We start from the raw sequence: 120,017 nt of genomic DNA, 5'->3' as shown, positions 1-120,017 counted from the left end.
TTATATAGAATCAAAATAAGCCCTTCTATGTTTGTTCTGCACAGTCATGCACCGCTCACACAGTTAGAGAGATATGGTATGTGGGGGTTAAATACCACTAAAGTGTTGCTTGATTTGTTACCCTTAAACCTCTAACCCTCAGCCGGCTCCCATATAGGCCTTGATCCCTCCATGAGGAGGCCAGTGGGTCACTGCGGGGTCGCCAGGCGGCCATGGCTTCCTCTGTCAGGCACCCCCCCCACTGCTCCATGTGGTACAAAACAACTGTCCCCATGTGTCCAGTTAAACTCAGCCCTATTGCCTGGCCATGGAATGCTTAGACATCAGTTTATGGCTCCTGTTGGACACAAAAACAGAGCTATTTTACTCAGGGAGGGAAAATTCTCTATTGAGCAAGAACAGAAAAAAAAATGCAAAACAGCAGATTCAGTTCCCCTCAAGTTTCAAGCCTTCCTGCCATTGTTTTCCAAGATGGCTGTCACACAAAAGAGGAGTCAGGGTCAACTCCTATAAATTAGGTTCTGTACACAATGCAAACTAAATACAGCTTTTTTAAATCTACTTCAAAGGCGAGGGCCGACATCGGCGTCAGCTGACAGTATTTCCATGATGTGAGTGCAAATATAGAAAAAAAACTTCCATCTGATAATTTTTAAGAGCCAGACATCATTATTTTGTGTTTTCATAGCCCTCGTCTCCCACCTCTTTTAGATTCATTGTTCTTGTCACAACAATGGGGCACTCGAGTGTTCTCCAAATAAGGCCAGATTGGAGAGGTTGTTTCCTGGGGCCAGGAACACCAGTGGTGTGGAGCAATTTTATCCTTAAGAAGCATCCAGTAACAACAAGACTCATTATAGAAAAAATATTGACTTGCTATATACTATGACTTTTTATCATTTTTTATCGACATACAATACTATGACAATTTACAACATACTCTACTATGACCATCACTTTTTCCACAAGCTATACTATGACAATTTTCAACATACTATACTATGACTTTTTAATGTTTTTTTTCAACATACTATGCTATGACTGTTTTCAACATATGCTATTTGGTGACATGGTGGCTTAGTGGTCAGCAATGCTCCAGCTACACCAGTCAGCAGAAGAGACTGTGACCATGGTTCAATACCCAGTCTGGGCTCAACAGTTTTGTGTGGAGTTCTTCCAGACTTTCTTAACATACTATACTATAACTTTTTTCAACTTACAATACTACCACTATTTTTGACATACTATACTTTGACTTTTTTATGACTTTTTCGACATACTATACTATTACTTTTTATCACTTTTTTTTTTACATACTGTACAATGACTTTCTTATCACTTTTTTCAACATACTATACTATGACTTTTCTGGTTGGATGTTCCACATGGGTCTGAAATGAAAGTTTATTGTTTATATATAAAGGTATTTATATGAATTTACAATTTCAATTTGCCCGCCATGAAGTGTATGAATACTTGGACAGGGGTCCAGGCCAGGGGACCTAGAGAACATAATCCATTTTGTCTTGTCAAGATTCAAGACAAACTTATGGCTGATAAGAGACCTTGCAGGCTTGCAGCAGCTGAAGCCAGAGTGGGGCCAAAACTATACAAAATTGTATCATCTGCATAATTATGGACATCACGATGAGGCGAAGGGAGGAAAATATTATTAATATATAGAGTGAACAGAAGTGGACCAGAAATAGACCTGTGAGGAACACATTTACTTAATACAAGAGAGTTGGATCAAACACCATTGCAGACAACAGCCTGTTTTCTCTCAGACAGATAATTGGAAAACCAGCTGATGGAAAGACTATCTAAACCAATGAAGGACAGTTTGTTTAATAAAATATTATGGTCTACAGTGTCATACTGCCTTAGACAAGTCGATGAAAATCGCAGCACAGTGTTGACGGTTATCAATTACCGTGTTGCAGCTCCTGGTTTGAATACTTTATACTATGACTTTTTTCGACATACTATACTATGACTTTTTTCAACATACTATGCTATGACTTTTTCACTTTTTTCGACTTACTTTACTATGACTATTTTTGGACATACTATACTATTACTTTTTTCAACATACTATACCATGACTATTTTTGGACATACTATACTATTACTTTTTTCAACATACTATACCATGACTATTTTTGGACATATACAATGACTTTTTAATCACTTTTTTGGACATACTATACTATGACTTTTTTAAGAAAACAGCATTGTGTCAGGTTAGGTTGCTTAGTTTGATAAGAGTTTGACTGGAAGACAAGTGTGTGAGGCGTGTTCAAACCTTATATGTTTCATTAAGTTTTAAGGTCCAATATACTAAGTAAAAGAGGCGAATCTGACAAAATCCTAAACTCTCCTCTCAGATCGCATATCTTAGAGTGATAAGAGAATGATTTGAAGACAGATGGTTGATTGCTCAAATCCTGTATGTTTTGAGGTCCAATATACTAAGTGAAAGAGACAAATATGCCAAAAGCATAAACTTTGTGTCAAGTCACTTAGCTTAGGGTGCTGAAGGTATGATTGGAAGACATGGTTGGGTGTTCAAATCTTATATGTTTCAGTAAGTTTTGAGGTCCAGTACAATAAGTGAAAGTGACAAATATGCCAAAAACATTGGGTTTGTATCAGGTTAGATAGCTTAGGGTGATAAGAGAATGATTTGAAGACAGAAGGTTGAGTGTTCAAATCCCTCTTTCTTCAACATGCTATACTATGACATTTTGAGGTCTAATATACAACATCAAAGAGACAAATATGACGAAAGAATACACTTGACTGTCAGGTAAAGTAGCGAGGGTGATAAAAGAATGACTAGAAAGCAGAAGGTTGAGTGTTCTAATCCCACAGGGTGCACTTAGTGTCAAGACATACTACAGGAATAAAGAAATGAAATAGATGAAGAGAAAAGTTGAAGAAGACTCTAAGTCTGAAGATTGTTTTCGTGTCACTCTATGTCCCAAATGGTTGCTCTGAAGAGAACAATGGACTTTTCGACAATCAAAAAAATTATTGTTTTTTCACTTTTTTCGACATACTATACTATGACTTTTTTCAACATACTACACAGTGATTTTTTTATTACTTTTTTGACATACTACACTATGTCTTTTTAATCACTCCTTTCAAAATACTATACTATGACTTTTATCGACATAATATGAGTTTTTTATCACTTTTGTCGACATACTATACTATGACTTTTATCGACATAAAATATGAGTTTTTTATCACTTTTTTCGACATACTATACTATGACTTTTTTCGACATATACTAAATGTTTTTTATCACTTTTTTCGACATACTATACTATGGCTTTTATCGACATTATAATGAGTTTTTTATCACTTTTGTCGACATACTATGCTATGACTTTTATCGACATAAAATATGAGTTTTTTATCACATTTTTCAACATACTATAGTATGACTTTTTCAACATAGTATACTATGAGATTTTTATCACTTTTATCGACATATTATACTGTGACTTTTGTGTCACTTTTTTCAACCTTCTATACTATGACTTTTTTCGACATACCATACTTTGACTTTTTAATCACTTTTTCAGACATACTATACTAAGACTTTTTTCGACATACTATGACTTTTTTATCACTTTTCTTTGACATACTATACAATAACATTTTTCGACATGCTATACTATGACTTTTTTCACTTTTTCGACATTCTATACTGACTTTTTAATGACTTTTTTTCGACATACTATACTATTATTTTTTTATTACTTTTCTAGATACAATACTATGACTTTTTAATCACTTTTTTGGACATACTACAATATTACATTTTTTATCACTTTTCTTCGACATACTATACAATTACTTTTTTCACTTTTTTCAACATACTATACTGAGACTTTTTTCGACATACTATAATATGACTTTCATCGACATATATAATACTATGAGTTTTTTATCACTTTTTTCGACATACTATACTATGACTTTTGTGTCACTTTTTTTGACATACTATACTATGACTTTTTTATCACTATTTTCAACCTTCTATACTATGACTTTTTTCGACATGCTATACTATGACTTTTTTATACATTTTTTTGACATACTATACTCTGACTTTTTTATCACTTTCTTTCAAATACTATACTATGACTTTTTTCACTTTTCTTCAACATGCTATACAATGACTTTTTCCGACATACTATACTATGACTTTTTATTACTTTTTTCGACATACTCTACTATGATTTTTTATCACTTTTTTCTAAATACTATGTATTACTTTTATTGACATACTAACTATACTATGACTTTTTTCACTTTTTTTGACATACTATGACTTGTTTACTGTTTAAGTTTAGTGCTTCTGTATGCCTTTTCTGCATTTTTAAGGGTTTGATGATTGAACATCAAAGCCAGGGCAAGGCTTGATTACTGCTGTAAGGACCAGCTGCTGTTCTCCTATACCATGACACGGCACTTTTCCCCAGACAGAAAAATTACAATTACCCATTTGACCCACCCATTTCCCATTTTATCAACTCATTAATTACTCTTTCAGTTACTTCTTCATCCAAAGTAAAGCCAGTAATTCAGTTTAGCATCAGCTTTTACAAAAAACGTTAATACCATATTGGTATTTTCGGCTTTGAGACATTTTTATTAATTAGAATCTCCATTTTTAGAATTTCCACTTTTCCAATATTCCCTATATCTTCCCCTTTTACACACTTTAACCAGAAATTCAGTGTAGCGACAGCTTTTAAAAAAATGTAACACTTTTGTTTGATTACAAAACATTATAGATATTATTCAATATTTCATGAAATTCATACTAATTAAAACCATTCCCACTTTTCCAACTACGGTATTCTAACTACTTCACATTCTTCTTACGCAATTATGCCAGCAATCCAGTTTAGCTTTAGCAATTTAGCTTTTCAGCATTCACAAGCATTTTCTGCAGGAAATGCATTTTCTGCAGGAAATGTATTTTCTAGTAAATCATGTTTTTCCTGTTATAGTATTGCCAAGAAACATGCAGAACTATTTAGTTACACATTTTGTTTCGTATTATAATATTGGTTACAACTCTTAAATCTGCGACTCCCATGTGTCAGATTAGTTTGATGCAGTTCACAGCATCCACTCTGTCTGGCCTGGGCCAGTCCACCATCCATTCAGATGTACATCTTGGCCCAATCTCTTCCACATCCTGCTGTTTAATGCCTCTTCAGACAAGCTGCTAGATAGACCACTGAGACACAGGGAATGAGAATGAAGGACAGAACCATAGACAGACTGAAGGGTAGGTTCGATCTCTCCAGCAGACCACCAAACGGACTCACTCCATGCTCCTGTGTTATTTATGTGGAGAGAGCTCTGGCCTGTTTCTGCCCCAGGCAGCATAGTGCTTTTAGTAGGGATCCTCTCAGCCTCCCTCAGCCAGCAAGACATCACAGGGTGGAAATAAATAAAAGTTCTCCTGGTAGAGTCAGAGCAGCCAGTTTGAAATTAAAAAAGGATTTTTTAAGAGGGCTTGAATAACTACACTGGGGCTGGGGGAGCAGCCTCTCTGCCCTGAGCTGAAGCAGATACGAAGGGATTTTTGTTTTTAGGGAGCTCTGCCTGCTAATCAGATGTTATTTAAAAACAACGATGGATCGTGAGAAAATGGTCTGGGGGATTTTAAATGGCAAAGCAATGGATGTTTGATTGACAGTATGGAGGGCAGATGGTATGTTTGAGGGAAACTGAACAACTATGACACAGTAATTCACTCAGAGTGGTGGTGGGGGGGTTAGTTTAGTTTCGTGATGTATGAGTCACTGGTAGCGCGGGACAAGCAGAGGCACAGCCGAGAGCTTCAAAAAAACTAAAGATTCAGAGTTCTGAACACCCTGCAAAAATGACTCCTGACACTGATGTGACATGGGATCACATGCACCCACGGCCTGGCCATTGAAATATTCCATTTCTGACAGCCCTAAATGAGCAACTCAAGTCACTGTCTGTTAAAAGTAACAGCATGGTTGTGGAAACCTAAATATCTTAGATGGTATTCTATGTTAAACAGTAAGGTGTTGACTGGGATTCTTGCTAATTGAGGTATTACATTTAGAGCCAAGCTCCCATTTGTAAAAACAGTGGTGCTCTCGGTGTAATCTACGCCTTCAAATAAATCCAGGAAGCATATTTGGAGTTCCTTCCAGTGAGACCTGATACACCATGTGTCTGTGGCCATCACTGAGGCCTGTGACGTCCTGAATTTAGCCAAGATGTCAAACATCAGCCAACTTTTACAGAGGCTATTTTTGCTGTCATTTTTGATTAATCCCCAATGTTTTAACATGTATTGTCATGGATAAAAAGGAGGAGGTGAATACCACAGAGGAGCGTGGGGAGTTTGGAGGGGAAAAGGTCTGTCAGTGAAATGGAGGGAGCGTGCGTTTGTGGTTGGAACCACAGGGGTGACAGCTTGCATGGAGGATGCCTGCTCTAGCATTGGCCACCGGAAAGGTCAGCCCCCCTGAGTGGCATTTGGACTGTGACAGAAGTGACCCAGAAACTGTGTCATCTACTGTTCTCAGCAAGGGGTCCAGGGGAGGCCCAGTAACATCCACAGGTACAGGTACAGGCCAGCATGGGGACGGGCGGGGGTGAGAAGAACAGCAGGGAAGAGGAGAGACAGAGGAGGAAGAGGCAGCTGTAGACGTATGAGCACTAGTGACATTCTAAAGGATTAGACGCTGGAGACAAAATTTGATTGAGTCAATACAAACCCTGGCTCACCCTTTCCCTTGTCCTCTATTTCGGAGCACGGTTGCCTGATGAGAGCTGTCGCAAGCTTGTTATTATGAAATAAGTGCACTTAGGAGGAGGTGGGGCTACTGTACACAGGCGGCGGTGACCATGGAGACGAGCATAGCTATTATGGGATGCATCGACCACAGGTTTTGATTGGTGCTGAGAGCAAAGCTTGAATCCAGGGCATAATCAGAGCGTCTAATACGGTTGATCTGGCACCACTGCACACCACGTTCATTCAAAAGTACCCTTGCATTTGTCAAAACAAGCCTCACAATCATTTATCCCAAAGTAAAAAAATCCTGGCTCGAAATCCTGATGCACAGATGAGATGACTCCTCCATTATGTACAGACTCAGCTTAATTTTGGAAATATGTGAAAGAGCACATGTGATTGCTTATTTTATTCAATTGTTGCCACTGGCAACAAAATATTTTTTTGTGCTGGGAAATTTTGAAGGGCGGGGATGGAAGCAGCCGTTTAGCCGGTGGAGTTGAGAAAAGGAAGAGGCAGAGAGGGAGAAGAGAGGAATACTGAACTCAACTTTTTTCTTTTCTTTTTTGTGATGCTTTACTTTAGTATTTTGTTGGGCCTTCACTGTGCTGAGCAATTAACTGTTTGGCTGAAAGCACCATGCCAGCTCCAGTGCTCCTCAGCTAGAGAAATGTGGGCCATTTATCACTTTTACAACTCATTTTCACCCCAAAAACACTCCCCTCTTGGGCTGGATACAACCTCGCTGCTGCCATGTCCTTGAGTTCCTGGTGACAGGTAAATATACACTTCCATTCAAACACATGTCCCACATCGTCTATATTTGACTTATGGGAGGTCAGCCTGTGAGGGATCGATGTTGCAGTTCATTTTTAGAGGCTTGATGATGTCATGTTGCGGTGTACTGTGGGTTATGGGTCCATGAACCTGTTGCTGCAAAGAAAGCAACAGTCACTCACCCAACTGTCTTAACTCAGAGTCAGTGAGGAGTGCACGAGGCAACACGCGTGTGTGCTGCGCTGGATTTTCACGCACACTTTGAGGAAAAAACTTGAATAAACCCATTCTTGCACACTCTCTACTGTAACTTCAGTAGAGCACATCACTCCACTGACAACTTCCCAGTCCCACAGGGATCATCGTCAGGTCACACAAGGGGGAAGAATGAATGGAGCGATGTGATGTTGTCATTCAAATGCAATGGATCACTTGAACTCCATTGCCCTGTTGTAATGACCCTGTGTAAGGACCTGTAATGTGGTTTTCCCATTGGGTTTGAGAGAAACCCTACGCCAGGCCATTCAGGTACGCAATAAAGTGCTTTTCACTTTCTGAGGACTTCCTGTCTCCAGTGGCGTTCTCCATTAACGCCTCACAGACAGACAAGAGCCTTTCTATTGGCCCAGACACTCTTTATCGCAGCAGTTATTCCCCCCAGGTACGGCGCTACCTGTCCCGCAGATAAGATAGGAAGCCGGCTGCCTGTCATTATTGGCAGATGAAGGCTATCAGAATATTGACAACAGTTTACACTCCTTGTTGAGAAACAAAGTTGGATTTGTGAGACAGTGGCACACAGTGCATGTATTGTGTAGAGGAGATTTGAAAGCCCAGGTTCCCTGTGGTCACACACCCAAATAGACTTATGTCACAGCCTGCACTCCCCTCCTTCTCCCCTCCTCCCCCCCTCGTCCTCCTGCTCCAGCTCCTCTTCAGCTGGCTACTATTTATTCCCACCAGCTGTAGTGATGTGCTAAAAAAGTTCTTGACACCAGCTATTGCTTTTCATCACGGCAGCTTCCGACTGCTAACAGGGACCTTGCTAGTTTCCTGCCTCTCTCATTGGCTGTGTACCGGAGGAACACATCAAAGTTATCACAGAGAAATTGTAAGATATATGAAATGTATTTCTTACGAATCCTCACAGCATCGGTCATCGACTTATTATGCATCGACACCGGAAATGCCAAACTAAAACGGATAGACTGACATGCTGCATCACGCTCATCATGGTTCTCTAACTGTGACGTGGATGCGTTTGCATTCTTTGTGACAGTTTGTTTTGTAATCCGAAGAGAAATTCAGTGCCTTCATTTTCACTCGTTACACATCTTGAACGTTTTTATGAATACATTTTGCTCTTTTGATATCAGTGGGTTATGTCTGCAAAATGGCCAAATATCAGTCTTTGCCAAAAAAAAAGAGTAGGTCCTAAGTAAAAAAGAATTTACGGTTGCATTTTTTAAACATTAAATTTAGACGACCACTTTTTGCCTTATAACCGATACATTTAAAGTTATAATTCCCCGAAGTTGCTACTTGTTCACAACTTGAAATGCAATGCAATTTTGTCGTTATTGACAAAGCCGTGTTCTTGTTTTCTTTAAATAAAAATGCGTTCCATTAAATTTCAAAACGAAAATATTGTATTTGTTTTTATTTTATTTTAATAGAATTAGAATATAACATGTGTAGATAGACCTAATGTAGACACGTTAAAAGATTATGGAAGTCAAATTGTAAGTAATAAAAAATAATCCATAGCCTAATAACCTACCTATGTTATCACTATGATTATTATTACTAGTAGGCTATTAGTATCATTATTATTACTATTGTTATTGTTATTATTACTATTATTTCAAATGATTTCTTATGTATTTTTAAAGCATTGGTAGCCGATTGTTTGTTTTGTAGAATTCTGAGTCTGAGTGTTATTCTAATCATTATTAAAGCAGTCTAGGCTACATAATGAAGTGGACCACCTCTGTGGCTCCTTGATTTTGACTCCAGAGGAAACGCTAGCCTGTAACTCCATCCCAGTGACACCAGTCTCCCTCTCTTCGTCCTCCCTCCCCCTGTCTTTTCCCTATGTAGACCTCTATGCCATCACATTGTTTTGAAAAATAAGGAGAGGTTTTAAGTGCCATTCGAGACGATAATGGTTACCGATTCTATATACTTTCAGTCATAATCTTCAAGTGGGCCGTGATTAATGATGTCAGTGTTAGCCCCTGGCTGGATGACTTGAGCCCTGCTGCCCTGCTCTTCAAGCTTTCTCTCTTTCCTTTAAACGCACGCATAGTCACGCTCGTGCACAGCTCTTGCATAGATGTTGCGGTCGCATGCTCTGAATTGCTCGTTTCTCTCTCTCTCTCTCTCTCTCTCTCTCTCTCTCTCTCTCTCTCTCTCTCTGTCACACGCCCACTCTCAGGAAGGGGAGTCGGGCAACAAGTCCCCAGGTGCGAGGCATAATATTGACCCTACAATCCATCTTTATTGATTTTACCATCAACGTGGCCGCCTAATACATGCATAAGGAGCTCTGTACCTGTGAGTAAATATGAAATGAAAGTCTTTGGAGGTCACGTTTACTGCAGCAGGTCAGGGTCTTATCATTTTAGAGGATGGAATAGGATTAAAATGGCGGGAGGCCTTTTTTTGTATGATTCCTTTGAGTGCAGGATGTGAGAGAGCTGATCAGTCTCCTCCATATTTAAAGCACACATGTGAATGAAAGCTTCTCGGGAGCTGCTGTCACAACAGGCCCCTTCTTCTTCTTCTTCTTCTTATTTTTTTTCTTCTTCTCTTTCCATAAACACATTTACTTTGGCTTCCAGAAGGGGTCGCCATCATGTAATAACAGTGCGCCCAAGGGTGTGGTGGGGAGGGGGTCTCCAGCTCAGATCTCTTCAAAAACCATCGAACATCTATTATAGCCTACTGGAGTTATTCATTTATTGATTTGGAGCGTGCACTGGGCCTATAGAAATGTGCACATTAATCGAATTTTAGCTAAGCTCTCTCTGTGTCTTCCTCTCTCTCTCTCTCTCTCTCTCTCTCTCTCTCTCTCTCTCTCTCTCTCTCTCTCTCTCTCTCAAGCCCTGTTCTGTTATTTACAGTTCTTGTGAAATGTCTCACTTTGCTGCCCTCGGCTACCCGCAAGTTATTTCCAACCTTTTCTTAAGCTCTCAAAATAACCGAAGGAAATTAAGAATAATAATAATAATAAAAAAAATATCAACTTAGGACAGCAACCCATAAATTAAAGGAATCGTTATTTTCACCGTTGACTATTAGGACTTCAGCCTCATAATGAAATAATACCAGATTTATTTGCGAATCTTATGGGTTCTCAAGCCATAAAGCGTGATTATTTCACTGGAGAAACCGGTCAAATGTTGACAACCTTAAGGGCATTGTAACACAGGCTGGAGATGGCAACATAATGAGAAAAAAGGAGACGACCGGGCCTGGGGCTTGCCTGATTAAATCTTAACTGATTGAAATAAAGGTTTGAGTACCTCAAGGCTTGACTAAACTCCGGCTATTTCCCTTTTTATTGCGCTTTATTTATTCTGCACTCACATGCCCTCTTTCTCTGCTTCTTCACACAGGCTAACTGCAATTTTCAATTGCTGCTCCTTCCAAACCCCTATAGCTACATTCTTTGACTAATTATAATTTTTTTTTATATCATTAAGACTGTGTGTGTTGTGGAGAGGAGGGGTGGGGGGTGTGAATGTCACTCATTTTTAAGAAGACAAGCATCGCTGAAGTGTGAACAAAATCGCCTCTAATTCAAGTAGTCGCGACCAAGCGCAAAATGTCCTGATATCACCCATCTGAGAGATTTATTTTCAATATTTCCCCTAAAACCACACTTTAATTTTCTCCAATCCGTCTGACATGAAGATTAATAATGCACATGTTCCCTGTTCGATCTTGTTTTCATGATTTGTCTTTTCTAAAATAAGGCTGAATATTTTCTAAAAATGTAATAACTAAAATAGTTGTAATCTTAAACCTAATCCTGCATGTACTTGTGTAATATTCCAACATGTCAAGTCTTTATTTTTGAGAGAAAATCCTAATTTTCTATTGATCAAAATGGCATCGAATAGTCTAAATAGGGAAGTGCGAGTTTGTGAAAGGGCAGTGAAGAGCCATCAGTGGGACTATCCGTAGGCGCGTTCCTTCCTCCATTGTCTGAGAAAATACTATCATAAATGATAAATAGATAATGGAGCTGTCTCCTGCAGACACGTTCATCAGCGTTAAATGGGAGCTGGCGCGGAGCACCACGGAGAATTAAGGCGAAAGAGTTTGCAACATTCCTGCAGGGGATAAGTTGTTGACAATTAAAGAACTCACACACACACACACACACGCGCGCGCATGCACGCACGGACAGAGTGGAAGTAAGAGAGAGGTCAAACATGCATTTAGTCTTTTGAGACTGTTGGGTTAATTCCGGTGTAGTATTTTTGCCATTTGAACAAAACAATGTTCATTTTAGGGCTTTCTCTTCAAGGTCGGCTTGGACTGACACTGCATCAGTTGTTGCTGCCCTTTGAACGTCGTTTTGCCGGTAACAAAAATAATTTTTGTATCTGAAATCACACCTCAAGTGGCTATAGGGTGGTTGGTAGCCTTCAGGTATTGTGTGACTTCCAGTTTGACTTTTGATTTATCATATAAAAAACAACAACAAGTGAACTGATGTGGCTTCATGTAGACCTCAAGTCGATTTGACTGTTGATTGTAAAGCACTCTTTCTGTCCTATTTCCTCATGTGTTAAAGACGGATGTAGGCTAATAGTGCGGTTTTGGATTTTCCCAATGAAGGAAAAATAAACTACGATTCGCTTCAAGCAACAAACAACAAAAGAGAAATGAAAATAAGGAAATGCAACACAATCCTGAAAAAGAAAAACACTCAGGGTCATGAAATGTGCGTGCAGATAAAGTTTGCCTCTCACTCGATTATCTTTCCCGAGTTTAGATTGCGCACATCCACCCTGCCTTTTAAATTCTATAAAAAAACACACACACACACAAAAAAAAAAAAAAAAAACCAGCCAGCCCTTTTAAAGAAAGCCTTTTCGGTGGTGCTATAATAAACCATTTTCCCTGGGCTTTATTGATCAGTCACTCTGAGCTAATGTAATTATCCTCATCAATAGGGGGACTGCAGGGAGAATCATTATGCGGTTGACATTGATAAATGATCAGCCAAATGCGGCCCTTTTCTCCCAGGGACCCCCGCCTCTGACCCGCTCACACAGGCCTACATAACGTAGTCATAGAAACACCTTATGGCAAGAGGAGAGAAAACTGCTGAAATGTTTAAAAAAAAAGGAGGACAGCGCACACACACGCGCGCGCTCGCATTCGCGCGCACACACACACACACACACACACACACACACACACACACACACACACACACACACACACAAAACCTAAAAACTGTCCCCCAGAGCAAGCCATTTCGGGGAGAGCCAGCTGCAAAGCGAAGGACACTCAGCCCCTCGTGCGCGTCCATTTTTATGACCACTATCCAAATCAGCAATTTGAAAGAAAAGCAAAGCAGAAACAAAACTTTTTTTAAAAAATGCGTTTCTCCCTCGCTGCCAGCAGATGCACTTGTGTATCTAAAAAGACATATTTGCGGGGGCCTCTCTCTCTCTCAGATCATACACTTTGCCAGCAGCTCTGCAGAGAAAAACACAGAGAGCCAATAACTTAGCATTATTAACATGTTGCGTCTTTGACGCACACACGCGCGCACAGTGTTTCTAGCGGGTAAACTGTGTGTGGACTTTTAATATTGTTGCACGGGCGTCTTCTTGAGGACCGGGCTGCATTGTGCAGCAGTGCAGAGGGAATATATTCCTTATTTTATTCGTGCAGCAGCAGCCCGGACTGGCTTTGACAGGGAGGAGATGAAGGGGAGGAGTTGTTTAGCCCGGCTGGATCATCCATCATCCCTGTCACACCGAATCGGCAAAAGGAAAGCAGCAGAGGCAATCTACCTTCTGTCTCATCGGGGAAGAAGGGGGGGAGGAGGAGGAGGAGGAGGAGGAGGAGGGGGGGGGGAGGAGAGGGGGGGAAAAGAAAAGAAAAAAAAAACTATTAATATTAAAATCCTCTCCATCCACGGTAATCCTCGCGTTTTCTCTCTTTTTCATCTGATAATCTCCGCACAAAACGGAGGGCTTCTTCCTTCCGTTTTATCCACAGAATAATAGAGCGCTAGAAAAACAACGAAAAAAGACTTTTAGGTTTTGAAGAGTTGAGGGAAGAAGATGCATCATTAACCAGACTCTGGTTTAAAATCAGTAAATAACTACATTCTTTTCCAACCTGGTTGATGACCCTCTGTGTTCGGAGACATTGTTAAACAAACATGAACTGTGCAGGTATTATGTCCGGAATTAAAAAAAAACTCAAAAAACTCAAAAAAGCCTGTGTAACATTCAAATCAAATGCTCAAATAACTTAAAGAAAATAATCTGTAAACTGACCGTCAGTAGGCTAAACAGATACAAATAAATTTTAAGATGTTAAAATGGCTTTCCATGCGGGATGGTAGGCTACAGGAAATATTTAGTATGTGATAGTGATTAAAATCACAAATACAAGTCATTGTTTTTCATATTTTTTCGTTTCTTTTCTTTTTTTTTTAACAGAAACGTACAAAAGCCAACAGTTAAATAAATACACGAATAGGCCTATAGCTGCTCGATAATAATTTAAGATCATTCAGATGAATTGCAAATTAATAAATATCTAAATAAAGGATAAGATCATATTTACGCCAACGTCAGTTTTTTTTTTAACCAATTCCAGTAAGAAGAAAAAAAAAATACCAATAAATACCAATAAATAGCTGACTTTATAAACGAAAATACCAGCATTTTGTTTGATTGGCCTAAATACAAAATGATAGGCTACATTATTATTATTATTATTATTATTATTACTATTATTACTATTATTATTACTATTATAGTTTGTGCCACTTATTATATTTGTTGATTCACACATAGGACAAAGTCAGCAGTGTTCGTAAAAAAAAAAAAAAAAAAAAAAAAACCTGAAGAACGAAATATTTAAGGCCTTGAATCCAACATAGCAGAAGTTTAAACTTCTATGTGAAGGGCAGAACATATTTCAGCCAAAGAGATGTTGTCGTTTCTGGTTTAAGGCTATGAGTTGGATGGCCGCGGGCAAACACAGGCAAATAGATAGAGAAAAGAGAGGAGATGGCCCATCAAAGCCCATCTATGTACTCCTGTACGGCAGTGCCGCTTTAGGCCGACAGGCGGCGCTGCAAAACGGCAGAAACAAGCAGAGCGCAATCACACACACACACACACACACACACACACACACACACACACACACACACACACACAGCTCTCACTGTAGGAGCACTTACACTGGGGGACAATCCTCGCTCTATTGTTTGAACGCCAGGGAAAGAGTGAAGGCTGAATCCACCTAAACTAAATTAACTTATTTTTTTCCATTCCAAATTAAGGTTACACTACCTTTATATACAAACATCTAAGATATTATACCACCTTCATTTTATTAATTTGTATTTATTTCTGTAAATAGCTAATTTGGGGTATTTTTTTTTCACAGAAAAAAGGGATAACATTTTCCTAATAAATGTAACTTGTTTTTGTTCAGGACCACATGACTGCTGACAGTTTATTTTTTGGTCTAAAACTATGATGTGTTGGTGGTGATTTTGCTGAATAATTTGTACCCTTCAGTAGCATCTGACAGTTATTTATCATTTAGAGGACATCTTTGTGTGCCTAAATAAATTGCCGTGGCAAGATATATTTCAACTATAATTTGCTATTGTCATTATAAAAGGGCATTCGATAACCAAATGGACAGTCTGGTAAAACAAGCTACTGCAAATAAGAGTGCTGGTAAAAGTGGGACCATTGTATTTTTTTGACCATTTGCACACATAAAATAAGACCTTGTTGACAAGGCAACAACGCACCCAAAACACATTTTCTAAATAATAATAAAGCAATTAATCTTAGGACTATAAAAATGGAAATGTGGATAAAGACTCTGTTTATAACACAGTTAATCACACAAAAATCTAACAAAAATCAAAAATGAAATATTTATTACAGCATTTGTGACTGAACACCTTTTAAACATTACGTCACAGTCCTCATACAAGTATTTAATGTATTTTTGACAAAGCTTAAGGGAGACGGCATCTTATCATCTAGTGAGGAACACGTGCTGAAAAAGGAAGGAATTCATGGACATACAATATCAATGCCACAGCAGATCTGAAACTAGCAAAAACATTCTTTTTCAATTGAGGTAAACACATAGAATATCTAACATGAAACAATTAATAGACTGAACTCTGTACGAAGTTTGTTACAATATTCTCTCAGCTTTTTTTCCCCCAAAAGCATTGAGTTCATAATTTAAGTTTTTTTTTTTTTTTTTTTTTTTTTTTTTTTAGTTTTAGGTTTTTTGGTGCATCAACCATCAAATGCTTCTCCAGTGCCGCAGAATCAACGTTTGTGTCAGTATTGTCCTTATGGCAAGAATGTTGATCTGCAGATAAAGAAGCGCCGTAGGATGTTGCTTTTCCACTGTTAAGCTTCCTTCAATAGGCTCTAACCAATGAGAGTCCAGGGTACAAAAAAATAAAATAATATTAAAATAAAAATGTATAAAACCAACACAATCCAGTGCTTGGGCAATTCAAACAAATAACTTTTTTTTTTCCTTTAAAACCTACAGGGCAACATTCATTCATGAACCAAAAAAAAAAAAAAAAAAAGAAGAGGGGCATGACAAATGTTCAAACTGAATCTTCTGGAGAGATCCGGTGTCATTTAGCAGCCTTTTCCCATCATGCCCTGTTCTTATGGGGGACAGGATCTGATTGCCCTCTATGGTTTGAGATGTTCCATCTTCTTGTTGTTTTTTCTTTTTCTTTTATAGTGCTGTGCTGCGAGACAGTTTCTCCTCCAGGAAGGAGCACACACAGTGTGAGAGAGAAAGGGTTAACCTTTAATTCTAAAACTAGCTCAAGAAACATAAACCATGTGATCAACGAAAAAAATGCACAAGTTTTTAACTTATTTATCTATACTTTTTATACTACAGTAGTTCTAACTCTTGGAGTCTGTTGTTTCTTTTTTAAATCTTCCAGAGTGATTTTTATTTTAGAAGTGTTTGAGCGCGTCACATGAAAGTCTACTGAACGTGTTTAGGATGGTGTGTGAGTGAGTGAGTGTGTTGAAAAGTGTGTGTCTGTGAGCGTGTGCATCTGTCCGTTCTTTGCACACGTGTACGTCAAAACATCCTCTGTTGATCTTTACCAAAAGCCCAAGACTTTACAAAGTGTTCTTGTCAGCTTGGTCCTCCGTTTGGATGAAAGTAACAAAATTGACAAGTCTAAAAAAACAAAAACAAAAAAAGATTTATCACAGCTCATCTGGAATTCTGTTTCTTTAGTGTCAAATTCTGGTCAAAAGGGTTTGCTTTTTATTCTTAAAAATAGTCTCAAAATAGGATTTATTGTGGGTTGCTGCTTTCTTTTCTTTTTTTTTTTTAAAAACTGGTTTCTTGTAGTAGCTGCTGCTGTTGTGGTGGTGGTAGCAAAGTTCCCTTATACTATTGGGCATGGATGTCCAGGCCTTGTCCTCCAGTACTGGGGTCGATGGGAGTGAGCAAAGGGGGTCTCTGTGCAGACATGGTCATTCCTGGGTGCGATGAGGGTCCTCCATGCATCAGCATGGCGTGGTGGGGATGGTGATGAGGGTGGTGGGCGTGGGGGTGGTCGGGCAGGTACGCGTGGAGAGGGGGTCCGTGTCGGGAAGGGTGAGAAGTCATCTGATGAGGGTTGGTGTAAGTAGGTGGGGCCATGCTCATGCCCATAGGACCGCTCTGAGGTACGTACTCCCCTGGCATGCCTGGCAGACCTTAAGGGAAAGACAGAAAGAGAGACTCAATTAAACTTTTTTATTTCTTTGACATGCTCTTTCTCCATTAACAGGCCTTTAATTCAATTTAAACACGACTTCAACGGGGGGAAAAAAAGGGCTTAGCGGATTTTATGACACCGCGTCTGTGACTACAGCGCTTTTCAGCTTCAACGAGTAAAGAGAGACATTTTTGCACTGGGCTATTTTAGGCTATGGTGAGTGGTTTACAATGCCCAATAGTGTTGTGGTCAGGTCTCAGGTTGGAAAGTGATCCTCAGTCATCGACAGACACTGCAGTCCTGGAGGATGTGAGGAAAACCAACCAGCCGTATTGATGTGGAGAAGTGCTAATACTTTTACAAGTGGAACAGTGAATTCCCCAGCTGACTTAAGTGACAAACCGAACAGGCATTCTCTCATGGGGATGAGCCTCTGTGAACATATTTGATTTAGAATCCCTTACACAAGTTACTAAATAATTTAGGTGTAGACTCAGTTAGCTGTATCACCAAGACAGAAAGCATTAAAAGCTTGGTTCCACCCCTGAATGAAAGTATTTTAAGCAAAACAAAGTACTGCTCTTAAATGCATGGAGTGTAGGTTTTTCCCATCCGCCACTAGCCTTATCAACAAGGCCCGGAACCCACCCTGACTCTCTCCACACTCCACCTCTGGCTCTACATGCCACTGCACTTACTCTGCTGTACTGCTCTTTTAATTTTAATACATACTGTGGATATGTATACTTATATTGTTTATATTCTAATACTTGATTTTCTTAACCTTTTTATATTTGATGAATGTGTGACATGCACCTACAACACCAAGACAAATTCCAAATTGTGTATGTGTAAAAAATGTACTTGGCAATAAAGCTTTTTCTGATTCTTTTTCTGAAAAGTTGCAAAGATAAAAGGGAAGGAAGTTAAAAGAGAAAAGAAAGGAAAAACAAGGTGGGGTATATTGATGTCCCTTAAGATGGACGCCACTCCATATGTGTAGAGACCTCAGCATGCTGGCATCTCTCACACTGTGACAGGACCCAGGACACAGAGCTGGCTCAGCAGTGCCACTGTTTGGCTTTTCACACGGCTGTTTGTTGTAATCAGAAAGAAAAAAGGAAGATGTGGGGGGTTGCTCCTGGAGCCTGGGACTGGAGTATGGGAACATGGCTGGTCCAGAGGCCTGGACCTTGGGGAGAGGGAAGTGAGAGCAGGGGGTCCTGCTGGAGCCAGGGGGCCTGGGTCTGGGCCGACCTGCTTTGTAATGTGAACCCCTGGGGGATTAGAAGCTGTAATAGGAGGGGAGAGGTTGCCGCAAGGTCACTAGGCATGCTCACTCTCTGCATTCCTCCACCTTAGTACACTGCAATTAAGAAATTACACTGGAGGGCCCCGGTGAGGGGAAGAGGAGGAGGAGGACAGAAAGGACAAGGGCAAGATTAATGCCAGTCTCATTGGTTGAAAGCTGTGCCATTTTCTAATACTCCCTTTCCATGTCAGTTCATTTGAAATGCACATGTTTGTCAGAGCAGGTCTCTTAAAACCTCACTACTGGGGTCATAAAATAAATAAATCATTCAGGGTGTTGGGGTATGATGGGTGCCCTCACCTCCATATAACCTAGAGCAGCTCCTGTTAAAAGGCCCAGCAGATGTTTTTGACACTGTAAGCTGGTAATCTCCAGTCTTGTAAGCTGCAGTCATTCTGGTAAGTAGATCTGAGACCCCCCTCCTTTATTAACAAGAGTGGTAAAACCATCTGAAGACAATAACTGACGACAGACTGGGCCTCTCTCTCTCACTCTCTCTCTCACTCTCTCCCTCTCTCCATCTCTGCATGCCTGCCTCCCTGGCTGGGTGTGCACTTCTGTTATGGCACAGTGGTCCTGCTCAATGGCTGGCCATAATTAAGTACCAAATATACCATATTGTGTGGCTGTGTAATCAAATCAAGAGAGGATAATATTCCTCTGTATTAAGCTATTAATGTAATTGGTCATGAAGCATAAAGTATGTTACGTAATTAAAGAGTCTCAAAATTATATAGCCCTATATTAAGAATTAGCCAACCTGAGCAAATGTTGTCTCTGTGTGGCTGTTTTAGGGAACATTGCTTCCAGATTTTTTTTTTCTGCTGCCATTAGCAAAGACAGGAGGGGATGAGAGAAAATGAGCGAGAGACAGAGAGTAACAGGGGAAGAGAGACAGAGAGATAGAGAGATAGAGAGAGAGAGAGAGAGAGAGAGAGAGAGAGAGAGAGAGAGAGAGAAAGCAAGGACTAGAGGGGTGAAATGATCTCTGTCGGCAGAATTGCCGCTGTGACCCTTTGGAAAATCCAGTCTCCATTTACATATAAAGGGTACTTTTAATCAAGGTAAGTGTTATTATATTGTGCCTCATTGGGCAAGGGAGTTTAGGTGTTAAAATAAAATCTCTTCTGCCCTGCCGCCTTTGTGATGTGATATGTCTTGATTTTTCAAATGTCAGCAGTGTGGCACTAGTGGGAGGTGGAATGGCCAGCTTAATCAGACTGCTGCCATTTAGTTGTATAGGGATTGTGTGTGTGTGTGTGTGTGTGTGTGTGTGTGTGTGTGTGTGTGTGTGTGTAAGAGAGAGCCAGAAAGACAGTGACACAGAGACTGTATCTGTATGTGTGAAAGAGATCCCCTCCTTTTAGATGCAGTCAAGCTTGTGTCTACAACCTTATAAATGTATCTCAATGTCTCCATGCTCTTGTCTGTGAGTCTCAGGTCAGGCTAGTCACTGGCCCCCGCCCCCCCTTAAATCGTCTCCCTCCAGTAAAAAATAATCAAAACACACAGCCCCCCCACACACACACACACACACACACACACACACACTCATTCCTCCCTTTACACAGCTCAAACCAAACCCCCAGTGAAGGATCGGCCATGTCACCCACGTCCCGTATATCTCGCTCAGGGGCCGTAATGTACTGTGGTGTTCCCGTCTTTGCATATAAGATAATTTGGGCATCAATCCTTCCCCAGACAGATTTATGTCACTCGGAGGACAGTTTCACTTCTCCTTCTTTATCGCTTCACTGGAGCCTGCTTAATTTCTCCCCGTCAGCCCCTTCCCCAGGAGATGTTATTTTTTCCCTAAATGTCCAACATTTGCATTGGCTGTCCGGGATGGAGAGAGCGATGGTGCTGTTGTGATAAATAAATTTGTGCATGCCATGCCAGGTTTTTTCTTCCCCCCTTCTTCCCCTGTTGTTGTTCCTGTTGTCTGGCGCCACAAGTCGACGGGTCCTCCCTGTCCCAGGACGGTTCCCCCTTTTTCCCAAGTCTCCCCCCCCCCCCCTTTTGCTTCTACCCCTTAAAGCATCTTGCTATAACAGCCATGCATGCTGGCTCACAGTTGTTGATGCTAGGGAGAAGGGGGTCGGAGAAAATTATGGCCAGGGTAAGAAGGGGTAGTGCTGGGAATTGTGGGTGAAAAAAATAAAACCCACAGCCCCAAAGTGTAAAAAACCCCAAGGAAAAGAGCCCAGTACTTACTTCCCCCTTTTTCTTTGCGTTTTGCTTTACAAGATGGAGGTTACATGTAGTGCCATTGCCCATCCATGCCCATATTCATCCCCATTCCACTCATAGGCCCTAGAAAGAGAAGATAAACGCCAGAAAAGGGTCAGCAGGAGTTTGAATCACAGAGGTCAGAGTAGAACCACTGATAGAGAGGATGAGGTTGGTTAGCATTAGATGGAAAATTATGAGGCAAGGGGAAGTGAAAGATATAAAGAAGTGGAGTAAGTGTTTTTTTTTTTATTTTGCATTGCATCCCCCATTTGTTATTATCATTTATGAGGGGTTTCCCCAGATGTGTTAGATTAGAGACAGGCAGCAGACAGTCTGGGGAACGGTGAGGGGAGTTTTAAAGAGAAGTGTTATTATGGCTGTGTAGCACTTGTTAGTATTAGGTTTACAGGGACCTGCTCCGTGCTGAGGTGACTAAATCTCATGCTACAGACAAAGAGGATCAGTGTTGATCAGCTGTGCGATAACTGAGGGTGAAACCGGTGTCTGGTAAAGCAGGCATGACGGAGGGATGAAGAGGAGGACCGACTTACCGGCTGGTCGGATCCCCATGTGTTGCTGACCATCCAGCACGAAGCTGCCCATTGGCTGGCCCTCTGGACTGTATGCTGCTCCTTGGCTCACTGAAGGATCAAGAAGAAAACCTGATTGTAGTCAAAACGTGGACATGAAAAAGGGGGGGGGGAGAAGAAGAGAAAACACACCAGACAATCAGCAATTGTCCCAGCTCCAGCCCAAACATACTGTAAGACATTGTGCTCATGTTTGTGGACCGCATTGACTGACACGTGGCATGCAAACACGCATACAGTAGGTCCCCATGCATGCAAGCACACACATACACACACACAGTGGCACACACACACACACACACACACACACACACCAATGTCATTCAAAACCACACTCACAGGAGATACATTGTTCTCTAAGAAGAAAGCATGCAGTTTGACAAGATGAGAAGAATTTCTGCCATGGCAGGCTATTTACCCAGTCAGTACTCAAATCAGTACTTGCACTAACATACAATCCTAATTGAACATTACTGAATATTCTGAATGATTTACCTAATTATCTGTTATAATACGGAAGTTACAGTAGCAATCAATTTGCTCAGTTGGATCTTGTTTTGTCTACTATTAGCTCTAAAGAACTAATGCTCTTTGGAATCTGTAGAAAACAGTGTATTCCAGGACTACAACAGTATTATCTTGGATAATCTGGAATTCGTAACGATTAGGGGGAGATGTTAGTCATGCTGTTTTTGTAGAGATTGCTGATTGGCACACATCCGTTGTATGCCCACAAATATTCCACAAAAGTGCAGTAATTGTAGAAAGAGTCACCCACATTTGGAAGTGCATCTCATTTTAATCATGGCTCATGTTCGTTTTGAACAATCTCCACCCCGGTGTGTGTGGGGACCTTTTTAAGACGGGGAGCTTGCTAATCAACAGAAACAGCTTTTCCCACCCTGAGACAAATTACTTGGCTTCTTTTTGGTAATGCCAAAGTCAATGAAGCTTAGGGTGACTGAATCATTCCATGGGATCACAGATTGGCGTGTTTACTACTCAGTTAGTGCTTTTTGTAATCTGACCACAATAGATACGGACAATAAAATCTGTTATCAATTAACAACATGAAGCTTTCCATAATCTGTTTTAAAGATATGAAAATCTCTCCCTGCGTTGGCGTGAAATCAAAACATCAGATCTTATTTAATCTATGCATCGTATTAAACTCAGTCTCCCTCCTGAGGGCAGTTTTCATGAAAATACATTTCCGAATACGTAGCTATTTAGTAGCTATTTAGCGGTCTTGATATAGGAAATGTGCGGAATGACTACTTAATATCAAAATTCAGAACAGGGATTCTTATAGGGAATGAAATAAAAACGCAGCAGAAAGAGTGAGGGGGAATCCCCCACTAACCCTGGACTGGAAAAAATGTAAAAACAAAACAGTCACAAAGAAAAAAAAAGAAGATAACTCATAAATTGCTGCTAGAATTTCTGGCACTCCTCTTGTGTCCAATTAGTAATTCACAGAGAGAGTGCTAATATACCTCTCTCTTCACTTAGACTGGGAAATCGCCAATTAGAGTCAATCAGCAAACGGGTCGTACCACTGCTGAACGCATCTCATACAGAAAACGGAACAGGGGATGAAGGGAGGGTAGGAAGTAGATGGGATTGTTCCAGGCATGATGTGCATGATGTGCATGCCAGTAAAGGATTTGGGAAGGGTGTTTTCATGCTGGGGGAGGAAAGAGAGAGTAGCAGCACTTTGCTGCTGTAGTTTGGCTGGGTTGTTCTTTCTTTTCTTTTTTTTTACCTGCTCGATTGGACTGGTCAATCATGGGCTGTACTATTCTTCTCCTGGCGTTAATGAACCTGGCAGAGAGAAGAAAAAAAGACAGAGGAGAAAAACAAACGTTAAATCACCCTGCATTCACACACAGAAAGATTCATCACAGGCCACCACAAAGACAAAACAGTTTTGCATGACTTAATGGCAACATTAGCCACCGAGTCCTTGAGAGAGGCGCTCACGACAAAACAGCAACAAACAAAAGGACAATTGTGTGCTGACTTGGGAACCCAGCGAGGGATACTTTTAATGTTCCTTATGATCTATTCCCCCCTCTTTTAATAAAGCTTTTGATTACGTTTGGTTGCTATGGTCACCAGGGACACATTCCTCAAGTATTAAGTGCAGCTTGGGCACAGAAGAACCCTCACCGTGGCACATCCCTCTTTCCCTCTCTCTTTCCTGCAGACAGTTGCACAATGCAACTTTATACATAGTGTCCAGTATCATGTCCACAGTTCCTTCTCCAAAACAACGTTATTTCTGGAGTGTTATCACCCATTGGAATTTCAAAGTAAGCTTTAAGTTAGCAAAGTGGAGGGTACAAATGGTTCCTTTCATTACTCCCCACCATTCCACCCCCACCTACACCCTTCCCCTCTGTGGGACCCCCACTCTGGCTGCATTGTAGGGGGTTCTGCTCCCCTTCCAGCTGTCTAGAAATGAGGACCAGGCATGGGCCACTCCGTGCTTTCACAAGGTATTGTTATGTCAGCGAGCCCATCAATTAGGCTGTCTGAAGTTTTATCACCACCACAGCAGCGAATAAGTGCAGCTCCACAAAGCCTCCCCAGCCGGCTTTGCTCCTGTGGCTTTTCCAGTGGAGAACCCAGGTCATCTGGAGGTGACTGCCAGCCAGGGGCAACCTTTATAACGGAGATGCCTTGGGCTGTGTCAAATGCAAGCTGGCCACTCAGGCCAAGCAAGCTCTCCACCTTTACCGTTCTTCCTCTTTTACCCCCTTTTTCTCTTTGTCTTTGTCTCATTCACTTTCCTACTCAATCATACTAAAACCGTAGCGTGGACTTAGCACTACAGGTACCACCATGTGGTTGATATTAAAGAGTGGTTTCAAATCACATTGGAGCTGTCCAGCATGGAGTCCTTTGCTGGTTCCAAAAAAGCAAAGGAGAGGGAGAGAGGAGAGAGAGAGAGAGAGAGAGAGAGAGAGAGAGAGAAAAAAAAAAAAAAGGCCCCACCGCCCTCTTCTAACGTTCGGGCCACGCCACCATCAGTACGGTAAAGAACTGGTCATTAGAAGGAAGGGAGAGCTGGAACCAATTTGGGCTCCTAATCCCCCATGAAGCCCTGATACCTGCCCTTACCTTCTCCAATGAACTTAAACGCCTGTAATCTGCCCGGCTCAAAGTGACATGGTTAAACGTACAAAATGCACGGTTGGGAAAAGAGAGACGCGGTGCTCATTTGCCAGGGGGCATCCAGAGTGCAGGTACGCAGGGGTGACGCGGGCCCCTGAGAGAAAAAGATGAAACGCATCCATATGAGAATGAGGAAGAACGAAGGAGGAGGAAGGGAGGTGGGGTACGCCAGTGAGAGTCGGATTGGAAATTATATGATTGTAATGCATGATTTGTGATTTAAGGGAGGAATGAGGGTTAAGGTTTATTAACTGTGAAAGTAGTTTTTCGATAGAACAACGGGGACAAGGCATTCTTAAAAAGCTATGCAGTCAGAAATGCCTGCAGTGCTTAAGACAGAAAGATGATTCCAGCATCAAAACCAGCTGAGCAAGTAAACAGTAAGAAATTCCTGGTATCACACTCCCTTCTTTAAGCTCAGAGTGCAAGGCCTGCCAAAATATATGTCCTGCTTTCTCCCTTCCTAGACGCATCAAGGGGCTCAAAATCACAACCATGTGCATTCTTACCTATTCTGGGACATAACCATAAACACATAATATTAGGAATGTTCTTGCCAGGTGCTAAATTTGGCTTCCAGGAAATATGTTATGTACTGGAGAGTATGCTAAAAGATCAAAGTGCCGTTTACAGATTTTTTTTTTTTTTTCTTTTATTCTAGATGTTCCTCTTGTGTTTTACTTACTTCTTACCAGAAATGTATGACATGGAAAATGTTTAGCTATCAGAGTATTTGCTCTCATTGAAATGGTAATGTTTGAGTCTGAAAACAGCTCATTGCTGTGTGCACAAACATAGATATTCAAATATTTTCCCTCCAAGCTGCTTCTGAGATGGACCTGCTTTTTGTCAACATTCCCTATTGGCCAACCACCACCATATCACACACTCCCCCTCGCACAAAGGCTCTGTTTTTGTACGCCAAACAAGTTGCCACAGTAACCAGGAGGCAATGTGGTGCACTGGAGGGTGTGGGGGGTGATCGAGGGCCCCTCTCGTGGCCTTAGAGCACCTTTTATCAGTCTGAGTAAAGCCAATTGAGATTATCAGAGCCGGGCCTGATAACACTGTTTTCCCTCGACCCGTGAGCTGCTAATGGTGTGTGCTTAGAACAACACAACCAGGAATCCTCCGGAGATGAAGGCCAGTCAAACTGGGATGGACGGATAGATGGACAGACCCAAGGCCCTGTGAGAGACACAGAGGTTGACCACAGGGACTCCGAATTCCCAACCACTCACTAAAACATACATGCACGCTGTAAATCTACACATCGACACCGTGGACATGACCACAACCACCGCCAGTGTGTCTGTAGGCCAACCAGAACACAGGAGGCTCACAGGGGACACCAGCTAAAAACCTCCAACCCAAAGCCCATGTTTTATTATCTACATCTGGTGGTCTAGCTTATTATGGCCTGCCTCTGCTCAATGTTAGAGCACAGAAACACACACACACACACACACACACACACACACACACACACACACACACACACACACACACACACACACACACACACACAGTACACAGAGTACCTCTCAGCATGGGAACTCCATGCTGTCTTCAAACAAATAATTAAAGGCAAGGTTAGGGGGTCGTGTGCAGGTCATTCCTTGGGATACAGCTCAGAATGTGTACATTACCCCAGGAGAAAGAGGGCTGGTGGGGCCAACGGTCCCCTGCTGTTTAATGTGGGCAACTGCTCTCTTCAAGCCAATAAACCGTAAACACATTTTCAAGTTGCATATCAAAAAACTAGTCTTGCAGTGCTAATAACGTGCTGGAGCGTGCATGTGAATACGTATGCACGCGTCAGTCAACGTGCGTATGTGCGCATCGGCGCATTCTTCACACGCTACTGCCAATTGGCCTACGGCAGCACTTCCCGCTGACATGGCGTTAGCGACACGTCTTAATAAACACGTGTGTATTGCAGATACAAATATGTCCGCTGGAAGACAGAGAACTCTGCTCCATGACGATGGAGAGTGCTAAGTTTACTAGCGCTCTGAGTATTGTGGCAGATATGAATGATGGAGCCAGGGCAGCAGGAGTCCACTTGACACGCGGTCTCCGCTAGGCTGGATCAACACGGCATCCTTGGTTACTAATATCTGCTCACACGCACAGGGGGGTGGGAGCTTCAGACAGTGTCTGCTTAGGTGTTAAAAACCCTGGCTAGCATACAATGTTATGCTATACCCAGTGTGTGTGTGAGTGCAAGGGGTTGAGGGTAGGAGTGGTCAGAGACAGGGGAAAAGACTCAATAGGGAACTTACATAATCCTAAAACATACCATGTGCCTCTATTTTATGAAGTAAAGTCCTTCAACTTTATGATCCTTCAATGCAACAAACCAACTGCCTCGTCATCATAAAGGAAAGTTGACCAATATTGTGAGAGGTTACTGGAAATTTGAAGATGAAATCACAGCAAACCAGTCTGTCTGACTCAGGGCTTGTATTTCTTTTTTTTGCTTCCCCATCTCAAGCTGTCAGAAAGGTCTTGTTTCTGGTTAACTGACTTGCAGCCACACCTGGTAACTGGCTCCTGTTGTCAGCATTCCTTCCCTGAGAAATTGTCATGCCAAACCACCCTACCCTGGAGCACAGCCAAGAGAGAGAGAGAGAGAGAGAGAGAGAGAGAGAGAGAGAGAGAGAGAGAGAGAGAGAGAGAGAGAGAGAGAGAGAGAGAGAGAGAGAGAGAGAGAGAGAGAGAGAGAGAGAGAGAGAGAGAGACTTGCTGCTTGGCTGGCCAATTGCTGTAGGAGATCAGAAGGGAACCCGGCCAATCAGGAGTAGGGTCACCCGTTTGACGAGTTTGTGATGAAAGAAAGAAACCGAGCACGAGCCAGAGTGAGACAGGAGAGAGGAACAGGGAAATACTAAACATGTCTTCTCCAAAGAAATAAGTCCCGGACTGCTCCAAATGTAGCCCCGTCGAGCGTGCGAAGAGAGGAGGCAGCTTTTAAATTGTGACGCAGAAATCGTTGACAGTTTATTGCCTTCACGGCTGACCTACTCATGCCCATTTTGAGAGCTCATATGCCAGGGACATGGAGGTAAGTTTCCGTTTGTCAGTCAAATTCCTGGGCCCCCTGTCTGTCTTTGCAGGAAGACTAGATGCAACACAATCTGAACAAGAACGTGCTGAACTAAATCCCTGATCACTGCTTGCAAACATGACTGTCCTCTGGTTCCTATTAGAGCTCATTGCTTCCATACTTCTGCTTCAGACAGAAATAAAGATTCCAAACCCCCAGCGATTGAGTCACAACTCACTGGAATCAAAGGAGGAAGGCTTCAGTTTGATCCTCTCCACACCCCGCCCCCCAGAAAAAAAAAGAAAAAAAGAAAGACGGACAGAAAGGAGCGAAACACTCAGTGTCCTCTGACCAGGAAGTGCATGCAAATTAACCCCATGAGGAGGGTGTGTTTAGTATAAGCAAACACTAATTATGGTCCAGTCAGACAGTGGGGCAGTCTGGGGCTACTGAACCTCCAACACTGATCTACTGTAGTGTCAACAACACTGATTGAATCAGCTCACATGCTCCTAGCAGCCCCCAACAGTTTACACATAGCTCGCCACCAGACTGGACCTACAGTATCTATGGATTTATCATAAACTATTACAAAGGAGCTTTTCACAGGCTCCCCTCCTCCGGGATGGAGATAAAGGACAAAGAGATAGGGCAGGAACGGGGAAGCTTCCTCAAGCTCATCCTATCAGAGACAGAGCTTCCCTTTTTTTTATCCCTTCTTCCCTTCTTTTTTAAGTTAAAACAGGAGTCAAGAGACATAAGCTGGGCGAACATTACCTCACCCCCGTGTTTGATTTAGTGCAGATGTGAAGCGAAGCGAGGCAGGATAATTTTTTAGGAACGTCAGAGAGGGCCCACTTTTAGGGCAGCCACTGTGTTTACATAGTTTTACCTCTGTCTCTCTCTCTCTCTCTCATTCACTGTGTCCCCCCCTCCACACTCTTTTGTCTGCCTCTCAAAGGGGGACTGTTTCACCTCTCCTCCATGGACTTTCACTGACCTGTTTTTCTTTCCCTTTTTATTACTCCACTCATTGCCCTTTTGTGGCATCCCCCCGCCTCAGTCCAATATGAGTAACATTTGCATTGCTCCATCAGTCGAGCTGCAGAAGTCATTCCTCTCTGAAACCCGGGGAGTACGAGTCATTAAGACTCAAGTGGAAAATCAGACAAAGAATTATATATTTGTGTTGCAAACTGACACGATTTAACGAGCAGCTAATTAAAATAAATCAATAGCACTGCGGCATGCTCGCTCCCTGTCTGTCTCTCTTTTCTCGCTCTGATTTTCTGTGCGTGGAGTGCAATGCTGTCCTAGTGATGGTTTTACCCTTAAAATCAGGCTTCAACTAGCGCTCATGCATTATGATGAATGAGCGAGAACTCACTGGCTCATCACGCAAAAGTAATTATCTATATCAAATTTGTATGCTAGAAATATACAGTAATAATCCCAGAAGTGACTCTTGACACTAAAACCGCAAGACAAACAACAAAGGATACAAACATAGACATCTCTCCCTCTATTTACCCTCCCATCTAACACCTCCTTCCCCTCTTCCCCCTGTCCAGTGAGGGCATGTCACCCCTGGGCCTAGCAGTCCAGCAGCCTGACCCCTACATGGCGGGCTGTGCGGCCCCAGCTGCTGACTGTCCGTCAAACACCTCCAGAGCAGCGTTGGGCCAGGAAGACCACGCTTGTTGCCCCTTTGATCCGGCAAGCAGCAGCTGCTGCTCCACACAGCAGCACTTTGTTCCTCTGTCTCCTCACCACACTCTGTCCTACGGCACAAAAACACTGAATCCAGTGCCGAAGTAGAGGGAGAGAAAGGAGAAGAGGAAAAAATGTGGGGGTTATGGAGGGAGAGGGGGGTGGGGCGGTATTAAAAAAAACGTGCCCGTTTTTTCCTCCCTACAACATCAACAAGCTCTGACAACGGCAGCGGGGTTTTTCTTGGCCCCGACACAGCTCTCAGGCATCTCCTTCTTCTCTTCTCTCCCTCCCTTCTCTTTTAAGAGATATGATAGTTATTGTTCAAATCAGCCAGGATGAATGGAATGGACCGAGGCCAAGTCCGCCCCAGGCGTCAACACACCTGTATGAAAGAGACCTTATTGTAGCAACCCAACGTGGCTAACCTGCCCTAGCTCTACCAGTTTTCTGAAGTCAGGAGGGAGAGTGGAATCATCTCTTCTTTCTCTCTCTCCCAGACAGTCCCCTAATATTTCCCGTCATTAACCTCCCTTTCCGCAGAGGCTGGCACCTCTGCCCTGGAATGTTTTTACTAACACTGTTATTTTTTTGAATATCACCACCAGACAGGGGGGATTAAGAAAATAGTTGATCCACATCTCCCTTGTTAGCATGGCCCCTCTTCTCTTACTCTTGGGCTCCCTCCCTTAAGACAACACCTTAATAACGTGCATAGGTGCACAAAAGGTATTCTCCGCCTGCCCAGGAGCTGAGGGACCAACAGCTGTGTTTTGCATTGTTTGAAGAGCATCTGAAAACATTCAACATATGTCAATATTAGCGCCCCCGTTAAAGGTTCCAGCACATAGCGCATGACAGAGGTCGTCAACGCTGGAAGGTGGTGCTCATTCATCATAAGTCAGCTTCTCACCTTTTGGGTGGGTGAGGGCTTCCTGCTTTCATGCAGGGCCAGCGAGAAATAGAATGCTGGCAGGCTGGTGCACACACACACACGCACACACACACACACAGAGGAGAGGGGGGAGAATAGAAAGAAAGAATGAATCCAGCATCATTACCCCGTCCTACCCATCAGCCCTCCTGAGATGAGAGGGTGTGCTTACAAGATCGCCCCATTTTCTCAGTTATGAAGAGTGCCACCCCTATTGCACAGATTTCACTTTTTCCCCACAATGCCAGGCCTGTTGGGCTTCTTTGTATGTCTCTGTGGGGCGGGCAGGTATAATCTCCGTTTCCATCCAATTCTCGCTGCTACCATACAAATGTGTGACTTTTTTTTTAGCCTCTCTGCCTCCCTCATGCACTATCTTTCCATCTCTATTTCTTTCACCCTCTCTTTGTCTCTTGCTCTGTCGTCTTCTGCTCCCTTTCATTCTCGACCCTTTTTCCCCTCTCTGCCTGGTAATCGGGTGAGAGATACTGCGACTCTGTGACTCCCCCTTATTGTCAGATATCAAACAGGGCGGCTTTGTGGATTACCAGGGGAAGTTGATAATGGCATGATAGAGGCGTGATATTTCAAACAAAATTGAGTGTCAATTGCCTGCATCGTCTAGGCAACACAAGTGTCTGCGCTGCAGCAGCCAAGCAGGAAATAAGGCCAATCTATTTCCTTTGCTTCATATCAAACGTCTCTTCTTCCCCCTCCTTTATAAGACTATAATGGGTTCAGCTCAAAGAGAAGAAGAAGTGGGGGCCTGCCAAGAGGGGCTTCGACAGTTACGTCCTTACGCAACATGATTGGGTACACTTGTGAGCATGCATGTACACACACACACACACACACACACACACACACACACACACACTTGCAGACATGAACTTACGCTCCTGAATCGCAAATGCATTAGCAGAAGTCTGAAAGCAGAGCCAATGGGAGGGTGCCTCCCTTTTACCACCCCGCCCCTAAACATATATACACATGCACATGCTCTCTCTCCTTCTGCCAAACACTTCTTTCACCTCTCACTGCTGTACTATTAACCACGAATTTAGGGCACAGCAGTTTGACCAATTAAAAAGTGACACCTAATCCTAGTGGATAGACTGCTGAGATTCTTCTTTAAGAGCCAGACTACTGGGGGAGTACAGGATTCAGTGTGTGATGATGTCACCATCTTCTCTTCATTGTGTCTCTGGCGTATGAGTGACTGTTTTCACCAAGCATGTTTTCATCATGTGTCTGAGGAAGTGTGTTTGCACATATTAGTGACCAGGAGAGTCATCGGTCAAATGTTGTCAGCTTGCCTCTGACTTCCTTATTGAATAATTAATTCATCTTCAGTTTCAATTGCACATAGCCACTTTGACACACATAAGCACACAAACACACATGTGCAGGCATGGTCAGGAGAAGAGTTTAAGGCTAAAAAGCCCAGCAGCAGGCAAGTGATATAAATAGCTGTTGTTTGTGGAGGGGACTGCTGGCAGAAGCAGCACTGACACTGTGGAGCCGACCACAGGGACTCTGATGTGCCTGGTGGCCTAAAGCAAGCCCTCTGCCGCTTAGATCAGCGCTTGACTGGCCTCCTTCATATATGACAGCCAGAAACAAATACAACAATCTTGGTGTCTCACAAAAGCCATTGAATTCAAGACATTCAATTCAGCCTAGACTGCAGAATATGGCCCTTGAATGTAAGCCTCTGTGAACTATCATGAGTGATTCTTCCTCATACAGATGAACCCATTCTCAAAAATGTTTTTATTTTGTAGGTTAAGATTAAAATATCCCTAAGTTTTCATAAAAAGTGTAACTTTCCAACACATGGCAGATAGATCATTTTAGAGACTTGCTTTCTTCACGTTGTACTTGTGAGAAAGCTGCAGAAAATCTTAGTATAACGAGAAAATGATAAAGCAGATATGTCTTGAGGGGGGCTTCAGGCAGACGCCCCCCGCCCCAACTAGGGGGAAAAGATATTTCTGCCGCCCTCCCTCCTCGCTACACATGCTCACAGAGTCTCCCAATTGAAACATCATCGTCGATAATGGGAGGAATAAATATTCATAAGGCTGGGAAGATAGAAACCCTAGATTAAAGTAATGTACTGCTCATTGTTCTCCCCTTTTCCTTCATCCAGCTCTTCCTCCGTATCTCTGAATCTTGTTATGCATGTAATAGTGTTGGCTAATAGTGGCTAATTCCTCCAGCAACCTCTGATAACTTCATGAAAGCACATGTGTGTTTGTGAGTGCATGGAGCGAACGTGGCGGCAAGATGCACCGTTTATTTCTCACCTCTCCCAAATTGCTAATTACTGGATTTGACATCTTCAAGATTTTGGGCCACGGTCCAATTAAGATTGGATTGTTTTTGTGGAGAGGCCCTGTGACTCCCTCCCTTCTCGCCTTTCCCTCCCCTTTTCTGCTTGGCACTGACTCCACTGATATCTCATCCATAACAGGCCTGAACTGGGGTAGAGCATGGCTTACACAAAGGGCTATATTGATTTATAGGGTCTTCCATGATGGGCTTATTGGCCTGTAACTCAAAGCCACATAGGGCACCGGGCCATGAATCACAGCTTCAGAAAAAAAAAACATGCACACACACACACACACACACACACACACACACACACACACACACACACACACACACACACACACACACACACACACACACACACAACAGGTAAGAATAATACATTGGAGCATTGTTAAGGATGTCATTACAACCATTTCCCCCTTTCATTTCCAAAAACACTCACTCTCATTGTGTCTTAAAGGAGGGGATGTAGGTCAGTGGAGGTTCTTTTTAATGCAACACCACACAAACAGAGCAAAGATAGAAGCTTATTTACATGCTGTTACTGTATATCCAAACATAGGGATAGAGGGAATGCAAAGTGTGAAAGAGGGAGGTAAAGAGAGAAAGAGAAAGAGTGAGAGAACGAGCATGCCTGGACAGAGAGAAAATACCTTGTAGAGGTTCACAGAGTTTAAGGAGTTCAGCCAAAGAAGGAGCTCCTGTCCTCTCTGACTCCAAAACACACACACACCCACACACACACACACACACACACACCCTCAAGGCCATTCTGTTACACCTGGTCACCTTTATCCTTTTTAGTCCCCCACACCCTCACCCCTCCCTCCAAACACACACACACACACACACACACACACACACACACACACACACACACACACACACACACACACACACACACACACACACACACACAACGTTCAGCAACCCTAAACACATCACTACATTAGATACACATAGCAGCACCCTGTGGCTAACACACAGCTCCTCTGGCTATCTCCTTTAGCAGATAAAACTAATTATTCCAAATCTACTCTGTCAGGTTGTCTGATCCTCTGGGACCTTGGTTTAAATCTCTCTCTCTCTCTCTCTCCCTCCCTACCTCCCCTCCCTCTCTCCCTCCCTCTCTCTCTCTCTCTCTCTCTCTCTCTCTCTCTCGCGCCACAAAAAGACCAACAATCTGTGCCAACTGACCTCCTGAGTAAAAACATAAACAGAGTGAGTAGCCATAAAGACATATATAGCACCATAGCAGCTGAAGCGCATGGCTTTCTTTGAGAAAACACTACCAGACTGACCTGAACTTAGATCTTCTTTAAATGCACCACTCCAACACAAATCAAATCCATTTTTTTAAAGCAGTGACCGAACCTGGTACTCTAAACAACTTTGAAAAATCACAAACAAATGCATGACATCATCTACCATACAATCCAAAGGACTTATGCACCTATTCAGACGCCTAGTCCCTCTGTTGGCACTTGTCATTGGCACCCATGTCAGGCTTTAGAGCTAAATAACAAGCCAATATCCCAGGCTTTCCAGCTGCACGCCCTGAAAGCCCATGGAGAAACCATTCGTCCCAATGAGCTCTAAAGGCAAATGGAAGCTCATAAACAGAGACTTGACTGTATAGACTTTGTATTTTATCTTTCAGCAGTTTCCCCTTTTATGGGCCAGGGACCCCTATAACAGGGGGAGAGAAAGGGAGGGATGAGCAAAATGGAAGGATGGCAGGGAGAGAGTAAGGATGACAGTAAGGATGTTAAGAAAGAAGACGGCACAAAGAGCAGAGGAATAAGAATGAGGTACAGGTTGGCAGAACGAAGACAGAGGAGAACTGGGGTCACAAATCTTGCTGCTATTCTACTACGTGACATCTTCGCTCGTTTGCGGCTGCTCATTAACAAACAATACTGCTGTGAAATTGGTTTAATGACAAAGTAATAAAATTGCTATTCTGCTCACAGATGGCCTCAGGCACAGGGAGATTCTGGCAGGCTTACTGTGGCTGCCCGTGTGCATTAAGCTGCTTGTTCATGAAAACAGCATCCTACACTTTCTTTCTCACTATCACCAACCATTTTTTTTTTTTTTAAGTTCCTTCTCTTCCTGCAAATGAAATAAATTAACCTACTTTCCTCCTTGAATTATCCCTCTCCCACATTCTCACCCTTCTTGTTCTCCCTCCAAGTCTCTCTCTCTCTCTCTCTCTAGTGTATTCTCTTTCTCTCTCGATCTCTCTCCAGTTCTCACCCCAAGTACAGAAATTACCATTTTAAAATAAAAAAAGGAGGCTCGCCCACGCAAACGCAGCTCGACTTCATTTCAAACGCAGAGCCCTTGTTATTAAACGACCCACCAATAAAACCAAGCCGTTGAGGAATAAAAGAGCCAAAAGGAGCAGTGAAGTACAAAGACCTCGCTCCATCTCTCTCATGCTTTCTCTGTAATGCCTCTTTCAGCTCTTTGCCTCTCTATCTCGCCTCGTCTGGCTTCGTTCTCCTTGCATGCCGTCTTTGCTGGGAGAATTCCACAGCCTTGGAGAGTCTTGAGCTTGTAATGGGAAAACAAGTAAAAAAGCATTCATTTTTGTGCATGATCGCCCAACAGTGCCAATTTTTTTCTTATAGCGCCATCTGTTTTTCATAACCCTAGACTTACACTGAGGTGGGCACTGGGTTGCTCAATGGCCACGGTGGGTGTCCATGCCATGCATGACCCAATGTGCCCCCAGTGCCTGATAAAGTGCTAGTGGGCCCTGTTGAGCGTTTCAACAGTGGCATGTGCTCATGTACTCGCACACAGCACATACACTGTGAGCGCACACATTAACACAGTGGCGCACATTAGCATCAGCTGTTCAAGACTACCATGGCTTATCCTGTAAGTATGGCATGTGTCTAGATTGCACCGCAAACAGATATTTGGATCTGTAACAACTGTGGAACAAAATGAAAAAAAAAAAACTAAATGAAAACTCCTCCAACAGGGAGCCTGTTCTATTTTACTCTGCCAATAATGAAAATATGTTTTTCCAAATGTGTTTCTCTATCCAAAACAGATAAAATGGGATTATTATTACAGCATCAAGAAAGCAGCCAGATCAAATGAACTTAGCGGTTAGGGGGTGTATGTGGGGGGGCTGGCACTTGGGATCTGACAACAGAGTCAATTCTGCTAATTAACTGCCAATTAGCGGTCCCTAAATGAGAGGGATCATGATGCCTGTGTTGGCAGTGCCCTGATAGTCTCTCTCTCTCTCAGTCAGACTCACACATACACTCATTCTCGCACACTGACACACCAGCCGCAACCTCTCCACACTCCAACTGTATATTTAGAAAGCCAGGGGCATATGATGGCCACTGCCGGGAGTCCCTGGTTGCAGCCAAAAAAAGGCCTGACATTTCCATCTGGGTCAAAGTTAGACAGATAACCAGCAACTTCAGTCAACTAGCCCACCAATGAGGCAGAAACGAAGGGACCGAAAGTAAGAAATAGGCAGTGATGTAGGGAGGAGTGAAGAGAGGGAAAAGGCACCTCAAAAGCCTCTGTGTGAGATTCATAAGACTTAAATACTTATAAAGAATGTGGAAAAAAGAGCCGGCTGGACCAGTTTCATAGCTTAATATTACATTTGGAAAATATTAGTTATTATTTTGCATTTCATAATGGCCTTGCCCGCCAAACCATGGATCATAAAAAAATCATAGAGAATCATAAAAGCCAGTTTTTCTAAGTGTCTCATTGGACTGAGGAATGGGGGGTGGAAATGCTTAGCTAAGTGGAGGAACAAATTTGGCTTTGGTTTTTCACTTTCTTGTTCTCAGATACTACAAACAAATGTTGCTTGTTAGTAACACTTTGCATGTGAACCTGCAGTACAGCTTCTATGTACCTCTGTTGGGTGATTCAAACTTTGAGAAGTCTGGGAGGATCCATGAAAGGCAGAGAGAGGGGAAACTGAGGATCTGAATAGGTATCATGCTTAAAGAGAGCTACAGAGCAGTCAGTTTAGAGTTAGCTAAACTCAGTTTTTCTGCATGCTGTACTACAGAGGAGGAGGAGAATCTGGATTCTACGTAGATGAGGCCTGTAAAGACATATGAGTGTAATGACTTTTCAAAAGTATGTCTTTTTTAGCTGTAGTATCCTTTCGCCCTTTATTTTCAACTCTTATTTGATATATTTCACCTGCACACCTGTCTTATACGGCCATTTATTGGACACAGATGTGTATATACTGCAGTTTTAGTAGTCTAGTCTTATGAGCTTATTCTACAGTTGCACAAACCAATGGAATTAAATATATATACTATATAATATTAATGTAAACGTACAGTAAATGCACATTGAGTGATATGATGGCTGTTGCTAAATGTGGAGATTGTCCTCCTGGTGAGGACAGATTCTTGAGGAAAAAAAACAAAAAAAACAATCAGTGCACCATGCCCTGCCCTGAATGGCCAGAGAGATTGAGCCTATTTCATCTCCTCAGTGGGCACAGGCGGCTTGGCGCCGTCGTCTGGCGGATATCCTTCCCTTATCATGTGACCTGTGCTCCGACAGGGGGCAAAGGTTGGCTGCGATCCGCCCCTGTGTCTTAATAACTCACTCATTGTATTCCTTTCTGCCGCTAATTAGAGCCTCTCCCCTGTGTGTGTGTGTGTGTGTGTGTGTGTGTGTGTGTGTGTGTGTGTGTGTCTATCCATGTATTCCCCCCTGGGCTGTAGAGAGGAGGCAGAGAAGTAAAAATAGAGTGTGGCTTAGTGCCCTCTTTATTGTTATTAGTGCTCCAGTGGCACAGCAGTCAGTCATCATAGATGCCAAGAACTGACATATTCACTCTCTGACTCGCTCTGCTTCTCTGTTCTCTCTCTCTCTCTCTCTCTCTCTCTCTCTCTCTCTCTGCCGTGGAAATGACCAACTGGCTGCCTGTGAGATGAGGGATTAATGAGGGGACGATTTCCTTCCTTTTTTAGATTCTGTTTCTCTCAGTCATCTGTCATCGGCGTCATCTCTCAGGCCCATGTAATAACCCTGCGTGCATGTGTGTGTATGTGTGTGCATTGCTGCAGTGGTAAATAATGGCAGGATAGTTGGGGTGTGTGTGTGTGTGTGTGTGTGTGTGTGTGTGTGTGTTTTATGGCAGTGAGTGAGGGTGCATCGTGCTGGGTCTGACGCTGAGACATGAAAGCATTCGGTCAGGCCCCATTTAGCCCAGACTGATAGCAGGACACCAGGAGCTGCTGAGGCAAGCAAATATACCGCTAGATACTGTAAACTGTGAACGCTTCTCCAGCGTATAGACACCTAAGTCTGCCGTTTCACCTACTTCGCTATCCCAGAATGCCGTGGGTGACACGGCCCTCACCTTTTCTCGCAATCTTAAACAAATGCAATTACATGTCAGACTCTCCACTCCCCGATTCCGTTAGCATGACGCCAGATGTCTCAAATGTGGCCAGAGTAAACACACTACCTAATGCTCAACTAATGGTGTCCTGACACACTGTACACACATCTCCGAACATACTGAGAGAGCAGAGTGTCCCATTAGTAATAATGTGTAAAGGTGCACATACACACACACTTACACACGGACTATACTATTAACTGGATAATCAAGTACGCCTCCTCATCTTCTCAACACCAGTGCAGTGAGATTTTGGACTTTAACCTTTTCCTTTGTTCCTTATTAACATCAGACAGCTAATGGGGTGTGGGCTACAAACAGGTGAGCTCCCGGCTAATGATATACAGTAGACTAGATACAGAAGCAGGTGGAGTGTCTTCTGTATTACCGAGCCAAACGTTTCAAACCAGCTGGAAGTGGTCTACAATGAGTTTAGTTTGTTGTGTGTACAGGTGAGCTGCAGGTAAACGTATAGGGAGGTGTCATTTGGAGAGTTTGATTCGGGAGGGTTTGATGGGGCAAGTGCGGAGAGAGCGAGATGTACTGTCTATTGACTATCACACAGAGCACCCTTGTGCCCTCGCTGGGCTGCGATTGTGCCGGCGGACAAAGCCCTGATTCAGCACATCCTTTCCCCGAGGGAGAGCTCTGGAAACCGAAGACGGCGGCCATCCCCTCCCTTTTCCCCCACTCATCCTTTGCTTCTGTCTATCCCTCCCTCTATCTCCCTCTGTCTCTCTCTCTCTCTGTCTCTCTTTGGCCAGTAACGTGGCAGCGGCCATGCATCAAAGGGAACTACAGAACAATGCAAAAGGCCAGCCAGGAATTTGAAGAGCTTTTTTTTCTTCTTTTTAAACAGGAATTTCATATGGCAGAGTTCTGTCATATCTTAGGTGGACCATCTCGGCAGCCACCAGAAACCAAAGAGGAAAAAGCAAGTTCACAAGCCAAACAAAGCAATATTCAACTGTAACTAACTCACTGTCCTGCCTGGTTAAGCACTTTGAGGGGGAAAAAAACGTCAGCATCTTCTCTCTTATCCCCCTCTCTCATCTTTCCCTCACTATAAAATAGCCAATAACGTGGCATCATCCGTCAGGCGAGATGACAACACCCAGAATGTACCAGAGATAGACCAGCAGAGTCTAAGCCTCTTTAATGACTTTATTTGTGAAAATTGATTCCTGGTGTGTTTTTGTTAACATGGCTAGTGTAACATTAATACACAGCTCCATGACCACCTATGTGTATGTGCGTGTGGAAACAGGGTTCATGAAGACGTTAGCCAGCACAAGATTCTTTCAGACCTCTTTATAAATGGATCGGAGGCATTTTAGTGCCAGGTTTGGATTTCACGAGAAGGCTCTGAGAAGCCAGGGACTCTTCCTATATCTATCTCTGTCTGTCTCTGTCTATTTCTCTCGCTCGCTCTCTCTCCTCGCAGGTTTGCAGACTATTTCTGCATTAATCACCATGACACAGGCAAGGCAACTCAATTTTCTGCTCCTGTAGGTAAGGTGCATGGCGTCCTGAAACGGTGGCACGAGGCATGAAACATGCAAGCGGGGGCTAATCTTTGGTTACTGGTGTAATTGAAATGCTATCCACACTGTAGGGTGCATTAAAGTCTGATAACAGCGGTTCCTGTGGCCAATTTAAGTAGCTTGACTTCCCTTGGCTAGAAGGGAATAAAGAAAATGGTGAGAGAGAGAGAGAGAGAGTGAGAGGGAGAGAGAGAGAGAGAGAGAGAGAGAGAGAATGTCAGGATGGAGGGGGAGGACGAGGGAGGGGGCTGATAGATAAGGCCGACAAACCCAAACCAGGCTAATTCTCTAGGCATGTTTCTCATTGTGATCCAAGAAAAATGAGAAAATGTATCACAGAACCAAAAAATCAATTGACCCTCGGGTGGCTTGTCAGGCTGCGAGTCTGATAAACCTAAAAGCTTCGTTAATGTCGGCCTGCCTGTACCCAACAGATAGAGCACTTTGTAAATGAACCCGCTTTGATAAATATATTAAGGAAAGCTGTGAATAAAAGGCACAGACTTGTCATTTGTAAATAGAACCCCCGCTACATGGAATTAGAATGATAAAATGGGGTTCCATATAATTAAGTTTGTGTAAGACCTGAAATCCGTGCAAATACCTTCCCGGAAATTTGAAAAGAAGCTGTCAGTTCAATTAATCTGAACATCACCCTGAGAATGTACTGAACAAAATTAAGCTGCAGATAAAACCTGGGCTAGTATTTTGATAAGTAATTCCTGTATCATTTCTTTGCTTCTGTGATCATTTTATTTAATCCACCACCCCCAGTTATGTGCTAAGCCATCTACAAAGGGCCTGCTGGCCAGGCCACCAAAACCTTAATCCACCATATAGCTTGTGTAAAATGGGGAGGGGGTGGAAGGCAGTTTTGCCTTTTGTGGGGGCACCAGTGGCAGTGCTAGGTATGTTTTTTGGATGAAGGGGTGGGGTAGGTGTGGGGGCTGTTGGGGTAGCTTATGATCTCTGCCTTTCTCCCTTAAATATATCCCACTGAATACATGTGCATCAATCCACAAAGACCACTGACTTAGCCGCAGAACACTTCGCCGATAACACCGGAACATCCTGGTAGCTTACATGTAATAATGTTACAAAGGTTGTCTGTGTGTTCATCAACGTGTGCACCTTCGTGTGTGTCAATATGCGACAGGGGGATCTGTACATAAACGGTTTTCACACTTGCCGGGGAGAGGGAGGCGAAGGCTTTTGAAAATGAAAAGCAGAGCGATGCTGGTGGTGGAGATAGGGCGAGCGGAAATCTTGACTCACCAGTTGTTTACTTGTAAGATGGTGAGGCCTGTGTCTTGGGCTAGCTGCTTCTTCTGCTCTTCAGAAGGGTATGGGTGCTGTAAGGAGCAAAAGAGAGAGAGAGAAACGCACACAAATGAGCCTCTTTGACATACAGATTAACATAAATATCCATGTATGTAAGCACTCATAATGGGAACACATGCTCTGAGTCAAGTTCCTGGCTGTTGCTTATTACTGTATGTATTCAATATGTTCCCTTGTTTGTTGTATTGTGTAACCCAAGACTGCACCTTCTCGTGACCTCCACCTAACCCTGCCCCTCCCTTGCGCTGTATAGACATTCACAGCTCGCACAGGTCCACCCACACATCTTCAAACCACACACTTACACAATTCAGTGTTAAACCTGTCAGAGCTGGCCGAACAAGTTTGACAAAACTGTCAACTGTGATAACCCCCTTCCCTATCCCCACTCCGCCCACACACAAACAACATATAGTGTGTGTGTACACACACCGAATATAGTGTGTACACACATTCACAAGTACACAAACATGCTGACGAACAAGACTTTCAAGAAAGCCTGAACGAAGATACTGTACTGTGGTGTCTGAGCATCCTTTTATAACACCAAGCATCAGAATGAGTGGGTGCATATTTGCAGTGAATACATTTATCTTTCCTTGAATGTCTGACATTTATCCTGGTGGTGGCTCTTTCATGGAGAGCAGCTGAATACAGACTAATGCTAAAAGAACAGAGAGCTGTGAAATCTCCTCCACAGCCTCGCCAAGATTTCTACCTGAAAATGTAATTCTGCGACCACGGCTGCGATGATACTATTTGTGTCAGGTCCAATCTCAAGAACATGGGCTGATATAAATGGCAGACCCTGGGCTGCCTTGCTCCCCCTGGGCTTGCTATGAAGCATGACAAAACAACAGTGATCGCTGGTGACAGATGTCTTTAAGGGCCAGATTAGGAGTTGGGGCGCACGCAAACGAAACAAACGAGACTATGTGCTGCATTCAGCCACTGCAGACAGAGAGCAAGCATGCACACAGAGTTGCACATTCACACGCACTTGTGCAAACAGAAATGCACACAAACAAATATTCATAGACATGACACTTGCAAATCACAACACACACACATTCCTTTTAAAAACTGACACTTAAATCCTCCACTGTTTTCGGTTGGTTTCAAGCAATTAACACACATTCTTCCCCTTCAAGGAAAAGACCTTAAACCTCACGACTTGTACCCTTTTTTCCAGCTCCACACTCATTGAGAAAACAAATTTCATGAAGCTGGTAATATATACCTGGTTCGTGTTAATTGAATTCAACTTTAACTTGAAATGATAACAGTTGCTCAAGAACAATTTCCTAATTTACTGCTGAAATAATTGATGTAAGTGAGGTTTCCTATCAGTAGAGAGGACAATTTCTCATTTCAGGTAGTACTGGCTGTCTAAATGTAGTCTGTTTTAATTAAAGGAGAGATGGGGAAAAAAATGGTTTGAGGAATGTGCTCAATTAATAACAAACAAGGCTGAGATTGGACAAATAATGAGTCCCGGCTGCAGAGAGGGATTACTATGATTTGTACTTGTGTACGTAGTCCCTTTTAATATGCTAAAATTATTAACAAAGGAAAGATGATAATGCTTGCATAGGAATACATTTTTTGATTGCCAGGTGCTGACATTTCCTTGGCTCGGGAAGACAGAGCAATCTCTATTGGTTACTGTGTGTGTGTGTGTGTGTGTGTGTGTGTGTGTGTGTAAACATGCTCAGTAGAATGCACCGTGTGCAAGAGATATACACATCTATATCTCCATGTATGTGTGTGTGTGTGTGTGTGTGTGTGTGTGTGTGTGTGTGTGTGTTTGTGTTTTTGTGTGTGTCCGCTCTGGACAACAACATGTTATAAGAGTACAGCCTCTCTTTCCCTCCCCCTTACCCTCCTGGGCTTCCTAGGCGTTTTCACATTAGCTATGACCTCGGTCACAATCAGAACACACTCGCAAATATAACAGGACACACATTCCCTCCTACTCTTTTTTTTATGTGCGCACACCGCACAAACATATACACAAATTGAGACATAGCTAAAGATGATGTGGTATGGAGGTGTAGGGGAGAGGAGCAGCCTAGATTGGAAATGGGAGTGGGTCATTTACATTGTATTAAGGCTTCCTCAGCCTCTCGAGCCCAGACCCGGTCATCAATCGCATACTGTCAGCCAGAGCGCGCTTTAGCCCGGTGATAAATACGCCGACCAGCGGCATAGCTCGTCCAGCAGCCACCACGTAATGAATGGTTTGAACAAACAAGAAAGATGTCTCATCAAGGAGAGTGGGAACGTTAAAGCCCCCCTCGCACACAAAACCCCTGAGTAAGGAGATTTACTCTGACCACATAGACACGACACTAAAATAAAATCCTATTTTGTTCATCTCATACCCCTCCCAGCCCTCGCTCATTCCCCTCTCCTTGCCTCCCTGTGTCAGACTAGATCACTCCGCTGCAACCCCAAGACTTGCATGCACTTGCACATATGCACCGCCAGGCACACATACACACACACAAGCAAGCAAACACACACATACAAACAAACAAACATACACACAATATCTCTGTATACAACCTTTCTTCATCCTCTCTTAATCTGTTCTTAGCTCTCTCTCGCCTTACATGCTGACCCCCTTCCCAGACACACACACAAACACACACACACTTTTTATGGCTGCGACTGCAGGCCACCCACACTTGACGCTCTGAAATCTCAGCTACAAAAAAATGGTGTGTGGTGGCAATGGCGACACACACACACACACACACACACACACACACACACACACACACACACACACACGGACGGACGGACGGACGGACAGACGTGAGAAATAAGCCAGCATGGTGGGCCTCGTGGTTACAGGGCTGCAGCAGCCGTGAAATTGGAGAACTGGCTATTTAGACCTCTGAGTAACCTCTTAATGTTAATTACCTCCGTAAAGATTTATGTTAGTAAATCATCCAATGAGCACAAACTAAATCTGATATGAAAAAGAGTAAACATGAGATGAATCAGTGAATAAATATTAGACACAGTCAAAGTGCTAAATCTGTTCTAATGTGTTCCTTCCAGAAAATGTCCTTCCCTACCCTCAGGAGACAGTATGACATGGTTATTTAATGGATGAAACACAAACACTGAGCAAGATCAAAGATGGTATTGATAATCTCTGCACTAGCTTAGGATCCGCTCAATATGTTCAGCTGCAAACACCAAGGCCAATATCCTTAAAAAAAGAATTGACCGCAAAACGTAAAACAGCCAGTCTATAAATAATTAGAGCCAGAAATGAGCAGCTTCAATTTGTTGTCCGGGCAATGCTGGATCGAAAACAGCTCTGTTAATTATGCTAACGCCTCTTAATGGCACAAGCCTGCACTTTCCTGATGCACACATGTTGTCCAACTCCTACAATCTGACCTGAAAAAGCACAGCCAAATGTCACCACAAACACATAAACACAGGCGCATACACAGGTGGATCACATTCTGCCAGTCATTGAGGATTGAGCTGTGTGTGTGTGTGTGTGTGTGTGTGTGTGTGTGTGTGTGATGGCTAAATTACAGGGTGTGATGTGTTCTGTGCTCTCTGATAGCCTCCTGTGGTTGCTGAACATTACAAGTCGAGGTGGCTCCATCATTTGCTGTGTTTGGTCCTTAAACCCCCCTGAGCCCCAGCTTGGCATTTCACCATATACAATAACCACATCTACTGCTGGACCACACTTACTACACCCCCCTTTCGTCCCTACACCGACTCCTATCTACTCATTCAACATCCAGCTTGCTATAGATCAGATTCATACTCTCCTGACACCTATTCACTGCCGCCGTCAAACCCCACAGCCCGCTCATTATCCCGGCCGTTCAATTCGACCCTCGCCGCTTTTCCCACTCTGCCCCCTTCCCCGCCGCTCAGCCAACCTGCAGCCCCTTGCCTGAGCCGCTGGTGGACCCCATTGATGAATGACATCATCAGTGTGTGACATGAGTTATAGAGCTGGGTCACAAGGTCGCAGAGACTTGCAAACCTATTCCATGCTAATGACTCCCAGGAAATCACAGGCTATTGGCTGTTTACCCTGTTGCCGTGGCAACGCAGACCATTTGCTCATGATGATTCGTGTGATTTAGCCCCAGCTATTTTGTCACTTGGGAAGAGTTATTATTACATAATCTGCATATATATATTTTGTTTTAAAGCATTATTATAAAAAAAACGTGTCAAATGCTAAATAGACACAATTCTATATAATAACTTTTTTCAAAGTAATGCTTTTATGTTGGGCTTCATTGTGAGTTTGTGTCTAGTTTTACAGCAATATTGTTTCCCAGTATTTCCTTTCATAAATGCCTTCCTCACATTGATTGGAATCTTATTTGTTTTTAATCAAAGCAACTGGAGGATGATAATAATATTCACTGTCAGAAATAAACGCAATCAAATATAGGAATGACATTTTAATATGGATTCTGCATTGAGCTGGCGTAAGATTGGCACATTTTAAATATCAAGTCGCCGTTGTTAATAATGCTACAATTGGCTTCTTTGACAAATGACAATGAGATTGAATGCATATCGGCATTACCGGGAGATCAAACAGATATGACAAATAAATCCTGTGGAGTTTTTGACTCCATCACGAGTGTTTACTATGCACAGAGCAATATCTGGCTTGTGGTTTTCTGACAGATTTTAAGGTTTAAATTGAAGGATATGGTTAATTACTTCCGTCTGTAAACATCAAATAGATTTACGAGTGACAATTAAAAAAAGAAGAAAAATTCATTGTCATAGACATATGAAGATATGAATTTCAGTATAAACTACACATCATTTTTTGTACCACATTACAATTATGATGAGTTAAAATGCTTAGTAATGCAGCTTTGTGATTTCAAAGATCAATTTTAATTTATTTAATCCGTTATGCACTAATGTCTGGTTTATTCTCATACTTAGCTGACCCCCAAACTGAGGAATGCCATTGGAGTAAACTGGTTGAAGTTCTTCTGAACAGTACGTGTGAACTAAAGTTTAATATGCTGTTCTCTTTTCATCACTATCTTCAAAACCATCTGCATTTGTATCTCTACGCTTAACTTTATTTTTCTCTCCATCCCTCTCTCTCACTCCCTCCCTTTGTGTGTTTTCGGGCGGGTGGAGTTGGGGAGGGAGTAGTTTTTTTGGGGTGTTTGTTTTATTTTACTGGGAACTACACTGCTTCCTGACAACAGTCTGAAAACAGGCAAGAATGCCACATGACTCAATGACTCAACCCGGCAGCTCTCCCTTTCTCTCTCCCTCTCTTGACTGCACGCAAGCATGCATGCACACGCACGCCCCCCCAACACACACAGATAACAGCCAACTTATAAACAGAACTCACAAGATGCCAACCTACAAAACCATACACACTGCATGCCAACCTCTGATAACAGGAAATAAAAGTACATCCATATCTACACCTCACACGGTCTGCATTCAGAACATACCACTACACTTCTGTCTCGCTCACTCAAGACTCTAGCGCTTCCACAATAAGTATAAGGGCTCTCAGAGGACTGCCCTCTGACAGTAAAACAGTGATGATTGCAAATACAAGGCGGACTGGCAAGGCCCGCAGCATCTATTATAGAGCAAAAGGGCCCCAAGTCTCTCTGTCTGCCTTTCTGACTGGCTGGCTGGTTGGTTGGCAGTGCATCAGTACTACTACTGCTGTTGCTGCTATGGCCCGCCACAACAATTGCTGGCTGGGCTCCTGAAAGCCAGCTACTGGACCAATGCCAGCAGCCTGTTTGCTCTACACCATTAATTTATGTTCACTGGAGATGGTGCAAGGTTGTAGAGAAGCTCTACAGCATAACCGCCCCGCTCGCCTGCCAAGCTACAGTAACAGTAAAGTGGGTGAGGGGAGTCAGAAGGAGCGAGGAATGAATGGAGCGATGAGGGTGAGAAAGGAGCCCTGGAGGATATGCGAGATATAGGCATCTGATTGTACCAAGCTCCATGAGGCTAAATAGCAATCACTCCCACACAATCCCAATGCACCTCCAGACTTAGCAGATCGACCAGCAAAAAAGGAGATGTTTTTAGGGGAACGTTTCCAAATGCTATCACGCATAATTATATTTAGGTATCACTTTTATGCGATAAAGAAAATAAAACTGTGTTCACTATCTGTGCAGGAATCTGCAAAAGACTCCCGAACAAGGATCAACTCAACCCATAGATCTTTTGGAATTTGCCAACAGTTATATACACAAACTGTGTGTGTACTCTGTTGTGGACCTGGTCTCATTTGTTGCCTGCAGCCATAGAGATGGGCCTATTTAATCGTCAGATCGAGTTCATGGTTTCTTTTTCCACCACACGGCTGCCCCTCCACTTTCAAGAGAAGGAATACGATCCTTGCATCCTTACAGCGGGGGCCTCGTCTCCTCTCAGTCCCTCCCTCTCTCTCATTTCCGTCGATCTCTCCTTCTCCTGCCATACTCCATAGGGCCCAGCAGCTATCCCTTTCTCACTACACGCTAACCTGTCTGGCCTCGTATCCTCTTCACTCCACCTCTTTCTCTTCTCCTCTCCTCTCCTCTCGTCCCCCCTCTTTCAAAGTTTCCGCTCAAGCTTTAAGCCAGGTCCTAGAGGGCAGGAATTTGGCCTGGTTTATCAGACCAGTCTGTTGGCTTTGTTGTGGTAACTGCGTGCTCAGGGGCACCCAGCTCTGTTCTGCTCTGCTCTCCAGCATGCCTGATGTCAACACACAGCCATGCTCACTACTTGCTCTCAAAGAAATCTTTAAAACATCTTGTTGCAATGACTACAGCTGAGCCAAAAGGATCATCCTCCTACAAAGGATTTTGTTCCTAGTAAAATTCAATAAAAAACTTTAATTTTTCAACTCTTTGAGAGATTTATTTTATGATTCGGTACAAATGAACCTACCGTTCGTTTATCCCCTATGATGTTGCTAGTTGGGAGCGTGAGGTAATTGGTCTCCTGCCTTTGCGAGGGACTTTTAGGGCCTATAAGCAGATCATTAGAGGCCTGGTGGGCCTGTCAAAGCAGTAGACCCACCCACTTTGCCTGCATTCAACAACCTCATATCCTCACCACTTGTCACTGTTGCCAGTCATAAAGTCACTGGGAGCACATGCTATAGCTGAAGTGTAGTGAACCTACTAAGCCTCTGAATAAACACTGGCACTGGTTTAATGACGTATGCACACATTGTAAAAAGGCAATTATTTTTTACACTGACTTACTGAATTTGAGTTGGCCTAAGAAAACCTCTAGCATGGGTGGAATAAAAAAGGACACCACCAAATGCACAAAAAAAAATGTTTATACCCTCTTCAGGTCCTATCATTTCCTACGGGGGAGAAAAATAGTTTCTGTGCTTTCAAAATTACCATAACTACCTCCTGACATGTGGCTTTGTTTTTCCTTAGGATTCATATATATATATATATATATATATATATATATATATATATATATATATATATATATATATATATATATATATATATATATAAATGTTCTGCATCAAATGTGTCTAGGTTGTTAGACACTATTCAGGCATACTGAAGCTTACAGGCCACTTAAAAAAATAAATGCTGGGAAAGCACAGGGGGCAAGACAGTAAAGTACTTACAACCTAGAGCCTGTTGATAAAGTCTGTTGGGAAAAGTACTTAATATTAACATACAGGGTCTCTTTAAGTTTATCCTCTTTCTCTATTGTGTTCTGCTGACTTTGTTTAACTTCCCAAGTCAATGTAAAGTGGTGCTGATCTTCAATTGAAATAGAAACAGATTAATTTGTGGAGAGATGGACAGACTGAGGGAGAGAAACGGGGGTGTGCTCGCTCTTCAAATAGAAGCTTCTTAGAGTTTCCACTTGACGGTTCTCCCTTTCATTGTGCATTAACTTAATGAGCATAAGTATTCAAATACACAACCACAACCTCTTTTAGCTCTCTCGCTCTTTCTTTCTAGTCTCTCCCTCTGTCTCTTTAAGACTCTGCATTCTCGAGAGAAAGGCCAGTACATTCTAATAGCGAGCCTCAGGACACAACAACAAGAGCACAACCACTTACAGAGGACAAACAAGAAACCCCCGGGGCCAGCTATGGAATGTCAAGCCAATTTGGAAGATATCATGGGACATTTGTAATGTCAATTTTTGTTTTCAGGTCAAAAATCAAAGGCAAACATGGTGGGTAACATTTGTCCATTACAGTGTGGGCAGGAACACCCCTTCCCCCACCAAAAAACAGCTGCAGGGGACACTTCCTGTTTGCTAATGATGCTAAATGTGTTCAAGTCAACCATGTCAAATTTTCTCTCCCTCTGAATGGACAGCTGGGGTGGAAGGAAGGATTTTCTCTTCTCTCGTCCACTGTCTCCCTGTTCCTCTATCCTCTGCCAGTGAGAGAAGCTCTTAGGCCCACGACAGACAGACACTTCACATCATGTCCCTGTCAGTGAGACGGAGGAGCATAGCTGATGGTAACCATAGGTGAATTCATCTGAGATCACAAGTACTTCCATGGAACAAAGCCAGCCAAGCCCTGATCAGTCACCACCCCGTCCCTACCTGTTGTGTCTCTTTTACTGAATTCCGTTTTTTGCCTCTCAGACATGCACGTCTTCTGAGCTCTCCTTTCATCTGAGGGTGCATGAGTCAAGGAGATATCTCCTGTCATTGCTCAACACCCAGGGGCGGCTGGCTGCACAGGGTTGTGTGGACTGACAAATGCCCTCAGGATCTTTCACTTTCTTAATGTTCCTCAAAGCAGAGTCGACATGCGAGGTGAAGTTAAAATGCCTTTGTGAAGTGCCGCCCAAAAAAAAAAAAAAAAAAGAAGAGAAGAGAAAAGAAAAGAAGAGAAGGAGTGGTAAGGGAGGGATATAGCTTTTAGGCCTGGTTAATAGCAGCCAATCTTTAAGTGCATTCTTCCATCCTCTCCCTCTCTCTCCTTGTAGTGCTCTTAGGCTCAATCCTGCCCGGGGGCCGAGGTGACCTTTGACCTGGCTGGCCTGCCTAGCTACAGCCCTCTCGTTTGTTAGGGGCTTTATCCACTGACAAAGCAGGCAGGAAGTTGGCAGCCACCCAGCAGCCCCATGGGAGGATGACCATCAGCTAGCTCAGCTTACCGCTTATTACAGGATGGTGGGGAGCATGTGTGTGTGTGTGTGTGTGTGTGTGTGTGTGTCTGTGCACTGCCGTGTGTGCCCTTGTCCTTGTATATACTGTATGCGAGCGTGCATGCATGCTTGTTTATAACTTGTGCATGCGCAACTGCATGCATGTTCGACTGTAGCTGCACGATTGTGTTTGCATGCACGTGTGTAAAAGAGCGACAAAATCAGAGATGTGGCTGACCTTTTTTTTCGTGCCAGCAATTTTTTTTTTTACTATGCTATCTAATGATACGCAAATAATAAGCCTGGAAGCTACGGACGTCCCTGTCTCCAAGCTAACCCGATCAGCTACGCATGTTAGCAACAATCAGGCAACCTTCCAGCCGCTGGACTCAGGGGACCCCAGCACACTCCAGTCCCTCTCTCTTTCTCTCTCTCTCTTCACTCTTTCTCTCATCCTCCTCTCTGCAGCGTGCTCATCAGAGCGCTCAGAGCAGCTCACTAAAACATTATATCATAAGACACTCCAGTTTCACTCTCGCCACTCCATAAAAGTCAGGTAATTCATACTTCATTTATATACCTTCCCATTAATAAAGCTGATGAACTTTTACTCCTTAAATCTAATGGGCCATTTTGCCATGACTGCCAGCGCTTGCCGTTTTTTCGGTCTCTCTCTCTCTCTCTCTCTCTCTATCTGCCTCTCCTCTTCCTTCTACTTCCTTGGAGAAAGCTAATCCACAGTCACCCAGTCACTTGTCACGTACCGTGTTTTATGGGTGAAGAGAGAAAGAAAAGGATTTAGAGATTTTTGAAGCTTTTGACTGACCTCTGCCACAGACAAGCAGTGATATGTACCATATGGTGATTTGTTGTAGCTTTTGGTGGTTCTCTTTCTCTCTCTTTCTACCTGGGTCTCTTTCTGGGTGCAACACAGGGTCATTGACCTCCGGGCCTAAAGCAAGGCATGATGGCTCCCCAGCTCGGAGGCTGTTGACAAGCGTCTGTGTTCTTTTCAACAACTCGTTGAACCACCCCCCTACCCCTTCCCTTCTCAGGAATGTAACACAACCGCTCACTGAGGTAACCCAAGCCCCTCCCCACTCCCATCCTTCATTTACAGAAAGAAAAAAGAGACAGAGATAGAAAGAGAGTGAAAGCAAGACCAACTGGGGGTGTTGGACAGCTGTCCCCCATCTCCCCCATCTAACTCTTGCTCCCTCTCTACTTCTCTTCCTCTCTTTAGATTTGCTTCTAGCCAACTGCCTGTGGAATAATTAATGATGCAATTGAGCAGAGGAGAGGACTCTGACCAGCAGGGGCTGTTCCAGAATGCCTGGGTAGCCGTTTCATGGAAGACCGGAAAATAGAAAGAGAGAAAGACATGGAGAGATAGATAGGCAGAGGAAGAGAAATACATAAAACAGTCAGACACTGAGAGAAAGAGATTGTTAATAGTCTGTTCCCCAACAAGCCTGAACCCAGTCTTCCTCTCTGTTTTCGTCCCCTCTAGTCTAATCCTCCATCCCCATCCCCCCTCTCTTCTCCTCCATCCTGATGGCGGGATTGGGGGGCCTGACCTGTCTGGTGATTGATGGTAATGTCTCAGGAAGTCATTTTCCCCGACAGCACCCTGCCGCCTTTCACCAGGCCTGGTGCAGAGGTGAGCCCATCACATGGATGCTTTTAACTCTTTGCTCACTCGCCGCCCAGTTCTCTCTGACCCATCTATCTCACACAACCTCTTCCCCACACTAGCCTTCTCCCTGCACACTGCACCCAATGCCAACCACCAACCCTGAGCCCCCTACGTCTGGCACCATGACATAAAAGTTGGTGACGTAAGATGGTGAAAAAGTTTGCAGAGCAGTGAAAACAAGGGTATCTTGGCAAAAAAACACAGGCCATCTTGAAGTGGATCTGCCAAGTGGACCCTAATTCAGGTTGCTGGGGATGGATCCCCACGACTCCATTACTGTCAGCGCTTACCACCTCCATTATGGCAATTAGGACGTGGTTCCAACACTAGGAATGCTTTGCTATGCTCTGGAATTGCTAACATCTGCCGTATCTCCGCTCTGTGTGTCAGAGTAGAGTTGTCTTTTCTTAAACACACATCTTTTTACAGTCACACTCTCCACTCTCTCTCTTCTTTCTTCCTCCTGTTTCTTCGACACTGCTCTCCACATTTATTTTCTTAATTCAACTCAAACTGTGCCTTGAAGAGATCCCTCTCTGTTTTAATCCAAATAACCTAAAATGATCCGTGAAGAGCCTCGCGGTTCCCGTTTTTTAATAGGCTTCATTAGTTTTTAATATCTAGCCAAGGAACGGAGGGGGAAATGGCATGGAGATAATCAATGGAAAGGGGCTGGTAGCCTATTAATCTCCCCCAAAGGATTGTGGGTTAATACACGCTCTTGCATAGGCAAACATGGCTGTGTGGTGAACACATCTGTCTGCCTGGATGGGCTACTTAATGAAACAGCCAGCGTTTGGCTGCTGAGATGGATGTCGTTCCCCCAGTGAAAAATGAGTTGTCTCTCCCACTACGCTGAGCCACACATGATAGGGCTCCATTCAATTCGCTGGAGACCTGACTGTGTCCCTGTGTGAGAGCAGCTTAAACAATGAGGGTGCCGGGCAGGACAGGCAACGCATGGCCACTAGAGCAAGTCTTCATGGAGATCATATCAGGGAATCCTAATGTGAACAAGAGGCTGGCTGATCTGGGAATGAGAGAAGACAGAGAAAGACTAGAAGGGTAGTAGTACAGTAGGCAGATAAAGAAGAACAAGGGAGGATAGACATTAAGGCTGAGCCACCTGGGATAGATAAGCAGGCTCAATGTGTTTGAGTGACAGTGTTTGTGTGTGAAAACTTTGGTGTGTGTGTACCAGATTGTACGCATATGTGGGTGTGTGTGTGTGTGTGTGTGTGTGTGTGTGTGTGTGTGTGTGTGTGTGTGTGTGTGTGTGTGTGTGTGTGTGTGTGTGTATGTGTATGTATATGTGTGTGTGTGTGTGTATTCTGACAGTGTCGGAGGTGACCCCTGGTCAGGGAGTCCTGTAACAGGAGCTCACCTCCGGTTCTGCGAGCTCTCCTCTCAGTGTGCTAAACAGCCACCTGAAGACAGGATTAGCCATTGTGACCCGGCCCCAGAGGTAACCGAGATACACCTCCGGGGACAGACATGAAACACACACTGTCACGTGTTTGCAGAGGCACAGCCAGGTGGGAGGAGAGAGACACAGAGGAAGATAGAGGTTAAAAAAAAACTGCAAAATGGAGACCCGACGGGACAGGTGGCGGCGGGGATTGAAAGAGCAAACAGGACACCTATAAGAGGATGAATGCAAGTCGGATACAGTATAAGGTTGAGCAAGCTAAGGGGAAGGTGTCAGCAGTGTTTGCTGTTGTCTATTAAAAACAAAGAATCAGGGCATAAGAGGATTGGGCGACCTAACTCGGTGCCTTGGGGTAGCTGAGATTTGTGCCTGCATGGAAATTGATGCCTGTCAGCCTGTCTATGACTCAACTCTGACAGCGTGCATGCATGTGTGTTTCCGTGTGCACATATAAGTGTGCATGCTGTGCTGTGACAAATGAGCTGTGCTTAATTTGCAACTGATTATGCGGGCTGCTGGTGCCCTAAACCCCTTTGAACTTGTAATTGCCCCTGGTTTCAGTAATGAACATTAAGGAGGATTCAGAAACGTGTGGCTAATTACACATTTGCCCCCCTTTTTCATTTCTTCATCTTTATGCTGGATGAGAAAGGGGTAAAGGAGGAGCAGGAGTAGTAGGAGGATGAGAGCCAAGGAGGAGGTTCTGGGTTGGGAGGCATACACTGCTGTTGTCGCCCTCTTTATCTAAATAATTGTACAAGCTGGTTTATGGGCTTTAGAGAGGTGCTTTGTGTGTCAGTCGCTGCAGCCCCGGGGATATGGGGGACTAGCTTTCTTCATAATCACTATTCAGAGAGATTCACATCTGGAGCCAAGGCCTGCTCTACTTAGATTTGGATTTATATATCTTTATTTTTTCTTTTTATTTGATTTTCTTTCTTTGATTCTCTTCTTCCTCTATCCCTCTGCTTTTTCTTATCAGCATGGGGTACAGCTATTTTTGATACAGAGGTTGCTATCTTTCACACATGCTCATTTGTATAGCCTTACATGATCTTAGGGGGATGTGGCTGCAGAGAAACGTGGTTGGCTCCATTTGAAGAACAGACACTAACAACATACAGCTCAATATATATGCTAGGCAGAACTGCTGGAGCAATGGAGCATTCTGGGTAAATGGCTGCGGTGCAGGGAGGGTCCACTGAGGCTAGTGGAGGGGGAAGAGTTGGGGAAAGGAGCAACAAATTGACCCGCTCAGCCTCAGTCTTTGATGTGGACTTGGCGCTCTCTTAAAAACCAGTCCATATGTTCAGAGAGGGAAAGGGAGAGGATATCAATGGGGGAAAAATGAAAAGGTGAGGAAGTGGGGGGGAAAAGGTGAGAACAAGAGACATGGCTCCCAGTTATAAGGACCCCACTGTGCAAGAATCCCACTGCCTGCCCCTGGACTGAGAGCTGGGCAAAACAAAAGCATGCATTTGAGAGGGGTAGGAAGGGAGGGGAGAAAAATCACACAAAATGGCAGGAGTGGGATTTGGTGCAGCCACGGTCCCATGACAAACCAAACAGTGAAACACACAGTCTGTTTTTGATTTCTACTCAATGCCTCCATCCCTCAACCTTTTCTCTTTCCTTGCCTCCCTCCCTTTTTAGCCTGGTTTGCCGTTTCAACGCTCGTGCTGCTCCTTTTCCCTTTTGCATTATTCTTCTGTTGGTGTGAGATGAATATCAAAGCGATGCTGGGGCAGCTCTGAGGCCTGCAGCAGAATCTCATTGGCCTCAATGGTCCCCAGCATGCAGCAGCCACCGTTCTAGCAGCTATTGCCACAACCCCGCAATCAACCGTGGGGGGGATGAGGCTAGCCTGCAGGGCGGTACCCCTGGAAGGGTAAGGGGTAATTTAAGGAAACTCGCTCTAAGATGTGAAACCAAAATCCTTTTATACATTTTGTTATGAGTAAGATAACCCCGAAAGTGTAGAAAAGGGAAAACGGCACAGAATCAGCTACCACCATCTTAATAGCCTTGGTTTTCCACCGGGGGCATGTGCGCTATCACAGACTACCTTGCGGGGTCCTTTATTACACATGACGTCATTCAGCCCTATTCCCGTAGAGTCAGCTCAGCCAGGTCCCAGCCGACAGATCAGTGTTATGACTACAGCAGGAGAGGACTGCGCTGCTGTGCTGAAGGCAGGGAGGCGTTGCCAGGCTGGGGCGTATAGGGCCTTAAAGAGATCTCCTCAGCTTTGTGCATGTGTGTTCATGGAGGAGACTCACTGTTTCAGAGCTGTGAGCTTATAAATCTGACTGGCCTCCACAGGCCTAGCCCTGTTTGCATTCTGTTGCGGTCATGGGACGTGCAGTCACCTCTGCAGGGGTCGGTCAAACTCATGCTGCGCTTCCAGTCTTCCATGAGGACACCACTGTTGTAAAATGTCTTTTAATGAAATGCACATACACTCTCCTCCTTTGTTTTCCCCTTGCTGTTGTCTTACTGGAGGATATGTTGCGGGTTACTTGTTTTTTCATTGGCAAACACTGTGGAGATTCACACAGCTTAATCACCTGCACGCAGAGGGAACGTGTCATAAACAGTCCCTTAGCGAAACACTCATTTCTGCTACTTCATTAAACACCCTGTATTAAGATGCAAACAGCAGGAATGAAAATCAACCGGGAGGGAGAGAACATGAGGTAGAGGGAAGAGAAGTGTTGGGGTTATGCAGGTATCCCTGCATTTCCACATGCACAATAACACGATGCTCATCTTGTGGATAAACAAGCAAACATGTCTGCTCTTTTCACAAGCGCTCGCGCACACACACAAACACACACACACACACACACACACACACACACACACACACACACACACACACACAGTATTGTATGTTAGGTTTATGTGCCATGCGTTATATGACGGTGGATTCCATGTGTTAGTTGGCTTTGAAGTGGAACTATGTCAGATCTGGATTAGGGGGCAAAGTGTAAAGGTCGGATGTCGGAGCATGAAACGAATTAGGGTTTATTACATTCTAATACAGCACAGCAACACTAAACCTCTGGAACGGCTACCTACTATGCTAAAGCATACTGTAAACAAGGCTTCAGCCACAGAGCTGTGACACACAAACACTGGTAAATTACCACAAAGCCGATCTGCAATGAGATGGCAAAGTTGATACGGCCCGTCATATAATTATACGGCCTGTGAAAATTGGTGGTCACTGGATCCCCCTTCTAAACTTTCTGTTTTCTGCTCTCGCGATCTACAAGAAATCATCTTGTTGACATGTAGGGGGTAATTTGTTTATGAGTTCTGACAGTGAAGGTGAGATTCTTGGTGAGAAATAAAATAATTTCTTGCAGGTTAGTGTCGGAGTGTCTGGGTTTGAGTGTCTGTCCGTGCCGTGGTAGCCCCTCTCTGTGGTGGCCCGGCTGGGGAAGAACAGATGGCAGGCTGAGGTGGCTTGTGTCTCTGTTTTCCAGGGTCGCTGAGCAGCCAACATTAGAACACAGTGACTAGACAATAGCTAAGCACCAAACCTCACCCCCCCCACCCCCACCAAAGATCTCCTTCAGAGTCATAGAGTCATTATCAAAGACTTGCAATGAGTCCAGTGCTAAACACCACCAAACTACCCTGTCATATTGTCACTAACGCCTGTTTTGTAAACACACACGCACAAAGCAATGGGTGTTGTCACACAAGTAATGTGATGACTCTTTCCTGCGTCTCCCACTGATAGTCACACATTTGGGCAGCGGCAGTGAACCAAACTGTCGCCTGGGTTGCTACGGGTGACTGGAGAGCTAACTTTTGGGCTCCGAGGCAAACGAGCACATGACAGATTAGTGTGTGGGCCTCCTCCAGGCTTCCACCTCTGTGACCTTTAGGAGCCCCCTCTTTACCCCCCCTCCTTACCCATGTTCTTACCCCTAAACCCCCGCCTTCACCCTCCTTCTGCTTTGTCTCCACCCTCTCTCTTCATCTAAACTCACACAAGCTAAGGAGGTAGAAAGCAAACAGATTTCCAACGTACATTACTGAAACATAGTTGCTTCTTCATAAAAGTTATGGCTTTAAAAAGTTCATTTTACAAACAAATGAATAATATTAATAGTAATCGCACAAGATGTAAGTGAACTAACTAACTAAGCATGATTTTTTTTTTTATTGTGGCTTGTATACTGGAAAGCCAAAGTAGGCACCAGCAACTATGGAATAAACATATTTCAGCAGTTTAGTGTAAAAGGAGAAAGGGCTTGGGTATTTCAAACTGTTTGCAGATGTGTGTCTCCACCAGTTAAATACTACTTGTACTGGAACAACACACAAGGATTAGAAGGACTAGAGTAGCTTAAACAAAACTGGGGATCCCACAGAGCTGACTGTTTAGTCTACTCAAACAACGTGCCCTCTCTTTTTGAGGGATGGACTTGTACACTTGTTTATCGTATGGGACAAACATCCGTTGCCAGGGGTTGGCCTTGCCTGCGCCCATGTCTTGTGAATGACCCTTAGCTGGCTCTTTTATGTGCGTCTATAAAGGGCGGTCGAGAGAACGGCAAGGAGGGCTCGACCTGACGATGACACCCTGTTCTCATGGAGACTAATGCTATGTTGGGCTAGGATTGGGAGAGGAGGTGGAGGTGGTGGTGGTGGTGGTGAGTGGGGGCGGGGGGGGGGTACTGCCAGTAATGTCTAATGATGTTTGCAGCACAATGCACTCATCTCCTCACAAAGTGTGCTGTGTCCCCACTCTGGTTAACGCCTGCATTAACAGGGCATCTTTTCGCGTTCTTCCAGGTATAACGTTCATTTTATTAATTCAGTCCAAAAGCTGTTTATGTGAGTCAATACTCACATTGGGGTTACACTTACAGTAGGAGGATAAAAGACAATCATGTTTTGTACTAATTACTATAACTACAAAAGCATCCAATCATTCATATCTCATCTGAACACACAGTTCTACTACTCGCAGTCCAAGGACTTTCCAAATGACCATGGGGTATATCACTTCCCTTTCAAGGAGCCCAGGGGACCAATACACCTGGCTTAGCAGCTTAACAGAATTTCCCCAAACACCCAGGCCAAAGGGTGGCCCGGCACAAAACCTGAGACGCTTGATGCTTGAGAGGGCTACCTACTTACTCATCTGACTGACCACTCTCCCCCTCTCTTTCACTCAATCCCTCCCTCCTTCCTTTTTAAGTAACACATGCACACGTGTGCCAACCCCTCTACTGGCCTGGTTTGCTCCTGAGGTCCCCTATTTATTTTCATAGGTGTTTGAGGGTTTACACTAGTCAAAAGACAAGGCCATAGCCCAGAGTGGTATCTTTGTATCTGAGTGCTTCCTGTTTTCATTGCGAGGCCGACCCTTATCTTTACAGGGGTGAGTAAAGGCTAGCAGGGGGCTAGCAGGGGGTAAGAGGAAAGGAAGGCCAGGGGCGCCAAGGGGCTAATTGTAAATTTTAGAGTTTGCTTTGGCCCAAAAAAAAAGGGCATCGCCTTGAGCGACAATAAGAAAAGAACTTCTCTCCTACTATCTTTTACTCCCTCTAACTACCTATCCTCTTCTTGTCCTGAATTTTGTAGACCATGTTTTTGAAGTGCAGTAAAACATTTTACCCCTAACAGTGAAGTTTACCTTTCTGATAACATAATCTCCCTGTAGTATTGAAAAGCCTATACCAACAGTCTGGGATTTTCCTTCCCCTAATGTGGCTGGAAGACATCCAGAAACTCCTGGGGAGGGAGGGGGGTATTAGAGAGAGAGAGAGAGAGAAAGAGAGAGAGAGAGAATGAGAGAGAGAGAGAGGGATGATAGAAGGAGGGAGTGGAGAGACTGCCTGACCCTCTTCTGCCAGCTAACACCAGCTGATCTGTCCTGCTGTTTGCCAATTACATATGGGGCATTTAAGGTTGCCAGCTCACGTGCTCTCTAGTGCATGTCCATATGGGCTCAATGTAAAAGACGTCAGAGTTATCACAGCTTCTCCACAGAGTAATTGTGGAATCTTTGCATATTTTGTGAGATCTCTATGGCACCAACGCTGTATTTTCCCCTCAGCTGGAATGTTGGCACGGTAGGGTTGATGGTAACTTTCTATATGTGAATGTCAAGAAGACCATCTTGTGATTTCTCCCAAGAGAGTGTGAGGTCAGAGTGAAGCAAGGGAGGGTGGGAGGGGAGAGGGAGAGGGCAATTTTGTTATACTGAATCCAAAAGCCAACAGTTGTTACTATTGGCCTGTGTTGTTTTTTGGTGTGTGAGGGGGGGGTCCTGTCCTTTTGAGCTTTTCAGAAGATGTGACAATAGCTGGATGTTGAGAACATATGTAGAGAGACCCCTGCGGCTCATAGAAGAGGAGCTCCATGCTGGCCCCGCAGTTTGAGGAAAATACAAGGGCGCTCCTTTCACTCCTCACCCCTCAGTTAATGAATGCATGAATGGCAGAATGCCGCTATAGGCCATTCAGGGGCCAAAGTCCCCAAGAATTCACCCTTGTACAAATGCATCCAGCACTGGCAAATACATTTGCTTAACAAATTAAGAGAATGGCTAATGTGTGTGTGTGTGAGAGAGTTTATGGGTGGGAGAATTGGATTGTGAGAAGGGGGATAATTCAATTAGTCCTCTTCCTCAGTAGAGAAATGAAGGCAGGTTAAAAGGGAGGGATTATAATTTGTACAAGACTGGCCAGGGCTTTACACAAAAGAAACAAATAAAGATTGGAGAGAACATCTACAAGCAGGGGATGTGATAAAGGAGAGAGGGACAGAGGGCCTTGAAAGCTCTGCTCTATCTGAATTAACCAGCTCTCTGAAAAAATGCGCCTGTGCCCCCCTCTCCCCCCACCCCCTTTCCTTTCCACTCTTTGAATTCAATTTTAAAACAATTCTAAAGAAAATTGTTGGCAACTCTTCCAAAAAGCTCTGCATGTGAAATTCTGTCGTTCTCTCAGCATCTTTTGCAGAGGGGAGCATTGAAGCTGTGTGAGGCCAGGGAAGATGCCAAATCATGAGGAAATATTTAGTCTTAACTTACATAAGGTGTATTTGAATTTCACTTTAATAAAACATTTTGCCTTTGTCATTTGTCCCTTTCAAACACAAACAAGGCATCCTACACCCCCCCACCCTCAGCATCTGATTAAAGCATGGTCTGGACGGTTTGGTGAGAAGTCTCCAGTCAGGGAACGATGGAGCTGTGAACAGCTGTGAAGTCATTTTGATAATGATGAGAATAATAAGCATGCAGACTAGCGTGGTGGAGCCGCTAAGGCCTGCGAGGCTCAGGGCTTTGCTGTTGCAGCTTCACTGCTCCTGAATAGATAAAAGTGATTAAAGCACTCCTGATTATCCCTGACCAATATGTAATGGATTTACAGCCCTTTCAATTAGGCCGTATTTGCTGGCCACACATTACTTGGGCATTTGGTTAGGTAATCAGGGTAGAAGGGCTTTGGGCAAGGGGGGTGTACTGGTATAGGGAGGGAGGGGGGGGTTACAGGGTGCACAGGGGCTACCTGACCCTCCTCTTAAATGTGTGTCATGAAGAGTGGAAGAGAAGGTGGAAGCAAATGCAGGGGACTGCAGGGAATAGGAAGTTGAAGAAATAACTTTTTACTACTGATCATAGGGGAACAAAGACAAGGATCAATCAAAGACTAAACTGAAAACCAGAGGACTTAAATACAAACTACTCTGACGAGGGGATGATGTGCAGGTGGAGAGATGGGGCGAGAAGCTTAGGTGAGAGGAATGAGGTCATTAGGCAGGAAAACAGGCAGGGAGCTGATTGGCTGGAAACAACTCTGGGAGCATGAGGGCTAACGAGGCTGATTGAGAGCAGGTGTGTAGATGGGCAAAGGAGGGAAACGCAGGACAGAAACACAGGAGGAAAAACACAGGAGGAAAAACACAGCAAGAAAAACACAGCAAGAAAAACACAGCAAGAAAAACACAGCAAACTGAAAACCCAAAACTCAGTCAAGTCTTCATAAAAAGTCTGAGGGCATCCGGACACAGAGACACACTCTGACAATGTGTGGATGACCCATAAGGCTAAAGCTCTAAACTACATCTCTTCTACTTTCTCTCTCTCTCTCTCTTTTATTTCACTTCACCTTTCCCCCTACATTGTCCCTCCATCTCACTGGGACAGGGAGCCACGTGGTCAGTGAGCAGCTTATGTGTCATGGTGTGGCCACCTCCTTCTGAAATCTGACCTGTGTAGCAAAATCAATACAGCCTGATGTTCTGATAATGTCCTGACATTAGTGGGGGGACATGTGGTCCATCCCCTTATACATGACACACACAGACGGACAGAAAAGCAGACTTGTCACATACAGAAAACAGCTAAGCTAAGAGCATTCCATCATTTTACGGGTATGTTTGAATTACTGTGGCATTTGAATATTTAATCCAAGCCATGAAGTAAATGAGCCAATGTCAGAGCTGTCTGACTGAACTGTTTGGCAAACAAACAATTTCCTCTCAAGCTATGGAGGAGAAATATATTAGCATGTGCCATCTCAACGTCAATCATAACCTAGAATGTCACCAAGTCAACTAGATTATAAAATGTGAAACTGATCAAAAGGTGAATAGATTAAGTATTTCGCTCATTCCAATGAAAAAAACTGCAAGTTACAGCTGTCGCGCTAGAAATTTGTACCCATAACATCAATACACCTACACAAGAGTTATTGTAAAAATAACAAAATACGTTTGATTTCAAGTGATCAGATTTCAAAAATCTGTGCACTCAATATAAATTGTTACCCTCCTTGATGCTCGCAATCATCCCTCCAGTAACTAGCACTCCTTCTCTTAATCTGCCCCAGAAAAAAAACATTCTCCTTCAGGCCAAACAAACAGTGCATCTCATATTGGAGTAAATGTGATGAATTGTCGGGCCATCTCCCTCTTACTCAGAGTGTGCTGAGCAGAGTAAACAGTCCAAACTGATTAGATTGACCTGGTCACTGTGTCCTTCTGACAGGTGGCTGACAGGTGAGCATTGCAGCGCATCCGTCACTCAACAACTGTGTGACAGGTGTGTATGAGTGTGTGTGTGTGTGTGTGTTTCTACCTGGGTTGCTTTCATACATGTGTATCTCCAAAAAGTAATGGCTGTGCTTACTGTGAGATGCTGGAACAGCCACGCCCTCATGATGTTAGTGGCCACCTTGGGGAAAATGCCACGCTTTTTCTGCCTCTTCTTATCTTTGTCCGGATCATCGTCATCCCCTGTGCCAGGCGATGCAACGCTGTTGTCTAAGCCATCTCCTGGACGGAAACAAAACCCAGGGTTAAATAACATCCCACACAACACCACTGACTCAGAATACAATACAAAAAAAAATATATATATAGACGGATCAAAAAAATTCTCAGAGCTGAAACAGAAGTACAGACAGTCAAAGTTGAGTTTAAGGCTCATGAAAAACGGATAAATGGACAAATACCACAGATAGGAAGGAATTCAAACGCACTGCGCTGAGGCCTAGAGAATCGCCGCAGCAAAGCCAGTGTTGTAGTGTAGTGAAGATATGGAGGTAGGGGGATTTAGATGGCCTTAGAGGAAGGCCTGTACAGCGAGCGAAGGGTTTACACAGAGGCCTAGCAGAGTTGTTCTATACCCTAGAGCACGGGAGAGGGGAATAGGGGTTAATAACTCTAATGTTATGGTTGGATGCTGAAACGCTAGGTTCCCCATTCCAGTTCTGCAGTAAGAAGAGAAGGAAAGTAAGAAATGGAGCAAATGACAAAAAAAATAAAAAAGGACAAGGAGCCTTCAAGTACAGTAGAGGCTCGGACTCATGCCATTAATTCAATTAAATTTGCATGCTTGACATAATGTAGAGCTTTTTTTTTCATCTTTTGAAATGAGCCAAAGGGGACAGGACGGAGTTATGCAGACATATACAGTACATTCATAAATTCATGTTGCGTGCGCACAGGCAAACACTCACATACAAACAAAACTCAAAGGAGTTGAGACGCATGAGTATTAAAGTAGGGATGTGATTTGGGGTGGTTTATTGTTGCACTTTGATGCAATAATGGACTTGTCTGCCTCCCCCACCCCAGCCCAAGCCCCGACTCTCTCAGTTCTCCTCTCTCACTCCCTTCCCTCGCAGCCACCCCTCCCCATTCCGCCACAAGATTAGCATGACAGGCCAGCGGCGGCTTCGCCTGCATTAATGTCCGTCAGCGTTTGATTTCAAGAGGAAAACATGCACATAACCCAGGCACGATTTCTCTTTTAAATCGAAGTTTCCATCTTTGTCCTTTGCCTTTTTCTTGTTCCTCTTCCCCAGCATTAATTGTGCATTAGCAAAAATGATTTACTTTTAACAGTCATAGTTATTTTTTCTTGCCCCCAGGCACAAATGCCTTGAAAGCCTTCCTTGAGGGCATCTAAATTATGTATCTGAAAAACTCCTCCACTAAGGCAGAGAAGGACCCTGATGTTCTCAAAATTCAGACTTGCATGTCCTCCTGTTTTTGGGGAGGCGTCAATCACAACCACCTATACAAGCCTTAATCTCGCATAAATATTTGAACTAATAACATTAAAAAGGGGGAAAGAAAAAGGATCCGACTGGTAGCGTAATCAAATGCAAAATAAATGAAGAATACAGGGACAGCAGGGGCCCTCAGTTCTGACTACTTTCCCCACTTTCTTTTTCCTCCCCCTTGTTTTTCCCTCTCTTTTTTTCTTCTCTCTGTGTCTTTCTTTTCTTTCTGTGCACAGTGTTTTCCTTCCACATCATTAGCGCAGAGCCACACGAAAGAGGAAAACAGAGAAGTGCCGACTTTGCGCTCCCTGTGTGAAGTTAAAGAAGCAACAGCCCCTCTGAAGGACATATGGGAATGGGGACACGGACTAGGGGTGTTGTAATTGTAGAATGGGCATTCATTAGTGGCAAATGCCGTAAATCCCAGGCTAAGTACGAATCCTTGTTCAGGAAAGCCTAAAACAATAAACTTTGGTCTGGCCATTGCCCTACCCTGACTGTGAGGGGCTTCCTGAGAAATGTGACCCAGACGGAAGTCAAGTCTAACTCCCCCAGTTTGCTTTCTCAACTTCAATAACAACAACTAGTGAGCTGTGAATTTTAACCACCCTCCCATTGTTGCGGTGCTTTTGAGCTTCACTGAATAATGTTGATACACAGTTTGGTTGTTTGTTTGTGTGCCGCTAGGTGTGTTGTTGATTGTGTTGATTTTTCGAGCTAGTCTCCAAATCCCTCTCCTGCTGTGAGCAGTCAGGCTCATCCAATGGAACCACACAGTGGCCAAAAGGCTGGCAGATTAATTTTATTGATGTTTCCATTTTCACTGCAATGCGATAGCCTCCCCCCTGGCCAGGGCCAGAGCGACCCGTGCGTATTTACAGACTGACCTGTCACTTCATTACCCAGCATGCTTGCTGCCTCCTGCCCTAGCCCGCAAGGGTGAAACCAGACTCCGCGGCTTTCAGCTCCTCTCTCCCTCTGTCTTTCTCTCACATGCACATGGATACTGTCATGTGTGCACAGAACAATACATGTGGCATTCAAGCACAAATCTTGTGTTCAGTATTAATAGTTGTTTTGAACTTATATACACATGCAGAAATATGGGTATTCAGAGAATATAGGAAAATCAAGTTTGGACAGTGAAAGAAAGAAAGAAAGAAAGAAGAAGAAGAAGAAGAAGAAGAAGAAGAAGAAGAAGAAGAAGAAGAAGAAGAAGAAGAATCAGGGGGAAGAAAAGAAGGAGTAGAAAAAGAATAAAGAAGACCCAACTTGCACAACCTCATTACATCTAAAGGAGAGCTGGTGCTTTGCATCCACCCCCACTCCTTTCTTATGAGCGAGAGAAGGAACGCTGCAGGGCAAATTGTCCCAAACGCTAATGGCTTCTGACTGTTCCCTGGCAACTCTGCCATTCTAACCTGTGTGGATGTGCACTCTGAAAAAAAAAAAAATAGGGGAAAAAAAAAAGTGCAGGGCAGAGCATGTAGAAGCGTCCCATCATCTGGCCATGTGACACAGATGGGGGTTGGTTATTAGGAGGCAGCCGAAAGGCCTAGGGGAGCCGAGGTGCTGGAGTGTAGCCCCAGGCACTTTTTGGAAAAGCAGCGCCCTTGGAGATGGAAAAAAGACAGCCCCCCTTCCTCCTCTCTCTTTCTCCCTCACCCACTCCATCAATATCTTGACCTAAAGTGTTTGCAATGAAAGTTTGTGCTTATTTTAATACGCACAGAAACCGAGAAGGTGTAATCAGGCGAGATGGAAGACAATGACCAGACGCAATGAGGGCGAGAGAGTGAATGAAAACACGAGCAAACAAACAAGCACCAAGTCCAAGAGCACATTACGCTCACATACATTCCCTCTCTCATCACCAGTGGGTGGTTATTAAAAATGCATTCAGATATATCTCCCTGTGAGTAAATTGGTCTCAGGGCTGAGCTCATTAACGGGTTGGGAAAGGACTGTAAACATACTGCAACTCTTGCTTATCTAATGTTGGCACATTCAGGGTCGCTTCAGGATTTCTTGCACAAAGAACTGGATAAGCACAAAGTGTCCTACAGTGTCTGCTGAGAGTAAGAGGGTGTCCTAATGACTCTAGAGATCATGCTTCATGTCTAGGAGGCACCCTGCCCCTCAGGGAGCCACTGAGGTCTAGTCAGCCCTGGAAGCATTATGGAAATGGCCGTGAGTAACACATATTTCGGCACCATCAGTACGCCCTCCCTTTGCTGCTCTACCATTCCGATATACCAGTGCATGAATGAATAATGGCTTGTCAATAGTTGGAAAACATTCAAACCCAGTCACGGTTAGTTATCAAATAACACTCCTGACTTATTGGTCCCTGTACTATTAAAACACCTACTGAAAAAAGCCTCTAGACAAGCTTTAGATGTTGTCTGTGTATTATTCTAAAGGCTGTGCAGTGATTTTGCACTGGGAGGCCCCGGCATTTGTTTCAGGGTAATGAAGCAAGAGTGTAGAGGCAGTGGCTTATGGAAGCTGTGGTTAAAGTGACTAATTACAACAGACCCCCCACACCCCCTGTCAGCTCAAACTAGTCAGGCATGTTCACCCTAGCTCACCCAAATGAGGAGAAAAGAGAAACTCATGAGGAGCAGGAAAGAGGTGTAGACGGAGAACAGGAGCTATGAGGCTTGTTGTAGCAGGAGCTCCTTTGGCCTTCTCCACCTTAGCACACCACAGTGATCCTCCAACCCTCCCTCCAACACCCTCCTATTACACCACCTCTAGCCCTGCAGGCTTGGCCGCGGAGAATGAAGAGAAAAGAAGAGGGGGGATTTAGAGCCTCCCTTTTCCCTCTTTTTCTCCTCAACTTTTCAGCCAACATAAGCGGCGTTTAGCACATTCAGTCCCCCAAATGGCAGCGAATGAGAGAAGCAGTGGGGGCTCCTCTTTTGTCCGTCTGGTTACCCCTTTTATTTACTCTGGATTTACGAAGGGGTCTTTGTCGGCTCTGGGACCACATGCTCTTGACGCACACACAATCTCTCTCACATACACACAAACGCGTAGAGGCTCTATTCACACTAGTGGAATGGCCGGCCCTCTGTTGCTCTGTGCCGATGGGGATTACAGGTCTTCTGGCTATAACCGCATGCTAGCAATATGCTTAGCACTTACGTAACATACAGAGTGCTAACGAGTAGAACATAATCCCTTTAATGATAAAACACACACTTGAGCATCCAATTTCTAACAGTAAGTAACCCATCAGTGTGTTTGTGTGTGTCCTAGTGTGACCACACACCATATGGCTTACTGCGCTCATTCAGATCCATACAGTAGATGAGGGCTCTAAACAGAACTGTTTTAGTGTGGCTGCACCACTGCAGCCAGTGTTTTACGCTGATTATTTCCTGATCTGTGCTTAAACAAGCAGCAGCCCCTTGCACTGGACCATAAAACAACAGCTTAGTAAACAGCAAGCATGCTGACAAATTGGTAGCGCTCAGGCCGGAGTCATTAACAGCCCTAAAATCTGTCAGAGCAATTACAACAAACTCTCTCCTTCAGCAAGTCTCCCTGCCAAACTCACATGTCACTACCCGCCTCCTCTACACCACCCCCTGTTACCACCAGGACACCGACCGGCTAAAGGTGAAAGAGAGAGGACTCCCACATTTTCCTCCAATAGCCATGACACCCGGGAGAAATGAGGACAAACCTCCATCTCAAACACAGCTGTATCTGCATCCTGAGTGCAACGACTGAGTGGTTCCTTTTGCATGAGAAGTAATGTGTAGTTGTCTCCCCCCAAAAACACATCATTAAGTGTTCCCTTAAATGAAGTGGAATAAGAGCTTCTAATTAGATGGGTTTTTTCTATGTGTGGGGAAGCGAGGCAGTCAGGCAGTAAGAAAGGCAGGGAGGGAAGGAAGGAGGGAGGTAGTGGGGGGTAGTTGCTCAACAACTCCTGTACCTCCCTCCCTTCTCCGCCCCTTCTCTAAGCCCCCTAACCCTGCCATCAGGCAGATATCTCTCTGTCATCCCTGGAATGCTGGAGATAACTATCACCTCTGTACTGATACAAGGCCTCTCTCCTCTCACAGGCACAGTGTTGACCCCACTGTGCACATCCCTACCATAGAGGGCGAGGTTGAAGTGGAGGGAGCAGAAAGAAAGAGAGGGGAGGGGTGAAGGTTGGAGGTAAAACTTGTTTTTTAACAGCCAGTTAGGCTATTTTACCTTTTAATCCAAAATAAGGGCTGGCGCAAAGCCACCCTCCCCTTTCAGCCTCTCCCCTGGAGCCAAAGAAGAGTAGTTTGTCCAGAAGGGAGAGGGAGTAAGGGGGGGGGCAGGCTGCCTGGTTACTTCCTTTTCTCCAGAGTCACTGCCTAGAACTCTCTTGATCTTTTCATAAGATTATCATCCTAAAGTTTAACACTGGGTGCACAGAGTTTGCACATCATCCAAGGCTTTATACTGAATTAATTATTGGTGCGATTAACCTTCTACCTGCAACAATTTTCTTATTACATCGTAAATTGGGACATTTAGGGTTGCACAATGATTGTTTATATCCTGGGATCTTGATTGTTTTATTCCATACATATATATATGTGTATGTAAACACACAAAAAAGTGCTACTCTTTACACAGATGTGGAGTATGTATAACAGAATGCATGTCAGCTGAGACAAGACTCTTTATTCAAGGAGGAAAAAGACCCAAAGAAAAGAGATGGAATAAAGATGTATATAAGAAAGGAGGCAGGCTGTTGCAGATGTCAGGACCCAATTTGCATGAATGGCAAAGGGCTAAATTGCAGGGGACGGGGGAGCTACCCTCCACCCCTTCACCCCGCTCTTTTTGGGGGAACTAAAAGGGAGCTGTGATGCCCATGACTGCTCCTCACTCAGCAGACAGGGATCAGTGGCTAATGAAGGGCTTTGGGTCTCCACCAGACATTTCACACTCTCTGCCTCCGTGACAACTCCACCCCGTTTCCCCCTGCGCTCCAACACTACCACTGCTCTTCTTAAATTCCAAATTGAATGGGGCTAATTGGTCTCACAGGTAATCACGGTTCATCCCTTGTTTCTTAATAAACCAATGTACAAACCTGCCAATGCACCTGTCCAAATCGTGTTTCTGTCTACCCAGACTTTGTCCTTCTTTTATCCCTTCCTTAATATGGTACAATGGAGCTATTCTTGATCTTAGTGGTTAAAATTGCACATATTGATGCTACACCCTCTATAATTTACAATTGTGGAAAAACAGGGCTGGGTGCCCACAGAGAAGCATACCTAAAAATCCTAAGGTTGGATGCTGCATTAAATATTAAAGAATAGGTACTTCCAAAAAGCAAGTGGGGCTATGTTGAATTGAAACAAGCATGATCATTAGTAAAATAAGCTGCTTCCACACTTTTTGCTTTGTAAAAATGACTGGGTTGCTCTACTTTGGAATGATAATGTAGCGAAAGCAGGGAATAAAGAGACTAGACAGAGCAAAAGAAAACAAAGAGATGGAGAGCGTGCACATGCATCATATGGATCCATCTGCTAGTGAAGAAAGAAAATGGTTTTACAATCCCGCTAGGAACTATTGCATATCAAAGTCTTCTACCTAAACCACCAGAAAGAGCATCTGTGTGCTGGTTGCTAGTTTTAACAGAGTGTGGTTTTGTGATTCAGAACAGCTTACACTGTTTGAGGCAATGTATGACAACAGCATCAGCGGTGATTCTCTACCCTCAATTACAATTCAAAACCAAACAAACCAACTCCCTGTTTTCATACCGAGAAAGAAGTACGACTTGGATTTATTGCAGACATCTTTACCACACCTGATGGACAGTGGCATCAAAGTAGAGTTTAGCAGAGATGGGGGTTTCTACACAGAGCTGGGGGGTTGGTAGAGTAAATGGATTAAAAGGTTTATAAATCAACAAGTCAACCATCAGATTGTAGCCTCTGCTCAGCAGCCCTCTCATCAGCCAAAATGCCATGAAGTTTTTTTCTCTCCCCGCTCTCTTTTTTTTTCACACAAATGTCCTGGAGGCAGGGAACAAAGCGAGCAGAACTGATTACTGCGCTGCTGCCCCGCTCCACCAGTCTAAACTCTGTTTGGCTTCCTAATGAGCTCACTAAAAACCCAATTCATCACCCATAACCCCTTCTCAACCTGCCTTGAAATCCCCCAATATAGGGGAGTCAAGGACAGTCCATTTACAAGCTTTGGGCTGGGGTCAAGGGCTGTGAAGGGTGGATGGCAGTGGTCGGTGCAGTAGCGTGGCCAAGGTTATTGTGACACACGGGATACTTCCTATGTGGCTTGTTTGTCTCCCAGTATCTAAATGTCTTCACTATACGCCTTTCATTTCCTTCCAACCAATCTTCTCCTTTGATTGTCACACTCCATTGAGTTTATACACAAAAAAAATGATATTTATTTTCACCATTTGAGCATTGTGTGTTGTTTTTTTACGTCCTACACCAACCTCCCCCATCTCTTATGCCCCCCTCTTTGCGCAACACCAGCGGTGTCCCAGCCTGAGCGGAGGAATGTCCGGCTTGATGGCTGCAGCAGCGGGAATGTCCCGTTCCAGTCAGCATTCGCACCAGAGATTTCAAGTTTAATACCCCTTCGTCCCATACCCGCAAAGACAGGAATTTGGTGGGAAGGGAATGTAGTGGGATGGGGGCAGGGGGAGGGTTGGGGTGTGAAGAGTGTAGAATACAGTTGGTCTATTAAGGATGGGGCAAGGGAAGAGGGAAAAATTTACAAAAAAAGAGAGATTATTGTAGGTAGATGACAAACAGCTGAGAAGGTAGGAAATGGAATGAAAAAAAGAAGGGAAGGAAAATATCTTGGTGAGGAGGTCGAGGATAGGAACGAGGTAGGGGATAGGAACTGGGTGTTGGTGGGAAGGGGGGGGGTCAAAAACAGAGAGGTCGAGGAGGAGGACAGACGGTTGGGGTAAACTCCCATAGTTCCTCATTACATGGAGCTAAAATGATCCTCTGACACCTGAGCTGTAACCAAGAGAGCAGAACAGCATTGATGAATCCTTGGTTTAAAATGCAGCTGTTTTATTCTGCTTTAGTAATTAATTCTTTTTCCGATAGTGTATTGATTAAGCGTAGCCCCTGATAAAGTTCAAACTGAGAGAGATCCCTCCGGGGCTTTGGCTTGGCCTGCTCTGGAGAGTCAATGAAAACTTCCACCTGCATCTCTCTCTCTCTCTCTCTGTGTCAGCGCAGTTTACCCTCATAAATTAGTCAGATCTGTGAGGAGTGAGGATCTAGCTGATACTTGCTTTGTCTGCCCTCTTGCTGATACAATTGTCTCTTATTTTTATGCTATCCCACCTACACAAATGCAATTTTTTTCTGGCATACTGACTGAGATACTAAATGTACTCTTGGCTACAGCTCTTTCACCTAGTAGCTGATTCCTTTGCTTCCTACTCCCTCGCTCTCATTCTCACCCTAAGAGGGAATCATGGCATACACAACAAGAGCGTCTCCTTTCACAAAACTACTCTTTCATTCTTTTTATCGCTGCGTTTTTCCATACAGCTGTGAGTGAGAGTCTGATCAACAGAGGGTAGAGCGGGTCTCTCCGGGGAGCCAACTAGCAGAGAAATCAGATACAGCTTTACAAGAGAGTCAGACGCTCATGTCTTGTCAAGACCCCTCACCTACCAGCTCCTTTACAAGTCAATAACCAAGGCCCTGTGTCCTCCACTGGGCCTTGGCACACATTCACGTCTTTCTATAGGAAGCAGAGGCGGTGGGAAGCACACAGCTCTGGATTCCATGGTGTAACCCTTTATGCTACATTATTCTGCTGATATTATGGACATAATGTTGTATTTCTGCTATGAACATAGGCAAGGAAATATGTTTCCACATCCTAGCCGTGGTGAGACACTACATTTATCCCCGATATACAACATGGACATGTCTGACATACCTGTAATACATTGTGACAAATAATTGTTGCCCCCATGAGGACAGACAGGCCAGTTAAAAGCCTTTTTTTTTCAATATTAGGAACTAATGAAAGAGTGAATGAATTATGAAGGGAGGAGGAGAAAAATATAATTAGAAGGTGGAAGTAGTGCTTAATACATTTACTCGAGACTATTTCCTTTCGTTAATGGGGCCGCAGCATGCAGAGAGAGGGTTTTGACGAGGCTAGTATTGACTGTCCACCCTGCTCCTTAAGGTAAATCCAGCAGGCCATTTCATTAAGGCCCAATTCCATGGCACTAATTTTGATTTTAGGGGCTTGACAGCTGTTGGCAGTGGAAATTGCTATGGCAGGAAAAGTGAGAGAAGAGCCTATTACTGCTGTGAAAAAATACAAATTGCAAAGCCTTGGTTCAAATTACTGCCACTCTGCCTCGCTGACCATCCAACATTCGTCTTTTGTCAAGTTCCTGCACCTCACCTTTTGATTAGCTGCATGAAAAGGAAAAGTAGGAACACACGGCAATCTATTTTGGAATAAGGGTACAATTTGACAAATGCAGAGAAACAAATGCATGTAATTATACACATACCTACTGATTATACTGTAATGAATGAATACAATTGCATTACAATAAATACTTCCTTACTTATTTGTGGGTTAATTCAGTTCTGTGGTGCATTGGAGGTGCCCTGTGTGCTGGTGTTGTATTGGACTACATTTTTTCAGAGGTATTTCAAATACTGTATCCATCTTATTTACATATGGTGGAACAAACATATTAGAAACTGTTTACAATATAATACAACTCAACACCATAAACTACAGCCTCAGAAATGACCACAGACTTGAATCAACACCTCTCTAACGCAGTGATTGATGGTTCAATAGTGTTACAAAGGTACAGTAGGGTTGCATTACAATAAAGTGTTTTTTTTTGCTTTTTTTGTTCGCCACTCAATGCATGTGTGTTTGTTTTTCATTTTCTAAATGCAACGATACCAATCCACCCTTATATAAAATGGCCACTGTAGGCTGGCCTGGCAGCGAGATGGACCTGACTCACAATGTGAGCTCCTAATCGCCTCGCCTCGAAGTTAATATGCAGCATTAAAGTTCCAGAAGAAAGAAAAAAAGCTGTTCCTCTGATGCTATTAATTAGCTGTGTTCTATAGCTCTCAGCTTTTTGAAGCTCTCCATCTCCCTTTGTTTCACCCTCTCTTTTCTTTTTTTTTGTGAGGCCTTCGTTATTGACTTTTCAATTTTCCCCTCACATCCACCCCCTGCACTAGCCGTAGCACCAGAGCTTCTGCAGCGGTGCCCAGCCCAACAATACCCCCAAGCCCACTCTCCAAGACGCTGGCTGGGGAGCCCGGAGAGCTGGGCCAGCCCTACAGCTCCCACCAGCCCACCACTCACTCCCCACGGGACCAAAATCAAAGAGAGAGGCCCTTAAAATATAACCATGGGTATAATGAGGGTGCTCCGAAGAACAATAAGCATATACACCAAAGGAGAAAGGAGAGTAGGAGTACAAAAGAAAGAGAGAGAAAACTATAGGAATGTCGGCCTGAAAGTGTTCTAGAGAAGTGCACAACAGAGGGTAGATGAGGAAAAAAAGCAGAATGATACTGTGCTTTGGGAGAAAGGGCAAAGGGCCACAGCCAGTGGTGATGGTAGCCAGGGCCACGCATCTATCCGACCACGTATCTGAACCCAAAACAACAAGGGGGTCTGCCGCATGCCTCTGGAGCCGAAGGGAGCCAAAGGGAGCACGACTAATTTCTGCACAACAATAGGCCTGGATGGGCGCCCACACAATGGCAGGTGCTTTGAATAGCAGCAGGGCCCTTACAGCAGGGATCTTCTCCTCTCTCACTCCGAGGGCTTGGGCTCTGGCTTGTGTAACCTTTCATTTTCAACTGGGCTTCCTTTTGACTCATAAAGGATGAAAATGAGCTCATGGGGTGGGAGGGGGGGAGGGACGGGGGGCAAAGGAGTAAGATACAGCCAGGCCTGTGAGGCAGAATTCAGATCAAGTCTGTCTGTGTTTTCTGTGCATTTTATCTGCCTCTCTCTCCCTCCTTTCCTCCACTGCTTCTTCTCTCTCTCTCTCTCTCTCTCTCTCTCTCTCTCTTCTCTCTCTCTCTCTCTCTCTCTCTCTCTCTCTCTCTCTCTCTCTCTTTAAGTTTACAGTAGCTCATTCTCTCGCTTTTGCTCGTCTCACTTTAACTCTGCTTTTTTCCATTGACTGTTGGTGTGTTGTGTTGTTATTTTCTGTAACGGTTGTGTTTGTTGTGCTGCTGGGCTGTCCTGTAGGCCATGATGCAATGGTAAAGGCAGTTTTCCCCCCACCTTAAGAGCATTCTTTCCGGGGTCACAAGGTCAGGCTTCACAGATGTCTCCTGCAGACACTCAGTTGTCTAAGGACTGCATCCCTGGGAGTAAGCATTCGTACTAAACAATGCAGGCCCCCTCCTCACTTTGGAAAATGTTAAATGTGTTTTTCTTTTTCTGTCTCCCTTTTTTTCTCTACCCCTCTGTTTTCATTGTTTTATTTTTGAATGAAGCTATGGAATGAGTGCAATTTTTCCAAGGTGGAGGTTTTTGTGTTTAGATAATGAAAGCAAGCTCTGGTTATCACAAGATAGTGGTGTTTTCTGGCTGCTTTCATTCTTTTGAACACTCCCCGTCTCCCTAAGTTTCCTGCAATTGTTCTAATGGAGCCTTAGTCATCCTTGCCTGATGGCGGAGGGAAAGATGCTTTTAAAGGTCTTTTTCTTCTCTCAGTATGTGTGTTGCCAGGAGAAGAAAAAATGAAAACATGTAGTAACTGTCCTGAAATTCACACTGAGAGACAGATACAAGAAGCCCTTGAGTAAGCAGGGCAGAAGTCAAACAAAGAGCGACCCTAAATGAACAGAAAGGCAATATTTGAACTAGAACATCTCTGTGCAGCCTCAATCTCAACAAAAAAAATCTATAGAAGAGAATTCCTGTGTCAAATGGCTTTCATTAAAAAGAAATCAGCTTCTGCTCTTTTAGGGGGCGGAGCGTGACACTGGTAAAAGAGAGGAGGTTGCAGCATTTAACATGCAAGTTCTGCCTCAGTACATGGAAAAGTGTGTAATTGGAACAACGTTTAAAAAAAATCCAGGCACTGAGCTATGCCTGAATATCTCACTCCTTTTCATCTCGCTTTCCCTTGTTCCTTTTTCTCTTCCTTCGTTTGATATGATGTTTTTGCTTCCCCCTCCAAACATCTTCTCTGTATTCTGCAAATTGATAACCCTCTAAATGAATTATGGTAAATGCATAATGAAGGTTTTCCCAGCTTCAGCCCTGCAGCCAGCCAGGATGGAGCATCTCGTTTGGCATGTTTGATTCGTTTTGTTGCGCATTTAGCCCCAGTGTTCCTTCAGAGTGTTCAGTGCTTGGGGCATGTAAATAAGAAATTATCCTTGCTGACTAACATGGCTAATACCTCCTCTGGGGTAATCAAAAATTATTAGACGCTTGCTTCCAATAAACATTAGGGCTCATGGCACTAACCACTGTCAAATCACTCACCTCCGCCTGCTCCCCAATAGCCATAAAATGGGGGAACAAAAGTGATCAGGTGTGAAAAAAGCACTCTGGCTACGTGGAAACTGGGAGACCACGATACTGCTATTATGCCTAAAAAAGCAGCCCTTGGCTTTAAAGCATGTACTAGAGTCGGAATCAGACTAGAAAATGAGCTTATCTTGCATAATGCCCTCTAAAGCTTTGCATAAACGTAAAAGATGTGCGCGTGAAAATCAGCAGCAGAGACGAAGAACTCGGATTGTAACACACTTCCTTTATCATCCTCCCACTCTCTTGGACGGCGGCAGCATGGTTAAAGCACTACCTGTAGGGTATAGCTGCTCTGTTCAGTTCCAAATATGCTTCAGTGTGTAAACCCTGGTTTACACAAGAGAAAACCACACAGCAAGTGAACAAGCTATAGCTGGCCTTGCTAAGCCACTCTACTCAACCGCTTGCTGTCTTTTGGGAGGGACCTTTGCTGTGATGTGGGGTTTGGATATTAGGGGGAGGAGAATTGGGAGGGTGGGGGTGGTGGAGGAGATTAAAGAGCCAAGGGAGGCAGAAGAAAAGAAAGAAAGTAAAAGAGCACAAGGCCCATTGGTCAAACACAAAGGGGAAGAGAGGGAAAGGACATTTGAAGTCAGGGTTAAACTCCAAATAAGCACACCTTAAACGGGCCTGTGTAAGCTGGGTTTTTGGAGTTTCCCTGCAGGTGTGCCTTTGACAGACTTGGCCTCTATAACCTCTCTCTGATCTAGAATGGGGCCCGGGGTTGGACACAGAAGAATCCGGTGGCATCTTGCTGCCTCTGCTTCCCATTCTATGACTATTACATTCACACATGCTTACACTCTGTAAACACACGCACACAAACACACACACACACACACACACACACACACACACACACACACATAAGGGGAAAACAAATCTGGTGAGGACTAGAGCAATTGGATTATCACCTCTTAAGGGTGACTTCTTGGCTGACCCCCTTCAGGCTAGCCTGCTGAAACAAGACAGAAAATTTCCTGGGAAAACACTCTCCCTTTAAAGAACTGAAGCACTGTCACCCTTGTGAAAATACAGCGGCGGCAGCATTAATGGACGTGAAAATGCCCCTTGGGGGCACATGCTCAAATCCCTTTTAGACATATTACATCAGACCTCTGTGCACTCTTCCTCATCACCACATGCACTGGAGTAATCAGCCAAGGAACATGGGTGTGTAAATGTATAATGAACTGATACAACAGCACCGCACTCTGTCTTTGTTTTTGGCCCAAGCCTTTGGGTAAAAGGGAGAAAAAGTCACTCCCCTCCTTTTACTGTAGTTCAATCATGATTACTTCCCTTCAACACCTTTTCCTTTCTGCTTTTTAATTATGCTCAACTCACTCCCAGATAAGCTTAATCTGCTTCTCAGAGAAAGAGAAGAAAAGAAAGAAAGAAAAAAAAAAGGTCTCCCCCGAGCTTTCCCTTAATGGCGCAAAACAGACAGACATTCTCCTCGACTGCTGTCAGAATAATCTGGGTAATTTTTTCCCTATGTTCTCCAAACATTAGTTTGCACATTAGGCTCACCCAGTTAATGTGCCTTTCCTGCTGTGTAGGACCCAGTTCCTGGCCAAGCTAGGCCACGCTGGGTTAGGCCGGGTCGCGCCGGGGGCCTGTTCCTGATTACGGACCAGAGGGACCAGGCCCCAGCCAGAGCCGAGGGAGAACAAGAGGAGTGGAAAGAAGGAGACGGTAAGAGGAAGAGTGGGAAAGAGGAGAAAGCATGAGCTGCAGTGTGGATGGAGTGGTGGTGATGTTGTGGGTAGAGGACTATGTTACTGGAAGTGGAGCTGACTGTACTGGCAGCCCGCATCCTTTTACAGTTCCTTTGCTTTCGCTGTTTTCATGTGTGTTTTTTTTCTCTCTCATGATCTATAGACTCTAAGAACGTAACACAGGGTCAGGAGAAACACAGAGAGACATAAAAAAGGAAGAGAGAGAGCGGAAGGGAGGAAGGAAGGAGGGAGCTGAGGGAGCTGATCATTCTCTTTAATCACATTTTGGATGAGGGCCAGGCAGTCTGCGGTACTGAGAGCGAGACTGAGAGGGGTGAGAGAGGAGAGGAGTGTGAGGGAGACGGTGAGAGAGTGTGGGGGGGGGGGGAGAAAGAGAGGTAGAGAGAGATGAAGGAATAAATGGAAGGAGAGGGGGAGAGAGGATGAGAAAGGGACTTATGGAGAGAGGGAGAGCGGGGATGAGCCTGAGAGCAGAGCCCCTTGAAACAGCTTGAAGTGCAGCAGCGCTTAAGCAAGAGTGCACATATGCCCACACATATTATGTCTGTGTGTGTGTGTGTGCAGGGGAGAGTGACAGCCGTTCCCGTAAATGCCCGTGAATGCTGAATCCAGCAAGAATCTGGTGTTAGAGCAGAGGCAGGGAAAGATCCATTTTAAAACTATGTGCATTAACTATACTTTTCCCCATAGATTAAGCACTCCACATGAATAATTTAGCCTCTCTTATGCTAATGGGATCATGAAAGTATCCCCTCCGTACCGTGTTTTCTCCCCCTCCACAGCAACTCTTCTCGGCTTTCAACAATGGCCCTGCCCCTTCCCAACAAACCATCAGACAGACCTACTGTACTGTTTTCACAACAGACACCTGACTGATGGGGCTGACATGTAGTGACAAGGCTAAAATGGCACACGGTAGCGTGTTGAGAAACGCTGTGGCATTGTTATCTTCATTAAGCAGGAATATCTTTAAGTGCAGTTCACTCATGCGCTGATGGCAAGATCTTGCAAGTTATAGGTTGAATGGCGGCACTTGGTGTAATGTTTATGTGATCGCTGTTGCCACTGAGCTGGTTTTGTAAGTTTCTACCGAGGGCAGACTACTCCGCTTACACTTTCTGCTACACTGTGGTTCTCTGTGTTTTCTTTTGAGAGGGGAAGTGGACATATCCTGTGTGTTTGTGTTTCTTTGGCCTTTTTTTGTTCAGCCTCTGCCATCACGCACTAAAATATACCAAGGCACACATTTACAACACATACACACCCTTGTTGCTTCAGCATTGTGTTGTGGTGAGGTGGGGGCACTGTGTAAAAAATTATCAGTGCTCCAACAGCTGGGAGTGAGAGCCATGAAACAGCAGGGCTTGGGTCTGCTTTATTGTTTATCTGTTGTTTTATGGGCCAGTGTTCAGCTTTAATTACTACACTAAATTAAACTCTAACAGGCACTTAGAGAGAACCAGCTAACACACGCACATGCATGCATGCACCCACACACACACACTACATATATATTTTCTATACACAGACACACTTCTGCTGATCTTTCTTGTTGTGGTTAAATTTTTTTTCATTCTTTCTTTCTCTTCTCTCATTTTTGAGTCTTCTTGAGCCCTAAGTGTAGCAAAGCCAAAGGTCTGGAAAATGCCACATTCAACAGGCGTCGTTCATGCTGGGAGTCTCTGGTCGGACACGGAGAGTCGTGTCCCCACCAGGAATGACCCCCCTCTGGTGAGCTCAACCACAAAGTCCTTGCTGAGTGGGGCCCCTGGCCAGGGCCAAGGGAGCTCACCACACTCCCCACGGATACACACACACACACACACACACACAGACACACACACACAAATGTACCACAATACCATCAAGCGCAGCATGCTCCCTTGGAGCCGAACACTCACGCTCTCCCTCTCTTCCTCCTTTTCTCTCCATCTCTGCCTCTCTCAATCTCTCTAGGGAGTCTGTCTATCTGCAGAACATGGGGATTGTTCAATTGCTGAGAAAATGTACAAAATGCTTTCTCCTCTCTTCTGTTGAGCCTTTTCCATCCACAGTAGAATTGTACAGAAAGCCTCTTTGCTCACCACTCAAGATGTCAACGTGGATTTCGGTCTTCATGCATAGCTAATAATTGCAAGTGTGGACTGGAGCTAAGGCATGCGCACGCACATTCAGACACACACATATGCACATACAGCAAGAGGGGAAAACATTACCTACCGTGCTGAATCAGTGTTGGGGATTTACAGTTCATGACTGAGTGCATTTGACTCAACTGTGTTTGGTGTGGGCAGAGTATTTCATCACGCTGCTCCATCACACTTTGGGTGTTTAACATATTACGGACACCTGCTTGGAAACGACTGCTATCTTAAGGCACGCACATTCATCAACTTTAACTCCCTGCAACTGATGTCTCTGATGTTTCTAGATAAGCTTGGAGGAGTTCCAAAGGACTGTTAATCAAAATTATGTGCGAGCAGGGCCAATGAAGTTATTGTGCATTACCTTCTGAACCATCTCCCATTTGTTTATCTAGCTAGAACATAGGGAGTCACTCTCTAAAAGCCAGTAAGTGAGAGTGCAGAATTTGCCCTGAGGGGGATAATTCATATTTTTGTATTTTTGGGAGGGAAATTCTGAGAAAAAAGGGAAAAAAAAAAAACTCTGTTAAGAGCAGGAAAGGGGGCGGGGGGGGTTCTGAAACCTTTCTCATAGGTGTCAGAACCTTAACTGGCAATCTTTACTCACAGCTATGAGCGTGCTTTACCTGGGTTTACTACATATTTGTGCACTTGCTAAACTGTTTTTTGGCATCGGTTCAGAACAATGCTCAATGCTGAGATACAAGCCAGAGATTGTGCAAGTGAATTCTGACCTTCCTGAGTCCTGTATGCACTGGATATACAGTACTAAAAAAAAAATGTATGCGAGTGATACTGATCTTTTTTCTTCTGTACACCCCAAAGGGAAGGGAAGAAACAAGTTCAAACTTTTATTTTCTTTTACTCTTGAAAACATTTGGATCTGGTCACTGTGAGACATGCTTCACCATTTTTAGGAGGGGTGGAGTCACATATTCAACACAGTGACAAACGCTTCTGGACCAATTTTTGAGGTAAATGTTTTTCAAGCCACAGGCACGCATACAACACACCTTTTAAGATGGGAGATGGCAGAAGAAAGTTGATGTTTTTCTTGGAAGCTGAAACCCAAAAAGCACTGTGGGTCTCTCGTCCTCTCTCCCTCACTCACTCCCATCTTATTCTGTCTTCCTCAACTGATCCACATCGTCACCCCTTTTAACAGGGGCCAAGCTGTTAAAGACCCCATTACTGAAGTGAAGCACACATTTCATATTTTCTCTGTGGACACAAGAGTATGGACTACAGATTTTATGTGGAAATGTATTGAGATCGGAGGCGAGTTCATGCGTGGAGTGGAGTGGAGGAGAGGAGGGGGAAAAGGTGGAGAGGTTGGGGAGGGAAGGCTCTGTCATAATGGAAGGGCCAGAGTCGGGAGTCAGCGAGCGCTTCAAGCGTTAACGTAATTGCAAGAATGTGAAAAATGAGGCGGCGGGGCTCCCGAGCGGAGCGAAAGGTCAGAGCATGCCTCACACAAAACAACTGGCTGGAGGACGGCCTCATTAGACCATTAAATCAGCTGCCCTCTCTCACTCTCTCTTTTTTTCTCTTTCCCCTTTTTTCTCACTCTGCATACTTTTTCACCTTCTCTACTCTTTCACCTCTGCACTTCAACGTCTCTTGCTTCGCCTTCTTTTAAATCTCTGCGTCTATTCGATGCTGCTTACTTTGCTTTAACCATGTAAGATCGAGCATTTAGCACTCTTCAGTGTAGGTCAGGCTCTGGCCCTGATCTAGTCCAGGCCTATCTTGGCCCAGTGCGTGGTGCTGTACCGTAACTGTCTTTGGCCCGTATTGATCCGCTGTTACTGGATACGGTGGGGAGAGGAGTCGATAAGTGCTCTGTGGATTACAGGTCACTTGTACTTATGTGTGTAAAATAATCAATAGGCAGTGCACTTCTTTCTCTCATCCCCCCTCCTCTCTCTCTGTTGTTCCTGCAGTCTTCATCTCCCATGCTACTTGCAATTGCAACGATGACTGCAAGAACTCCACCTATGCTCTGTCTGTTGACCTGCAATCTTACAGTGTTTCTAAGTAATATTATGACTTCCATGTCAAAAAATCCAACACCTAATTTTCTCATTTCTTTCTCTCTCTCTCTCTCTCTCTCTCTTTTTCTTCTCTTTCTGCAACTGTCCCTTTGCTTTCCTCATCATGTAGGGGGCAACCAAAAGCAGAATAATAGAATTATCCCCATCAGGATCAATTAAGTGTCATATTATTATACCCCATTCCTTCATTATGCTTACAGTCAAACAGACGCTTCCTGTTGCTTAGCCAAGACCTAGCTATGCTCATCTAGCCTGACAACAGCCTGTGATCCAACTAGTCTTGACACAGCTAACCACAGAGGTCTGATGTGGCCCTCAGCCTGTGGTCATTAATGGTTCAACTGCTGCTTCTGCCTGAAGAGGAGAAGATGATTTAAACGACCCCACCACAGACACTCCCATCGATACATTTGATCGCTTATCGGCAAAACGATAGCCTTGAACGGGACACGACAAGCGCCTTCACTCACTGTGAGTGAGCTGTTGAGCACGTTTGTGTGTGTGTGTGTGTGTGTGTGTGTGTGTGTGTGTGTGTAGATGGTGTGATGAAATTTCATGCAAAACCGTGGACACTGCCAGAGGGCAGGATACAGAAAGAGACCCAAAACACACACACACACACACACACACACACACACTCTCTCTCTCTCTCTCTCTCTCTCTCTCTCTCTCTCTCTCTCTCTCTCTCTCTCTGTCTCTGCCGCAAGTGAAAGGAGATTGTGGTGCATTCAAAACAAGGAAAGACAAGAAAAGAAAGGCCAAGAGCGCATCATCTGTTCTCTTAGTTCAGGCAGCAGTTGCATTTCATAAACAATTTTAACCTCACAATGTATTGATGCTCGTCCTCACCTCTAAATTCAACTAACAGCTTGCTTGTGACAATTTACATGTCAAATTTGATACAGACCGTGACAAAAATACAAGGCAGATAGCTGTGACTTGCACAAACTATCTGTAATAATTCCAAATACATTTGTTTTGAAATGCATTATTGCTGTTTGGCAGGTCGTGTACTAGATAACAGAAGGCTCACTGAGACATAATTAGGGGCTGTTGTGTGAGCAAAGTTAATATGGTTTAAATGCAAGCAAGAACTGGCAGAAATATAGTATTAATCACCAGCTTTTGTTCATCTCTCTAAATAACAACATTTTGGAAAGCCCTTATACTAGGTTGGTGTATTACAGTGGCTGTTGATTGCGTTTGTGCGTGCATGTAACAGTGGATAAGCGTGTTCATTTTTAGGTGTGACTATGTGTTTACATGGACGCCAGTCAAAAAGCGGGATAATCCAATGTGCAAAAGGAGGGACTGGGACATATGTGCCATCTATTCACTGTAGATCTCCCATTAGACAGGGTTAAAGTGGAGTGTTGGCAACTCTATCAATGTATGATGATTAATATGTCCTGCATAGACTTGTGCCTGTATGTGTGTATGTTTATGTGTTAATGCTTGAGTGCACAAGTGAATGCATGTACCAGTGTGTGAGTGTGCATGCCCATTTCTGTGCTAGCTCACCTTGTTCGCTGCTGTTGTCACCGCTCTGTGAAGCATGTCCCCCGCTGGAGGGCCCCGGTGTGCCGGCTGAGTGTGTGGAGGTGGCGTCATCATGGTCTCTCCAGGAAGCTGGGTTCTGAGGTTTAAAAAGAGAGAAAGCGAGCGTGGGATCCATCCATCCATCCGTGCATCCATCCACATTCCCCGTCCAAACCGCAAACCAGGAGCAGAGAGAGCAGGAAGGGGGGGGGGGAGTAGAGAGGGAGAGACACAGAAAGAGAGAGAGAACACATGAGTATGCTGGAAAAGTGAGTGACATTTGTAAGAGTCTACAGGCACTGTAAAGGTCCTTGGCCTGCTTACATTCTCCTGGCAGGGCAAAGAGCCCCATCGCCTATTTCCCCAGCTAGCAGACAATCAACCATGCCACTAGAATGGTAGATGAATAGAAAGTAACTAATGCACTAAAGCAGCTGGCAATAAGTCAAAACACTGTAATCAAAGTGTTTCATTAATGCATGAGAGCTGAACGCAGCACGGTTGGTGTGGCGTTTGATTTTGAACGTTGCAAGTGGGGCACTTGTGAGTAATTGTCTAAACACATATGGCAGAGCCCAGTGGAGTTCGTTTATACCATAACCAATTGAGACTTCCGTGTCAAGTGAGAAATATAGAGGTAAAAAGTCCAAACACACCACAGCCGCCATTAATCATTACCACTGTCAGAAATGAAAATAAGATATGACAGTGATTCTCCTGCTAATCTGCCAAAAATGTGTACACACCCACACCGACATACACACACGCCCACAGAGGCTTGCAAGAAAATACACTTACGCACACATGCTAATGACATAATAGAGCAAGAAGTATAAACACACATGCACACACACTCACATTTATATATACAAACACATGCTAAAAAAAAAAAAGTGTTAAATCTCTGCTGGGTAACTTCAAAGAAATGTCCATAAACAAATTCATAGCTTTTAAGACGTCTTTCTTTTTTCCCTTCCCTCCCTCTACAGCTCATTTTCTCTCCTTCTCCTCCTCTCTTTCCTGGTCATTCCTACTGCCCTGTCGGTGCACACGGAGAAACAGGATTTTCTACTGTACAGGAAAGGCTTTATCAGTGCCACATGAAGGCAGGCTGGACGTGGTATTTCCTCTGCCATTCGGGTAATAGAGGGACAGACGGATCACGTCATTTACTACACTCAGACACACAGGCTCAATCCAATACACGCTCCAAACAGCCTCTCGCATAGAGTTAATACAGCTTCATAGCTCACACAACCCTAGCTAGTCTTTCCCAATTTAACTTGTCACCTGAGCATGATGACAAAATGTTGGCGGACGTAAGCCCAACGTTGTCTGGGGCCTGAGAGAAGCGGCCCCTTGAGCAGAGCCCAAGCCAAACAAACACAGGCCTGCACCAGGGCTTCCCACAAACCTCAACCCACTTCTCAGTTCCCGCTATGGGTTTTTTTTCTTCTCCCTCAAACACACATAAACACATATACATACATACGAAAGCAGAAGGAAAACGTACACGCCAGAGAATATTCCAAGAAAGAGATCGTTTTTACCATTTTGTCTAACTTCAGTTCCTGGTGAACTTCTTTTCCCTCAGCTCCCGCCAGAGAGGAGCCTGCCTGCCTGCTTTGGTGCCCCAGTCAGAGTGAGCTGTACTGGTGGAGGACAGACAGGATAGTGCCTGGAGACTGGTGTAGGTTTGCAGGGAAAAAGAGGATATAAGACAAGCGGCTGCCGAGCTCCCTTGGGTGCGCGTTCCTGATGTGCTGCTGCTTGTTCTGCTGCGGAGGCGCGGCTGCTGCTATGCCTGTGAGCGAGGCCCTTTTATCTGCTAAGTTTTTTGGGGAAGGAGGGCTGTTTTCTCAAACAGCTCGGAGCTGAAAACAGCAGACAGAAACACACAAGGCCCTTCAGACCCTCCGCTACACTCAAGGCCCTCTCAGCGTCAGCTGTTCACCGGATGGCAATCAGATAAAGAGCTCGGAGAATTGCTCAGAAGAGGGGTACGAAGACAGGGTGAACAATAGCCCGTGCGTGGGTTTTAGCCCTCCAGAGTGAGCGGAGGGAAAAGTGTCCCTGCTCTGAGAGGGATGGATGATTGTGATGTGTTCCCGCTCTGGGCCACTGATCAACACATGGTACACTTCATGGGAACAAGGTCTGTTGTCTGTTGTTCTCAACACAGCATATGCTGAGTCAAATCAGTAATGTGGGAAAAGTCAGGCTAATTCTGTCAGCGTCACATGGAACATGGAGGGAAGGAGGTAAAAATCCCAGACTCCCAGAGTACATAGTGTATTTAGGCAGAGCTGGGATCAGTGCTCTCCGTTGTTGTTCCAAGAGAAGAAAATGACTGGGTTCAACTTCCTCACAACGAGACTCCCACTGCCGGCAAGATGCGAGACAGACCTCAAAACTATGCTCCCTGCTCTCACACACACACACACACACACACTCTCTTGCTCTCTCCAACACTTAACAGCTATGGCCACAGCACAGTTTTAATGCAACAGCTGAATCGATAGGACTTCATTTAGCTATCATTGCAGAGTAATGTGTCATTTTTAATGGTGCTGGCACTAAATTAAATTCAACGACACCTCAGCTAATGGTGTTAAAGGGAATAATATTTGGCTGTGATTTGCTACCCTGTGGGTTTAATTGGTCTGTATGGATACAGATAAAGCTTTGTTAGTTTGTTTCTTAATGGGCAAAAAGCAGACTGCAGCACTTTATATCACATAATAATAATAATACAGTAGATACTACGCCTAGTTCATATGCAGTAGCTATCTTTAATGAAGCACACTCTCCTTTTTTAATACATGTAAGTCACCTCTCATTCATAACCCTGTCTGCAAAACAAAACAACAAATATCACAGCAAAAGCGTTAACTTTCCACGCTCAACAAGGCGACAAAAGCAACAGCCTTTCCTCCCCATGAATAATTTAGTGTGCCTCTCTGCGCTACGGAGGGTGCATCACCAGACACCGCGTAACACAAACACACACACAACCATTTTGTCACAACCCTCATGGGTCTGATAAAGTTCAAACAAGTTGGGGGGGAAAAAATCAAGTCACCCAAACAGTCTTCTTCAACCTACACAAAGAAGTCCTCGAAAAAAGAAGAAGAAAAAAATAAAGGAAGAAGCAAAAGAGAAGAGAAGGCCTCTGGCCCATGTGACTATTCCCTAAAGCTGGGCATAATTAGGAGTCAAACATGGTTCACTCCATGCTCTTGCCTAATTGTGTTAAAGAGCAGTGTTACCAGGAGGAGGAGGAAGAGCAAAAAAGGCTAGCAAGCAAACGCACATACATGTGCAGGCGGGAACGCACGCATACGCGCACACACACACGCACACACACACACACACACACACACACACACACACACACACACACACACACACACACACACACACACACACACACACACAATAGGACTAGATAGAGAATAAGATACAAAAGAAGCATGGTCTCTAGGGGCAACTGTGTCTATTTGCTGGGGTTAGCAACTGGCAGCTGATAATACAAGTTGTAATTAATATAAAAGCAGGAGACAATATGGGGAGGAAGGCTTGTAGTGGAGCCAGGCCACAGGAGAGCAGGAGAATGCTGCCGTCTCCTCTGCTCCTGTCCCCCGTTTCTCATTTACAAACACCTGCCTGGCACAATCTCACTTCCCTCACTGCACTCTGCCTACATCCCTAGGAATTTCAGATAAAATTGATTTAGCAGCATCATTGAATTTCCCTCAAATTCCCCTGAAACCTGGAGGAAAGGGAAGAAATCTGTTAGCGTACTAGCAGCGTGAGGTAGGCTGAGAACGACTAGCCGTGTGTGTGTGTGTGTGTGTGTGTGTGTGTGTGTGTGTGTGTGTGTGTGTGTGTCTTGCACTGCCACTGCGAAGAGCAGCTACAGGAATCCTGTGCTGAACATGTACAGAATCGCTGACACACCAGAAACACAAGGGCCCGTAAATCATCGAGCCAGCTGACATTTCAAGGCACATCTTGCTACACGGCATAAACAGAGTAAAACTCTTCACACATTTCTGTTGGGTTGAGCACATAATTATACACAGCCTCTTTAGAAAAGTGTAGGTGCACCTCTATTGAACAACTCAATTTACAACACCCTCAATTATCCAGATTATAAAGAGTCCTTAATTTAGCATGTTTTAACAGACACCAGAGATTGAGTGATTGTATTTAAGCTACAAAACTTACTCTGAGACAAAAACAACCTGTTTTACTGTCTTCATAACACACATCAAAATGACTATTCCAAAATATGAAATAGTATTAATATAAAACACACAAGTCATTATAGATAAATCTAGTTGCAGTAATTCCTTGTAGCAAATAACCCTAAAATATGTAAATATACACTCAATGGCCACTTTACCACGTACACCTGTACAATCTAATCCAACTTTTCTGCCATAAAGTCTATTTTTATAAGGCTATAATAACTTTTTTTGTTGACACTCACAGATGTGTTGATTAAATTTGATGTTTTAGCATTGAGGTCAGTTAGTGATGATGTTATATTGAGAGCTGTTCCTAATATTTTGCCCTTCATGTATGTCAACATTTTTAACCACTTCTCAATATCATGTAGTCCAGTACAACACCTTAATAAATAATAAACATGTAATTGAATTTACACATTTGCATCTATATCGACAATAACTGAACATTATTAACTTTGTTTAAGGTAGAACTGATGGCGGAGCTGTTGTATTGAATTACAAAGTGTATGCCTGTACTAAAATGAACGAACTGTATGTTGCATTTCAATACAGTCAACATACACGCATCTCACGATCCTAAAACGACTGTGCAGCAACTGTTCTTCATTGCAGTCATTTACAGCATGCATTTAGTTCAAGGAAGGGGTGTGTGGGAGATGCAACAAGTGAGCCTATAGCCTCTCTCTCAAGCCGCGGTAGCGATGATTAGATATGCCTGCCAACAGGGCCCTGCCTCTGAACACTAATCAAATAGGAAATGTAAGCCCAGACATCCCCCCATCACAAAACAATTGTGTGGAACAGACAGAGCAGTCCAAGTCAACGCTGCACTGTTTTTTACAAGAAGGGGTGGGGGGGTCGGTCCCTGAGGAGAACAAAGCTAGTTGAATTAGAACACCTCCAAAACTGAGAAATTCCACGGTTCAGCAGGCCGGCTCGGCCCGAGGGCTCTCTGTCCACAGGCAGAGAGCCTGTGTATGCCCCGCACCCTGCATACTGACATACAGAAACAGGACATTACTGAGCACCCATATCTGCTGATGCACACAGTAAATCACTGCATGGGCACAAGATGAACTATTGCTATTACTTGATCGAACCTGTGACATCACTATGTTTGACCAATGGTCTACAGCGCCCAGAGACTGTACCAGAGAATCAAATGTAAACAGAAAGCTTTTTTCCCCTTTTTTTTCCCTTTCCAGCCATGCAGGGTCAAGATAAGCTACGCCATAACCTCTATGGGAACCACTATCACTCCCTGAGGACAGCTCTCTAAAACAAAGCACCAGGACCTGCAAATCCTACACACTTTCTCTGTAACAAATCTGAAACTATGCAGAAATCCAAAATCCAAAGAAAGTTTCAAAAGCTTAATGCATATGCATGGAGGAAATGAAAAGCCCTCTGCTAATATGTAAGCTTTCCTGGAGAAGCGGCACAATAGCACGAGAAGACACAAAGGCTAATTCATTAGAACAGATAATATTCAGACACTGTTAATTCTATTTGCCTCCCTAATTGGATGTAGCACAGAATAGACATAAATTGTATTCATTAATTAAAAGACAAGAGAGCAAACCATTGACAAGCACACACTGTATCAACCGTTTACAAATCTACACCGCTCTCTGTGTTGTTTTTTTCTCTCTTCCCCATCACCCTTCATGTGTAATACATCTTTTTTTCCTTTCTTTTAATTGGGATGGGGTTGATCTGAGGAGGGGCAATGAGTTAGGAAGCCTTGGGTGGGCTACATGGTTGAGATAGTCACCGCAAGCGAATAAGGGAAATCAACAGTGTCAGCAAGGCCTCATCCAGCTCTCACTATACTATAATCCAATCATCTCTAAGACAATGCTGCATTCAAGTGTAAATAAAACTGTGCTTATTATGCTCAGCTGTCAGGTATGAAGAAGGGAGAGGAGGGAAACAGAAAGAGGTAAAAAAAAGGAAGGAAACACACACACACACACACACACACACAAACACAAACACACACACACACATACAAACAAGCTCAATGTGCCGCCTTCTTCTCAGTGAAGAGCCTCATCATCTCCAGAAAAACCAACTTTCACCAAATGAGATGTAGCCCAGGGCTATATATTAAAAATGCATATCAAAGCAAAGAAAAATGGACGTGAGAGATTCTAACTAAATAAATTAGCATATCTAACTATCAAACCGCCTCCCTCTCCTCAATGAGAAGTGAGGACAGAAATGAATAATAAAATAAAGCCAAATACAAACGAATTAAATTAAAAATTAAAAATTTAAAAGTAGGGCAGAAATTGTTTTCCATCCAGCGGCACAGTCTTGCAGCCAAATGCATTTTAGGCATTGTTTCCAATATTCAAAACACATTTTAGGCATGAAAAGCTGGACCCCTTTCAATTAGACAGGGAAATTACTGCTGAAGAAGTTAACTATTTACTACAAAGATCATGACGGCACAGTGCACATTTTCACCTCAATGGTTTCACTTTCTGCAAATATTATTTTCTACTAAACCCTTATGAGGTGCACACATGCTCTCACACGCATTGTATTTTATTTATGAAAACAATAACTATAAGCGTGTGTATGTTTCCATAACATGTAGCTACTCAGCCATGATTAAAATCACTCTCAGCACAGACAGAGCTCTAAAAGCTAACAAGGTGGGTAAAAACTCTCTTCTGCTTTTGTCAAATTCAGCCCAGCAGTTTGATATAGTAAAAAGTTCACTGGTGCCACAGAAGTGAAATAAATCCCTCAAAACTTAAACACCTAATGAGGTGGTCAGTCCAAATGACTTCAAGATAAATGGCTTGTCGCAACCTTCTTTGTTTATTGCTGCTCCTGATTTGCTTTATTGGCATATCTAATTTTCTAATTATCAAAATATTTCTCACAAGTGGACTGATGACAAAGCTGGTGTCAGGGAGCACTGGAGGTACCAATGGAAATTGGCTTGAGTATCAACCATCTGCCATGAAACTAAACAGGCTAGTTTATCTAATCTCTACAATATAAACAACAGCATGCCTCATTTCTACACTTGTGTTGGAGGACCACAATATTGCCGTTTTGACCGTTTCTCAAACCAACATCGGCATCTTCGGTCTATCTATGTTTTAATTCACCTTGTGCGGTGCACTGCGTGGCCATGTAAACGCGACGGGCTTTCAAAGGGAATGCACTGCTATTAGGCCTACAGCCAGACCCAACAGATGTAGCGCAATGACTTTGCATAACACTTAAATCTGCTTTAATTCCTAATAGGCTTGGCCTTGTGCTACACCGATATTAACTAGTCACGTATACGTGCAATAGCCCGCTCATTTTTACCCCCACCAAAACATTAGCTTTATCACAGACATGCAAGTAGCAATAATTCACCCGATATCAACTCAATAATACACTGTCAGCTCAATCCATATCGCGGGGAGAGCCTGTGTTTATTACACCGAAAATGCATGATTTAAACCAGGGAATCGATCTTCAAATTTAAAGCTACTGTACTTCAGGTGCATATAATTGAATTCAGCATTATGGAGCCTCCAGCCATAAAATGGGGAACAGAGGAGAGAGCCACTGCAGAGCAAACCACACGGCAATCAATACGAAACAATTAAACACATTAACATCAACAGCAATGGAAGTCCTCCAGACGAACCATCAGATGCCTTGTGAACTTGACATTGATGGTAAGCCTTTAGCTCTGAGATCTATTTCAATAGGCTACCACTTTCTCCACCTCTGCAGCAAAATCCACAGCTTTACGCACAGGCCATATCCAGCTCCCACAGCCCCAAATATAAAGCCCTTTTCTTTTTAAATATTGGCCTAAAGCTAAAGCTTACCGCTGATACCCTGCTTTAACGTTAAACCTGCGTAACAGATAATTTGCCTCTTTTTTTTTTCTCAACTCTCCATAATGCACGACAGCAATTTGCACAAGCGCACCCTCTAATATGCGCGCGCGCGCGCGCACACACACACACACACAATCCATCCTCGAGCACACAAGCAAGCACGGACACATTATGCACACATGACTGCCCCTAATCAAAAGACTAAAACAATAACTCAGTCTATTGTATCACATCTAGCTTTTGACCTTAGAACATCGATCGGCACATTTTCCTTGCAGAACAGAGCATGCTCTATTTACTGATGGCACAGCAGGGTCACACACTGAACACAGGCGACATAGCCCAAAAGTTGGCATTATGAGACACATCAAACAAATCTGATTATCTTAAACCAAGCCGATTATTCATATGCATTGTGTTTTAAAAAATAAATAAAATATATACAAATGCCCAGTGTTCTCTATCAGTAGCAATAGACATACAGACACGGACCCAAACAGCACATTACTTATGAATATAATTCTGTTACTTACATGATCTGCGAGGTTAGTCGACGATCCCGAGAGCTCTTCGTGATCTGATTTTGAGCTGCCATCCCGTTCGTCAATAACTAGATCTATTGGCATTTTTCCTTTCAAACAACTGATGTACCGGTGGCAAAAATTGTCGCAGAGCTCGTGCACCTATAGAAAAAAAAGGAAGAAAACACCTTTTTTTCAGGATGGGGAAACGCTTCAGCCAGTCCAAGAATAACTCCAATTAAGGGGCATTATCGGCGTCGAGGAAACAATAGTGAAATTGTTGCAGTGCTTATTATTCTCCTGGGACTGGAGCAACAAGTTGAACGACAAAAAATAAACAGCATGCCGTCAGCTGGTGGAATAATGAGCAGTTGAAACTAAATCTGCGGATCGATAACAACGTGCAACGTGAGCAAACAGGCTCCAGCATATTTTATCAATAGTCACAGAAATAGCTGGCTAAATAAAATAGCATATTTTATGAAAATGATAAACCGGAAACTTTCTCCCAATGCTGGTTTATATATTTTTTTATTTTTATTTTTTATATCTGCTAATAACTAGCCTACAGCACTGCACTGAACATTGAAGTACGTTAAATAATATCAGTTTCATTGGTGCAGGTGCACGGCGTCATGCGTCAAATCTCAATTTATAAAGAATGATCATATTTACCTTTTCTAATTCCAAGAGGTGAAATCGTAATACTTGTATGGCTTGTATCATCTGAAAAAAGGGCAAAATAAACACAGTTCACATCACAAAATGTACAGGATTCACATTTCTTTACACTTGTACAGTATTATGTGATAATCCGCCCGTCATAACTCTATGGAGTGCCCTAAAGTCAGCAAGAGCAAAAAAAAAAAAATAATATATATATATATATATATATATATTTATATTTTTTATTTTTTTTAACTCTTAACAGGAAGCTGAATTTCACAATCTAATTGGTCATCACGCAACGGTCAGCTGGGTCAGTTAGAAGGGAAGACTGAGCACTGACAGCGGCAAATGTGGTCACACAGCTTCACTTCAAAACTGACCTGACATCTATGCGGGAGTTTAAATCATACGTTCACATGTTTACTGTGTGATGAGGCGGACACTCCAGAGTATACCAAAACAAAGCAGAGTAGAACCGCGCCGAAGCGGCAGTTATTGAGAGACAAGAGAGGTCAAAGTGTGCGCTTACCAAATTGTCCAACTCTGGATTTGATGAAAATAAAGGTTTTTCTGCTCGGACCTAAAATAATACACCAAATGTCAAAGTTAGTTTGGCATGAAATGTGTTGTCTATTCCTATAATACAAACAATTCTCATAAATGAGCTTGTGTTTTTAAGTGGAAATTCTGCAGAGAACACACACTATTTATTAATCATATCAAAAGAAAGTTTTATTGCAAAAAAGAAAAGAAAATATAAAGCAGGCATTAAACTATGTGCCCTGACGCAGCCACAACATCCAACATATTTATTTTTAATATTTCGAAATTGACCTGTTTGGCAAAGACTGCAATGTCCTCATTGAAGGAGTCTGAGGAGCAGACATCGCCGCCTGCTACGCCGGGCTCCCTCGGAGTACACGTCGCCAACTCGCACTTCTCAAAAACCAGCGCGAGCAGTGGGAATAAAGGGTGACTGCAAGAGGGGAAACACAGCCTGAGTACAAGCAGCACACCGGCTCCACAATGCCCACTGCAAAAAATGTCCAATCAACCTGCATATCTGTCGGCCCCTACAAATTCTCTATATATATATAAATATAACACATTTGGATGGGATCATTTTACTTTTATCATGCTGTAGTTTCTACACACTTCTGTCCAGACACACGACCGCGTTTTAAAATAAGGCAGACAACAACTAAAACAATCCAATCTGGATTCTAGATTCTTTTTTAGAAGCTGTTTTAAGTTGGAACACGCATCTGGAATATTTTACTCCTCGTTTTGGGGGAATTTAAGGATTTTAGAGTCAATATGTTGCGAATCGACTTGTTGAGACTGACATTTTTTGCAGTGCAAACTAGAAACGGCTGAGAAGTCGACAAAACCCAACAACAACAAAAAACAACACTGACACACTTTACAGCAGTTAGTGGGGGTTTAGAGAAATTATAGTCTTGAAATGAAATAATATTTTTGCAGAGTTACACTACAGACGTAGGCTACTGGAGCACCGAGGAGTTTACTATAGCTTCAAAAGTGAAACGGAGGTGATTAAAAATAGGCTAAGTCTAACTACTGTTCAATCAACATCATGAGACAAACAGTCACCACAATTACTTTTAAAAGCTAATTTATAATTTCAGAATAAAATGCTATTTCTACAACAAACTTAACTTCATAAAACTGGCTTTATAGTTTCTTTATTTGTGTCATTTAGATTTGTGTCAGTATAAAAAAAAATAAAGGTAAGCGTCTGAAAACGTGAGTTAAAGAGATGAACAGGATTTACTCTGCACTACATCCCAGATTATAATGATACACTGTGGATTATAGCACTTTCTGTGTATGTGTGAGCAATGTCTGGAAACATTTTTTTTTTTTTTTTTAAGTTTTGTAATAATCCTTAAGAACGTCTAAATGTCATTGATGTCATACATTTCATTGTTTGAAAATAAGGTGACGCACGTATAATTATAAAGACACACTGTGCGTTGTAACGCGCTGTGTGTGTTACTGTAAACAATATTTTACAAAACATTTGAGAAGTTTTTTGCAGGCAGCAACGAGGACGTTTAAATGAGTCCAGACCTTTTTAAAGGATAGGCAAACAATATTAGGCTGTGATATTAAAGCAGACTTTACAACGTGGAGCAATTGTTGTGATGTTGAAAATACTTTTTTTTAATTATATTTCCATGCAGTCTGTGACTTTAGAGCTTGGACTGTGCACAGAGAGCTTCCATATTATTGTATAGCTTGTATTGGAAGCTCGAGGCTTACTCTTACTTACTGCAGGCTTCACGATGCCTTGTACAATGCGTATAAAATTACACATCAACAGGACTCCCCTGACCAACAATAGAGCTCCAAAACTGCGGTCAGTCCCGCACAAAACACTATTTGAATTTAGTGGTGGGAGAGGAACTCCAATAAAACTAACTTAATGAAAAGCTGAGAATTTTGGGGGAAAATAATTGCACGCCTGTTCGGTTCATACAAACCTTACCCGTAAATTTGATCTTTATCCCTCTTTAAAACGTCGTTGACAGCAGAGCCCATGCTGGTGGGCATAACGTTTGGATGCGGAGCGTGGGCTCCGTAGTGCTGGCTGGCGTGCAGCGGCGGTCCGTGGTTCAGGTGGTGGACCTGGGGAAGCGGCCGGGGAGCATGTGGGTCCCCGTACATCGACGCCGAGACTCCGTCCATCCCACCGTAGTGGGCCAGCTCATCGTACTGGGAATAACAAAAATCAGAGCAAAAGTCAGCGGGTTGCCCGGTTACTTTTTAAACAAATGTGAAAAGTACAAAAAGCATGCCGTCTCATTTGGAATACACGCAAAAGGAGGACCTAATAAGCTTTGAAAATGCGCTGCAGCCAGGGCAGAAAAAAGTGTTATACATTCTATCTGATGAAACGGTTTGTCATTACCAAAAACATTATAACTGAGGTGCTGCACGAAAGAGAGTTTGGAGGGTGAAAAGAACGAATTAGTTTGGAGTCTCCTGTGAAACTGATCCACGACTGTCGTGGAGGCTGTCGGTAAAAGCAGAGGCTGTCACTTTGCTTGAAGAGCAGGGGCGCTGCAAAAATGTCAAATATAGCGGCTTTGATATGAATACTTTGTGAATTTGCCACCAGCCGACAAGAGGTTATCGATACGAGTGCCTCCCTACAGTGGATTTGAACAGGTAAGTGTAGGAGATTTAAAACCTACCCTTTGCGCCATCAGGCTGCGCTCCAATAAACTCCTGAATCTGTCGTATATTTAATATCCCAGTCCCGTTTAGAAAGTGATTTAGAGGCAAGATTCCTTTTTCAACCAACTTTGCGACTTCTCCTATTCGCCAGTGTGGTTCAGTTGAAATCGTAGCATCAGGGAGTTTTGCAATTTTTCTCGTTTTCCCTCTTTCCTCTTAAAAAAAGAAAAAAAATGCGCCAAAGTGAAGGTTACAATCGGCCCATCAACAACCTGCATGTAACTAAACTGTCGTGTCTCATGGCTTTTTGCCACTCCAGCTGTCAATCAAAGCCAGAGGTTGTCAAGGTAATGAATGAATGACGGTTGGTGATGATGTTCAAGAGAAGGACGAATCTTTTTAGTCCGTTTTCATCCCGCAAGTCCGCGTCTCCTTTAATGCCTCCAGATCGCTATCTTGTTTTATTATCACTGTAAAAAAAAAAAAAAAGAAAAAAGCAGTAGAAATTAAGAGACTGCGATTCAGATCTCTCCTTTCTTTCCCCCGTAGGTATTTCGTCTATCTGGCGAGACTGAGATGAGTGAGTGTCAGCGAGTGTTGGCAGGTTGGCTGCTAGCTTGCTTATAGAAACAGAGTCAGTTCGCAGCGCTGAGCGGTGGGCGAATGAAATGACGGATCCCGGAAGTAGCGGTGGCCATAGCCAGTCCTACAGCAGCTCCAGAAAAGAGAGAGGAGAGACCAAATCTTGTGATATGCAGAGTGTATGCGAAGCACAGGGACGGCTTCAACTCCACACTGGGGGTAAAAGCCAAACCAACACAGCTCCAAACTCCCACCCAATTCCTTTTCGCCGTGAAGAGTCCTAAAGAAAAAGCAGAGAAGGCACAATGAGGAAGGTTTACCAGCGCGGACACTTCGGCTGCAGCTCCTCTGAGTACAATCAAACACAACTCTGACTGAATTAAACTACATGAATCATGGTTTATGGTAATAAAAAAAAGAAGACGTTTATTGTAAAGCATATTTACGCATGACGCATGCACACTTTACGCACGGTAAAATGTAACATTAACAAAAGACACAAATATTTGAACTTTTATCCATCCTTACAGTCAATGATAGAAGTTAAACTAAATATTATAAAAAAACATCTTCAGGACATCTTATGTGAATGCTGTATTTAATATATGAGCATGACGCTTACTTGTTATCTGTTTTGTGGTTATAAGCCGGTGTGCCTAATATCACAGTAATACCTCCTAATCTTATAGCTAATTATTGCACTGCTCTTTTTAGCAAATTAAACGACATGCAGCACCCCTCTAAGCCCAGAATGAACTTTTCCAAAAGGGGGAAAAAAAAAAAAGCTTTTGTAGAGAAAGTAATTTTTCTTTCGTCCAATCCCCTCTCTTGATAGTAATCCGTGCCTTACCTCAGAGTAGTCAATTATCAAAGCTCCCCAAGATCATCAATCATGTGAGGAGATTGAAGTTTAGAGGAGGAGCAACGCTCTGGCCATCGATTGCAGTGAAGCCCTTTTTGGAGCCTGAGCACTTTTACGCACAAAACAGAAGCAGGCCATCTATCCCCTTTAATATTTAGCTCCATCAATGCTAATATGGCATCATGGCTGTATTGATAGGTTCTCACATAAAGACTCCATTTATGGCTCCGTGACATTTTTGATGGTGGAAATTAATTATTCACATGGTTAGGATTAAGGTAGACACACGCTCAGGGACATGGGCTGTGGCTACTGTTGGAGGGTCAATAAACTCTCCCAACAAACAAAATAGCAAACAGAGTTGATGAGGTCGATTACAGAAATAGCTGTTCTTTTTTCTTCTTCTTCTTCTTTTTTTTTCCAAGGAAAACGATTCAATAAATGAAACCGTGACAACAGTTATGTTTGTTGGCATAAAGGGGGGTGGGTGGGAAGTGTAGGACTGCAGGGTTTGACAAACGGCTGTGTGGACATTTCAACGTGCAATACCCCGGGAAGGAGCTGCAGAGCGGTGCGCAGAGAGCCAAGGCATTCACCGTCTCCAAGTCTCTCTTACACTCTGTAAACACAACCAGCCCGGAAGACTCTGCTATTGAAGACTGATATTTTCATAAGCTAAATACTATCGTTCACATTGATTTGTGCGCTCACGCTTGCCTTTTTTTTTTCTTTCATCCTCCTCCTTTGGACAACCACGGTAAGTAGTATGCACCTTATATACTGTATCTGCAGCTTTGTTGTGAACGCGCGTCATTTCACGGTGCAGTAAAGGGAAAGTTTTGAGGCTCGACTATAAAAAAAAAATATATAACATATTCTCATATGTATGTTTAAACGATAGAGTATCCTAAAAACCCAAACGCTGCAGCGAATTGTTAAATATACATACTTCCATATCTTGCAATGTTACCGCATTTTATTTCGCATTTATTTTGGAAATATGTGATTTGCCCCCGAGGAGAGTGATGTAAACACCCGAAGAGCGCGTGAAAATAGCAGAAGCTAATTATGCGTGTCCAATGTACGGCTCCACAGAAACACATCCTTCCCTATAAAACTTCCAGCAACGACTCCTACTAACGACGTGGACATTTTAAAACTCCTTCTTTTGTGAACTATTTATTTGAGTAATTAATGGAAGCCATACACACAAGACATCATCATTAACAACGTTTAGGTTGCGAAATGGGTTAATTTCGCCTAATAACAGCTTTTGATGCGACATTACACGAGTCGGTGTTTAATTTTCTAATTTCATTTTAATCATCATTCACTCAATAGGTAATTCAAATTAATTTCGCTCATAAACAAGACCTGTGCCAACTTAAACTCCCTTTGCTTATAATCTGGCCGCGTTTACAAGCCAGATAATTCCAGGAGGACACCGATCAGACAATTACAGCTTTTAAGGAGTTTTAGATTTCTCTCAAGTGGCTTTCACGTTGCGACCCTTCTCAGGTGCACACACAACTCTTATGCGTATATATGAAGAGAAAAAAAAATCAGAGGATGGCATTAACAGGCGGTAAAATTTCATCTGGTGGTGTCAAATTGAGGTCAGTTTAGGGTTAAAGCTCTCGGTGTCCGTGTGGGACATGGCCAGCTGCGTTTGGATTCATTAGGGGTGGGGGGGGAGAGGATCCATTTCAAGGAAAACACTACTGGGACAATCAGCAGGCTAAAGATCCACTGCATGTCACATCCTAAAGGTGCACCAGGACCGCATGTCACCGAGCTCCAGCACTGAACTTCCACTCCTCTGTTTACTCTTTGCAGGATTTACAATCCCTCTCCCCCTCTCCTGCCCTGCAGGGCTCGGTTGTACACACGCACGCACATACACACACGCACGCACGCACACACACTCACACACACACACACACACACACACACACACACACACACACACACACACACACACACACACACACACATACAAGCCTGTTGCTAAATATGGAGAGAGGGAGAGAGAGAAAAAGCATTGTTGATTTAATTCCCTCAAAAAGATCACTGATATGAAACGAGCTTCAAATCCTCTTAGTGACCTTAAACACTCCTGGAGAAACAATTGGCGCTCAACCATAGGAACAAATAAAATCGCCCTAATCTTGTTTGTAACTTTGTTCTTCTTTGGCCCTCTTCAGTGTTTGAGATTATGTAAATGAGCTGAGCTAAAGCATAGAGGCGCTGAGATAAGAGTGGATCATAGACTACTGGAGAGGCTCGGGAAGTAAAAAGCTTGCAGCCTGTCCATTTCTTCTTCTTCTTTTTTTTTTGCAGCAGCAGTTTGAAATGCAGCTACTGATGCGTAATATAATTTAAAAGTTTACTTCCTGCACTAAATTAATGTAACGCAGCTTTGTGTTGTTCCAGCTGTAAAGAAGGCAACGGCTCAGATTCTTTTTAATCATCTCCACAAATTGCATTTGATTTTCCTCTTTTTCAGACATGTTTTAGATGATTTTATTTATGATTTGTTTATATTAACTTCGCTCCTCAGTGCTTCTTGCACAACGCATTACCTCAGCCATCTAAATCTGAACTCTTTTGACCCCCCCGAGTGAAATGTGACTATAGGGTTTCAGAAAGTGGAGTGAGCAACTCAAATACTTGTAAAAGTTTCGCGACTAACTGTAAATTCTTCAGCTCCAAAGCCTCATTTTCCCCTCCACCGATTCTCAGAGTCTGGTGTCAGAGGGTTAGTAAAGGGAGGAGGGGGAGAGAGAGGAAGAGAGAGAGAGCGAGGAGGCCGACACCAAATGTAACTGTGGCTTTTCCCTTCATAGTCTCGAGGAGTTGGGCGGCCCTCTAGCGACACCTTGCGGCCGCCGCGGAGGCCGAGCTGTCCACAGCTTTGGAATAAACGAGAGAAGGCCCACGAAATAAAACAAAATAATGTTGACTCAATTTAAACGAAATATATCCACAAATATGAACAAAATCGTGCTTTAAAATTAAAATGAAATGGATTGCGATCAAGTTATTAATTTTTGACAACACAGAAACGTACATCTAAAATAGAAATATATTATAAAATGCAGATTTTGTTTTAGTGTCCAAATCGAGCGTGCCATGCATTTGTTTCTTATAATTCTTAATTTATTTGCCAGCAATGCTGCAACCATAAATTCGGTTGCACCGTTCACAGCTGATCGTGTTCTAGGATTGTGAATGTCACACAAACTAGAACAATGTGGCCTTTTTTAGTCGTAGATTGTCTTTTATGACGTGTGCAATTCATATTTTTTAATTTGTGAATGTATGTGATTTTTTCTTTATTAATTAATTTTGAATGCAAGTCGGCCTTCATATATATAAATCCAAATCAATTATATAGCCTATATAATTATTTAATAGGCAGCCTTATCTAACCCCAAAACACATTGATGTTTAGGCTATTAATTATTTTAATATTGATATAATCTGGACGACTTTTATCTGCTATTACACGACAATATAAGAGTTAAATATTAGTCAAGTGAAGCCTAACATAAAAAAACTAAATTAAAATGATTCGTATTATATATATTATATTTTGAAACATTGTTATAATAACATTAAATAATCTTAAAATTATTCCTATCTAATCTTCTCGATAAAAATAAGTTCAGGTGTAAAGCTATATTGCGACCCCCCACCCCCCAATCTAATTTTAAAGCTGAGTGCATTTTCCTAACATGTAAAAAATAAATATTTTCTTGCCAAACTGTGTGCTCTGCGCCCTGTGTGCAGCCTGTGTGCAGCCTCTCGGCTCTGCTCGGCTGTGACTCAGTTGGAGCAGGTCACCGCCGAGATTAGAGCCCGTCGTTAACGCCTGTGCGGATACACCAAATGCTGATTTAATGAGCTTGCATTGGGTGTTTGTCCCAGAATACCCGGTGTGCATGTTAGTAACGCCAAAGACGATAATCCCTGTGTTTCCCCCTTAACACGTGGCTTTAGGGATAGCCTATAGATCCACAAAAGGCGCTTGTGGAGATTTCAGTATCATTTCTTTTTTTTTATTCCAGTTAGATTGAACAGGTCGAAGCATATAAGGCCCGTTTCCAGCCACATTACCAGATGTAATTGAGAGAAGTTTAAGTGGAGGCCGGGAAACCGAGGAGTTAATAGCGGTGACCCTCTTGCTGTGCCTCTGTCGCTCATCATTTATCAGGCTTAAGGGGCTTAAACAGGCAGCACAGACCCACCTTTTATTACATATCAAACCCTCTCTCCCTTATCTACATTATAGGAAATACACGCATCGTTGCCGGTTATGCGGATTTGGAAATAGAAACATGTCCAATAAAGTCGCCCTCCTCCGCTGATCAGAGGAAATATGGCTTTAGGCGCTACAGAGACAACCCCGAAGGTTTAAGCCTTTATTAAATTGTCTTAATTCCCCTCTCCACTTTGAAATGAATAGTAATTCCACTCGTGTGTTCTTTGTCCAGTCCGGAAGCGGGGGAAATGTTTCCATGGTTCCAATATGATTAGAAAGTGAATAAAATCGTTAAAGCACGCTGCCTCCGAGTGCCATGCAAACTGTGAAACTTGTCCAGATGCGAAATAATGCATGCCGCGTTCAAACTCGGGAGAGTCAAGAGACATTCAACATGCTGTAAAGAAACTACATTTGCATATCTTATCCCAACTCAAGCCGAACATAACAGGCAAAAACTACCTACACGAATGGATTTTGCTCGATTCATGTAGCCTAATTCATTAAAAGGTGAGAAAACAGCTCTTGGTGAAAAGTTGGGATATATTTAGCCCGTCTTCTGTGACTTGCGTCATTCTCCTTTATTTGTCCTTTAAAGGGAGGCCATTAAAACATCAGTCTTATTTATGCGTTTATAGATAATGCTTTCAATGCTAACATTTATTTTTATTTCATATTTGCGTACAGGATATATATATATATATATATATATATATATATATATATATATATATATATATATATATATATATATATATATATATATATCCTGTATATATATCGTGTTTTCTTTTAAGAAATGCTGCCACAGTGCTTCAGTTAAACTTCAGGGCCAAGCCTAAGTTGTCTACTGGTTTCCTCCGAGGAGAGCTCAGTCAGTCAGCCTGAACCAGCTGCATTCACATGGAGTGACGGATTTGATATTCCAGTCACACAACAGAGTAAACACTGCTCTCCTATTCAATAAACATCATTGACATGGTTCCATATCCAACTATTCCAAATACTGAACTTAACCTTCAGTATTGGCATTTTGTTATTTGTGAATGAAATAAAATCACAGTTGCATTTTTGTTTAAACATAAATAATCTGAATATCTTTTAGCATGTATCAGGTACATGTGACACATTATACTTATTTCCCTGAAAATTGATTTTACATTTTGTAATTTCCCCATGCTTTCATGTAATGGCATTAAATCATTTTTAAACTGTCTTTCAGGTTTGCTCCTCTCTTTTTTGTGTCTTGCAGACACACAATTTTCACTCTGTTCACTGAATCATTTCTCACACACACACACACACACACACACACACACCTCTACACACCTAATCAAATGACTGAACCCAAGAGACAAACACTATTAATTTAAGTTATAATAAACTTGCACTTAGAGTATCTTCTCTCTTGGTAAAAGCATTTATGTAGTAACCCGTCCATGTCTGAGCTCCCCTCACAGCATGGGACCGTCCCACCACTGCTGAACGTTTCAAAACACTCACGACTTGCTTAACACAACACAGTCTTACTCAGGACTCTGCTTGTTTGAAATACTTGCCGAAAACAATGCAGCTAAGCAAATGCAGATGGTTTGTTTGTGTTTGTTTTTGTCCCCCTGCTTTTTTTTTTCCTTCTTCTTCCTGTTTACGTGGTCCCATTTCCATCTCCTCTCCGAAACCCACAGCCCAGCTCTCTCTCCCTCCCTCCCTCCCTCCTCCCTCCTTCCCTCCACTCTGGTTCTGCAGGAGTTCACATGATCAAGCAAGGTACCCAGGTAATTACCTGGCATTGTCAAATAAAGCGACCACTGATTCAAATGAGGAGTGAAATATCAAAGACCAGCATTGCCTTCGCAGCCACTACTTATCCACACAGGAGACAGAGAGGAGATCTGAGAGCTCGGGGACCTGCAGAGACGCAACAACAACACTCAGCCTTCCCTATCACCAATGGAAGCAACAGAGCCAAACATGCCCAGGTTCACTAGTAACAGCGGATTTATTTGTATTACATATTCTACTTGTCCGTTATTAGCTCGTGGTATCCTTTATAGTGGCCACAGTGCAACTTCAACAAGAGGGATTTTGCTATATTACTGCTCCTTACCGATGTGCACACTTCTGAGTCCCTCTCAAACAGAGGTTGGGAATCCGAAGCCGTCAGAAGCAAGGCGGTCATGCAATGTTTCCAAACTTCTGTTACAGCATTCCTTTTATATTTCTGGATTGGACGAGAGGAATAAAGACAAACTGCTTGCCAAGATTAGAATTGAGTATCACGTAAATGTCTGACATTGCAAAAGTCCAAAGTCCTCAGCGTAATTAGCTGAGATAACCGCAGCAATCATTTATAATTTGCAGTTTGTATTTTTATTTTCCTCTTGCTGAAAGTTGCACAGGACTCAAGTGAACGTTTGAATTCAGCGTGCACCCCTTTTCTCCCACTGCATTACAACATAATCTAATACACAATGTAATTCCTTCCTGCGGACGCCCGCATTCAAGCAGGGCTGACAACAAGACCTTTGACACTTTGACACAGTAAGTGGAAGGTGATCTCAATGAGCAATGTCATCGCTCTGGAAACAACCCGTGCAAAACCTCATTTCTGCTCCCTTCACGTTCGAACCAGACAAGCGGCATCCTGGGATTTAACTTGAGCACACAGAGAGTACCTGTAATTTGACTTGCCACGTCTAAATGGAAGTTGAATAGGTTACATTGTGCAACAACAAATAAAATGCTCGCAATGCTTTAGTGTCTGTTTTTCATGGTTGGAGGCGAAATAGGGTTGGTGACGATGTTTAAGTGTTTAATGCTATAAACACACAGGCTTCCCTCCCTCTGGCATGTGGAAGGCTCCCAGGGACACTTTGCATGTAAATATTCATAGGGTGATCGGATGGGCTATTAATTATTAAGCACAGTAAAGAAGTGCAATACTTCAGCATTTAACACATGAATCTTATTTTTTATTTGCCGCACCCGAGGATGAACATTTCGAGGAGACATTTTTCACAAAATGGTTCTCGTTGTAAGTCTGGAAATACAGTATAAGGTGTTAGTGCTTCAGAATGATGACTTACAAGATATAAAAAGCAATAATTCTCAAATTGAACACGAGAAATGTGATGAGAATATACATAATTAACATGTGAGCTAAAAGGCCATATATAACTGAGCACAGAAATATATTTTTCTTCTGCTATATCAAAAAGTAGTGGCATGACTGCTGCAACTTTTAAAATTTCCTTTGACTTGTCGTATCTCAAGTGGGAGTTTGAGCACTTCCTGTGTAACTTTCCAGGTGAACTAAATCAGCACTCATTCCTGCAGCCGTGCCTCGTGACAGACTGTCACAGTGTGATGGAGCTGGAGTGGGTCCACCAGCGAGAGGTGGTTAGAGGTCCGTACCTGAGCTTCACACGCTACACATCTGACACCCGAGGAGAGAAGTGGTCCTACATATGTCTGTAAAGTTAGATAGGGGGTACAGTGAATTGGGAAAGAAAGTGTAATTCTATACTTGTGGTTTAATATGGACACTGGCAGTGTTGTGCCGGGGAGGCATCGTGTTTAAAGACACCGCGTTTGCCCCTGAGGAAAACACACATCTTCATTTCCTTCTATATTCACAGCATTTCTCCCTCCGAAGCCGCACGAATCTCTGAAAGTTGCAGATATGAAACGGAATGGGCTTTCCAATTACAAGCAGAAGAAAAAAAATGACCTAGATACGATCAGGTCTTTGAAAGTTCACATCCTATTGTGCCAGTGACAGAAATGAACCAGTGATCTACATCATTTGTGTTGACATGAGTCGAAATCAAAAAGGACACCGCCATTCCGTAAAAGCCCTGCGATTCAATTCAATTCATTTGCGCCCTGAAAAACTCAGTGTCATCTGAGTGGAATTGAATTAACAATTTCCCTAGCTGATTTGGTCTTTTAAAACCCTCATTACACAGAAGCATTGTATATATTATCGAATCCCTTAGAGGAATATGGAACGAGGAGTCTACATTCATCCTATCATCACCTAGTTGTAATATTATAATCAATTAGCATGGATGAACTAATTGTCCAATCTCTCACTTGCTAATTAACCCTGGAAATATAACTGGGACAAAATAATGCACCATTTTTATAAACGGGATGCACAAATTGAGCTCATGCTTTAGTTAACATGGTTGGTTTTCTTCGGCGGGTCGTCAATATGTATGAGCTACATCAAAGCGTAGAGATAGAAATGAGGCCTGCACAAAAGCGGAACACATTTCAGATCTACGATATGCAAATGTGTTGGTTTTTGTTGAACTCTGATGTTTGCATAACATGGGTTGACATAGTCTATGAGAGCTTTTCTGTGCCACTTGTGTACAGACTACAAAACACACTGTCCTTTGGGATATTTTATTTTAAAAGGCACACTTGGAGCTCTGCATAAATACACTAAATTTCAATGCATCTGGTAACACAGCTCTAATTCTCCGCAGCCTTAATGTGCCTGAAATTACATAATTCTATGTAAAGTATAGGGTGTGTATAATGAGAGTGGATCATTATCACTCAGTCACATGAATGTCATACTCCATGTCAAGTGTATGTCGCACCCCAGATTTACAATTTGGCCAGACAAAAAGGTGTCAACTCCAGACTAATACTGGTGCTGTCATGCAAAAAGTTCTCTATGACTCCAGACAACAATTGAATACTGAACGAGACACTCCAGGAAAATCTGTGAGATGTTTGCTTGTGTAACTGCACGCTTAAGTTTCCAGGGAGTTGCCCTCAACTGACTTACAGAATGATTCACTGACAGAAACCAAACAAACAATAAGCCTACTGTTAAAGCAGCCAGTGACTGAATGTCTTTTAATTTAAACGTACCGTAAATGATGAAAAACACAAATATGTAACCAGCTTTTAAAATCCAGTGACATTAAGAGATTTTTGTGTTGCAAAGACACACTCGTGTGTTAAAAATAAATCTCACGCTCATACGAGGCCGCTTTTCGTTTTCTTGCATGAGCCCGAGATAAATAATTGGCCCAAAATGGCAGCCAACTTTTTTTGTTTGCGCTCTTCGGCCCTTTGTTCCGTGTTGTTGTCAAATTTAAAATGTAATACTATTTTTCACCTGACTCCATCTGTAGAAAAGATATCCTGCATTCTCCTTTAATATTCACTGGTTGTTAATTATTAAAGGTATGTATTTGAATTATAAATATACTAGTTATACAGAAGTAGGCAAAGCAGGCATATAGCCCGAGGCTAAATTCCTCCATTACCCATTATTTTCCAGTCTGCCGTCTCCATATGCCTGCCTCCTATTCCTATGTCATCTCAAAAAACACTGCGGCATTCCTTTGTACTTGCCTACCCCTCCCCACTTTGGCCACCCGAAAAATCTCTCCCTCCATACATATGTGTGCTGCTTCCTTGAAGTAGGATGTCACACTTGTCTTAAATATAATGAATCACTATCTTCAAGGCATCCCTGGATCCCAAACACTCCCCACAGAAACCTGCCTAGTCCTCCCCCGTTTCGAGCCTTCCTACATGTCACAAATCATCCGTTGTGGAGGGCTCTCTACTAAATCATTAACATTGTCAGAAATGACTGGGCCAAGAACGGGAAGAGCCCAGAGATGCAGCAGAGGCGTACGTACGTATGATGGGAATATAGAATGGTAAACAAAGAGAGGCAGCCTTATACCCGCTCTTCCTCTTCCTCGCCGTTCCCCTTTTGCCTCCCCTTTGGTTTTTTTTTATATTCCTCTTCCATGGGATTTCTGAACAACAAGAAAGAAGTACAGTTTGAGGAAAAGTAAAGAAACTGTCAAAGAAGTTTAACAACTCGCAAGAAATTCTTAACCTCTATTCTCTAAACTGCTATGGAGTTTTTTCCTTGGAGTTTTTTTCCTAAAAGCTTTGTTGTAAACACACTGTAAAGAACTGTCCTGTGCAATATAGGAGATTATGTCTCTGGGCCATTTTGATAACAGGTATTTATGAGTCCAGCGTTGAGAGGATAATCAAAAATATGACTTATTTTCCTCTCTCGGGTGGTCTAAAACTGTGGTGGTTTTGTTGTCACAGAATGACAATTCTCCTGTCACACAGCATTACAGTTTGCTCCATATATGTGGCATGTCTTAAAATGCAAGCTCCTCATGCGATGCTACTTATCAGGCAATTTCTATTTAATACTATAGCCACACTTATATCTTACGCATACACTCCTACCTATGCTATCATCCATCAAAAGGATTACTAATTTCCCTTCAATTTCCGTTGCTCTCCTAAGAATCTAAAGGATGATTGCTAATAGATGAAGGGAAAGCACAGTGGTACTGTTTTTAACCTTGCTCAAGTCATTAATCCGCTTTATACCCATGAAGGTAGTAAAGGAGACAATGAATTAGTCATTAAAGCACAGGTCAGTTTATTAGAATTCCTGATTGAACTGTAAAACGACTTCTCCCGGGCTGCCCGGGCGGACGGAGGAATCTGCAAAAGCAGGGAGAAAAAAGGAGCCGAGGGAAGCAGATAGAGGAATTCCTGCACGAGTGCATTTTCTCTTGAAGAAAATGACAGAGGGGTGTATCGGTAGCCATCGTTCACCTGACAAAAAAAACCAACCGCCTAATTAGCGCACGCTGTGTATCTCTGTACATAGTCAAAGAAGAATGACATGCCAAGGAAAATGATCAAAGTACATAAATAATGCAGGCCTGACAGAGGAGAGTATACACACATACATATAAACACACACACACACAGACACACACACACACACACACACACACACACACACACACACACACACACACACACACACACACACACACACACACACACAACCTGTAGTGACCATTTATTTGGTTGAACTTGCTCCATGTTTGTCACCATTTATTAAGTCATGCCGTTTTTGGCTCCACTCCACAGGAAAAGTTCAGTTGGCCTTAGATGTTTGCTGCGCCCTAAAACGGAGTAATGATCTAATGACTGGTGGAGGGGGCGGGGGGGGGGTCATGCAAGGACTTGACTGAGAGGATGTAATGGATAGGATCAAACCAAAACACGGTGCAAAGTTGGCACTGTTAAACAATGGATTCAGTCTGTTCACAAAGTTCTGCTACTGCAGGAACATAACTACTTGGATTTCATGTCAGAAAATGTAAAAAAAAAAACTAATTGGAATCTAATATGAAATGATGAGCAACAACTTTTGTATTTTCCATATCTATTACTGCCAGAGGATTATCACAGAAGCACCGTTCACATTAATATTCTGAAGTTACTTGGAATACACAAGTGCTACATTTAAGAGTTGTAGCTTGTAAACACCATCTTCCACTCCCAATACCCTGGATAAACACATATTCCAGTTATGAGAAACCAGAGTATGACAGCTGAGATATGCCATTATTAGCCAGCATTCTCAGGCATGTAAACATCTTACTCCATTAAATGGTGCTTCTGCGGCCTGTGTAAACTCTGTTTCCATAGCAGCAAACAGAATGTTGTTTATTTATGTAAACAAGGATGTTTGTGAATGGGATATGAAGATCAATATAAACAGCCTATCCTAAATATGACCAGAACGGGGATGGGGATGTTGTAGAATATTCTGTTATCACCATGCATCACTTGGAGCACGTAAGATGGCTTTTAAATTCTGTAAAATAGTATTTATTTTATGTCCTGCTTGAATTGTGAGCTGCAAGATTGCTTTGAAATCAATCACAGCCCAAGGGCTTTCAAAAGCTGATTGCAAGATGTTAACCAGGAAGGCCACTTATCACAGAGGCGGACTTCAGAGGAGCTGACAGGGCAATGGGGCTCTCCTCTTAATGTTTTGTCTATGCCACAAGTATTGAACCGAGTCAGTTTCAGGACTGCTTGAAACAGCCACACCAGGTGCTTTGTGCGTGTGGGCACACACGGCCCTGACTTACACTGTGGGGATTTCGTGTTTACAGTCATGTCTACAGACTGTCATCCCAGTCTGTCTTACTCCCCAACTAAATGGAACTTTCATTTCCTGGTTTGTAAATGAGTCTCTCCCTCTGCTTTTGTTTGATATTTATTTATTCAGTCTATGTGACAGGAACAATGCACATTAATCAACATCTCAGCTTTCACATCACCGTAAATGTGTCAGACCCCCCCCCTCCCTCCTCCCTCCTCTCACTCCTGCTCTCCTCTCTTTCCCTCACAGTATAGTAGCCTCAGCGTAACTCCAATCAGCAAATCAGCACCGTAACTCTAATGAGTGAAATTGCTTATGAGGGGAATCTGTTTCCGATGGTGGGCCCGATGATTAATGTGCACTGACAACATGTCTTTCCTCGAGGAGCTTTGCTGGGCTATGGCAGCTGTGTGACGCCACCTCCTCAAAGATGGCCCCCTCTTCCTCTGAGAGGCTGACATCCCACAGGGATAAACTGGAGATGCTGCTGAGGATTTCAGCACAACTCAACACTAAATACGATCATAGTGGTAACATTTTATCCTTATTTTACATTCCTTAAAGTCGTGATTTGCCAGCATGCACCACGTAGAAGTTGCCGTATAGGTTGAACTGTTGAATAAAACTATTGCAACTGCAGCCTGATCGTGGAGGTTTTCATGTTGTCATATACTGTATATATCCAATTTGCCAGTTAAAGTTCATATTTAGGACTAGTTTGATATACGCAAAGTTTAATAAAACTGAATTTAATACATTACATACACAATTAAAAACATTACAATTATCTCCATAGACCAGAGATCTTTAACAGGTGGTCTTGGACCCCTAGGGGTTCCTCAGAGTTATGTACATAATTTGGCGGCGTGCCAAATTATGTAAAATATATGTATTTTTGAAAGTTTCTTAATTCAAAAAATTTAATTAAGTCTGAAAACATACATTAATATGATTGCAAAATTTCAATAGCAAAGATAAATCGTTTTGTGAAATTTGTGAAAAAAAATTATTTACACAATGAAGGCAAGCTAGTTAGCCACTATAGTAGCCGTACAGTTGAGCTCAAGGAGTCACTGTGCCTTCCAGATGTATGTTTAACATTAAAACATGATGCATAAATAATATCCATTTCTTTTCATCCATTCTGCCCAGTTTAATATGCAACTCAATTGTATACAATATATGGGGTAGGGGGTCCCTACTCGCTCTCTCTTTCAGCTTAGGGGTCCCTGGTCTAAAACACATTGAAGACCCCTGCCATAGACAATATAGGTGATTATTGGAGTACCTCCACAGCAGTTGCGCATGAAAATACCTGGTTCTTTTATAAGAAGTTGCAGGTACATTGCCTGTCTACATAAAAACATAAGGTGAGAAGTTAACTACAACTCCCAATGTGCATTTTCGGGCAAGAACATTCTGCTTAAATCAACTTGTGGATTCTGGGTCAATTTTGGATGACTTCAGAATCTATGGTGCCATGTTGTGTTCACAAATTCAACAACAAAGCGTTTTGAAATCGCTGCCACTCTAATTCACACCTCTGAGCGGCTGCTTCTCAGTATTTACAGCTGTTCATGTGTGATTGGCCCACTAGCACAGCAGCTACTGGTTGAGTGGTGGTGACATTCTACCCAACTGAATGCTTCCATTCACATGATGGGTGTCGAAAGTAGAATAAGAAAAGATATCAAATCGAGTACTCTATTGGTATTGCTATCTGCAACTTTGGTTGCACCAAACTGCATGACAAAAGTTTCATGTGTGATGTTGGTCTCACAGGGGACCAATGAAAAAGTGTCCCACCACCACACAGTTTCATACAAAGGAGATCTGGTGGCTGCAGGTCACACCTCTGGCCTCAGCTGTTCAGCTGTTTCCATTTCCTCATGGGTGTACATTTCATCAGGCTCCTGTTAATGCTGAGAGATTGCTCACAACTACTGGGCATGCATGAATGTCTCTTTAATGCTACATGAAATTAGCTGTTGTTTGGACAATTGTTTTAAACAAGTAAGATAATAGCAGAAACAACCACACTCCTATATTATCTACATAAGGTCTGCATATGGCTATATATCATCTGCAATAAAAGTGTCGTGGATATGTATGAATCTATTCATGTTGTAACTAGTGTGTCTTGGCTGTATAGCTTGTGATGAGTCTAGATTAATAAGGAACTATTCATCTCCATACTTCACACCTCAAGAGAATTTCTTATCTACCGTAACCATTCTGAAAATTACATTACACAGACTCTGAAACCCTTATCCTTGGTTTGTAAGGCTCTAATGTAACATGCACCATTATCAAAGAATTTCTACCTAACGACCCAACTAACCCGAACACTCCTTACCTCATTCCAAGCTCGCAGATGAGATGAGACCCCACTGAGCCAATGAGCTTCGACAAAACTGACTTGATTGCCAGGGCTTTAGCGTCAATGATCCTAGAATAACAAGGAGCATATTGTACCATCAGCACAGGGCTGCACAGCCAGGCCTGTTCCAGGTTAACAGGCTCTTAGATGCCTGGGCTCAATGATGGAGGTAATGACATCCTCATGATCCAGCAATACAGGTGAATAGATAACCATATGGACAGAGGGAGGCTACAGAGAGGCAGAAAACTGTAGAGCAGAACAACTGGACATCTTATACATTTAAATAATGTGTTAAATTACAGTAAGTGATGAAAGATTTTTCTATCATATTCTCTACCTATTGAATCTTTTCAAAAAGTTACGGGGTGAATACACAGACTTATAACTATAAACTATAAAATTACTATAAAACTATAAAATTAAACAAAAAACAAAGCGGACATGATATTGAGATCATGAGTGACTAATTCTGAGGGATAAACAACAATAAATGTACTATGGCATTGTGTCATTGAGGCACATGTACAGTTTTAACTTGTAAGCAAGTCATTATCACAGTAAGACCACTGACGTTACTGCACATCCCTGTCAATATTTTGAGTTGAGCTGCAGTACTTTGCATATGAAGTCATTTGACACTCCTATCAAGCATGGAAAATCCATTTCTTGTAATTTCCGCCGTAAAGACACCGTGTCAGCCTGTCCCTGCCAGGTGCCACAGCAGTGGCGATTGAGCGAAATGAAATGAGAAAAAACAAAATTGTAATCATTAAGATACAATTGACACCAAAACAAAGAGCAGTCATAATGAATTGGGCATTTGTTTTTAATATGTTTAGATCACAACATATGACATATGTCACATGGAGTCCTGTGATGTGAGTGAGATGGAAAAAGCATTTATTAAAAGCACTCTATTTGTGGTGTATGCATAGTAGTATGTTTATATATGGCCTCATGCATGTGAACATACATAACTGCTTGCACATATACTAGAGCTAAGTAATATATCGAGATTATAACAATATTGTGATATGAGACTAGCTATCATCTTAGATTTTGGATATCATAATATCATATAACAAAAGACAAGTGTTGTCTTTTCCTGGATTTAAAGGCTGCATTACAGTAAAGTGATGTCAATTTCTGAACTTACCAGACTGTTGTAACGGTTCTATTATTTTCCTTTACCTACTTAGTCATTGTATCCACATTACTGATGATTATTTATCAAAAATCTCATTGTGTAAATATTTTGTGAAAGCACCAATAGTCAACACTACAATATCGTTGCGGTATCGATATCGAGGTATTTGGTCAAAAATATCTTGATATTTGATTTTCTCCATATCACCCAGCCCTAATGTATACTGTATGTTTACAGTACATACAGGTTTGTATGCATCTATAGATGTTTTATGTTGTTGTCTATGCTGGTACATATAGAAATATAATTACACTCACTGTTGAGTCATGAAGGCTTTAATGTTCTGTTTTGGTTGAAACTGTTTTATAAAGGTGTTAATTCAACTGTATTGTGAATCTGGAGGCTGCAAGTTTGTGGTGCAGCAAAATGTATTGCATTATACTGACATGCGTCATTTTGTCCACCCCATTTGTATCAATGAGGGTAGGCTTAATAGCAATAATGCCTCTCTGTATAATGCAATATAATTCAACAGCACAAACTAACTCCTACAAAATGACCACACAGTTGAATATATAATTTAAAACAAAAAATGTGAAAGGAGGATTTATTGCAGGTCTTTTGTATCAGACTGCGTTACTTTTAGCAAGTACTGTACATATACCTGGGTTGCTGATCGCGATAGTACAAAAGAAAAGTAGCATTATCATTGCTTTGCATATCGGCCTGTCTGCTATCACCACTCATAAGTCCCTGTCGCTAACCGCCTTGGGAGTTCAGATAATGTTCCTTGGCTGGCAGAAGACAGGTTGATAGCTGTCAGGGGCAGAAACAGAATAAATGACAGGGTTTCATTGGGGCGCCTCTAAGGCGCATTAGGGACCTCAGGATCCCAATCCCCAAACACGGGATGAAGAATCATTTTGTCACAAAGGCACAGGGTCGCCCATCACTGTCTAATGCATGCCTTGATTAATCGTAGGGATGGATCAACATTATGTCCTATTCAGGGTGATGCTTAATTGCCTCCGCCATCCAACTCATCCATTGCCCTAATGATTGTGCGTCTGCTTCTCTGGACACATGGTTAGTCTGGTGGACTGCAGCTTAGCAGGAGAGGACCCCCTTAAACATCACCGCCAGCTGAGAGCTTACCCTCTCCAGACACCTTTACCTCCCCCTAACTGCGAATATGTGTATAAATGGAGCTGGCTTCATCGCCCGTAGCCCTGTGTTTATATTCACCGCAGAATGTCTGCGAGTGTTAATGTATGTAGATTTCATTTCTGATGAGTGATTATTTGACTGCTCATTTTGCCTGAGATTTATGGCACTCTCTCTATCTCCTGACTGCAGTGCCACTCTTATCTTTAATAAAAGAGATGAGGACATTAATCAGGTTTTGTTGGCGGCCCTTACTAAGACATTAAATGTATTGTATGGGGTAAGTAAACACGCTTCACATCCTTCTCTCTCACAGTCGAGAGAGAGAGAGAGTGAGGGAAGGAGGGTGAGGGACAGAAAGAGGCGAGTGAGGAGGGAAAAAAGAAATCCTTCATTATATTTATCATAATTTCACATCTGCTGTTTTTGAAGCAATGTACCATGAGCCCATAAAGTGTATTACAACTGTGCATAAATTCAACTGATTTGTGGCTGGAGTAGCTAATTCCTTGAGTACATTTTAGAAAAACAAGCACTGAGCCCTGAAATTGCAATTCCATAAAGAGTTTAAATTACTGAGTACAGAATCAAGAACTTGCCTGATGTGCCGCGCATGGTGACCGTGGTATAGGGAAAAGCAGCGCTCCCCGAGATAGAGACAATAAAACCTGAGATGAGTGAGCCATTTACTCAAACAAAATAAAGGAAGAGAAGACTGGCTGGCTATGTGATGAGGGGAAGGACTACGCCTGCATCTCATTTTACCCTTTTAACCATGAGGATGCGTTTGAGAGGACTCATTTAGTCCCCATAATATCTATCTCTGTAGTTCATATCGGTGGAAGAGTTAGTGGATGGATGCTAGCACTGCATGCCAAGCTTCCTCATTCAGAGGCAGTTAAAATGATATGAATCTCCTCATTAGCATAAATGGGATGAAGTGTACTGTGGGACACTCATTGACATAGTCAAGAACACACAAAACATACACACATTCCTACAATTACGCACACAGTCGGTCATGCAGAAGTTTATACTCTCCACTTCCACTGACTTGTATGTCTTGGTAATGGTTTCTCCACAAATCAATAAAAAAAGAAATCCTGGGCCCACATTTGATACAAAGCCTTATTTTGTTATCATGCAAACTTTAGGTGTCACACTGGCTCAGGACGTATTAATATTTCATGCCATTCTTTCCAGCCACTCTCGCTCCTATCACCTCCACTTTGCTGTCTCTCACCTCCCCGCTTTCTCCCTCTACTATCTAGAGTCATTTGGGATCAGCATGAACAAGATTTTCATATCAGGTAAATGAATATCTTTATCACAGAGGCAGGAGCCTGGATGCTCAGGGAGCGGGAGAGAATAATCACACAGAGCAAACAGTCCTGGGGAAACAGAAAGGCACTCGGTAATAACAACCTCTCTAAGTCTCCCACACTGCTCTGTGTGTACATCTAAATAGCCTGCTTACTGCGGTGGATGCTGCGGGATCAATGGACTTCCTGTGGCTTAGCGCTGACCTTTGACCTTTAATGAGCCCCTAGGAAGAAAATGAAAGGATACGGTGGAGTTACAACACAAGTTAAGACATTATTTTTGATCAACAAATAGAACATACATGTTAATGTTTTTGTTAGAATTGAGACATGTTAGCAACATGGCTCTAGGGATGGCAATATCGGTCGGTCTGGCCACCACTTTGGTCCTGACTGAAATATCACAAAAACTATTTGATGGATTGCTATGAAATTTTCTACACAGACTCACGTTTCTCAGAGGATAACATCTACTGACTTTGGTGATTCTTTTCCTTTCGCGCAACTATAGCTAGGGCTGCTCGATTAAGGAAGAACTCATAATCACGATTATTTTAGTCAATATTGAAATCATGATTATGTAACACGATTATTCATTGACTTTTGAAAAGATGTTGCAATTATTGAACTTAAAATAAAAAAATAATAAAAAAGTTAAGCAAATTCACATTAAAAACATAACAAAGTTGTTGTTTTGTTATTTTATACTGTTGTGTCCTGCCTTACAAAAGGGTTGCACCGGCTTGTTGTGGACTGCAGAAGCGAGCTCTCCTTTTTACCTCACATTAAAAACACTTTGAACTGTGAAATTTCCCTGAATACTTTTCCCATTTGAACTTTTTTTTTTCATTCAGAACACAAGACAAAATAAGAGTTTACTTGCAAATTGTAATGTGCAAAATAATCGTTTTGCTCGATTATTCTGTTTTTGTGATAATTTGGAGCCAAAATCGTAATCATGGTTAAAATTTAGATTAATTGCACAGCCCTAACTATAGGTTGACATTTCTGGTTTATTTGGAAAATATTTCAACAAATATTGCGTGGACTGTCATGGATATCCATAATGCCCAAAGAAGCTCCACCAGCAGGCCAAAGTGTCGACTTATTCTGTGAATTATCTCAACATCTACCTGATGGGTTGGCAACATTTTCTACAGACATTCAAGGTTCCCAGAGGAGGAGGCTAATGACTTTGTTGACACCCTGACTTTTCTTTCAGTGCCACCATGAGGTTGACATTTTTGGTTCAGAGTGAAATTTCTCGACGAACTACTGGATGGACTGCATATAACTATTGCTATAACATAACATAACTATTGGGTGGTGATGGCGCAGTGGATATGATACATGCTTTTGGTGTGGGAGACCTGGGTTTGATTCCCATTGCGATACATCAACCAATGTGTCCCTGAGCAAGACACTTAAACCCTAGTTGCTCCAGAGGCGTGCGACCTCTGACATATATACCAATTGTAAATCAGCTGTAAGTCAGCTAAATGACATGTAATGTAACGTAATGTATTGCGTCCCACTGATTATTCGTCTAGTGAGGTCGAAATCTTTGTCCAATACTTTGGTTCTGCAAATCTAACACTCCCATAAGCCTCAGCTGTAGCATACTTTGTGTTTAGCAAATGTTGAAAGATGGTGAGCATGGTAAGCATTATACCTGCTAAACATTAGCATGTTAATATTGTCTTTGTGTGCATATGTTAGCATGCATCGCTGTGCCCACTAGCATAGGCTGTAGTCTTGGGTCTTGTTGATGATGGACTTAAAACAATAATACTGATGTGCGCATTTCGATAAAACAAAAGTTTGAGGCCGCCTTATTAGCTATCCAATGTTAGTAAGTATTATTGAGGTTTTAAAAGTATGCTAAATCAATCGGTGTATAGGTTACTGGTTCGATAGTATTTTATTTACCTGTGTGAAGAAATTTGGTGCAACTTAATTATTTTCTAATGTGCAGCGCAGAACAAAAAGTAACAGTCTCTCTTTATTACTAGGCCTAATAATAGTTGATTTAATGGCTATAAAATGTGTTCATTAGAATGTTATAGATAAGAAATATTGAAAGTATACCTAAAAGTGTCACTTTTATAGTGAATGAAAAGGATAATATAATCTAAAAAGGGTGTGATTATATTCAAGTCTTGTCCTCCAGCATTATCTTGGAGCTCATAAAGAGATGAAGCTTAATATGATGCTTTCAGTCAGTTTAATTGAATTTTAATTGCCACTTTGGACAGAAGGTTTAGATCTAATCAATAAAATATTAAACTTTTGGAGCTTTGATGTGGAATGGTCTCCCTGTCGCCCCAGGTGCAATGCATCCTGGTACCGGAGGGTATAAAATGCCTGTTTATGAGCTGAGGTAGCTAAGCCAACGCATTGCTGTTTTCCATAGTGTTTCTGCAGAATATAGTGGATAAATAACACAAGGCGAACAAGCTGAGATTCCATTAATTACACTGGTGTGGAAGAGCGGTCGGTCACCTTCAAAGGAAGGCCTTTAATGTGCCAGAGCTATAAATATTTTGAAATGTCACACCTTGGGAAGACAGCATCAGGCCAGATCCGGGGCGATAAATCAGAGCCAGAGAAGAACCAGGAAAGAAAAGATGGCTCTTTGGTATTTTAGAAATAATTACTGATACAAAAGGGGTAATGAATGAAGCTATAAATTACGTTAAAACAGACCATTAGGAGAGGATTAGTTTATAAAACTCGTTGCTGCTCCTTAAAATTACCCTCTCAGAATATTGCGTATTTTACTCAACCCATAACTCATGGAAATAAAAAACATGTATGCATAATATCACACTCTGTTGATTAATGCTAAATTAATTGATTTTGTTCTGCTGCTTTAAAATGAGAATATATTCTAAAGACGCCAGATATGACATCATCGTAACAGTTCTTTCTTACTAATATAATGCCAATGCAATAACGTCCACAGTCACCTTTTATAGCAACTACTAAAATCTGCAATGAATCAGTGCGTCTTTTACTTTTTATCAAATTTCTTTCAAAGTTTGAGCAAGTATAGCGGTATGACCCCCGGACAGAGACCCATGTGCTATCTCCTGTGTGTGGGCCAGTCATCGTCCACCACCAGCACCACCACTATCACATACAGTTATAAATCTGAGGGATCCTTGCTTAGGCTGCTGCACGGATGGAAGGAATTTCTCCTCAATCCCTATAGAGAGAGCCTGGGAGAGAAAAATGACATGGCCCATCCTCTAAGGCTCATAAAAGTCTAAATTAAATATCAAATGGAACCACTGATGGATAGCGTCCCCTCCATGGATCCCCAGCGCCGCCTCTGCCTCCACTCCCTGACACGACAGGTGCTGCTCACATGACTGGAGAGCCAGACAACTTTGTTAGCAGGATTGTTCTCGGTTCAGGTAAAACTGCGATGAAACAAAATGAGGGAGTCAAGTAAGTGAACGCAACAAGGCGCCATTATTCCTCGCTGATTCCTGCCATGGCTGGATCCTCCCTTCATTTCAAAAGGATCCTTAAATATTGTGCATGTATGACTGAATGAGGATGTTTCTTCAGACGACTTAAAAGTGCAATTTGTCACATATCTGAATTACAGAATACATGATTCTCTATATCCATATTTATAAACTTATGATTCTCCCATCCTCAGCAAAAGAACACTTCCAAAGATTGCTGTCAGGCGGGAACACCTCATTGTGAGATACTGTAATACTAATGCCAAGCCCGCCACAATAGCTGGCGCTATCGCCAGGCTAAAACTGTACATTATGAATCATCAATTGTCGCCCTGCTTTGTATTATCCCCAGAGAAAATCCCAATCTGGGCTTGAGCCCACGGCTGATGGGCACCCCATTATTCACTCGCGCTTCTTCAGCTCTGAGACAGGAGTGGGGATAGGCAGTAAAACGACGGCCTTAAGATTAATCCTCTGCTCTTTCTCCTGCTTCCCGAATCAGAATGAAATAGAACATTCCCTTCCCTTAATCAAAAAGTTTTTATCATCTCCCCCCTCTCCAACTCAGGAAGTGGGGATAATGCTCGTTCCATTGCTCGTCCTGTGAATTGACATTGGGGAGGGTGATGAGAGGGATCTGCTCTTGCTGCCTTTTGTACTGTAACAAGTGAGCACAATTTAGATGAGCTGGTGGTCGTCGATCAATACGCGCATTATCTCCCGTACGATGGACCACACAAGGCTTAATAATGGGGCTTGCAATCCCTACAAACCCCACCATCACTGAATGGCCTTCACAATTAAGATAATGACACGGTGAAAGTCAAACAGAGCAGAAGTTTACGGTGCTGCTGTGCAATGAGGGACAGGAGTTTAGAGAAAAATAAAGCTTTTCACCTCTAATATTACGTAAGGAGTGTGCTCATACACAATTATATAAACTAAACAGGAATTTCACACTCTTCTCCTTCCTCTTGCTTATAAGCGGAGGATGTGTAGCATGCAGTGAGATGTGATTTGGTTCTCAGCGAGGTCACGAGCATCAGGTGAGCTGTGAAGTTGTGGTTTAAGTCACCCGAGCCATCACGCCTCGCCCCGCATCACTTAGCAGAGGGGTGTGAATTTGTTTTCACCCAGGCGTTAATGAACTGTGGGCTTTGTGGGCTTAATGAGAGCGTGCTTCTATTGAGCAAACGGTACCCGGGAGGACAATAAGAGTTCACAA

The 120,017-nt window shown here is 43.0% G+C and overlaps 1 protein-coding gene across 3 annotated transcripts; it reads right to left on the bottom strand.

The window, feature by feature from the left end:
- Positions 1 to 15,729: 15,729 nt before the first annotated feature.
- meis2a (Meis homeobox 2a) lies at positions 15,730 to 96,442 on the bottom strand. Of its 3 annotated transcripts, none has more exons than XM_028566088.1 (13): positions 95,632 to 96,442; positions 94,923 to 95,149; positions 93,245 to 93,386; positions 92,940 to 92,990; positions 92,417 to 92,467; positions 91,754 to 91,903; positions 83,087 to 83,201; positions 62,674 to 62,819; positions 41,171 to 41,247; positions 23,482 to 23,540; positions 21,678 to 21,788; positions 21,109 to 21,207; positions 15,730 to 17,580 (listed from the first exon to the last, which is right to left on the bottom strand). In XM_028566088.1, the coding sequence occupies exons 1-12, from the start codon at positions 95,641 to 95,643 to the stop codon at positions 21,149 to 21,151; spliced, it is 1,200 nt and encodes a 399-aa protein (XP_028421889.1). In that variant the 5' UTR covers positions 95,644 to 96,442; the 3' UTR covers positions 15,730 to 17,580; positions 21,109 to 21,148. The 3 variants fall into 3 exon arrangements, with proteins under 3 accessions (XP_028421889.1, XP_028421891.1, XP_028421890.1); XM_028566090.1 differs by having other exon boundaries at positions 21,678 to 21,767; XM_028566089.1 differs by having other exon boundaries at positions 62,674 to 62,816.
- Between the last annotated feature and the right edge of the window lie 23,575 nt (positions 96,443 to 120,017).

The sequence above is a fragment of the Perca flavescens genome, chromosome 20 (genome assembly GCF_004354835.1).
Source record: "Perca flavescens isolate YP-PL-M2 chromosome 20, PFLA_1.0, whole genome shotgun sequence".
Taxonomy (NCBI): domain Eukaryota; kingdom Metazoa; phylum Chordata; class Actinopteri; order Perciformes; family Percidae; genus Perca; species Perca flavescens.
The sequence above is the reverse complement of the archived record's forward strand: the minus strand, read 5'-3'. Positions and strand labels throughout refer to the sequence as shown.

Bases quoted from the DNA above. Each gene is read 5' to 3' on its own strand.
- meis2a (XM_028566088.1), bottom strand. The intron at 23,541-41,170 runs GTGAGTCAAGAT...TCTCTCTGCCAG, and splicing joins ATCTTACAAGTAAACAACTG to GTTCATTAACGCCAGGAGAA. The intron at 21,789-23,481 runs GTAAAAAAAAAG...GACTACAATCAG, and splicing joins TGACCAGTCCAATCGAGCAG to GTTTTCTTCTTGATCCTTCA.